Below are 144,179 nucleotides of genomic sequence, written 5' to 3' on the forward strand. Positions count from 1 at the left end.
CATATATCCACACATGTTTGCGTTATTTGAAATGTTAATGAGCCTTAAATGTTCCTAAAGTGATCAGTAACATATACAATTCGTCTCCATTTCAATTTCGGGTGAAAGACTAACAAACAATCTCCACAGAATGCATTGGATTTTGAAGGACTTGTTATGGAGGAACAGAATAATTCTTTGGCGTTTGGAGTTTAGATTATATAGTAGTAGTTTACTGATATCCACGACGCCAGGAATGCTGCCAAATAGAAGGTTCCCAGTGGCAGGGTCTGATGGAGGTCACGTCACTGTACAGTACGCTGATATACCTCTGTGTGCTTCCTTCGGGTTCTAGATGGTGACGGCCGTCTCAGTAGTCGAGTGGACAGAGCGTCTGCCCAGAGAGCAGAAGGTCGGAGTTTCGATCCCGGTCGTGTCTCAATAAGAGATGTTGAAAGATGGTACTTGTTGTTACCCTGATGCTCGGCATTAAGGGGATAAAACAAGGACTAGTCGTCTCGGAGTCTGTGTACAGTGTCTGAGTTGGGGTAGCCATAAAACTGCGGAATGGTATCTCAGTGGCCTAGCACTATAAAACCGGCATTTTGAAAAGAGACTTTAGACCCCATTTCCCTCACACCTTATGTTGACCTCATATTTCAAACAGTAATTCACATCCATAACGACCATGGTTCATTTTCAGCCATGTCTTCGAGCTTTCTATTATTCAACATAATTACGTAATATATGGTCTTGGTTTCAGACAATATTCATCAATCCTTGATTTACATGAAAGATTACCCGTGAAAATACGGGTAAGAATAGGTCTTCAGCAACCAATGCTTGCCGTAAGAGGCTACTAACAGGATCGGGTGACTTGGTTGATGCATGTCATCTTATCCTTTTGATTCGATACATCATGATATCAATCACATTATTGACACACCGCTGTCATATTACTGAAATAACGCTGAGTGTGGCGTTAAACAACAAACAAACAAACATGAAAGATTACTTGTAAAGTATACACGCCAATATATTGTGGGGTCTGCAGTGGTCATTTGATAGTGACCAAGATTACATTCAATGTTTACACCTGACACTTTTGAGGGGCGAAAACAATAACTACACACTGAACATATTCAATGAGGGATTCACACAGTATATATAGATACTACACAAAGTTTTGGTTTATTGTTTCAAATATTTTCCACAAAGAATGTTTAGTCAAGGTCTAAGTGAAGGGATGTATCTTTTATTTAAGTAACGAAGGATGTGTTTTGAGTCAGAGAACTTACTCTTAACGTAAACTGTGGGCTCGTGAGTAATAATCACCTCGACCAAGCAATAGGTAAATGTTTGTCTCAACATGTTTACATGGTCACACAGAGGTACTTTCACACTTAGAGAAAATCATTTACATAAAGTAATGTACATGATATGTTATCCGCTTCTAAATAGGAACTATCAAAAAGTGGGTATACCCACTCGTCACGTAACCGACTAGTCTTCATACAGACCCTGAAACAAATATGTTCAAAACAGCCCATGCAAGGCTTGATTAAAAAGCAAGTCAAGATTTTTACAGTATCTGAAAATGAAGAGAGCCTCTGAGCTCCTTTTTTGTTATATTTTATTAAGATAATTTAACCAATGTTTTCTTTCTGTGAGGTATGTTCATTTCAAAGTCTAGATGTTAGTCCAGTGACCGAAGAGTTGCCAGATATACAATGCTACAAACATTGCAGTCACCTTAACCTAGAACCAGTGTTGCCACTGGTTTATATCAATCCTTGGGAGACATGTTATGTGAATATCAAGCAGTGCCAGGTAGCCCCGTATAATTTGATACAGCAAGGAACGTTGCCATGGTTACACACGCGCTGGACATATCCCCAAACTGTAGTGTACAAGAGAGTTGATGGGGTATTGTTTTTCTTCGCCATTTCGGACAAATCCATTGAATGATTTGAAACTTTCAGTGGGTAATATAAGATGTAAGTATCTTCCACGGTTTGTGGTGTGTGTGTTGGGGGGGGGGGGGGGGGGGGGGGGGGGGGACGAAATTGTGCCTCTTTCCACCCCCACCCCCCTCACTTTTCTATGTCTACCCTTGTTAACCCCTCCGTGTTTTTGTTTATTTCATGACAAGAGTACAGTTTACTTTGTTGTTTGTTTGTGTGTGTTCTGTTTGGGCTACAGCCAGCAATGTTAATTTGCAGTTGCTATGTAAGTCAAGTAAGTCAGGATATACGCAGTATAACGCTCCAGCGTCAGTGTGCGACGGCTGGTACTGGTTTATTGTTTTACACTGTAGTCGTAAATATTTCATTTATGTCACAGCGGCCTGTATGTAATCCTTGTCTGGGTCAGATGAACCAGTGATGGGTATCACGAGGGACGTCCAACGCCATGAGGGGGCGATGTCACACAATCAACTTTGCCTGACCACCGACGCGGACCACCCGACCTATTTCAGTCTTACCCCCTCATAGGTCACTGGGTATCAGTTCTACCCGGAAACCCCACGGGGATGCATGTTTAGTTTGCAACAAAAACCAAGCATGGTGGAACAGGAAGCGAAATGACATTACCCGAGGCAAGAGATATCTTCGTAATTTATAACTATTCTTTCTCATGTGCTGAAACCTGGTGTTTTTCTTGCAAAAAGCTCTACTTGCTCGTTAATATGAAGGTTGGATCGTGTTTCAAAGAAACGATAAACATAAACCGGTTTCTATAATCAAGCCATAGAGATTACAGATAAATGAAAAATACATCAGTTGCTTTCGCCTCAATCCAGTACGACAAAAAGTGCGCTGAACGGGCATATGTGCGCTGAGTGAGTGAATGTTGTTTTGCTCCATAGTCACGCCCTGTAGTTATCTTGCCAAGTCCTAACACAATAGCATTACAATACAACAGCTACATGGCACTAATATCGCATCACTACAACAGCGGTGTCATTGCGATGTCATAGCTGTATCACAGCATTATCACGTCTTATTACAGTTTTACCACAGGAATAATAGGCTATTTCACAGCGGGCGGCAGCAATAACAGCTATGTCACAGCAATATTGAATGTACAATGTTGTGATAAGGCTTGCCACTGCTTGTCACTGCTTGCCACTGCTTGTCACTGCTTGCCACTGCTTGTCACATGCTGCAACTGAAGCTAGTGAATCCAGCAAAGTGTGAAACTGGGACGTCGACCATAAAGAAGAGTCTCCGGCGTGGAGTTTGAGATTACGATCGGTAGGAAGGGTTTCTTTGCTTAGATGTATCGTGCATTACACTGCACCTACTTCTGCGCCAGTTGCATCTCCTCGGTATTTGTACTTCAGCTTGTCTCCATGCAGTGCCAATATACGGTATTGTCAACATAAAAGAAGGTTATTTAACCCAAGGTGATGTTTTGTGGACATTATATAATGCAACTGAACATTTACACAATTGACAGAATTGTTGATTAAGTAATATTTAATGATTGAACCCGAGAGCACAAAGAAAATGGAAAAACAAAACGTGCAAACTTGGGCATCTTGAAACAGAATTTTGCTTTGATTACAATTTCACCCCTCAATGTAGCATGCTTGGTGAAGTTAGAATAGGTATTCAGCAAACCATGCCGTAAAAGGAATCGGGTGGTGAGCCTCACTGACGATTTTCGTGATGTCAATCACTGGATTGTCTGGCCCAGACTCGATTGTTTTCAGACCGTCGTCTTATAGCTAGAATATTACTGACAGCAGTGTTCAATAACAAACAAAGGAAGACAGTCAATCGCCAATTTGGAACACTGGGCGAGTTGTGGTGACAGTGAGGTGTTAACTCAAGACAAGGACCTCCCCTCACCTGCCCTGGTCACTTCAGCGTTTCCTAATTCAAGAACTGCACATACTTAAGCGTAGCCAGGCTCTGCTGGCCCTTAATTGAGTTTGGTCAATACCATCCCGTGCTTCTAGGTTTTAATGCATGCATCCTTTCAGGCTGTCCTGTCATATCAAGCGGACATGCAATGCTTGAACTGACAACAAACCCTAACTCACTCACTCACTCTCCACCGACCTGTCAGTCAACAGTTTTCCTCTGTCTTTGGCATGACCAACTGTTGCTGCGTGAACACCTAGTCTATCCTATCTCGCATAAACAATCTATCTGAAACTCTACTTACAAGTCAGTGCTGAATATGACTACTAGTATGTGTTGATGCAAGTTGAAATCTTGTGGGAATGGTCTTTTCAAATGGCTTGACTGCTGTCCTTTATGTTGCAGGAGTAGGCCCTGGAAGATGCATTCAACCCTCCGACACCCAGCCAGGTCCAGCTTCCTGCCACTATAGCAGTGCCCCTGAGAAGTCTTCACAATCTCATGTCACGTCAGTCTTATTGGGTATTCATCTTTTTTCTTAGGTACTCAATATATTTCTCCCCTTGGCCTAGTCTATTGGGTAATCAATATATGTCTACTCCCCTTGGCCTAGTCTATTGGGTATTCAATATATGTCTACCCCCCTTGGCCTAGTCTATTGGGTATTCAATATATGTCTACTCCCCTTGGCCTAGTCTATTTGGTATTCAATATATGTCTAGTCCCCTTGGCCTAGTCTATTGGGTATTCAATATATGTCTACTCCCCTTGGCCTAGTCTATTGGGTATTCTATATACGTCTACTCCCCTTGGCCTAGTCTATTTGGTATTCAATATATGTCTACTCCCCTTGGCCTAGTCTATTGGGTATTCTATATATGTCTACTCCCCTTGGCCTAGTCTATTGGGTATTCAATATATGTCTACTCCCCTTGGCCTAGTCTATTGGGTATTCAATATATGTCTAGTCCCCTTGGCCTAGTCTATTGGGTATTCAATATATGTCTACTCCCCTTGGCCTAGTCTATTGGGTATTCAATATATGTCTACTCCCCTTGGCCTAGTCTATTGGGTATTCTATATATGTCTACTCCCCTTGGCCTAGTCTATTGGGTATTCAATATATGTCTACTCCCCTTGGCCTAGTCTATTGGGTATTCAATATATGTCTAGTCCCCTTGGCCTAGTCTATTGGGTATTCAATATATGTCTACTCCCTTGGCCAAGTCTATTGGGTACTCAATATATTTCTACCCCCCTTGGCCTAGTCTATTCGGTATTCAATACATTTCTACTCCCCTTGGCCTAGTCTATTCGGTATTCAGTATATTTCTACTCCCCCTGGCTCCAGTCTATTGGGTATTCAATATAGTTTTACAACCCTGGCTCCGGTCTATCAGGTTTTCAATATATTTCTACAACTCTGGCTCCAGTCTATTGGGTATTCAAGATATTTCTACAACCCTTGCTCCAGTCTATTGGGTATTCAACATATTTCTACATCACTGGCCCCAGTCTATTGGGTATTCAATAATTTTCTAATCCCTGGCTCCAGTCTATTGGGTATTCAACATACTTCTACATCACTGGCCCCAGTCTATTGGGTATTCAATATATTTCTACAACCCTGGCTCCAGTCTATTAGGTATTCCATATATTTCTACAACCCTGGCTCCGGTCTATTGGGTATTCAATATATTTCTACAACCCTGGCTCCAGTCTATTGGGTATTCCATATATTTCTACATCACTGGCTCCAGTCTATTGGGTATTCAATATATTTCTACAACCTTGGCACCAGCCTATTTAAGGTATTTTTAAACCAATGGCATACATAAAAATGCATTTGCTTATAATGCTGTTCCAGATGTCTTGTAACTTAACAGTGATAATCTAAGTAACAACAAGCTGTCTGTGCACAGTCACTGCAGCAGTGTTCAAGGAAAAGCGTTGCCTTCATGTAATTAATGGGTAATGGTGATTTTGTCACACAGATACATAGTTTATTAGTAGTTCTCATGCAAGCAGTGTCATTATTGTCAGTAGACCCTGAAGATCCAGGGTAGAATAGCAACCAATGCTTGCCGTAAATGGCGACTATGCTTGTCGTAGGGGGCACGGGTGGCCCAGTCGTCTAAGGCACCGCGATTCACTGTGCAGAATTGCATCACTTGGGCACGCCAGAAACCTATGATTGTGGGTTCGAATTCCGGTTCAACCCGATTATGTTTCTAGGTTTGTCAGCACCATACCCGTGCTCGTGGATTTCACTGAAGTGGTAAACGGCTGAGACCTGCATCACTTCGGGCTTTCCTCCCAATTAAGCTGACGCACCGCGATATAACTGGAATACTGTTAAAAGCGGCGTAAAACCCAACTCACTCACTCACTCACTATGCTTGTCGTAACGGGATGGGGTAGTCAGGCTTGTTGACTTGGGTGATGCATGTCATCGTATCCCAATTGCGTTGATCGATGTTCATGATGTCAATGACCGGATCGTCTGGTACAGACTTGATTATTTACAGACCACTGTTATGTAGCTGAGTGCAGCATTAAACAACAACAAACAAAGCAAACAAACATTATTGTCAGTAGCTTCTTTTAATTGATAATAAATATATTTAAGTATGGAAACTTTAAGCGAACATATATAGAGTAGTAGCAAAAAAAACATGTTGACTACTTTTTTTCAAAAATTGTTTCATGTTGTCAAAATGATACGCAGTATTTACTGTTTGTTTGTTCGTTTGTTGGTTGCTGAAGGTTGCACTGAACAATATTCCAGCGATATGTCGGCAGTCCGTAAATAATCGATTCTGGACCAGACAATCCAATGATTAATATCATGAGCATCGATGCACGCAATTGGGATCGATGACATGCATCAACCAAGTCAGCGAACCTGACCACTTGATCCTGTTAGTCGCCTCTTACGACAAACATAGTCGCCTTTTATGGCAAGCATGGGTTTCTGAAGACCTATTCTACCCCGGATCTTCATGGGTCTGCAGATTGTAGGACATTGCATATCATTTATATCCTTTTTGACAACTTCAACAACAAGTCGACAACAAAGATGTTTGTTTGAATGGTAATACATTCAAGTCCTCTGTACAGAGAAACAGTTATCACACAACATGTTTTAATGCTTCAAGGCTATTTAAATGATAAAATTATTTAAATTTAAATGAAATAATTCAAATATTGTCACATACTGACAGATAAATAGCAAGGCCATACTTTCAATGAGACAAGACATTGTTGGCATCAGACACTGACATCTACTTCAGGGGCCCCAGCAGCAAGTGACTTGTACTTCAGGGGCCCCAGCAGCAAGTGACTTGACTTTAATGGGCAATGGGGATTTCAGTCACATGACAGTGTGCCAGTAATGTATGAGGAAAGTGAAGATGGTTGAAGAGGTTGACCATGAAACCCATGAATAGATCATAAGGGGAATCAGGGATTCGAACCCACAACCAACCACCAGTAGATGTGGTACCATACACACATGATGGGACGACACACCGATTGCAATATTTTACTTCCTGATAAACGTATCGATGACAGTCACACACCAAGTAAAAAAATAGATTCATATCTTAAATATTTGCTTTAATAACTGTTACATCAAACACTAATTAGTAGTGAAAATTAGTGAAACAGTTTCAAGTATCATGATACGTATCAGATCATGAATAAGGTATCGTGATCCGTATCGGATCGCACAGTTGGTGTCAGAACCACCCTAGCATCCTTCATCTCCGATCCTTAAACATCTAACACAACAAATAAACAATTCACAACACTATTCATACTGCCATCACCCAGATACAGGAGAGACACAAGGGATTTCGGATGTATCCTACACAGTTACAGTGCTAATATCTGTATATCACTGTGTATATAGAGGATCCACAGGGCCTTCTCCATGATACTCATATCAAGAGGCTACACAGCATGTAGGGGGGGTAACTCTTCATACCTTCACATCAGGCCTATGGTCAGGATGAAAGAAATTTGTCTGAATTCTGGAGAAAATGGTTGCAAGCTCTGTGGCACTGCTCGTACACCTTCTCAAAGTCCTTGATGTTGTTACCCTGTAACACAATGTGAAAGTTTGGTTCAACAAAGCTTCAGTATTTCAGTAATATTGCCTTAAACTGATAATGCAGCTCTTAGAAAAGTTTGACCCCTGAAGATCCGGGGTAGAATAGGTCTTCAGCAACCCATTCTTGCCGTAAAAGGTGACTATGCTTGTCGTAAGAGGCGACTAACGGATCGGGTGGTCAGACTCACTGACTTGGTTAATGCATGCCATGGCATCTCAATTGCGTGGATCGATGCTCATGATGTCAATCACTGGAATGTCTGGTCCAGACTCGATTATTTACAGGCACCGTCATATAGCTGGAATATTGCTGAGTGCGGCGTTAAACAATCAACCAACCAACCAACCAACCAACCAACCAACCTACAAAAGTTTACCGATAGAGGAGGCAACTCCACGCAGTGATTTTCAGCGCTGAAACAACTGGGCCATCCATGCCTGCCCTGCCCCCTACCCCCTGGCCCCTGCCCCCTGGCCCCTGCCCCCTGCCCCCTACCCCCTTCCCCAACAGAAATGACACTACCATGCTACCATATTTTAGCAACAGAATACAGCACATTGATAATATTTACATCAAATCTGAGAAAACAACAATTCTAAATAATCAAAATACATGTCAAAGACGGACACGTCTAATACAATGCAAGCAGTGTACTACAGTGAACTACATGTATTTTGAATTTCTATACTTTTTCTGTCAAGATATATTTAAAAATATAAGATATCTACGCAATAAGTCACAAAGAACAATGAAGAACGAAACGTGGTTTATTTCACAAAAACATTGTTCTATCATGACGTCATTCCTGGAGATTTGAACATGCGCTTGCAACGTGATGACATGGCATATTAGATGTTATTTTTAGAAGGGGGTGTGTCTAATGAGTTGTTCCCCATATATGTAGCTGGAAAACACAGATAAACACAATGGCAGAAACCACTCGCAGTTGTTTATTTCTTAATAATATGCATTTTTAGTTAAGAATGTTTACTACATCAGCATGCCAGTCGCAATCAACAATACATGAAAATCTCTGATGGCCCACTGCAATGACATACTGCAATGGCGCCACCTACACTGAGAACCCGGGAAATGTGTGGTAGTAGATGTAGATGTAATGGATGTACATGTAGTCCGCATCTCTAGCATTCATTGTGCACACTTTCTATAACCTGTGTCTGCATATCTTGAGTACATCTGTGTCTTGAAGTGTAGGGTTTCATGGCAAGTCATGTTTGTGATATGACTGGAACTAAATCACAAACACAAATACAGGTACCACTAAGAAATGTGTGACTCACACAGGACAGGTCTTCTCTGGTCCTGAGCTTGGTGTGTGTTTCACCTGTGTGTGATGGATGTGTGATGGATGTGTGACTCACGTAGTGCAGGTCTTCTATGGTCCTGAGCTTGGCGTGTGTTTCACCTGTGTGTGATGGATGTGTGATGGATGTGTGACTCACGTAGTGCAGGTCTTCTCTGGTCCTGAGCTTGACGTGTGTTTCACCTGTGTGTGATGGATGTGTGATGGATGTGTGACTCACGTAGTGCAGGTCTTCTCTGGTCCTGAGCTTGACGTGTGTTTCACCTGTGTGTGATGGATGTGTGACTCACGTAGTACAGGTCTTCTATGGTCCTGAGCTTGGCGTGTGTTTCACCTGTGTGTGATGGATGTTTGATGGATGTGTGACTCACACAGGACAGGTCTTCTCTGGTCCTGAGCTTGGCGTGTGTTTCACCTGTGGGTTTGTGATGGATGTTTGATGGATGTGTGACTCAGGACAGGTCTTCTCTGGTCCTGAGCTTGGCGTGTGTTTCACCTGTGTGTGATGGATGTTTGATGGATGTGTGACTCACACAGGACAGGTCTTCTCTGGTCATGAGCTTGGCGTGTGTTTCACCTGTGGGTTTGTGATGGATGTTTGATGGATGTGTGACTCAGGACAGGTCTTCTCTGGTCCTGAGCTTGGCGTGTGTTTCACCTGTGTGTGATGGATGTTTGATGGATGTGTGACTCACACAGGACAGGTCTTCTCTGGTCCTGAGCTTGGCGTGTGTTTCACCTGTGTGTGATGGATGTTTGATGGATGTGTGACTCAGGACAGATCTTCTCTGGACCTGAGCTTGGCGTGTGTTTCACCTGTGTGTGATGGATGTTTGATGGATGTGTGACTCAAACAGGACAGGTCTTCTCTGGTCCTAAGCTTGGTGTGTGTTTCACCTGTGTGTGATGGATGTTTGATGGATGTGTGACTCAGGACAGGTCTTCTCTGGTCCTGAGCTTGGCGTGTGTTTCACCTGTGGGTTTGTGATGGATGTTTGATGGAAGTGTGATTCACACAGGACAGGTCTTCTCTGGTCCTGAGCTTGGCGTGTGTTTCACCTGTGTGTGATGGATGTTTGATGGATGTGTGACTCAGGACAGGTCTTCTATGGTCCTGAGCTTGGCGTGTGTTTCACCTGTTTGTGATGGATGTTTGATGGATGTGTGACTCACACAGGACAGGTCTTCTCTGGTCCTGAGCTTGGCGTGTGTTTCACCTGTGTGTGATGGATGTTTGATGGATGTGTGACTCACACAGGACAGGTCTTCTATGGTCCTGAGCTTGGCATGTGTTTCACCTGTGGGTTTGTGATGGATGTTTGATGGATGTGTGACTCACACAGGACAGGTCTTCTCTGGTCCTAAGCTTGGTGTGTGTTTCACCTGTGTGTGATGGATGTTTGATGGATGTGTGACTCAGGACAGGTCTTCTCTGGTCCTGAGCTTGGCGTGTGTTTCACCTGTGGGTTTGTGATGGATGTTTGATGGAAGTGTGATTCACACAGGACAGGTCTTCTCTGGTCCTGAGCTTGGCGTGTGTTTCACCTGTGGGTTTGTGATGGATGTTTGATGGATGTGTGACTCACACAGGACAGGTCTTCTCTGGTCCTGAGCTTGGCGTGTGTTTCACCTGTGGGTTTGTGATGGATGTTTGATGGATGTGTGACTCAGGACAGGTCTTCTCTGGTCCTGAGCTTGGCGTGTGTTTCACCTGTGTGTGATGGATGTTTGATGGATGTGTGACTCACACAGGACAGGTCTTCTCTGGTCCTGAGCTTGGCGTGTGTTTCACCTGTGTGTGATGGATGTTTGATGGATGTGTGACTCACGTAGCACAGACCCCTATGGTCCTGAGTTTAGTGTGTGTTTCACCTGTGTGGGTGTGATGGATGTGTGACTCACGTAGCACAGACCCCTATGGTCCTGAGTTTAGTGTGTGTTTCACCTGTGTGGGTGTGATGGATGTGTGACTCACATTGCACAGGTCTTCTGAGCTCCTGAGTTTGGTGTGTGTTTCACCAGTGTGGGTGTGATGGATGTGTGACTCACGTAGTGTGGGTTTCCTATGGTCGTGAGTTTGGTGTGTGTTTCACCAGTGTGGGTGTGATGGATGTGTGACTCACATTGCACAGGTCTTCTGTGGTCCTGAGTTTGGTGTGTGTTTCACAAGTGTGGGTGTGATTGTGGTAGATAGTAGTTCTGTATATATTAATCATGTTTTATTAATTAGCTTTTAATTTACTATGTATGTTGTCAATAATGGTATTTTGTATTTTTCAGATATTGCAGTAATCAAGAATTATTTATTGTATTTCTCATTTCAGGCTGCATACTTAAGTAGTTGTTAGTCAAGTATTATCATTAAAGCCCTATTCTAATGTCATGTTTTACTTAGTGGGTCAGTCAACTGTTTGGTGGTCAATCAGAGTGTAAGCCCAGGCGTCCTCTGGATTGGCTAGTTTTAAATCTCTGTGTCCCACTTTCAAACCCCTTTGTTTTCACCCTGCACTTGGCATTACTACTTCACTGTGCACTGGACTGGAAGAAAGGATATACTTATATAAAGGTTAGTAGTTAAAAGTTATAATTGTATTTCATGCCAGTATAATTATGCAAATCACTTAAGTTTAATAAATGTCTATATAGATCCTTAATTATATTTAAACATGTCACATTTACTAGTATTAGTGTGTGCATGGTGAGTGTATGTATACTAGATATATTTCATTTCACTATATGTGTGGCTGTGTTAATCTAGGACATTTGTGTATTCTGTAACTTGTATTGTGTATTAATAAGTTGATAATAGTTTACATGTTATGTTCATGTGTGTAGATAAACATACCATCATGATGTATTTTATATCATGAACAGGTTTTCACGAGGGATTTAATCTATTTACAAGGGATTGTGACCACCCAAATACACCCCAGTAGGATTCACCGGGTATATATATATGTATACTTATATATTGCTTGCATTGTAACATAAAATAATATTTATTGTACCATATTTATATTAAATGTGTAAACCATTAAACTTACGCGTCTAAGCTTATAATTGTGAAATGTTGTAAATGATATATCATGTATAGCTTATAAGTGTAGTAGATTATTATTTAATCTGCTTCGGTTTTGATGTACTAGATATAATTGTATGTTTATTATTGTATTCATTGTTCCAGGCTGTCGGTTTATCACGACAGAATAAATAATCAGACCTCACACCCTAGTCTGTGTCATTATGTTATCTGGGACACATATGCACATATAATGGCTACAACATGATGGATGTGTGACTCACGTAGTATGGGTCTCCTATGGTCCTGAGTTTGGTGTGTGTTTCACCTGTGTGGGTGTGATGGATGTGTGACTCACGTAGTATGGGTCTCCTATGGTCCTGAGTTTGGTGTGTGTTTCACCTGTGTGGGTGTGATGGATGTGTGACTCACGTAGTATTGGTCTCCTATGATCGTGAGTTAAGTGTGTGTTTCACCTGTGTGGGTGTGATGGATGTGTGACTCACGTAGTATGGGTCTCCTATGGTCCTGGGTTTAGTGTGTGTTTCACCTGTGTGGGTGTGATGGATGTGTGACTCACGTAGTATGGGTCTCCTATGGTCCTGAGTTTGGTGTGTGTTTCACCTGTGTGGGTGTGATGGATGTGTGACTCACGTAGTATGGGTCTCCTATGGTCCTGAGTTTGGTGTGTGTTTCACCTGTGTGGGTGTGATGGATGTGTGACTCACGTAGTATGGGTCTCCTATGGTCCTGAGTTTGGTGTGTGTTTCACCTGTGTGGGTGTGATGGATGTGTGACTCACGTAGTATTGGTCTCCTATCGTCCTGGGTTTAGTGTGTGTTTCACCTGTGTGGGTGTGATGGATGTGTGATTCACGTAGTATGGGTCTCCTATGGTCCTGGGTTTAGCATGTGTTTCACCGGTGTGGGTGTGATGGATGTGTGATGGATGTGTGACACACGTAGTATGGTTCTTCTATTGTCCTGAGTTAAGTGTGTGTTTCACCTGTGTGGGTGTGATGGATGTGTGATAGATGTGTGACTCACGTAGTATGGGTCTTCTATGGTCCTGAGTTAAGTGTGTGTTTCACCTGTGTGGGTGTGATGGATGTGTGACTCACGTAGTATGGGTCTTCTATTATCAGCTCCCCTTCTGGATCACACTCTCCCAGCATCAGCAACTTAGACCGACAGGACTTTGGCTTAATTTCATCCAGTTCACTGTAAGCATTGATATCAAACTGTCTTGTCATGTATGCTTTACTGAGATGTTGAACATTGGCTAAGTTCCATCTCCCTGGCCAGATAAAGGAAAGGGGAAATGCCTGAGCAATGTCATAACAATAATCACACGATGTGTCATCGAATACATGATTTACATATAACACCTTCTTGAGTTACAGATAGGAGTCAGGGGTTAAACCTGGGATCAAGTGGAACTCTAAGACCATGTATTGTCAAAGTAATATCTTATCAGCAATACCTGTCGGGTTAACCTTGTTGGTGCCCCAGGACCATATACGGCTCTGACAAGTTAAGTATTCCCCTTATTTATATACCTTTCCTGACACAATATTCCTTACTATGTCTGTAGTAAAACAGTGAAGAACAATGTAGAACATTCACCCGACACATGGTACCCAGCATGCTCTTGTGTTGGCGTCATCTTTTCCAAAGAGCTCCAGTCGTCATTGACAGGCTTACCCAATCTTTGAGGGGATGGACGGGCAGGCATAAATAACTATGGAAAACACTTATATTCCTTATGTTTTTAACTTACCCCTCCACAACAGTATGCAACAAGGCAAAAAGTGAACATTGCTCACTCATACCCTGATTTTGACTCCAACATATTTCAAAGTTCAAAACATGAAAAAAGCATTATTTTCTCAGAAAATCTACTTATTGCAATCAAACTTTGCACTGCACCTTCCCTGTTGGTATAGAAACTGTACCCCCATTGGAAAAGAATTCATGAAGTCCTATTCAAGTTAAAGGTCGTACACAAAAATATCCTCCGAAAGGACAGACGGAAGGACAGACTGAAGGAATTCCTTGGTATAACTACATACCCCCACCCTTTTAGGTACTAGAGGGACGACTGGGCAGTCAGTTAGGTGATAAACACACTGTGTTTTCAGTGTAGAGCTAGGTTACCTGTAGACTTCACCGCACTAAATTAAATTTGGAACCGAACAGGCAGCATAAAACCTACAGGTAACCTAGCTCTACATTGAAAACACAGTGTGACTATCTCTGTTCTACCACGACTAGAATAACACGTGAACTCTTTGGTGTTAGAAAATACATTGAGTGAAGCGGCATGGGTTGAGTCCAGGGTTTCATCATCTTCCTGAGGCAAGAGAGTTAACTGACTTTAAAAGTCCAGTTTCCACCCTTGTCGAACTAGGCTGGAATTCCTGGGCTCGATCGTAGTGCAACCAGTGGCTGTTTCGGGTATGTCCCTTCTATGCCTCTCCTATGGACCAATCAGATTCCATCTCTCATATCACTTGCATTTGTTTCAAACAAAATGGCGGCGCCCAGTCAAGATGATCTGATCGACAAACAAGATCTATATTGTGATAAAACGGGTCTTACGAGGTGCAAAAAATCATGTGAGCACCTTGATTAAAAACTTGAAAAGATTTGGAAAATATCTGTTGACAATGAGTTGGCGGTGCACATGCTCTGCAAATCCTACAATCGACCGAACTCTGCATGACAGTTTACGAACTGGATTTTGATTTCGGTGCGCGATTTTGATTGGACTATGCATAGACTCGTTAGTCCAGCCAAAATCTAACTCCATAATACCAGCCTAGTTTGGCAAGGGTGGAAACTTGACTTTTACACTCAGTTAACTTTCTCGCCTTGGGAAGATGGGGTTTCATTGGGTTGTCAGTCAGAATTTGCAGAATCACCGACAACAGCCTTTAAACAAAATATGGTGTTCTATATGCTCAAGCAGTTTGTTTACACCATAACCCTTCACACGAACTTATGACAGGCACTGAAGGCACATAAGCACGGCAAGTTTGTAAGCTAACATGAGGTGGGCACCCCTAAAGAAAATTAAGCAAGCTTTGGAAAGATTTCGTTCTTCATCGTAAGTCACTATTATGACGTCAAATCGCTCATTGTGACCTAAAAGATATGATGTCGTAGTCGTACAAAGAAAAGCGCCAAACAGCAAGCTCTCTCTTGTCAAGCTTGAAATACCTTCTCTTTACAGATTTCTAAAATGGTTTCTAAAATATCCTAGTAACCACAACTTAGCATTTTGCAGCATATAATTATTTCACATAATTATTTAAATATAACTACTGACAATGACAGTATAAGAAGTACTATTCTAAAAATATTAGCTTCCACAGTGATGTGGCCATCATATCTGCTGTTTCAATCAGAAGGGGTGTATTGTGATTTGATACCTCTTATTGACCAATCAAAATCAAGTATTTACCAAAATCATGGTATTGGTAGAATGAACAATAGCAGGAATCCTATCATTCACTTCTTAATACATGATGGTTATAAAGTGTGAGAAGTTATCTCCCTTGCCATGCATGTTGCCCAGGCTCCTCACAGCGATAGCCCGTTCGCGGAGCTCTCTATACCATCGCTGCCACCAGTCAAAACTCCCCACTGTGAATAGGTGGCCACAACCATACTTGGAGTTGAACTCGCAACCGAATGACCGTTATGTTTACAAACAAGTGACGACTGTCGTAATGCCGAATACACTTATCGCTGCTAAATTACTTCCTTCGTTTGTCAATTTGAATTTCTGTTTCATTAAAACTATTGTTATTGATATAGTAAGAATGTAAGGGAGAAGTTGGTTGATTTTCCATTAGTCTGCAATCTAGAACCAATCTGATTATCAAAACAACAAAGTAAATTCATCTGGAAAACATGGTCAGTCGTAAACCTTTTCAAAATGAAATATCATGGCATTCCCAAAGACATAAACAAAAGTATCAACGTTACTATATTTGGGGTTAGAGGGTAAATTTCAAGATTCTTATAATGGCCGCGCCCACACTGGTGGCAGCGATGTTACTGAGAGTGTAATGAAGGTGTCACGCGCTGGGAAGGAAGACAGGTTATTGGTATACCTCATGTTGTCTTCATCCATTCCAAATATGACATCAAAGTCATGAAAGTCAGCCTTCTTAATCTGAAATGAAATTGTTTGTGCAGTGAAAAGATTTGGTCTGCAGCATAAAACTGTCACATGTTGATTTTGATTTTTGAAACTGATTTAAATTCATCCAGTATCTGACAACGAATATTACAGTGTCATTGTTTAAACACTCGTCTATGACCGGACACCAACACCCAGTACTCCAGCCTCAAGACCTACCTGTCGACCCAGATGCTTGTAACCTGTGATCCCATTTTTCTTCAACGTTCTCATTGTGCGGTCATCTGGGGGAACACCATTATGCCAGTCTCCAAGAGCAGCGCTATCGATCTCCCACTGTCACATGGCAAACACTATCATTTACTGGCAGGGCATATACACAGACACTTCATATACAGGCAGGGCATATACACAGACACTTCATATACAGGCAGGGCATATACACAGACACTTCTTTACTAGCAGGGCATATACACAGACACTTCTTTACTAGCAGGGCATATACACAGACACTTCATTACTAGCAGGGCATATACACAGACGCTTCATTTACTGACAGGGCATATACACAGATACTTCATTTACTGGCAGGGAATATACACAGGTAACTCATGCCTAGCAGGGCATATACACAGACATTCATTACCTGGCAGGGCATATACACAGACACTACATTTACTGGCAGGGCATATACACAGACACTTCATTTATTGGCAAGGCATATACACAGATATTTCATTACCTGGCAGGGCATATACACAGATACTTCATTTACTGGCTGGGCATATAGCAGGGCATATACACAGACACTACATTTACTGGCAAGGCATATATACAGATACTTCATTACTGGCAGGGCATATACCCAGACACGTCTTTACTAGCAGGGCATATACACAGACAATTCATTACTAGCAGGGCATATATACAGATACTTCATTACTAGCAGGGCACAGACACTGACACTTCATTTACTGGCAGGGCATATACCCAGACACGTCTTTACTAGCAGGGCATATACACAGACACTTCATTTACTGGCAGGGCATATACACAGACACTTCATTACTAGCAAGACACAGACACTTCATTTACTGGCAGGGCATATACACAGACACTTCATTTACTGGCAGGGCATATACACAGACACTTCATTTACTGGCAGGGTATATACACAGACATTCATTTACTGGTAAGGCATATACACAGACACTTCATTTACTGACAGGGCATATACACAGACACTTCATTTTCTCACAGGGCATATACACAGACATTCATTTACTGGCAAGGCATATACACAGACATTCATTTACTGGCAAGGCATATACACAGACATTCATTTACTGGCAAGGCATATAAACAGACACTTCATTTACTCACAGGGCATATACACAGACACTTCATTTACTAACAGGGCATATACACAGACACTTCATTTACTTACAGGGCATATACACAGACACTTCATTTACCAACAGGGCATATACACAGACATTCATTTACCAGCAAAGTAGACACACAGACACACATTTACTTGCAAAGCAGACACAAAGACACTCACATAATGGTGTAGCAGACACATAGACACTGATTCACCAGAACCATATCAGGAACTGGTTTACAAGTATCACTGGCCAACTGTATTATAGCTCTGTGTGTGGTGTTGGACCTGAAATCCTAGTTGCCATTGTATCTTGATATTCCACAAGACCTTTGATATATTTCAACCACCATAAGTCAATAGCTGTCACTATCCCGCCTACTCTTAAAGACATGCTGCACAATGAGAGCCTTGATAAGAACACAAAAACTTTGAATTTTTAAATTTGTAATTCATGCTGCTGTTGTATGTACAGACGGACAAAGAAAATATACCTGATCAGTGAGTCCATTAGTCTTGACCAGATGTTGAAATATTCCTTCTGCCATTGTTGACCGGCATATATTACCTGCAAAATTCAGAGAATCATATTATGATATGAAGTTTCCAACTATTGTACGAACAACAGATCTCCTAATCTGACAGGAGGAAGTGCTGGATTTGTTGTTCAACTTTTTTCTTCTGGGGAAAAAAACTGTCAAGAACATTTTCTGAAACAGGTATTTACAACACTAAATTGTAGGAGGTCTCTGACAAAATAACTTACAGAAAAGAATTTTAAAGTTGCCCTTTTGTGTGGCACAAACCAGTGTTCAATCTTAATCATGTCCTTTTTTTATTCCTTGCTGGACTTGCTGACAATTTATTGAGTCTGTACTTATATGTTATCATTCACGGGGTGCTCAAAATATGCATACTTCCTTGGGGACAGTCCATGGGGTACTTATAAACCAATGAGTAAAAGCAGTGTCTGAAACTCCACAGAGTAAACTGAGAGCCTAAGGGCCAGCACATTGAAACAACTGTAGACCCAGTGTGAACACTGGAGGCCCAAACATTACAGCTGAAGCAGGCAGACATACTCTTGCAATAAATATATTACAAAACACAACCAGTCAGGGAGAAGACTTGGTGGTGATAGATGAAGCCTACATTTATCGAGGAAATTATCAGCTTGTAAAACATCTTTGCTACTACATGTCAAACACCATTTGAAAGGTCTAATCCTACTGTTTATAAATATGAAAGTTATGTTTATCACATTATTTGAATAATGCATGTATAACTTAGTTAAGTTTGTTTTTGATAAAGATATAACCTAACACCTTCATAATGTCAAGATTAAGCACCAAGGAAGTGTAAATTATGGCCTTTTTCTGCAGTTTTAAGATTTCATAATCTGACGGCCATTTTGTAAAGTTCTGTACAACAACATCTTTATCTGCTTATAAAATAGCCACAAAATGAGGCAGTTGGAAGCCCAGATTTAATCTCAGAGAGCAGGAAATGACGTTTTAGGGGTGAGGAGCCACCTGGGTAACTCAGTCGTGGCCTCTAACATTCAGTTCTGGGCCAGTTTGTTTGGAGAAGTGCCAGAAGCTTTTGAAAGGAGCAAGCCCTGCTGGCTACATAAAAAAATTGTTGTTAAATCTACCCCTGCAATAAAGTCATGTATAACTGGGCCAGTCATATGGCATTCTTACATTATGGAGGAATAAACATGCTAAGAACATGAAGAGAACAGTTCATTTCAGGAAGTGACAGGTAGTTATCAGCATTTCAAGTTCAACCCTTCAGGCACCTGTTAGGACTATCAAAGTTTTCTTTACAGTTTACATTGTTAAAAAACATTCACCAAATGGATTTAATTACCAGTTGATTACAAGACAAAAGCTCACCTGGGTCAAACAGCGGGTGACCAGGATAAGGGTCACTAAACCTGGAGCTTCACAGACAGATCAGGAGGTATCACATGCATGTATGCATACAGATTTAATCAGAAAACTTACTCATAGATTTCCATAACCAGAAATTTCCTGTCCTTTGTCTTTGCTAACGAGAAATTGGAGGCGAATTTTTAAATTAATGGAAAATGCTGTTTTGCGGAAGTAATAGTCTCTCATGTGGGAGACTGGGAGATTATTAATCAAATTGTGGGAGGATTAACAGGTCTGTAGTATGCATTGTGCGTTCTCTGTATATGGGGGGAGAGAGAATGGCATTAATCTTACTAATGCCAATAAATGCTGCACTGGTGGAAATCCAAATAGAACAGAGTCTCTATCATACATGTCTTAGATATTGTGTACACCTGAAAAAGTTAAAATCTTCAGTAAAGTTTTCCTTGTATATTTGTTGTTGTTGTATTTTGTTGTTTAATGCCGAACTCAGTAACATTCAAGTTATGTGACGGCCAGCTGTAAATAATCGAGTCTGGGCCAGACAATCCAGTGACTGACATCACGAGCATGGGCCTGCGCAAAAATGGTACGATGACTTACATCAATCAAGTCAGCAAGTCTGACCACACAATCCTGTTATTCGCCTCTTATGACCACCGCCATTTACGGCGACAAGCATGGGTTGCTGAAGACCTATCCAAACCTGGATCTTTATGGATTTTGTATACTTGTTAAGGCTGAAGCCAAACAAATACTGACAAATTCCCTTAAAGACAGACATAACGTACAACTTTGTCTTTAACATGTGATAAATAAAGATAATACTTCAAAACAAATCTTGTCAACCATTGTGGAGTAAAGACATTGACAGTCACTGACTTGGATCTACAGTCCGTTTGACTCCAAATGAGAACGATGAATTGCAAAATAACTCGAAATCCAGAAAAGTGTATGAAACATCAATACGGTACTTGACCATGAATACCCTGTACCCAACAAAATCTGAATTTTGTTTAATTTAAGACCCATGACGGATGAAGTTCTTTAAGAAACTATCATGTAATTTTGTATAGAAATGTGTACATGACACGTAGAGGGACAAACCATGGAAGGAACAGCGCAAGCACGGTCTGCACGTGCTACACAGTGACCGTGTTCATTCAATGACAAGATGCGCTACTCAGCAGATGTTAAACAGTTGATGTCGACTGTGTATGATTTCTTTAGAAGTGAAGCAGAAAGAGCAAAGCCTTTTTATGCAATTAATAAATTCTTGAAACGAGCTTCAAAAGCTCTTGGTATGTCCCCTCAGAAACTTAAAAATGTTGTTAGTCGACGAGATGCAAATAGTCAGGCCAAGGAGGTAGGGAACATGTCAAAACCACGCAAGCTTGATAAATTAGACAGTTTTCAGAGGGATCAAGTCAGACGTGCAATTGTTAAACTGCACTCAGAAAATAAGTACCTGTCCCTAAGAGTTTTGAAGAAACACGTTGAAACTGACCATGATTTACCTGTTACAAAATACAAACTATGGCAGCTGTTGCATACATTTGGTTACAAATACAAAAAGATAACTGGAGAAAACAGGGCTGTGTTGTGTGAACGGTCTGACATTGTTCATCTCCGAAATCATTACCTTCGTACCATCAAGCAGAAACGTGAAGAAGGATATGAGCCCGTCTTCTTAGATGAGACATGGGTAAATGCGTCACACACAGCCAGCAGTCAGTGGGTACCCAGTGGTGACCGTAAGGAGTCTGGTAGAAAGTTACCAATGGGAAAGGGTGAAAGACTCATAGTTCTCCATGCTGGTTCTGCTAGTCAGGGTTTTCTCCCAGACTGTGACCTCGTCTTTAGAGCCAAGGCCAAAGACAACAGGGACTACCACACAGAAATGAACAACAATGTATTTCTGGAGTGGGTGAAAGATAAATTAGTCCCTGCTTTGCCTACCAAGTCTCTCATTGTCATGGACAATGCACTGTATCATAGTGTGCAGGATCCAGAAAGCAAGACTCAAACCTCTAATAACCGTAAAGGAGACATGGTTACTTGGCTGCAACAGAGTAACATTACCTTTCTTTCTCGAGCGACGAAACCACAGCTCTATGAAATCATCAAAACTATGAAACCTGACCCCGTGTATAAAGTTGACAGTTACATCAAGGGTCAGGGTCATGCTGTCTTACTACTGCCACCTTATCACTGCGACCTGAATCCAATCGAGGTGGTATGGGGCATCATCAAGGGTGACGTTGGACAATCGAACACAATGTTCAAATTACGAGACGTTGAACAACTCGTAAAGGAATCCCTTAGTCGGCTAACAGTAGAAACATGGAGGCGTTGTGTGGCCACAGTCGTTGACGAGATAGAGCTACGTTATTGGTCACGAGATGGACTACGGCCAGCAACAGTCCAACCTATAATAGTGGCAGTCGGTTCAGGCACCAGCAGTTCCGACGACGAGATCTATGGCATGAGCGAGTCAGATTGCGACTGAAATTATCATGACACAGCCCCTCTAAAGCTCTGTCATTTCCCCTACCACAGACCATGCAGTGCATGCGTGCTTGCGATGTGCCTTCCACGGTTTGTCCCCCCCTACGTGTCATGTACACATTTCTATACAAAATTACATGATAGTCTCTTAAAGAACTTCATCCGTCATGGGTCTTAAAATAAACAAAATTCAGATTTTGTTGGGTACAGGGTATTCATGGTCAAGTACCGTATTGATGTTTCATACACTTTTCTGGATTTCGAGTTATTTTGCAATTCAGTGTTCTCATTTGGAGTCAAACGGACTGTATAAAATGAGTGAAATGTGAAAAGTTGATGACATAAGCACAATTTATTCGGCATGATTCTCAATAAATTTTACTGTTTGTTTTGTTTCTTTATTAGATGAGTGAGTGAGAGTGAGTGAGTATGGTCTTACGCCGCTTTTAGCAATATTCCAGCAATATCACGGCGGGGGACACCGGAAATGAACTTCACACATTGTACCCATGTCGGGAATCGAACCCTGGCCTTCTGCATGACGAGCGAACACATTAACCACTAGGCTACCCAACCGCCCCCTTTATTAGATGAAATATACAGTCCTACCAAACCTTCAGGCTGCATGTGAATGATATCTGTTGACAGTTGACATAAACAGATGCCTTGAAAAGTTTGTTTACCAAAAGAATATCATAAGTGCCCCCACTTCACTATGTTCACATCTTAAAAATAATAAATAATTACTTGTGGGACTAACAAAGCTGATTTGAACTTATGGCAGAATTTTCTTGGGAATTTATCCTCACGATATCCTGCAAACGACCAAAATCTGCATGGCAGTCACCAGAGCATGTGTACCGTCAACTGGGAATTGACACGTTTCCAAATCCAAAGGTGCTCAAGTAATTTCAAGTACTTTGCGAGGTAAGACCTATTTTAGTACAATATATCTTGATTATCGATCAGATCATCTTGACAGGGTGCCGCCATTTCGTTTTCAGTGACACTACCACACTGCCAAGCAACCGAACATGACCACCAAATCAATTACATTGACAGCAAGCATAGGTTAGCATTATACAACTCTAACCCTGAACATAGATACTGACAAAATACAGTCTACACAATGCTACTGCACAACTTCATGACATCAATAAGAAAACTGATTCTGTCTTGACTATTCATATTCGTTTCCCTTGTAATAATCATCAAAAAGAGAAACGTTCACGAAAACTGAACAGCGAGTAGTTTTATAAGCAAACGATGGTTATGGTTAGAACCAATATTTTTCAAACCTCCGAACCTGGGTAAATTGACCTAGCATACATTTGTAGCACAACATTCACTGCCATCGAGGAAAAGCACTATCTCATAGACTGACCTAAGCATATGAAAAGGACAGACTTCTTTTTAGTGGGGGCCGCCATTTTCACATTCCCAGAATGCATCTCTTATGTGACGGAAGCGGAAGTAAGTTGGTGAATCTTCGGGCCATGGAATCTGTCAAGCCCGGAGAAAGATATACCTGGTTTATATTATCATTTGTGGGTCATCGATGTACGTAATACCCCCATGAACTGGACAATATATATGTGAGGTCTTGACTGACCAACTCAAAGTATTTCTACGAAGACCGTGAGCGCTTAAAGACAACAATCACCAAGTCAGTTTGTGGTTGTTTTGAGATGACGCCTCGCCTCGGTGAATTCTGTGTGTATTTACTGTTTACAGTGGGCACAGACATGTGACGCGTCATTGACTTGTGTCCTCCTAGCTGCACTGTAAATGTGCATAATATAGATATATGGAGGTATCGTGAGTGTCTTGAATGTGTACATTGGAATTATACTTGAATGGATCAGAAAAAGACACGGATATCTTATTGACACGTTCATCTGAACTAAAATTAGACACGCTGCGAGGGATCCGCATAGCCTGTTGATTGCCTAACCAAGAAGCTTGATCTACTGTCACAAGAAGCTATCACTCAATTGCAAGTGGTTGACATAGGAATGTATTGATCATTTCAAGAATTTGATAGCTGTCAGTCGTGAATTTTTTTCAGAAGGGGATCAAGGAAATAAACTTGGCTACTTCCTATGTTGACTGAGTAGATTACAGGATTCCTTTCTCAGGTGTATTATCTTGAAGAGTGGGATAGATGGTCTCTTTTCAGTCCCAACATATAATGCATGTTGGAGGAATAACCATTACTGGCCAGTGAAGTTTCAAACCAAAATAAACAATGGCATCTGGTGGTGGAAATGGTCGACCAATGCCAGCCCCAAGAACAGGAAAACCACTTCTTGCACCTAAGCCTCATCCACCCTTCCAACAAGGGGCTGCAGCTGCAGCAGCCGCTGCACACCTCCTCGGTCCTCAGGGCGGGAACCTTACCGAGGCTCGTGCAAAGACTGTCCTCAAGGAAGCAGTGGATGCTGTTGTCAATAGCTTTGCTAAACACACACATGGATATGGAAGAGGTGAATCTTTTGTAATCGTTATATTTACAAATTACCATAAAAAAAGTCTATTTATTCAAATTATTGTGATGACAGATGTATCAAGGCACCTGTAAACATGGTAATAGTCAAAATATGGTACAGAAGCTTGACACAAAGCTCTAGTTAAAATTACATTGCTATGATGATTCTTTGGGCATGTTGAATGATATCTTACTACTTATTCCCACTGAATATAATTCCCATGGTGACATTTGACTGGATTCACTTAGTTTGAGTGTCAGTAAACAGAGCTGACCATTGACACATGATGGAGCGATGGTCAACATGGCCAATATATCATATGTTGTTCAAAAAGGCATATCTGTTCTAAAGAAAGACCAGTACTTTGAGTGTTATGAATAACATTTCCTTTGCATTGTTTATGTGGCAATGTCCTCAAACATGTTAAACTACAATAATGATTTTAGACATTTACTGTGTATGTTGTTACGTTAAGACCATGCACAAACTCATCTTTCAATACAGTCATTGATTGTTTGATGGTAAAGTGTAAGGCTTGCGATGTCATGTTCAGAATTAAAGATAAGAATCAAGGGGTCCTTGCAAATGCCTTCTTGTTAAAAAGTAAATATTTAGAAGATCTCTAGATTCATAAACAGTAATACCATTGCAAAATATCTTAGGACCCCTGGACACACAGGATTTAAATTCTGCATTATTTGTATATTACTCATGTATATGCTTCTCCATTAGCAGTTGTGGTATCAGAAGGGGGGTTATGTTCTGAAATTGAATATCTGCACATCAGAAATGTTTTATGGTAATCAGCATTTGAATATATATACCTTTGTTTCAGTGTGATTTTCATCATGTTCATTGACATGTCTTTTTAAACAAATTCATTCTGTGTTTCAATATCATGTTTTTATATCGGTCATTTTGGCTGTAAAACACCATGTTTATCTAAGCTAGGGCAGAAAAAAAATATGTATTTCTTTGCTGAACAGTCAGGCCAATTCTTCGCCATGTTAGACAAGCAGTTATTACGTGTCGGAGATGAAACTGTCTCAGCATGCTTAGGGCAGCCCTACAAGACACTTAAATCCATCTGAACAGCCCTCTGTCAGTTTGTTGGCTTCTGGCACAAGGCCAGCCTCCAGGACGGCTTGGTAATACAGGTGGTGGAATGAGGACATTAGCAAAATACAAGCTTCAAAGGATATTTTTTTTATTACCTGTTACAGACATAGTTTCTCATGAACCTGAGCTGTATTCTTGGGTTGCAGGGACGATGAGTGTTCAACACAGGATTTAAAGTGAGCACAGAGCTTGGACAATGTCAGAATATATGAATAATGATTACTGTTGACAGGGTGACTCAAAGAAGTGTTATTTACATGCAGTAACTGCCTTATCCCAAATACTCAATGTGATCATGTTGAAGGTCTTTATTGTATTTTAAATACTTTTGTGGTGGTATGAGTTATTCAATATTCTCAGTGCTCAGTGATCATGATGATGACTAACATGATTGCAGATACATGCTGTTAGCATGACTGGTATTACAACCAGGTAATTCAGTTAATAACTTGAGATCTTCAGGGTTACACACCATCGTCATATCCAACTAGTTCTGAGGTCATTTCAAGAAAACTAGTTGTTTGGAAGGGCCAACTAATCCCTCTATGTTTTCTCCTGGTAACAGGCTGAAAAGCTGTGCTCTCTCTAACCCGGAATCCTTCAACAATTTGCCAGCTGAATTGACTGTCCATAAGTAGCACTTGTATATACAACAATTTACAAATGGAATAGTAATGTTAGTACCCTTTGCCTCTTTAAACTAAACGATGTTCTCAACTATTCAGCTATTCTACATGTTGTGGTATGCTCGGTGTTTTTTGAGTAACCTATCATCAGCTGATCATACTATTTGTCCAGGGGAAACCCCAGAAGGAAAATCATTGCTTCCACTGCTAGTTCCAGTCAAATGACTTAAATCACATAACTAGATTTTGGGAGAAAACAAGTGTTCACTCCAGATTTCCATTATTCTTGAGACTAGCAGACAAATGGTCATATTTAAATCTGAAAAAAAAATTACCAATTATTAGATGAGATAATCGTGATAATTACTGTTTAACACAATTATTTCCATGATTTCTAATTACTGTTATCATTATTATTATCATATAATTATAATCTTATAATATTTATTTATTTTTATTTTAACATGTGTTTAATGTAAATTATGTTTTTAATAAAATCATAATACCGGCTACCTGATTTTCATCAGCATGGTCAGTAGCTTGTTTTGACCCGTAAAGATCCGAGGTAGAATAGGTCTTCAGCAACCCATGCTTACTGTAAATGGCGACTATATTTAAAGGAGGCAACTGACAGAATCGGGTGGTCAGGCACGGTGACTTGGTTGATGCATGTTATCATATCCCAATTGCATGTATCGATGCTCATGATGTTAATCACCGGATTGTCTAGTCCAGACTCGATTATTTACAGACCTGTCATACAGCTGGAATATTGCAGAGTTTGGTGTTAAGCAACAAACACACAAACAAATGATTAGTTGTCTCATGTTCCCTGACTGTGACTTGCAGTGAGGATGTAGAACTAGTAACATTGTGGTATGTGATCCAACTATGTGTCCCCTCGCTCACGTTCTCTTGATTTTAGACACATGATTAGTGTTGGGAATTGGTTAATAATCATGTTTGCAGATTAGATCATACAAAATTAATTGATCAGCATCATTTTCCTGTTTTTCAGTGTTAGCATGTTCCATTCAATAAAACTAGACCAGACATAACAAGAATCAACATGATTACCAAGAATACTTACTTCAGCACTATATTATTATTTTTATAAAAACTGGCCTCACTTTTTTCTCCAGCAGTAAGTTCTTGAAGTAGTGAATAAACCTTCCCAGGGAACCAAACTCTTTCATGGTTTAGAGAGTGGACAAGATCATTTGTGTTCAGTTATGGAAAATTGCTTTGGTTTACTTGGCTGTTTGAGCCTCCTGATAAATCTTTGATGATTTCATTAATCGGAACAGAACTTCATGTGATACTTTGGAAAGGAGTAATTGTTCGAGGGTTTAGTTCCAGTTTTCTTGATACAAGTCTTGAAGTTAAGCTTGGTTTGAAAGCAGGGCTTTTGTTATGATTCTGACTCACCTACTCTGTCATGTCTCTTTGTTTGTCTTCCGTGAATTAGGTCAGGGTACATGCAGCACTTCATCATCAGGATAAGCAGTGATAAGTTATGTAAATTTATGATAAGTCAGCCTATCTTAAGTTTGTTATTTAGTTGTGTTTAACTCTAAGTTTCTTAATATTCTTCAGCAGCCTACAAAGTTCTCAGTTAATTTTAATGGCTGTCTTTGATTTTTATTGAGTGCTACCAAACACTGTGTTAGTTTTTTTGTTAGTTTGTTGTTTAACCTCGCACTCAGCAATATTCACAAGCATTGATCCACGCAATTGGTCTACAATGACATGCATGAACCAAGTCAGCGAGCATGATCACCCAATCCCGTTAGTCGCCTCTTGCAACATGCATGAGTGAGTGTTGTCTAACACCGCAGTCAGCACTATTCCAGCTATGTCACATGGACCTGTAACCCTTCTCAACCAGACAAACCCACCATATTAGAATGATGCGTTGCTGCAGTCAGCCAAATGACAGGGCCTGACCTCCAATCAATGTCAGATGATTTTTACCACAAGCATACGTTACTTTGGACCAGGGGGCATGGTTGACACTGTCGTATAAGGCTGCGTCATTCGCTGTACAGAGTAGGCGTACAAGAAACCTATCATAGTGGGTTCGAATCCCAGTTCACCTTGATTATGTTTCTCGGGTTGTGAGCACCAGACCTGTGCTCATTTCAATAGTGGAAGATGTCGAAGACCTGCATCACTTCAGGCTACCTTCCTACTTCAAGCAAACATGTGATATAACTGAAATATTGATCATTGCTGTGCTAAACCAACTCACTCAGTGGACCAATTATTCTGCAGGACCCAACAAGGACAGTGTATTAGTATCTTAATATGGTGAAGACAGATTCATAGCTCTATAGAAATCGTTATATTTACTGCAAGGCTCCCAGTACATGCTATGCTATGTAAGTCCAAGATGGACAAATCATAATGGCCATCCACAGCTGTCCAGTTATATTTGGTCACTGACTGACTTTCCACATTGTATTGTCCCAGTTCCATGACATGATCTTAGTGCTACAACTGCCTCAAGTCTGTTGAAGTAGGAGATATAAATAGTCTTAGCACTAAGAATGAGATAGCTCTGTGGAATGGTACCGTGATCATGGCACTGACAAAACAACAATGATTGCTTAGCCAGCCAAGATTAAATTTGAATTTATATTGGTGAGTATCCAGTTGAAGGCATGCATAATAAAAACTCTATGTAGCAAGTAGGTAGAATCCAGCTGGAACCTATTCTCATTATCCACTTGAAATAACCCTCAGATTACAACCATTAAGTAACAAGGTTTTATTTCCTGATAATTCAATCATTAAGTCAAAATTACAGTGTGTAATGTCATAAATTAATTAAGTATATATACTTCAGAGTGACCCATTTCCTGTTTATAGCCTCCGTCTGAATTGAGGAATGTTTGCTATCTAAAATTACAACACTTGTAAGCCCTGATGGCTTGGGTAATAGGCCTGAAAGGCTTTTAAAGTGAAACCATTAGTCTTACTGTCTGAGAACTGTGTAGTGTTAGCACAGAGAACTTGATCCCACAGTTCTCAGTGTGATGTCTCTTCCTCTGCTCCTGTGTAAGTGACAAGACATTAACATGCCTGCCACATGGTTACTGAGGCAGAAAGCTCCCCGGCTACATGATATAGACATGGATAGATGTTATGTCTTCCTGTCACCTCAGGCTAGAGCAGTAGGACAGTGTCAGAGGTCTGTACAACTCTCCCCCCTTAAGTTAGCCCCACCAAGGCCTGTGCACACACACACACCCACACCCACACCCACCCCCCGTATTTTATCCCCACCCAGGCCTGTACGTCTTTCTCTCCTAATGTTAAGCCCACCCTGATCTGTCCAACTCTCCCCCCTTATACTAGCCCCACCCAGACCTGTACAACTCTCCACCCTTATGTTAGCCCCACCCAGGCCTGTACAACTCTCCCCCCTTATGTTAGCCCCACCCAGACCTGTACAACTCTCCCCCCTTATGCTAGCCCCATCCAGGCCTGTACAACTCTCCCCCCTTATGCTAGCCCCACCCAGGCCTGTACAACTCTCCCCCCTTATGCTAGCCCCACCCAGACCTGTACAACTCTCCCCCCTTATGTTAGCCCCATCGAGGCCTGTACAACTCTCCCCCCCTTATTTTAGCCCCACCCTAATCTGTGCAACTCTCCCCTCTAATGCTAGCCCCACCCAGGCCTGTACAAGTCTCCCTCCTTCTTTTAGCCCCACCCTAATCTGTGCAACTCTCCCCCCTTATGCTAGCCCCACCCAGGCCTGTACAAGTCTCCCCCCTTATGCTAGCCCCACCCAGGCCTGTACAAGTCTCCCTCCTTATGTTAGCCCCCCCGATCTGTGCAGCTCTCCCCCTTTATGTTAGCCCCACCCTAATCTTTGCAACTCTTCTCCCTTATTTTACTCCCTATGTTATATTTTCTCAAAGTTAATTTGTCTTTTTCCAAAGAGAAGCAGGAAGTTTATTATGTTTATTGATAAACAAATGTTGTTGACAGATTTACAGTGTCTAAGATAAATACCATCATGTAAAAACGACAACTTTGTAGAACTTTAGCATGTTTACTTGTAATGAAAGTATTTTGTGTCATCAGCTCATCATAGTAGATTATTCTGTCATGATGAAATAGATTGGTGATTCCATAACATAAGTATCTAGTGCTAAAAACAGTGGCAATGGACACTGATCAACAGCATCTGAAAATATCTTTTCTTCTAATTTGGTTTCAAGACTCAAATAATTTATTCCTTGTCTGAAAGGAAGGCATTGTTACCATGGTTACAGAACTCTGATATTTCAAGCAATGTCACCCGCTAAATGCTGTGCATAAAGACTACATATGGCTTTCTGAATAATGAATATATCCTTTTGTCCTTTAATCAAGTCAGATTAAATATGCATGACTTCCCCTTGACCCTGCTGAGAATATTGTATTTGTTTAATGGGTGCTAATTGCGTGTTTATTAAATATTCAGTGCTTCTATGTGCAGTGCTATCCTGAATATGTGAAGAGTGTCTCAGAACTTAATGAAATTCAGTGATAGTATTCTCTTGGGATGGATAAATTAAGTTTATGCTTAAAAAAAATCACATGACCATGATTACTGAAAGGGTTTGAGGTTCAAGCAGTTCCATTACATTTGGAATTGCAGATACCATCAATACAACTTTAAATGTTTGTGTGATGTTTTTATTGGTAACACCAACCCAAGCAAACTAGAACAACAAAAACCTGAATATTTTCAGGTATTTCATTGCTGATTAGAACATGTAGACTTTTACCCTTTTTCATGACATGCCTTGATAAAACAGTTGTTGAGATGAAGTCATCATTGATTGTAATATTGCATGAATATGTCGCCTTGCTACACTCCAGGTGAGGGTTTAGGTCTTTGGGAAACAGTGACACTCTACCAGAACACAGATAACAATATGTGATACAACATACAAGCTACCTGTTACTTGTGTGTCAGCAATCCTCATCCTTATCTGCAATAGGATTAAGTGCTGCAACGACAAATGTCTTCAGGACATCTGATTAAATTTATAATTCTCTCCCCCTCTTTGTGTCAAAGGTAATTACTTTGAGTTTTGACAGCTGAGGGTGTTAAATTTACAGATTATTACACCTGGGCAGCTAATTAGTTGCACTGAACAAACATGTTAAATAAACACCAATAATAATAGAGGTGTTAATTAGGGAAGTTGTCGCCAGAAGAGTGGGTTAAGACTAGAATATTGTTTTACATCGTGTTTATTTTGACGATTATGTAATTAGCTATTGCTACACATAACCTCATGTCGAATGCCAAAAGATGCCAGTAAGGCTTGAAGCAGCAGCTTGTTGTGACGACTTGGGGAAAAACAAACGCCCATGTTGGCAAAACATGATTCAATACTGAGCAGGATCAGTTTGTTCACTTGGGGCCAGGGAGAGCACAGCAGTCTGTAGACAGGGATGCCCGGCGCCTTACAGTGGACATGTTAGGGACGGTCTGGTGCAGTGCAACTGTGGTGTAACCTGCAGCTCAGGCAACAGTGCACACAACCTCTGTTCTACACAATTTGGGATTCATTTTACAAAATGTTGCCAATGGATTATGACTTTGCCTCTGCAGACTGTAAGTTGATACTTGTTTATGTGTTTTTGTCATCAGGTTGGATGGCTGGGGAGGGAGGATTGGGTCATGCCAGTTTTAGGACTTTTAGATTTGTCAACCATGTCCATGTTGATGATGGTTCAATGGAATATGGACAATCATTGAGCTCACGCTCCTTGTGAACTGAAGGAACCTTGGAGGATACATCAAGCTACTGTATTCTGGGATGAGTAAGACATATCTTTCTGTCATGGCTATGAACTACACAGGACTTGTTCATCCATAGTACTCGTGCATCTTTTGAAGTAGTTTGAGTAAGGTATTAGATTCATGACATTTTGTCCAACTCATTGTCTGTATCATATTTGCCAACCATAGTTCAACCGGTGATGTGCCTATTGACATTACTTCAAAGTATAACATGGTTTAATATCTACTGCAAATACCACAGCGTAATGCAAATATTTATTTGTCCTGTAGAGGTCAGTGAGTTATTCACTTTTTGTCAGGTAAATATATACTGTATTAACTCCTTCCTACTGCAGGCAGCCTGGGTTGTCTCTGCTCAGTGTCCCCTCCTTCAGAAGTTGTGCCATATGCAAAAATTCCAACATGTCATGTTTGTCAGACACTGTGGATTTTGAGGTGTCTGTCACGGAGATGTGTATTCCTTTGTATGTATGTTGTATATGTAGAAGAAACTGTTCATCAGTACGCTTTGCTCCATCCGCCCCTGTGCACCTTGCCACCTCGTCGATGTTGCCGCTGTGGTGGCAGAAACTGGAGTATTGCAGGGTCACGCTGGGCTACGGCGGCGTTTGTATTGATTCTAGGTGTTGATCGTGTGTAGATAGAGACATGAGGATAAACTGGAGAGATTTGTCTTGATCGTCATTAAACTTCCTCCTGCGATGTTGGTAAATCTGAGAGATAATACCGCTTTCCCTCTGTCAACACTATAATTACTTTTGTTTGCTCACACCAGCTCTGATTGGAAGGAAGGTTGAGGGGTCACCTGCTATGGCTTGTTGGGAAGATAATTACCAAGCTTTGATTTCATATTTGGAGACATTCTTCACGACTTGCAACCACAGTTCCGTTGCAGCTAGTGCTAATGTAGAGACTTTCCTATTTCATCTTGAATTGCAATTAATGAAAATATCATTGCAATTCTTGTCCAGATTGTACTTTGTTCTAACCAGTGACAAACCAATACATGCCTTTTCATTTTTGTTTTAATTGTTACAAGTAACTTTTCTCATATTCCGACAGTTTACCATGCATGTTTACCTTCTTGATTTTCTTACATCAAACAAATTACTTAAAATGAAGCCGAATTGTTTGTACCCTTTGAAACAGAGAATGGGTCGTTAACCTATGTATACTTTGAATGTCATGTCTATTTTTTCGGAACAATTTCTCCAAAGAAAACTGTTGAACCTCAAAGACCTGAATTTAAAAACATTTTGGTTGTACTCAGAATAGTAATTTTAAACTAGTGAATCATGTCATTGTGGCTTGTAAAAATATTTTGGTTTAGCTCACATGGGTCTATTTAATATGACACAATGTATATCTGTATAAAGTTTTATCTGATATGTATGTGTGCTGGTGAATTTAAAAGTAAATTCCAAAACAGAGACACATATATCTTGTTACCATTCAAGGAGTTATCTATCCTTAGGTAGGTCATTTTAATGAGAGTTGTCTCCCCTATTTCAGTGAATGTGGTGGAGGCTTTGCAAGAGTTCTGGCAGATGAAGTTAGAGCGGGGCGCGGACCTGAAGAATGGCGCCCTGGTGGTGTACAAGTCAGAGCCGGCCTCATCTCCGCCATACGTCTGCTACGTCACTCTACCTGGAGGCAGCTGCTTTGGCAGTTTTCAGGTAATGTGATCATTTGCTTGGAAGAGATTGTGACAGCTATGAAAATGAAAACTGACTTATAACAATATGTTGATGTTATTGTCAGAGACCAGTTGCCCAAGATGAGATGTCCTAAAAGCCAGTTGAACTGAGCTTTTTTGTCAATCCTCTAACATGTCTAATGTGTGAAAACCATTCGGTCTGATTGACTTGCAGCTTTCTTCAAGGGATGTTGAGGTCACGTTAAGCAATTTATTTAGTTTCAGTCACAAGTTTTCATGTTTTATAAGTTAATAGAGTGAAAAAATGCTAGAAACAACATGGACTTGTTTAAATATGTTTTATGTGGGCAGAAATCAGGACTCCTTAAGATCAGTGGAGACAGCATTTAGCTGCTTGTTGACATTGGTGCTGTTAGCCCTGCTAGAAACTGCATAGGTTCAACATTACCCAGCGTTTGTTAACACGAAAACTCTCTAGCAGGAGAAATACAAATCAGTCTAACACAATATCAAATGTCAACACTGGAATATCAACAGTGGAATGTACAAGTCTCCCTATCCTGGACCACGTCCATGAATAACTGTCCCATCAGCATTCCATTGACAAACAGTTCCAACATTCACCACTAGTATCCCGGCTTCCGAGGTGTTGAATTCCAGAAGTTTTTGTGGGGTAAAATACAAGATGTTTGCAGGATTCAGTTAACCAGCTTCTCAACAAGCTAGCAAATATTATGTCAGTGCTCTCTAAAAGTTTGGAGTCTAGTTTGTGTGAAGTTTGATACGTTTCAACACGAGATAGTTGTCATGTTTACTTAGCTGTACACCAAGTAGTTTAATGGCATCAGTATTGAGCAAAGCCATGGGAATTGCCAGGTATATACACCAGATCTCACTCTGTCAACACTAACTTGTACATTAACAGTCGGTTACTTCATTCAGCCCTCGGCTTGAATAACCAGCTCGTGTAAACATATTTATCTAAAGACATTCTTATCAGCCAATATGAAGTCCTTCCTTTAGCAATTTATAGCATCCTGCAAACAGATATTTCAGCCGACAACCAGCTATATCTTTACAAATATCCCAATACCCAGGTATACAGCATTTATACATGCTATAGGAGCCATGGAGTTTGTGTACTTTACAAGGCAGTCAGCCTCAATTTGGTATCTCATAATCCTTATTCAATAGCTTGCGATGTAATCACACACATGAGAGCGGTGCTTGCCCGGCCCGCCCTCCCAGCTATACAGACAATGCTGCATGCTAAGACCACTACTGGAGATATGCCATTGACCAAACACATTGCTGGGGCCAGTCGGGAATGTTATAGTTTGAACAGTTTGATCTCAACATTTTTGTGTTAAATTTGGGTCTTTTTGCTGTGTTAGGCAAATAACATGGAACTGACAAATTTTGTACAAAAAGTCCTGTTTTCATGCTAAGTGTATTCTCCCCTACCATGGTCTTACAATACAGTTTCCTGGTATGTTAGGTTGTGTTTACACACACGACTGATGGAAGAATAAAAACATTTTACGTATGTTTGCAGACTTAAATATTTTCAAACATGTTATTCTTCTTCTATCAATTATGTGTATGAAATTGTGAAATGACAAAATGTTAGTTTACATGGTTTGGTCAATGATGAAATATCAAAACAGCTGGTGGCCCTTCAATGGTGGAGAGAGAATGATAACGAAGATTTAAGATATACAATTAAAATAAGATCCGTAAGAGGTATTGAGGATATTTATTGATGCGGGTATCACTCCTAACAATATGTCATGTGTCATTGACACTTTCGAACAAAAGCCTCTTCTTCAGGCACACTTGCCACGTTGTGTGTATTTCAGGTTAAATAGTTTGTTATCAGTACAAACAGAGCGCATTTTATGGCTATTTTGTTGTCTGTAGACACAGAAACAGTTTTCTTTGTTGCTGTGACTTGTCCAGCTATCCTCATCTGTTGGGTTCAGTGTCGCTAGCATTGTGTGGTTGGCCAGCGTGGAACAGGTGTGGAATACATGTAGAATCTCTCATAGGCAGTTACACAAGTGGTGGTCACACTCCAGTGAACGCCTGTTATGTGGTGTGGTATTCCGATAGTCTGGGACGTGGGCGCATGTCAGCTCGACACCATAGGTGTTATCAGCACCTGTTTCTTTCCCTGTATGTATTTTGTGATGTTTTAGGAATTATGCTGAATTGGAAATATAAACAGCATGCAGGGAAGCTTTATTTGTAAGCATGGTTAGTGTATGTTGACGTTTGTCTTCTTTCAATATTTAATGAATTACTTTTATATTTTCTATATTGTGTTGGAGTTGAAACATCTTGGAAACACTAATGTTAAGAAATATGTAGTAATAATATCTACCTTCTTGATTAGGCATCACTGAATCCATACACAAAAGTCTAACTTTTTTCTGTGATAAAATGAATATATTTTGAAACAACTACAGATTGATTTTAGCCCTGTTTACCCCAACAATAGACAGGTGGTATTCCATTTGTTGTGAGGTTATCAAACACCCAACAGCAGGCAGTCATAGTACATGTGGTAGAATGTGGACTCAACACGATCATCTTGGCCATCAGCCAGTATATGAAATAATCTTAAAACCCAACAAGACAGGTGACCCATAAGTGTTGCCTGCCCATCTTCAAAGCTACTTGCCCCCATTCAGACATTATAGATATTTAAAAAATGCAAAAAAATAAGAGACAATATGATTCAGTTGAAATAATGCAAACAATCACTTGAGAGTCACTTGTTATAATTAAACTGAATCTGTAAGTAGTCTTAAAATTATCTGCCTGACAGTCGGGCAGATGGAAGAAAATTTGATGGAGCCTGACAGAAAAGTTACCAGCCGCGGGCATGCACTTATTTCAGACACTGTTGTCAGCTTGATGTGGGAAGAAAGTGACACAAGACACAGGAATGGATATTGTGCCGACATCTCCTGGGTTTTATCTAGGATTCTAAACTAGGAAATTGGGAAAATCTTTATTTGTTTTTTCTAAATTTTGCTTAATTCATATTTTCTAAATTTAATGATATCATTTCCTGGCATTATATGTATAATGTATGAGGAAGCATGAAAGTCACTTTCTTTTTACTTTATCAGTGAAATACAAGTCTCCTTTAAGACTGTCTACAAAGCCATAACATCGGTAATTATTAACAGGAATTGGGAAAGTACTGACATTTGCTGCAGACTTGGGAGAAGGTCTCTATAAATTCCCTGCAGACCCAAGATCATGTTGTAACATTACATTTATACATCTGACTTGATGTTCAATCTGGAACATGTAAAATATTCACTATATATGTATTAAATTTGAACCCAGAGGCTAATAGATTGCAGTGTGAATCGATTCTCTAGGTATGTGACATCTTAGTCACTGGAACATCAATCAGATAAATTTACTTATCCTGCTGCAAAAGTACATAGACATTTCAATATTCTGTGTAAGTGAAAGACAGTTGCGATGGGGCTTATTTTCATGGTCTGGTGCCTGCATGTGTTTAACCTTTGTCCTGCCCCCTGTCTAAGTGGCTGCAAGTGGGAAGGTAACCTTCTATACCCAGATCAACCCTGATAGTGACAATGGAGTGAGCGCTGCCGTATGTCAGGCAGAGGTCTTATCCTAATTGATACCTGATGGAGCAGAGTCCACCTGAATCTCAAGCATCTCCTTCTTCAGCCCTCGTAGGGAAGTAATTATGTAATGCTAATTTTGTACTTGAGTAATGTCAAAAGCTCTGATAATATGGTTAACAATGATGTCAAATATGGACTACCCGGTACTCAAATACAGGTATTAAAATGTCATTAAAACTTCCAAAGTTGGAATTACAAATGTCCTATTCTTATTGTAATACATTTGAGCCTTGTGTCGAAGTCTTGGTCTCAAACTCATCTGCAAGTCCATGGTATCCAACATAAGCATACAATTTTCATGATGTCTCAAACCCCTAATAATAAATAACTCAAACTCTTTTCAGGTCCCCACGTGTTCAACACAATGAGGTTGACTGTGTGTGTATACATATATATATATATATCCCCACATGTTCAACACAATGAGGTTCAACTCTGTGTGTATACATATCTGATAACTAATGCTATTGCTTTGTAGTGATAACCTGTATTTCACAAATAACCAGACCAAAAAATATGATTTAATGCTCAATAAAAATTATTGTCTAATATTTCAGTGAATGTAATCTCAAAATACAATGTTAAATACCTCTGAATTTAGGAAAATTAGGACTTGTATACAAAAATAGAGATTTTTCAAACATATTCCTGACAGGAGGCCTTAGTTCAGAATCCTGCATAATCTGACTTCAAAGGTTAAAGAAGTAATCATGTGTCAGCTGTGTTTAAGCATTGTATGATACATGAGTGGACTTGGTGTATTAGCCAAAGGCAATGAGGTTATCGAAAGTCCTGAAACAAATGACAGTTTTGTGTTGATGTCACCAAAGGCAAGCCTTGATAGGCCACCAGACACCTAGGGCCTGCTGCTGGAATGTAATTCGGATGACAGATAACAGACTGGCCAACGGTCAAGGTGTATGTTTAGAGAGCACATGTTCCAGGTGACTAGCTGCTGTATGCTGACAGCCATGTTCAAGTCACACCGCTGAGATCCCATCTCTTGTCAGTCTACCCAGCCATACAACCACTGCAATGTATTAGCACAACAGAGAAATAAACAAGTCACAAGCCTGCCTTCACATCTATTCATGCATACACAATCACAGGAATACAGTTTCAGCTTGAGTGACTTGAAATTCACATGAAATGAACAAGTGACAGACAGGTAATGCTTTTATTAAAGAGTGTATAGGTAACTGAAGAAGGAGGTTGGCAGCGTTTGGAAGGGGACTGTCATCAAGCTTTGATACAACCGATTTATTTACTTACAGTCATTTCACCGGCTCTCTCTATTGTAGGGCACATATTTGAATGTCTGCTGTTGGCAGGTGATATCAGGATCAGTCTACTGTATGCAGGTGATATCAGGATCAGTCTACTGTGGTGTAGGTGATATCAGGGTCAGTCTACTGTATGCAGGTGATATCAGGGTCAGTCTACTGTATGCAGGTGATATCAGGGTCAGTCTGCTGTATGCAGGTGATATCAGGGTCAGTCTACTGTTGTGCAGGTGATATCAGAGTCATTCTACTGAATGCAGGTGATATCAGGGTCAGTCTACTGTTGTGCAGGTGATATCAGGATCAGTCTTCTGTATGCAGGTGATATCAGGGTCAGTCTACTGTATGCAGGTGATATCAGGGTTAGTCTACTGTTGTGCAGGTGATATCAGGGTCAGTCTACTGTTGTTCAGGTGATATCAGAGTCAGTCTACTGTATGCAGGTGATATCAGGAGCAGTCTGCTCTGGGCAGGTTGATATCAGGGACAGTCTGCTCTGGGCAGGTTGATATCGGGGACAGTCTGCTCTGGGTCAGGCTACGTCATTTTTGTCTTGTGAGGAACTGGTGAAATTTAATACAGAGTACTGTCTCGGTTCCTGTAATCAGAGATAGAACACCTCCCTGTGCTTCACTGCATTTCCAAACAGGGTTTACTGTAGGCTGATCTTGTCAGTAAATTATGACCTTCTTTTTGCTCATACATTCTGAACATCACCTGGTTGCTGGTTATTTAACTTGAACACACAGATCTAATCTCACATACATAGGCCACCACATCCTCCACAGAATTGGAGTCACCAGAAAACAGAATTTCAAGTGGTTCATAAACATTGTCTGAAACTGCACAGAGTAAACTGAGAGCCTTAAGTGTCACTGCTACAAGACCATAACATACTTTTCCTGATAACAGGTCTGCGCAGTGGCATGAGAAAATACCAGGAAATTCCTCCGTTTTCGAAGCTTTGTATAAATAACATGTGCAAAGATTTGTTTGATGTTTGGTGTCATTAGAAAGCCCTGAAAATCAATAATATTACAGTAACCTCACCAGGATTATTCTTGTTGTTGTAACATGGGATATTACTGGATTGGTTTCTTATGACACTTTTGCTGTTATCTAATATAAGGATCACGATTGGTCAAAGTCAAGCACATGACCTAGTGTAGTCAAATTACAGCAATGGATACCATCCTTGTGTATGATATGTTTTAGATTTAGACAAAAGCCTTTGGTTAAATTGTGTTATTTTTAAAGTTTTAAGCAGTAAATTGCAACCTGTTTAAAAGACGGAACTTCATGGACATATCGCGATAGGTTACGACCTGTAACAAAGATATATATCTATTTGCATCATGTTGCATCTATTTGCATCTTTAATTTTTCTCTTTGACATGTTTGATATAGACCCATTGTCGAAGCATGTGTTCAGTTGGTTTTTTTTCAATACAATTGCAGGAAATAGTTCATAATCTTAAGTACTTTGAAGCTGGACCGTTTCACAAAGCAATCCCAGTGTTATGATTCATTACCATGTTTACAGCTTAATATTGAAAACTATCACCCAAAGAAAAAATCGGCCTCGGGCTAATGTTTATTTCGTATACTGTTCATAAATATAATGGATGTTAAAAAAACTTGTTGTGTGATTGTCATAACAAAGTAATTTGGAAAATAGCTTGAATATTGTTAAAAGCAGTGAAACAGTCTTGTCATCAATATATCAAATGTGAGTAGTTAAATGTTGATGTCCTGAGGAAAGAGAGTCCACTAGCTAGGCCTAATACCAAAGTCTAGTTTTAGGATGTTTAGTGGACACACTTGCCTCAGGAAGATGGTATTTTGCAGCATTGGATATAGATAGTATTAGGGTTGTAATGATTTACCAATACCTACAATATCATCGATACATAGGTACAGACGTTGCTTGAATCGTCAAGTGTGTGAGATCGCGTTACGCTGAAAATGGAACAGGAACTGAGTTACCACCTGTAAAGGCAGAAGTAGCATAGCGCAACTTGTTATAATGGCAGAACACGGGGACGTAGTGATAGAGGATGGGCCCACTAACTATTATATTTAACAACCCGCTCTTTATTTAAAACTGATTTGTTCTTGTTTTTGTTTTTTGGGATAATATTTTTTTGTGTTGGAGAATAATAATAAATAATGTGTGAAGCAAGAGGATTTAGAGTTGTATTTCAGTGATTTCATAATTTCTGTCTATTTGTTCTGGTGTATATTGATATCAATAGTATTGCAAGATACCAGGCGATACTCAGCTCTAGATTGCATATACATGTATGACCTTATCATGCTGGGAGAAGGATTCGGGTGGCAATGTTTCAAACATTTTCTGAACTTTAAGACATGTGTAGTGGTAGCCAAGATCGTTTTAGTTTACGAGACCGATCTCACATCTTGGCATGTTGTATCGGTAGTTTTTTTCTTATTCCCAAGTTTTTGTTTGCAGAACTGCTCGACAAAGGCAGAGGCAAGAAGAAGTGCTGCCAAGATTGCACTCATGAATTCTGTATTCAACGAACATCCTTCAAGGAAAATAACTGACGACTTCATCGACAAGGCCATACGAGATGCTCTCGCTTCTTTCAAGGTGAGAAAATGTCTGTTGTGACTCAGCAGCCTCAGGGGTGATTCAAGAAAAGAGTTGGTTTGCAGAAACCTTGTCATGCCAAACGACCTAACAGATAGCATGATCAGGCATGGTGACTTAGTTAAAAGCGTGTAAAGATCCGGGTTAGAAAAGGTCTTCAGCAACCCATGCTTGCCATAATCATCATCATCTTAAAAAAGCCATCATTGTTTGTAGGTCCACTGGGTTATTCACAGTTGCTGTAAGCAGCAAAGATGTTCCTTGTGTTAAGGCCCGTCTCTAGAGCCCGGGAGGTGCAGTGATGCATTAGTCGGCAAGGCAACCTGTCCTTTTCATGCCGCATGTAATATTTATTACAGAAATATGGTAACACTGGAATATGTTATAAAGTTATAAAGTCCTCCCACAAAGTCATCTTGGCACTACGACTATCACAAGTCTAGTCCTGAGCATGAAAGTTAAGGGTGTCATAACACAAAGATTGCTTGTAGTTAAGGAACCCTTATCAGTATATTCATTTAGTTGCACACATTGAACTATGGAAATTTCAATAATCTTAGATATATATATGTCCTTTTTACATCCAATAATTATATGGACTAAATGTGAAAGATGTACCATTTCTGCCAATCAAAACAATGTAAAAATTCTTCCTTTCTTGTCTACCAGGGAAGCCAGTCTGACATTGAGAACCCCAGCACAGGTATCGGAGCCTTTAAGTTCATGCTTGAGGCCAACAGGGGGCGCACCATGCTGGAGTTCCAGGAACTGATGACCGTCTTCCAACTGCTGCACTGGAACGGCAGTCTCAAGGCCATGCGGGAACGCAGCTGCTCACGGCAGGAAGTGCTGGCACACTACTCCCACCGGGCACTGGACGATGACATGCGGTCACAGATGGCACTGGACTGGATCGCACGAGAACAGGAGGATTGTTCAATCATCCCTAGGGAGTTGAAAATATCTGAGAAAGAGTTAGAATCTGCACGACTAGCTGGGAGAGAACTCCGGTTCTATAAGGAGAAACGAGACATTCTAGTTTTAGCTTTGAGCCAGATCGGGCCTTCAGAGAGTATGGCCTGAGTGTTGCCAGTGCGTGGAACTTGGCTGTCCGAGTCTTGCATGGATGTATATAGTTACTCTGTGAACATCATGCATCGTGGTGTGTGACAGCCAGTAATACAGCTGCCAGTATCTACATATCTCAAGGCCAGATGATACGAGTGCTTCACACAACTTGTCTCTCATTAAGCTTCTGTTGCAACACAGCAAGTGAATGTTGCCTGTTTAGTTTATGCATGAACAAATGTATTTCCAGTGCAATGTTCCTATAGAGGATGTGGCAAAGAATTTCTAATAGTGCATGTATCAGTTCTGAGAGCTGCCCCCCTGTGCTACAGCCGCCAGCTAAATGTGCACATTACTACACAATACTCCACACATGGACGTACATGTGACATGTGTTCATGTGTTGTCTACATAGACAAATAATGTTGTACAGGTGACGTGTTCATGTCTTGTCCACAGAGAACAAAATGTTGTGCATGAGTCCATGTGTTGTCCACAAAGAACAAAATGTTGTGCATGAGTCCATGTGTTGTCCTCAAGGAACAAAACTGTTCTGCATGTGTTCATGTCTTGTCCACACAGAAAAAGATGATTTATATGGCAGTTGTGATCCAAGACTTGCTATTGTGGAGCATGTTGCAGTCTCCTTCTATAGCTGTACATACAAGAACTGTCTGCATGCCCTGTGTGTTTACTGCTTGCTGTGAGAAGAAGCATGTCCCTGCCATCTGTACTGACATCAGTAGTGACTAGTTTCCCTGCACACATCGTCCTCCACGACTACCACCACCCCACCTCCTATTTTTATATATGATAATGTTTGAAATAATGGTCAGCACTCATACGGAGTACTTCATACCAGACGTAATGTCAAATGGCTGTATTAAAGTCATTTTCAACCAACAAGATCATTGTAGGTTAATTTCAGGCAATATGTGGTTATCCTTATGACAAAAGTTTTAGTTTTTTTAGGGAGGGAGGTAATAGTTACATACAAAGCCAAAGGCAAGATGTGCCAGGATTGGCCATGTTTGCCCTGATTACTATTACCCACACACATGCTTGTGGGTTTATGCAAAGTCGTAAAGCCCAATTAGGCATCACTTGGTTATTCTCCCCAGGCTCACACATTGTGATATCACTGAAATAAACTCCAAACTCATACATAGTTGTACTTTCTCCTGCTTTCTGAAAAACATTTTTTTGTTGTATACTGCACCTGCCCCTTCTAACATGTACAGGCCACTGATGTGCACGTGAAGTCACTACAATTGTATATATAGATGGATCATTATGACGCAGAACCGTTTCTGTGTGTTATGAGTTGTTGATGTTTTAATGAGGCTGTTAAGCGTTGGAAGCATTATATTCCTGAATGCCAGGATATCTTGGCTTTGCCAGTTGTTTGTCTTTTATGTAATATTGTTGATTTCTGTTTGATTCTCAGTAAGTTTTAATTTATTTCAACCCACGTTTTGTCTTTAGTTTAAAAATAATTGCTGGAGAGTTTGCAATGTTATCAAATGCATTAGAGATCAGTAGTGAACAATCCACCATGGAAACTGCGAGGGAAATGCAGTGTGTAGAATTAAGATGCAGTTTCATCCCATGGAGACCTATGCATCAATAGAAGACTTCAGTGCAGTCATTTCAGCCTCGGTAATCCAGTTTCATATACAGCAGACCTCATCTTACATGAAAGAAAGGCACTTTCCTGTCAGATTTCTGAAGCAAGGGAGGTAACTCCATTTAGCCAGTATCCATTCATTGCACTTTACTCGGTATGTCTGTGTGATGTGAAAAGACCTATGGAAGAACAGATACAGTATGTAGGTTAGATTTAGGTCATTTGTATTTTGTGACATTATTGTCTCATCAGCAAAAAGTATTATGTGTGCTCCCAGAATATCATGAATATTATGAATGTAATCAGTAGGAACATCATTGGAAGAAGAAAATTGTTTTCAAATAACAAAAATTAGGATATCAACATTTTACATGATTTGGTCCGGATTGATGGAAGCAAAATAGTGGTATTGTCTTATTAAAATATTCCTAAGGTATTATGTAGTCAACATGTATTAAGTAAATGTAAAAGTTTGGCTTTAAACTTGTCAAGTGAGAATAAGATATAGTCAGTGTTTACACTGTAGTAGGGAACACTGTAATGTATGCCGGTTCCTACCGTCTGTTAATGCATGTGTGTTGCTGTGTGTTCAGGCAGTCAGCTCGTCTCTGTCTCGCCCTGCTTCTGTGTGCGATGTATAGTTACACCTATTTTTGTTTAGTAAATTGGATTGTATTGCATGCATGTATTTGTACTCTAGATTTAGAAATAATCTCAAGCATGTGCCAAATTTTGTTACTTTTGGAAAGAATGCAGGTGGCACGTGATCATGTCTGTCTGAAATCATCAAGCATCTCTTGCTAAAGACTTCTTTAAAATCTGCAGACAGAGTTTTGGCAGCCATTTGTTGTTGACTTAGACAGCGGTTACTGTTCTGATGCCATGTTCACACAACTGATCATTGTTAACAAAACACATCCTGAATACTTTCCTTGTTTTCCAGTGTCACATTTGCAATCTATAGTAACTGAATTAGAAGGGGAAATTTTGCCCATTCCCATGTAGAAGCCTCACAATAAGTTGTCTCTGTTTGTGAATGTGTAGCAGCCCTATCCCTCTGCATGTTTTGTAGGACATTTCTTCCTTTGAGGCGGAAGGGTTCATTGTCTTTGTGAGGGTGAAAAGTTTCAGCATTTGGTGTTGTCTGGTCATTTTGTCTCCATATCAAACCTGTCTTTGTTGTACAGAGAGTCTAGAAAATATATGAGATTTATCACAGCAACAGAACTGCTTCAATATAATATACATTTACTCAGCATAATATATCTCTATAATACAGTCTGTTTGCATGTAAATAAAATATTATGACAGTATTCATCTGTTGTTTTTTTGTATTGTGATTGGGTACACTGTGCACATGTTCATGATAACTGATTAACAACAAGACACCATATTTTGCACATACTGAGGTGAGAAGTTTCTGTGAGGCCCCTCCAGGACATAGAAGGTTCTGTGAGGCCCCTCCAGGACATAGAAGGTTCTGTGAGGTCTCACCAGGACATAGATGGACAGAATGTTCTGTGAGGCCCCACCAGGACATAGATGGACAGAATGTTCTGTGAGGCCCCACCAGGACATAGATGGACAGAAGGTTCTGCGAGGCCCTTTCCAGGACATAGATGGACAGAATGTTCTGTGAGGCCTCACCAGGACATAGATGGGCAGAAAGTTCTGTGAGGTCTCACCAGGACGGAGGGGGATAGAATGTTCTGTGAGGCCTCACCAGGACGGAGGTGGACAGAATGTTCTGTAAGGCCTCACCAGGACATAGATGGATAGAATGTTCTGTGAGGCCTCACCAGGACATAGATGGATAGAATGTTCTGTGAGGTCTCACCAGGACGGAGGTGGACAGAATGTTCTGTAAGGCCTCACCAGGACATAGATGGACAGAATGTTCTGTGAGGCCTCACCAGGACGGAGGGGGATAGAATGTTCTGTAAGGCCTCACCAGGACATAGATGGATAGAATGTTCTGTGAGGCCTCACCAGGACGGAGGGGGATAGAATGTTCTGTGAGGTCTCACCAGGACGGAGGGGGATAGAATGTTCTGTGAGGCCTCACCAGGACGGAGGGGGATAGAAGGTTCTGTGAGGTCTCACCAGGACGGAGGGGGATAGAATGTTCTGTGAGGTCTCACCAGGACGGAGGGGGATAGAATGTTCTGTGAGGCCTCACCAGGACGGAGGTGGATAGAAGGTTCTGTGAGGTCTCACCAGGACGGAGGTGGATAGAAGGTTCTGTGAGGCCCCTCCAGGACATTAGTAATCATAGGGTTATCATGAACTGTTTTGTTATTCATCAACATATTAAATAATAAATGCTGTGTTTGCAGGGAAACAAATAGGTGTTTGAACAACCTGAATCAAACTAATTGAGGCTGCCAAATTATCCGAGCCCTGCCTCCTATTTAAGTGGTGACAATGTGCATTTCACACTGAATGTTTTTAAACTAAGAGTCAAATTTCAAATCAGCAAGGAGACACGGGTGATACATTCAAGTCACTGAAATTGGCGGTTTCATCCCATAATCACTGACGTAATCGAGGTAGTAACATAAACAAAGGTAACTGTGAACACAACATCACCTAAAGCCATTAAAGCAGAGTATTTAGTGTATACGGTATGTATATGATATGTCTTTGATTAGACATCAGAAGTAGGAAGGACATTATACATAAATCTTTTATGGATCTCAACTTCTTTAATGTTCGTAACAAGTCAGTCCATCCAAACCAAAGTGAATGCCTGTACAAGATCACATGTAACTGTGGATACAAATATACTGACATGACGCCACATAGCCACCAGATTCAAAGAACACAAGACCTATATGTTGCTAAATCCGACATGACGACATGGAGCACCTAATCAACAATCATGGTATTTCCCATCACTGGGAAAGTTTTAGAGAAAATCATAGAAACCAAAGAAACTATCAGAGAGCAGGGCATCTACCTACCCAGTACAGGTAGTCTACTGGATGGGACTTCCACTCCATGGACCCCTTGTTACATTGTCCAGCTGTACCATTGCCAGCTCCTATCACACACAGAACAAACACTTTTCACTACTTCTTTATTGGCTCATCTCCCCGAGACAAGGGAGGTAACTGGCTATAAAAGTGGAAACTGGTGGTGGGAACATACCATGGAAACTGGACTTTCACAGTCTGTTATTTCCTTGCCTCGGGAAGATGTTATTGGCTTATCTTTCGTTTTTCCCACTAGCTTCCATATCATCTTGTTATCCTCATACATTAATTCCAGCGTGTTTAGACACACACAAACCTGTATATTTATTAACTCATACATAGACTTATTCAGTTTTCATGCACCTGACAAATTATTGAAATCACAAATCAATTGATATTTTGCAGACAAGGAGATATCAGAAAATTATATTAAAGTTAATTAAATGGCATAACATCTTTAAATATTAAATGTCAATGCCTGAGAATAACCAATCTCGATTATATGCCGAAACTGATTCCATTAGGCATTAAAGGCAAAACAGCGGTGAAAATACTTCAATTAGATCACTGACAATCAGTGATGACACCAGGTGTTTATAAAAAGATTAAGCATGACTGCTCAAATGGTAGCACCTAGAACGTAGAAATGAATTATTGATATCATAAATCCGGGTTTTTTTTATAAATAATACATTTCCAAGTTTGTGCTATCTAAAATTAGTTAAAGAGATATCACTTATTCAATTTATATAAATAATTTCATTTTGTGATATCCAGAAATACATTGGTTTATTGATTTCTCAAAACTGAATTTGTGATATTAATAGTTATCATTGATATCATAAAATAGGGATAAACAGTAAAATGGCACCTAATAAGGATCTAGCAGCCATATTTTCCTTGATTCCACAGAAAGCAGAGGAGGGAAGGTGCTTTGGGAAAAAACAAACATAATTATTTTAAAGAAATGTTTTCATAGGCAAAGTGTTAGTCTAACGGAAAACAAGCGAGCCAGAAATCACCAAATGTTACAAATATATTGTTGAACTTCGAACACGGATGTTTAGGTAGATCTAGCTAGAAACATCACGAGTGCTACAATCAGTCGGTATTACTTCAAATCGGTGACAACACAATATACGGAGAACGCCCTTATATGAGAATCTTTCGAAGGTTTAAAATGGAAATGATAGCATATTAAACTTTAACTTAAACTTTAAACTTAAAGTTATTTAATGTGAAAAAAATCGTCTGTAATTAGTTACAGAAGATATTTTTCACATTAAATAACTTTAAGCGGTGTCTGTTGCTTGACAAGAGTTATCTACCCTAGACCAGAGGGCGTAATGCGGAAGTGCCACGTGTAGGGGTCAGCACTGACAACATTGTCAAAATGGCAGCGTCAGTGAGAGAAAAACAAATTGCGGCTTTGAAGCGTATGCTCAATTTTAATCAACCACAGACTAAACAATCGTCTGCTGAACCCCAATGGAAGATTCTTGTCTACGACAGGTTTGGTCAGGATATAATTTCGCCCATATTGACGGTAAAAGAGTTGAGAGATATTGGTGTAACTCTTCATTTACAACTGCACACGGATCGAGACCCAATCCCAGATGTACCGGCGATTTACTTCGTACTGCCGACAGATGAAAACATCCAAAGAATATGCCGTGATATGCAAAATCAACTGTATGAAAATTACTTTTTCAACTTTATATCTGCCATATCACGTCAGCGACTCGAGGATATCGCAAGTACTGCAATACAGAGCAATGCGGTCACCCAGGTGTCAAAAGTGTTCGACCAGTATTTGAACTTTATATCACTGGAGGACAATCTGTTTACATTGCGACATCAAGACCGAGATTCAATATCATATTATGCCATCAACCGTGGTGATGTGAAAGATTCTGAGATGGAGAACATCATGGACACCATTGTTGACAGTTTGTTTTCAGTTTTTGTGACACTAGGTACTGTGCCAATTATCCGATGTCCAAGAGGAAATGCAGCCGAAATGGTTGCTGAGAAGCTTGACAAAAAGCTACGTGAAAACATCCGCGATGCAAGAAATAGTTTGTTTACAGCCGACTCCCAACCCGGCCAGTTCAGCTTCCAGCGCCCACTGTTGGTGCTACTTGATCGGAATCTAGATCTTGCAACAATGCTTCATCACACATGGACATATCAGGCTCTATGTCATGATGTGTTGGATTTTAAACTAAATAGAGTTGAAATCGAAGAGACGTCTGAAGCCAGGTCTGCCGCTGGATCTCCACGACCTATGAAGAAGAGAAAGACATATGATCTTAGCACTGTAGACAAATTCTGGGACACACAGAAAGGAAGTCCATTCCCAATGGTTGCTGAGGCAGTGCAGGAGGAACTAGACGTGTACAGGACACAGGAAGATGAGGTGAAGAAACTGAAAGCTGCAATGGGACTTGAAGGGGAAGATGACTCCGCTATAAGTATGTTGTCAGATAACACGGCCAAACTGACATCAGCAGTCAGCTCACTTCCAGAACTGCTTGAAAAGAAACGTCTTATTGACATGCATACAAATATAGCCACAGCATTACTTGATCAGATCAAAGTCAGAAAGCTTGATATATACTTTGAGTCTGAAGAGAAAATGATGAGTAAGTCGGTATTAGATAAAACCCTGATGGACTTGATATCTGATCCAGAAGCAGGGACACCAGAAGATAAAGTACGTCTGTTTATCATTGCTCTCATCTGTGGTCCCCACATGTCTGAGGCTGAGATAGACCAATACTGTGTGGCTCTCCAAGCTGCCAACTGTGACATAACTGCCATCCAGTACATGAGGCGCTGGAAAGCCTACTCTAAAATGACCGTTGCACCAAGTCAGTATGGTGGGGGTGGCATCAGCTCTATTGGAATGTTCTCAAACCTTGTATCTAAAGGCTCCCAGTTTGTGATGGAGGGAGTGAAGAATCTGGCAGTCAAACGACACAATCTACCAACTACGAGAGTTGTGGATGCACTCATGGAGATGAAGTCTAATCAAGAGACTGATGATTACAGATACTTTGACCCCAAACTGTTGAGAGCAGACAGTACGTCCATTCCCCGGAACAAGTCAGCATACCAAGATGCTTATGTTTTCATGGTTGGTGGTGGCAACTACATTGAGTACCAGAACCTCATTGACTATGCCAAATCCAGGTCGACCACAACACAGCGCAAAATAGTGTATGGGTGTAGTGACTTGGTGAATGCAGCCATGTTTCTCAAACAGTTGGCTCACCTAGGGAAGGAAATATGACACTGATGTTTGAGATTGTGCATTATTTAGAGGCTGTAAATTATTGTACATGTTGTATGTAATGCTAATGTTATTAGAGACTGATTTTGACCAACTGTTGCTTAGAAATATTGGCGGTTGAGATTTGCCTGATCAAACATGTTTCTACTGATACAGGCTCTATGATGGACTGATCCTGAACACTTGGGTTACCAAGCACTGAATATATATGGACAATTGGCGATTTATTATTATCTGGAGCTGAAACAATTGTTTTGAATTTTAGTTGGAAGCCTAATTTAGATAATTTTCAAACAAGCCACCTATAAATGTCTTGGTAAAAAAAATCAGGAAAATTTCAAGTGAATGTTTGCAGATATCTAAAACCAGTTGGAAATTAAGTATGAAAGGCAAACTGTCCTTGTTATAACCCTAATGTTAAGAGTTAAATGACCCCAGGACACTCCTTAGTTTTAAACACTGCGTAATGTTTAAAGATATCTATGGGGTCCCGAAGTTCATATACCATAGAATACCTCAACTAGCTGAGGAACCCTGTAATTTTGAACACAAATATTCATTCCACCCCTTCATACAACTCTTTTGGTGATGATCAGCAGTGATGAGTTTGTATACAATGTTTGCACCATCAGCCACAAAGGCAAAGTTACACAATAAGCTGCTACCAGCATTTGTCTGCAGATCTCATCAAGTGGTGGATTATTTAGTCTCTACCAGTTGTTTCAGCTCTTCTGTTTTCATAAAATGTGAAGGGTTTTTCATTACAAAAACATGAACACTTATTCCAAAGTTAATAGTTGTTACCTTTGGTGTTTGTTCTGCTATTAAAATATTACCAAGTTGGCATTTTGGTTATGCTAAATTATCACTACAGTTTGCGTGGGTTAAAGTATTCATTTGTATCTAATGTTAACGACATGAATCATTCATGATTTTACAGAATTAAATAATGAATTGTACTTAGATGACTTGACTGCTCCTTGATTTTCATTAATTGATGGTGGGATGGTACACCATATGTCCCTTCAATCTCATTAAAATCAGACCTAAGTTCTCGCTGCCGCAAAACAAAGATCTGAGGACATCCCATTATGGGTCACATCAGAACAACCTTTCGCAAACTTCGACAGACCACTAACATGACAAGAAGTCGACATCAACAGGTGCATGCACATGCTCACTGATATGTGAAACATGCGCCTTTTAAAGAAGGCACACACGTGCATGAACATGCTCACTGATATGTGAAACATGTTCCTTTTAAAGAAGGCACACACAGGTGCATGCACATGCTCACTTACATGTGAAACATGCGCCTTTTAAAGAACGCACACACAGCTGCATGCACATGCTCACTGATATGTGAAACATGCGCCTTTTAAAGAACACACACACAGGTGCATGCACATGCTCACTAATATGTGAAACATGCGCCTTTTAAAGAACACACACACCCAGGTACATGCACATGCTCACTGATAGGGTTATTAACTTCTACCAACAATAGATGCAAGTGCTGGAAAAGGACTGTCGGGCATTTTTATCTGTTCTTGGTTTAAGGAATCACTGAACAGCTGTGAAATAAAATTAGGAGTCTTTCAAAACTAGTTAAACCACAGACTTGTTATATAGGTCCGTGGTTAAACCAAGATTACTTTTGAGACTTTTGCCTACCTTGGTGAAAGTACCCTCTGTTACTATTTACAAGGGAGGTTACTCTTCCAGCTTTAACGAACACTATTTTATCAAAACAACATATTAACTTGGGCTGGCAGATATTTTGGATCAATCATGTTGGGTTCTGCATGTCAACTGTATAAATATGTGGTTTTATTTTGATATCCAAGAAACGGCTTGCAACTTTTAAACAAAGCAACACATCATAACTAAATTATGTCTATATATCCTAATTGAAGAATGGAAAGCGAGTGCGCATTGTTTGACGTCGCCAATATTCCAGCTGTGTCACATCGGGCTGCAACTGGTGGAGCCGGACAAGGCAAACTAGTGGTTGACAGCATGACCGGCGACCTGAGTCGTCGTGATACAATGACACACAATGTCAGATCCAGCAAAGTAACCACCCGATCCGCACCCGATCTAGTCGAATCTTGCGATACGCATGCATGCGCTCTAGGTGACCTATTCTGTCCTGGGATCCAAACTGTTGCTGAAAAGTTAGTGTTCTCGGGACGATAATGTTTTCGGTCTTACTAAGAATGAAGTTTTTCTGAAACATTTTATTCGTTTTAGTTTGTTTGTTATAACGACCCAGTTAGCAATATTCAAGCTGATTACATGATGGAGGCCATAAGAAATCAAGTCTGGACTAGACAATCCAGTGATTGATATCATAAGCAACGTCCCACGTCGTCGGGGCATGATGACCCACAGTCAGCCAAGTCGCAGAGCCTGCCCACCCGATCCATTTAGTCGCTACTTACCACAAGCACAGGTCACGTGGGACCTGATCCAACCGGGAAATCCTACTCAGTTCCTTTCTCATGACTGGATATGTTTGGTTTATTGGCATTTGACATTACAATAGTTGACATTAACGTACTCTACATACGTAATTTGAGTTCCTTTCAAAAACACAAATATGAGAAATAATCAATTCTACCCTGGAAAGAGAGCAACTCACAGCGTGTGTCGCTGTCATCTTCGACTGGAGTTCTTCGTTGTTAAGCGCAACCGTATTTCAGTTTTATCCGAAGGTGAGACACGTGACCATGGGCCATAATCAACCCACGATTCCATGGAACAGAATATAATTTTTTTGACTAAAAGTGTTTCGGTGACAATGTTCACATTTCTTTGCATTTCCATGGAAACAAAACTATTACGAAAGATTAAACTTAAATACTTAAGTGATCAACATCTAAAAAAGATGAACTTTTCTTAAAGTAACCATCTTTCCGAAGTATGTATACTTTACATCATGAGCGGGGTTCTTCATCTCAATATGATTTCTTGTTTTTCCAGGAAAGACAAAATCACCCCAAAGTACATCCCGTTCTCTCTGTTCACCAGATCATCAGTTGTTTGTCACGAAGGAGGAATTATTTGTATCTTATCAATGTCTCAAATGTTTTTGGAGAGCACTGTTTGGGTCATTCATGCGTCGAGGGTTCATCGAGAAAGACTTTACATTTTACTGGGTCCAGCTCGCTCAGGTTAAATTTGGATCGCCTCCGTGGTCGAGGCGGTAGAGCGTCTGCCCAGAGAGCGGAAGGTCGGGGGATCGATCCCCGGCCGCGTCATACCAAAAGACGTTGAAAGATGGTATTTGCTCGGAAAGATGGCCCGGAGTCAGTATACTGTGTCTGAGTGGCGTATTCATGTTAAACTGCGGCATGGTATCTCAGTGGGCTAGAACTATAAAATTAGCATTTGTCCGGACTAGTACAGGCAAACACATACACAAACACATATGTGCATGTGCGTCAATATATAAATGCAATAATCTTGAACGTGACGTTAAAACCCATTTCACGTTAACTTGGCCGGCAGAAAATGTACTACATACAAGCGTTCACAAATCGGTGCTATCCCTCCATTTTCAGATTGATGACACTTAACTTAACACACACTGTTCTTGATGTCCCCGTGGCCTTAACGTGACAATAGTGACCATGTCACGGTTTAATCAAGGGTTCATGTTTTATGTTTTTGTTTTGAAACCCCTGATAAAGATTTTGATCGACCTTCACTGAAGTCCAAGATTACTAGAAATACAATGATAATTCATCAGGTAAATCTGGCACTTCTATAACTGAACCAAGTCCCTGCTGTATCATATATGTGCGTCACAGCGTGCTACCTGGTTTCAAACTAGGAAAATCAAGCATTCATTGGATGAAATGGAGGCTCAAGGTAATTAAACCGGAAGTGCACACACCAATAGGTATAGGTAGCGCGATACTTTCTGTTTGAAAGCACACTTCACATGACATTAGTTTTCCCACAGTGTATGAAGCCATTTTCTTAATACATCGGTCCCCCAGAGACCATTACCAGTTATCACTTGTTATTGTTTAGAAAGATATATATACTCACAGAGAGGCGAACCATAGAAACATACTGAGGAGTATATGTACGTTGAGAGGAGATGTATCTAATGTGTACCTCTCAATGACAAAAGTAATAATCAGTCAAGTGTTACCACCGTGGCTTTATTTTTATCACGATATGCTGCACGTGATTTCCAAGCTCTAATACTGCACGAAACAAATGGTGCGTCTCAAGTTATGGGCATGTGACATCACATGTGATGCGTTCATGAGCGTCGGTTCACGCCACATAACAGTATGTTCGTTTGTGCGTCGAACCAATCCAATATCTCTTGAATATGAATACTTCTTCATTTATTAACGTGTATGGTAGTCGCGTTTCTTTTGGCGGGAAGTACATATTGTAGTTTCAATGAGGCTATATTCGTGAGAGTCATTACCTGATGGTGACCAAGGAAGACAGAGTAGTACTGGACCATATATTAGCATATTAAGTAAATCCACTCCGAGGTCAAGTGCTCAAGGCACGTTTCACAAAGTGAGTGTAGTGCTATCGACCATCGTTAGTCGATTATCGTTAGTCTGTTCAAGTATGGGAGATGCGACAGTAGACGATGTATCTGGCACTGGGAGAAACCTGTAGCTCGGACATGTGGGAATTTGATCGCTGATTCCCAAACATAAAGTAATTAGTATTACTTTAGCTGCTCGTCAAACTTGAAGCGGACGAGCGTGAACGAATGACCAGTGCAGTTTACTTGTAGTTTCAGGAAAAAGTGCCCAAAGCAGTAAGTTGTATTCATGAATAATCATAAGGGGTCTCAAAGAATAAAACAAATCACATATTATTTTATCACATTTTATTTGATAAACATGTTCAACTAACAAGGTCAAAAGACCAGGTCGGTGTGATAATTTACAATGTACTTGCTGATGTATGAAAGGCTAACGAGAACTCAGGTGAGTAAATGCTGACTGACTGACGGTATTTCTCTGAGAAGTGAACTGAACACTTTCATGTTATGCAGCACATTATAAGCTATGTAAAATAACAGAGTCGGTTTATCCTTGGGCGGGTGCAGGTCCCTAGTAAGTAGGCATCTGGAATATGGGTCCAACTTTGGGGTCCATGGGGAACCCTTTCCTCATTCCCATACACCACTGGGCGTCGATGCGGAGACTGTTGTCCTTGACGGAGATGTCGTGTTCCAGAGTGGCCTTGGTCTTCATGAGACGCGCCAGAGACATCTCGGAGGACTTGAGACGCTCCTTCAGGATGCGGACAGACTCGCGGATCTCGCGCACTTCATTTTGCAGTCTGAAATTAAGGAGAGGAATATTTGTCATTCATTGACATAAGGACTACATATTTTGTTTTTATATTTTCGTCAAGAAATGTAGTGTAGTGTTACAGGAAATATACTCACGAGATCATGACGGGGTCGTTGCAGAGTTCCACGTTGATCCTCCTGGTTCGCTCGTCAAGACGACTCTGGGATACCTTCATTGGCGCCTCCTTGTCCTTGATGGCCTTCCTCAGCAGCTCGATGTTCTTTTCCATGTCAAAGATCTCCTGCATGGTCTGGAGGAAGAGGGAGAAGAGGCATATATAGATATACTGTATACGAGGGTCACGTGACATGTGTAGGGGAATGAGATGAAAAACAATAGATTTCACCTATTCTTTTCACAATGGGCAGATTTATTCAAACTAGTTAGCAGCCATTGTGGCATAGTTAATGCTTTGAGAAATAACTCGCTCGGTAAAATCAGAACATTTGCCATTCACAGCTAATTCAAAACCGGATGTTGTACCAGACAAAAGTAAAATGTATTGTTCGCTCTGACGGAGAAAGATCAATATATTTGGCTTAACAGTCACGGCACCACTGCAGAACGACAAATATTTCCCTGCTCAACTGTGACTGAAAGCAACTCACCCTCTGCAAGTGAGCCTGCAGTTTGTTTCTAGCGTCTTCTGACTCTCGGATTCTGGTGTTGAAGTTGTTGTTGACAGTATTGAAGTTGCTCCACATGTTGGTGGCGCACTCACGGAGGCAGGTGTCAATGGCACCGCGGAGTTTCTCCGACGACGCCCTCTCCTTCTGGGAGCGGGAGATGTTCTGTTGGGTGTACTGCGCCCAGGACACGGGGAGGGTGATTCTACAGAACAGAGAAAACCTCAGTAACAGATATGTCACTCTGAACAGTTGGGTTGAAAGGACGTCTTAAGCAATGTGTTATTACACGTGACAAGATATTACACTTACGTGTTGTCGATGTTCTCAATGCCGGGGTAGTAGCCGATGCCGCCAGTACTGTTCCTGAGCTGCTGCATGCGGTCATCCAGGTTCTGGGCGTGGTGTTTGTCCTTGGCGTCAATCTCCAGAGCGTGCTGGGCAGAGCGGTTCATCCTGGTGGGGAGAAGGTAACCAGTGAACCAACGGTGGTTGATACCCCGGAAGTACTGACTCCCAGAGCTAACGGTTCAATACTACCTCTCATATAAACAGCTGTTGAAGAGGTTGTCAAATTTTGCTTATGATCCCAAGAGTATAATGGGGCAGCATCAATCCCTGGCTTGGGATCTTATCGCAAAAGAAAATTGTCCCCGAAAATCCTTGGAAAAACTAATTACGCTTCATATTGTTAAAAGAAAAAGAAATTGTCTGCCACAAAACTATATTTTTGCAATCTTGCCATGTGTTTTTTTAGAAACAAATTGGGGATCGAGTGCTTACAAGTTACGACTTCCATGATTGCGTCTCACCGCTAAATACGTTATGAACACCTGATTGAACTGGACTTGATTACAGACCAGCCGGCATGATAGAGATGTAACATCGCTCACTACGGCGTAAAACAACATTCACTGCTTCCTATTGTGTAAGGTACTCACTTGATCTGGACGAAAGCCTTCTCCAGGACCTGCTTCATCTTACCCTGGCACCTCCTGATGACATCAACTTCCTGGCAACACACAGTGATGGACAATTCAGACATGGTACATGCAACAGAGGTTCCTAATTCTTTGATGGCATAACTACACTTTGGTGCGTCTCACAACGTTAGTTATACAGGTGTCTATATTACACTACTGGCAATGACACTAGCATGCAGACGCTAATCTACAGGTACGTTGAGGGGGGAGTAGTTGACTCAGTGACTGTCACGGTGTCCCGGACTTTTACTTGCGGGCTGGGTGTACCGAGGTGAAATGGGCTATAAGACGGTTAGCGTCTGGACTATCTTGGCAATTGGTTCACAGACTGACCTTCACGAGAGTCTTTTCAACTTCATCATTGACAAGGTCAATGCCCTGCCTCTTCTCCCTGTGCATGAGACACTCCTCGGCCACGTGCAGGGGGTTGGCGGTGTCAGCTAGAGCCTTCTCCAGGGTGCGCTTGTACTCCTGGAATATATGGGAACATCTTTATGTGCGATTCAAGGTGAAAACATAGAGGATGGGTTATTATGGCCAGTTTGCCTCATCGTAATAAGATTAAGTTAAAAATGTTATACATGTGGCCATCTTATTAACACAGCCTCTCAATGGCTTAAGGTGGAGAACAAGGGACACCCTGCACTCGGCACCACTCGGCATCACTCGGCACCATTCCTCACCTTCAGGTTCTCAGTCTCGGTGGCCATAGCGCTGATCTCATTATTGAGTTCCGTTTTCCAAAAGGCAATGTCATACACTCGATCCCCTGTTAGGATAAAAAGACAAAATATAAAAAAAATTTTTATCAAATCTCATGGCGGCACTTTGTGATAACTTGTAACATTACATGAGTAAATGTGAGAATGTAAAGTAAATGTCAATGTCTGCAGACAGATCGGCTAAATATGTCATAGACACGAAGGTAAACATGTCACAGAGACGTCGGTAGTCGGAGTGACGTAGTCTACGACCATCTGACTCACCTAGCCTCTTGGTGACGTCAGTCTGTCTGTTCCTGGTCTGTGCATCCGTCTCCTTCACAGTCTGCCAGGCATCAGCACGCACATGCTCGGCGAACGCCCTTTCCTTCTCAGACATATTGAAGTTGACGTTGTTGGAGAGGGACCAGTCGGAATGGGTGTAGCGAGCGTTGACACTGTTGCTGTTGATTTACAGGTTGATAAATAATTAGTTATATGGCAGCTGATGAACACGTTGAGAAATGAGTAGGTATGTGGCGACTAATGAGTAAAGGTCTGCCCAATTACATAGGATAGCACCGTCCGTACGTTCCCTGTGTTCAGACGGAGATGTATCAAGGGATACAGGGGGAACCAGAGACAGTTTAGGTGTAGGTAGATGTACTCACGTGGCTGGGTTGAAGTAGGACTTTGCATGGCCCCCGCCTGCTGCACCCAGATGGCGGGTGATTGTCTTGTCGGCGACATAGGGTAGAACACCCGTCATTGGGGTGGCACTGCGGGTTCGGACAACGGATGGGAAGTCGTAGAAGGACATGCTGGAGGGGGGAAATGGTGGCATGGTTAACACTGAAGACATTTAGGTTTAAATATCAAACTCCATTCAAGTTAACCAAGCGGCTAAAGTTTCATCTTGAGGTGCTAATACCACAAGATCAACATAAGGAAAACTGAACTGAACATTGATACATTGTCTTTTATCAGCTCCAGCTCCGTTTATGCAAGGATAGGTTCATCGATGAATGATTTCCTAATAACGTGTCGATCGGAACACTATTATTGCTCCACCTGATACCGACAACCAACTTTCCACCCGGATCGGATTACCCCGTACTGGATATCAAACTTGGTAAACTGCCAAACTGGTAATCGCATGAAGCGCAGCCGGGTGTGAAAACACCATGGCTATAATCTGTGTTGAGCCACGGAACCCAGTAATAACTGTTTGTCGTTGCCGTGTTCAAAGGTCAGGAGCAGGTCAGTGTCTTGCATGCATCGTTGTCAGTCGCCAATGACGTCATGGCCACTGTTTCCATAGCAAGTTTTAAGAGTATCAATGTTCACGTACATAATTGCATGGTCCGGTTACTGCGACGGTAATCACTGCTCATGGGACTTACCTTGTAATTCAAGGTTTTGTTGCAAATTATTTAAGATCAGGATTACGAGATAAGCTACAAGACATTGGTGGTAATATTTAAGTATTTATATTGTGTAGGGATACAGCGATGTTCGCTAGCTCTCAGCCTTGATCTTCTGTGATTACCTGAATAAGATGGCTTGAAAGAACGTTTCGTTGCGCAAATACAGATGAACCACATATTAACACATATGATCAATTAAACCAAGTAAACACAATGATGTATGTCTACACGATTGGCTCGGCTCACCCTATCAACATTCACTGTGTGTGCCATTCAATATATCGCAGAGCCGTAGCCAGGGGGGAGATATCGTGTGTTTCACACTGATGCGCGGTGATCAGTGTTCGGATGTTAGAGCCTTCATCATACTTAAGTACCTGCTGATATAACATACCTTGTTGTGCTAGGCGGCACTGGGTTCACTAATTATAACTACCATTCTCTTCACCTAACACCACAAGATTAGTTACCAGCGTTTGCATGTCTTCATTCCCCCGCTCCTACACACACCACACTCCCCCGCCCCCAACTGAAATTACAAATGGAACCCCTCCATTTTTAACTCCTGGACCCTCCCCTGTTCGTGCCATGTAAAATAACATGATTTAGCCAAAGAGAAAAACGACATCAATAAATGTATTTGTTTAATTTCGAATTCAATTAGTTCTCTAATCGGTAGTTTTCCCTTGAACAAAACCGTACGATAGACATTTTTCATTATATGGTATTTTATTACATTAAACCAAGTTAGGTTCACTATCTATATGTTGTCATTATATACCTACCCTGAATTATGTAACGTATCCCCTTAGTTGGAGTTGCATAGCAACACGAGATGGACACTTCATAGTTCCCCTTCACCCCGGCCACCGCCCCATTCTCTCCATACCCCACAACATGCACACCAACAGTCTTACCTACACACCACTCCAGGTGTTGAAACTATGTCCCAATCACATTGCTACATTCACGGAGACATCAGAATCAAATTACTTAAAGACGTTATAGGCACCAAAGATGTCAATGGAAAATATCCTTGAAAAGGAACCCCTTACCAAAAATGTTTCAGAATATATCTATTTTTTAGAATGATCCAATAAGCGAGTTATACAGAGTCAAAACGACGTTCAAGGGGTAGATGGTGACCCTCTCTTACCTTGCAGGCTACAGGTTATCCTGAGTGGAGACTGGGACTTGGGAGAGTGGGTGCTGGAGACAAACAGGCCCACGTTTATATACCAGGTTTGGAGGCAGAGTTACCTTCTTATCCCCTAGTCCACTTAACAACAGGCCTAGCTACACCGTCACTGCGTGAAATCTGGCTTAAGCAAAACAGTTGATATGGGATTAATTCATAACACAATACATTTTAATCTCTCTCATGTAGGGATAATACTGTCGGTGTTCCCAGATTCAACTCCCAGTAAAGAAGACCCCAAGGGACTCAGGTCCTCCGTAGTTTTGAACACAGGAAACGTTACATTCAGCAGAAACATCAGCAGTGATGAGTATAGCATACCATGTTTGCATACACAATCAGCTACTACCAGCATTTGTCTGCAGATCTCCTCATCAAGTGGTGGATTATTTAGTCTCTACCAGTTGTTTCAGCTCTTCTGTTTTCATAAAATGTGAAGGGTTTTTCATTACAAAAACATAAACACTCATTCCAAAGTTAATAGTGGTGCTAGTTCTGTTATTACTAATTACAATAAGGTTATGCTAAATAATCACTCCAGTTGTCGTGGGTTACAGTAAGTATTCATTTACATGTAATGTTAACTGACGTGATTTCATGATTTGTACACACAGTATTAAATAATGAATTGTACTTATATGACTTGACTTCCCCTTGGAAAATCTTAGTTATGACCGATTGTGTATCATGATAGACGTGGTGGGGACAAGCCACACTCCTGCCATTAGCGAGATGAGGCACTGGTAGAGATGCATGCATGTATATCTAACCATGCTAAACCATGGCTAACCAGACGTTTGGTTTGGTTATAGATTCATGGTTACTGGTAAACCCCCTGAGAGTTAGTTGTAGCATCCCAGCATAATTCCGAGAATATATTTGGTAAAGTAAGTTACTATTACCAGGTTAGTAATGCTTTGGTACAATAATCTAACTTGGTATCTAAGTCACAAAGCACACCATATAGCTTGTATAGTATCGATGAGATAAGCCCCCATAAACTTGGCATCACGATCCGATAAATATATCAATTTATTATATACTTCAGTGTGAAAGTTCAGAAAAGTGATTTTTTCATTGCAGTGAACATTCAGTTGATATTTCACTGCAGTGAACATATCACATTGACAAAACTATTGTCATACAAGAGTTACCTCCCCTTAAATTGTCTCCCTTCACGTTATTGACAAGGCAAAATGATGACAGATGGTCATTTATGGAGTTAATATCACTTCTTGCCGTTTGTTATTCCCTTGAAATTGTATCCTTATAAACTGTAAATTTCTCATTTAATCGAGAAAACGCTATTTTTAATACTTGACCAGCGTGTATTCTTTCGCTTCAAACAGCGGTCTCCTAGTTTTCAAGAATATATTTTTTAAAGTTGATTTTGTATATAATCATATCGTGACCCTAAATATAGTTTGATACTTTTGTTTATATTATTTAAGGAGTGAGTGAGTAAGATTGGTTTAGCGCCGCATTGAACAAAATTCCAGTTACATCCTGGCGTTTCAGCTTAATGTGGGAGGAAAGCCGGAAGTGATGCAGGTCTCAGACGTTTACCACTTTGATGAAATCCACGAGCACGGCTTTGGTGCTGACAAACCTAGAAACATAATCGGGTCGAACCGGGATGCGAACCCAAAGTCATAGGTTTCTCTGCTGAGCCCCAGAGGCTTGCCTTAGTACCATTATTATCCCTAACCTATGATATTTCCGATACGAGAACACAATGGTTTTATTTAAAGACAGTTTTATTTAAATTTACATGGAATAACTTACTTTCCAGATTACAGAAAGACACTATAGATGTAGTATATAATGTAGCGGGTTTGATGTATCACGGTGGTAAGATACTACATCCTGTATATCTTCACTCCCACTTTGAACTGGAAATTTCCAAATTGATTGGCTGATTAGAAACTTTACCCGATGCAAGATCCTATTGAGAGTTTATTCTCATGAATCAAAACAATAAATACAGAGAATGGACAACTTTGTAAGGATATGCATATATTGTTTGACATTATATTGAAATATATTGTTTCAATTCAAGGATATTTGCAATAGTATTTAGGAGACTTCTGAGGACAATATAATATGAACTGTATCTCGTCGTCACCTATTCCAAGATTACATAATGAATGTACAGATTCTATTTTCTCTACTTACACTGTACCATCGACCAGTTGTTTCAGGTGAATTGTTCTAACGTTATACTTCAATGCTTGTATACGATTGAGAAAACCATACATAATTTAACCCCGTGCTCTCCAATGTAGCTTTAATAAAAGTGGGAGGATATAATTACTCATTTCTGTAGTTCTCATCGCCCGCCGCCTGCAAATGTCCATCCCACCGCCTGCAATGTCCATCCCGCCGAGAGAAAAAAATACTTTAATCCTGAATTACCCACCGTCCATCTGTATTTGTATGCCGAAAATTGAATCAAGTTTCACAATTAAAACGTGTTTTAAAAACCACGATCGTATATTTAAATGACAGCATGTGTTCTTTACAGTGGCCCATAAGGGACATGGAGTCTGTTTTTCCATATTTTTCCATACACCATAAACCAAAAAGCTTGGAGTTGATTGCTGAACTTATTAGTATACTTAAGTATAAGTATACACTTACAATATGTTAAATCATACCTGAAGTTTCAAAGCCGCACATTTCCGAGGCATATGATAATAATCTTTGAATGATGTGGTCAAGTAAATGTAATTGACAGGCAACGGAAATTTCCAATTGTCGTATATTTATAACAACAACAAAGATGGTACCAGGGACTTACTTTTGTGCCTTATGAAATGGATCAACACATGTACAATATATACAATATATACCCAAATATGTATAGCTTTTCACAGTATCTGCAGCGGAATTATGTTTGGACGAACGATTTGATAAAATTAATACTTTGTAAACATTCATCTTAAGTTTCTAAATTTTCCAATAATCACTGAAAACATTTAATGATTTCTGAACAGCCTTATCCGTTTCTGCCATTAATACTGTATCGATTGCATATAATAATATGAGAAGCTATACAAAATATATCTAAATCATGACCAATTTCAGACCAATTACATCCTTTTCTGAAAGGTTCTGCTCAAGATAATTTAAATACTTCGCAAATACAAAGGGGACAAATGTTCACCTTGTCTTACACCGATTTTGCAGTCTACCAATCAATCAATCTTTATTCATGGTACTTACGAGGCCAAATGCCTATGGTACATTGTCTGGGGCGTGTTGCAAATTCATACATTTTCTTAGTTTCATAGCATGATAAACAAACATTATTAAATTTCTAATAGTTTCTGTACAATCACAAGTCATTAATTTACAAAATTTGTTACCGTTTGGGTTGCGGTAGAAATAGTTATATAGATATTTTGCTCTTAAATCTTTATACACTGGACATACACATAAAAAGGGATATTCATCTTCAAAACAATCAGTTTTACAAATCCTACAAAGTCTATGTTCTCTTGCAATACCTTCATATCTGCCTGTTTCAATCAATAGATCATGTGAGCCACAACAGAAAGAGCTGTTCTAAACTTACACGTAAATTTACACTTAACATATAAGGTTCTCGTATTATTGTAGTCTTAAATGTAGTGTAGTAATTTGCTTTTCTAGAACTGGTCAAAGAACCATGCCGTTTTTGGATTTACATATCTTTTAAGGTCTGTGTCAAACGGGGTAAGAAATGCTGTGGCATATCTACATGTTGCTGTAACCAAATATAACCATATCCACATTCGTATAGCATGTTTTAACTTTTGATGCCCAATTTTGTTTCCCATGGCTGTGGTAGAGAAGCATCATATTATAATATTTCCTTCGGTATCAGGGCGGTCGGGTAGCCTAGTGGTTAAAGCGTTGGCTCGTCACGCCGAAGACCCGGGTTCGATTCCCGACATGGGTACAATGTGTGAAGCCCATTTCTGGTGTCCCCCGCCGTGATATTGCTGGAATATTGCTAAAAGCGGCGTAAAACCATACTCACTCACTCCTTCGGTATCTTGAAGATGGCATATTTAATAGCTTGACCCAGTATTTAATAACCTTCAAATAACTATTGATATACATGGGAAACCGTCGCATTCACCATATACCCTTGCGTTTTCTGTGCTAGATTTTACACCCAAGAACTTTTTACATGCATATAAATGTAGTTTCTCAATAACATCCAATTGTTCAAGGCCCCAAATTTCTGATCCATACAATAGAATCGGGCTTATTTTTGTATCAAATATTTTAAAATAAACATCATATGTAATATTGTCCATAACTCTAAGACTCCTGATACATTCCAGAAAACAAATGTTATATTCTCAAATTTACAATCATCGACATCATCTGTCGTATCTACATGAGGCGTCCTACAATCACGCTCGGTCTCGTCGCACCCCTAGTGGGTTGCTGTCCTGTCCCAGGCCTTAGCGCGAGAACTCAGAAGTCGTGGTCCTGTCTGTGAACCTCCCCGTCTATGTCCTTTTGAGGGTGATGTTCTGATGTCCTGGCTATCCCTTCTCTCCCGTCTGTGTGCTGTAGTTCTCTCTGGTGTCTCTTGGCTATCTCTCATCTCACCATCCTTCTTCACATCCTCCACAAGTTCCCCTCCTTTATAAAAAAAAATTCACTTATCTGGGTTTTCGCGACGTAACCTGCCTAGCTCTTGTCGCTGGAAATATGTTAGGTCATTAGCAACACCATGTCCCATTTCTCTCAGGGTATCCCTTAATCCAAGTGTTTGGATTTTATCATCCCAGTGTGCCATTTTTTACTATAGGATTGCTGGGTTTATTTGTTGTTTTGCTGGCTATCCTGTGTGCACGTTCTATGTCTCTATGAGCAAGTTCCTCATATGTAGGATTCTTATTTCTGGCTCTATTAAAAATGTCTAGTATCTTTTCCTTGCACACTTTATAAGATTCTTCTATTCCCTCTGGTACCCCATATACAATCAAATTATTTCGTCTGCTCTGTCTTTACTGGTGTTCTACTCTTGACTCTTGGTCACTAATACTGTCAGACCAGTAATACAGTTCATCTACTTTGTTGGATACTTCGTCAACATCTAGTCTGAGAATGGCCTGTCCTTCTTCTTTTCTCAGTTCACATACCTCTGCCTTGATCGAATGAACTACTTCTCTCAAAGAACGTATGTCTCTTTTGCAGTCAAAGAATGACATATGTTTCCATTACAATACTTTGATACATATTAAATATGATTATAAAACATTTCCTTTAACATGACTATCTATTAGTTTTGACCACACTCCACAACCCCATACAGAGTCAACCTCTTTTTGGAAATCAACATTTCTTTTGGTTAGAATTAATATCAATGAGGGCTTTTAATACATATATGACATATAATGTTGAACAGCATTGCTGAATCCGGCTTGCAAGAAGTTGAGTGAGTAAGTTATGTTTAACGCCGCTTTTAACATTATTCCAGTTATATCGCGGCGTGTCAGCTTAATGTGGGAGGAAAGCCCGAAGTGATGCAGGTCTCAGACGTTTACCACTTCGGTGTAACCCACGAGCACGTGTATGGTGCAGACAAACCTAGAAATATAATCGGAGCGAACCGGGATTCGAACAACAATCATAGATTTCTGCACTGCAAATTGCACTTTAGACGACTGGGTCCCCCGTGCCCCCTGCAAGAATATGAACATGATCAGAATACGATTGAAGATGTAAGTGCTAAACAAGAACTGTCAGCCGTTTTATATTTCCTTTTCTTGGTTTATGGATTCACCAATCTAAGATTACTCAATTGTGGAATAAAAATAGAAGTCTTTTAAAACTAGTTAAATCTAGATAACCCTTAAGTTCCTCTTGCCTGTGTCTTGGCGAAAATACCGCGTGCCGCTATTTACAAGGGAGATTACTCTTCCAGCTTTAACAAACACTATTTATCAAAAGCTTCTTAACTAACACTTAGTCACTGGCAGAAATTTTGGGTCAATGATGGGTTCAGTATATCAAATGTATAAATACGAAGTTAAATTTTTATATCCCAGAAACAGCTTGCAACTTTTCAACAATGCAACACAATTAATATTGACCGATATAAACCAAAGTATGTCTTTGTCTCCTTACTGCAGAATGACATACACAGCGACTTGGACCCTCAGCTTCCCTCTTGTTTGATCCAAAACGAATCGTCCATTGTTTCTCTCCCCTTCGTGATAGTAATACCTTCAGTCGACTCTCGTGATAGTAATACCTTCAGTCGACTCTCGTGATAGTAATACCTTCAGTCGACTGTCGTGATAGTAATACCTTCAGTCGTCTCTCGTGATAGTAATACCTTCAGTCGACTCTCGTGATAGGCCTGTGTTCTATTAGCCTGACATTAAGTCCAAAAATAAAGCTATCTTATTTCAAAATATATATCTGCAAAATAAAAATAAATAAAATCCAAATGGAACCCCGAAAAATCCTTAGAGTCTATTGCCAACTTAAAATTACAAAAATCATTTATTAATAAAATCCTTCTTATCACCATGATCATGAGACGTATTCAATGATAGACCACTGAAGTTCAGGGCAACATTTAGGATACTTAATTTATCAAATTGCATTGTAAATAATATCCATCGTAAGCGTGAAAGTTACGCTGCTAAAAATGTGCTGAAGAATGTCGTCAAGAATTATGCGAGAGACACTATTACAATCAGGGACATGTGCTTGTCTATAGTTTTTGTTAGGCTACCCACCCAGGCTAATGGTTATAAACTTTTCTTAGTATATAAGGGGCGCAAGTCATTAATTACCTGTTATCACGATAAATTAATGACCAAATTTAAAATATTATTATCACGTTGAGGGACAAATGAGGGTCACAGGCCGAAAATGGTGTGGCTTTGTTCCCCAAACCTCAATTTTGTTTCGTTTTGGTAAGAATTAATAATAGGATGTTTGATGAAGGACTCAGGATATCTATTCAGAACGTGTTTTCTAACATATACCACGACTTATAAGAGGATAAACACTGCCATGTTGTCTGACTGTAGATAGGTTTTGTGACCTTTACAACCACTGGGTGTAACCAGGTAGACAGGATCTCCTCTGGGTCAGCGACTTGTCCAGTGATCACACTGAGGATTGGTGCTTGGGGATACAGTTTACTATTTGTGAGTGTCCCATGCATTGCATCCCGAACTGGTTTATACATCACTGGGTTTTTTCCACGTATTCCGATTTAAGAATGATATTGGCTGATACATAAAATCTCACAAAAACACTGGTTGATATATTTGATATCAAAAGACACTCGGGTGAGATTCTGTATATATTACACGACCGCTCTGGCTGCCACAACCGGCAGGGATGAAGTATAAAATCATCTCACACTTACCTATGCTATAAGAATACAGTACCTGAGTATCTCTCGGCGCACTTGGAGAAATATACACCTTCGAGATAGTCCGTCCTGATGACAAACCTCCCGGCAACCAGGCTGAAATCAATCCGTGAGAGAACTGACAAGTTTCGGGCCGCTACACAATGGAACCAACTGCCACTTGAACTGAAACTGTCAGCCACTTTTCCATCTTTCAAGAGTGGACTGAAAATACATCTGCTTCAGAAATACTTCGGCCTAACTTGAATTGTGTTCTTCATGCCATGCATCAGTTTGATGACTCTGTAGCGCCATGGGCGGCCACTCGTGAATAGCACTGACCTGATACAAACCTTTAGTTTACTGACCTTTGACATTACAACATTCGACATTCACAGTTTGATTTCTTTTTTAAAATCGTTGGGAAGTGAAGCACCTTCGACAGGAGTTGGGGTTAAACGAAACCGTATTTGAGTTATAACTGACGGAGACACACGTGGACCAAGAGCCACAATAAACGCACGATTCCATGGAACAGAATATAATTTCGCTAAAGAAGCACATAAAAACTGCTCAGATACGAGCTTTCTAAACACATCGACCAAGTGGATTGTTTGACAATTAACATGTTCACACTTCTTTGCTTTCCATGGGAACAATACTATTATGGAAATTTAACGAAAATAGTTACAGAGATCGACGTCTAGAAAGACAGCTTGTCTTCAATCACCATCTTAGGTATACATTATCTCATGAGTGGGGTTCTTCGTCTCAATATGTTTTGAGTGAGTGAGTGAGTTTCGTATACGCCGTTTTTAACAGTATTCCAGTAATATCGCGGCGTGCCAGCGTAATGTGGGAGGAAAGCCCGAAGTGATGCAGGTCTCAGACGTTTACCACTTCGGTGAAACCGACGAGCACGGGTATGGTGCTGACAAACCTAGAAACATAATACGGGCGAACCGGGATTCGAACCCACAATCATAGGTTTCTGGCGTGCCCAAGGGACGCAATTCTGCACAGCGAATAGCGGCGCCTTAGACGACTGGGCCACCCGTGCCCCCCAATATGTTTTGAGGAAACACACAATCACCATAGTACACACACTGTCAGAGCGACGACAGCAACCATTCTCTCCAGGTTACAAGTCAAGTGTTTAAAATCAATGATGATTTGTCAATTTGGAGGTCACTTGTGAAGGGTTCATCGGGTACTTCACATCAAGAGACTTCATACTTCCCCAGGTCCCAGTCAAATTGCAGATCTCGCTTGGGTCTTTCGTTGATTATGTGAAGGCGAATAATGATTGTTTGTACCGATGACAACGGTCAATGTAACTGTCGCTGTCTATCACTTATGAATTACGATTTTGCGAAAATAATAGATAAATGTTGAGAGACACCTCCATTCATTCTCATTTCTGTACTCATACTTCTTAATGCAGAATGATGTTCACTTATCACTGATCCAAGCTCCCGTTGTGGGATGATATGTGTGTAAGACCACACAGCTTGGTTTCCAACTAGAAAAATCAAGCCTTCTTTTGCTTAAATTGTGGTCCAAATCTTTTGAAGGCAGCTCGAGACTTTCTGTTTTTAAAAGTAACACTGTTTTCCCAACGTGAAGCCACGCCACTAATCTAGAAGTGTATTTTAATCTAGAAGTGTTATTGATATATCGGGATGCCTGTTGCGTTCTGGTTTGAAGTTTTACTGCATTAGGCATGTGTTTTCACAAGTCAGACGTTATGTGATAGTGACCAAGGAAGGCAGAGCAGTATCAGACTTGTGCTCAAGGCACGTTTCACAAAGTGAGTGTAGTGCTATCGACTATCGTTAGTCTGTTCAAGTATGGGAGATGCGACAGTAGACAATGTATCTGGCACAGGGAGAAACCTGTAGCTCGGACATGTGGGAATTTGATCGCTGATTTCCAAACATAAAGTAATTAGTATTACTTTAGCTGCTCGTCAAACTTGAAACGGACGAGCGTGAATGAAGACCAGTGTGGTTTACTTGTAGTTTCAGGGAATGATCACAGCGGGTTATTCAGTCTCCCAAAGAATATAACAAACCACATATTGTTTTATCACATTTTATTTGATAAACATGTTCAACTAACAAGGTCAAAAGACCAGGTCGGTGTGATAATTTACAATGTACTTGCTGATGTATAACAGGTTAACTAGGACTCAGGTGAGTAAATGCTGATTGACTGACTAGAGTCGGTTTATCCTTGGGCTGGTGTGCACGTCCCTAGCAGGTAGGCATCTGGAATATGGGTCCAACTTTGGGGTCCATGGGGAACCCTTTCCTCATTCCCATACACCACTGGGCGTCGATGCGGAGACTGTTGTCCTTGACGGAGATGTCGTGTTCCAGAGTTGCCTTGGTCTTCATGAGACGAGCCAGAGACATCTCGGAGGACTTGAGACGCTCCTTCAGGATGCGGACAGACTCGCGGATCTCGCGCACTTCATTTTGCAGTCTGAAATTAAGGAGAGGAATATTTGTCATTCATTGACATAAGGACTACATATTTTGTTTTTATATTTTCGTCAAGAAATGCAGTGTAGTGTTACAGGAAATATACTCACGAGATCATGACGGGGTCGTTGCAGAGTTCCACGTTGATCCTCCTGGTTCGCTCGTCAAGACGACTCTGGGATACCTTCATTGGCGCCTCCTTGTCCTTGATGGCCTTCCTCAGCAGCTCGATGTTCTTCTCCATGTCAAAGATCTCCTGCATGGTCTGGAGGAAGAGGGAGAAGAGGCATATATAGATATACTGTATGCGAGGGTCACGTTACCTGTTTGGTGTATAAGGTGATGAAAACAAAATTGACTTTATTTCCTGTTTTCACAACAGGAAGATTTATTCAACTTGTCGCCAGCCATTGTGACATAGGTAATGCAAGAAAAAACGGTAAAATCCGAACATTTGAAATTCAAGCTGTTTCAAAACCGGATATTGTACTTAACAAAACTAAATTGTTTTGTCACGGCACCACTGCAGAACGACACATATTTCCCTGCTCAACTGTGACTGAAAGCAACCCACCCTCTGCAAGTGAGCCTGCAGTTTGTTTCTAGCGTCTTCTGACTCTCGGATTCTGGTGTTGAAGTTGTTGTTGACAGTATTGAAGTTGCTCCACATGTTGGTGGCGCACTCACGGAGGCAGGTGTCAATGGCACCGCGGAGTTTCTCCGACGACGCCCTCTCCTTCTGGGAGCGGGAGATGTTCTGTTGGGTGTACTGCGCCCAGGACACGGGGAGGGTGATTCTACAGAACAGAGAAAACCTCAGTAACAGATATGTCCCTCTGAACAGTTGGGTTGAAAGGACGTCTTAAGCAATGTGTTATTACATGTGACAAGATAATACTAGGAGGGTGATTCTACAGAACAGAGAAAACCTCAGTAACAGATATGTCACTCTGAACAGTTGGGTTGAAAGGACGTCTTAAGCGATGTTTTATTACATGTGACAAGATATAACACTTACGTGTTGTCGATGTTCTCAATGCCGGGGTAGTAGCCGATGCCGCCAGTACTGTTCCTGAGCTGCTGCATGCGGTCATCCAGGTTCTGGGCGTGGTGTTTGTCCTTGGCGTCAATCTCCAGAGCGTGCTGGGCAGAGCGGTTCATCCTGGTGGGGAGAAGGTAACCAGTGAACCACGGTGGTTGATACCCCGGAAGTACTGACTCCAAGAGCAAACGGTAAAATACTACCTCTCATATAAACAGTTGTTGGAGAGCTTTCAAAAATCAGGGGCTTACAGGTACGACTTCCATGATTGCGTCACACCGCTAAATACGTTATGACTACCTGATTGAACTTGACTTGATTACTGATCAGCCGGCATGATAGAGCTGTAACATCGCTCACTACGGCGTAAAACAACAATCACTGCTTCCTATTGTGTAAGGTACTCACTTTATCTGGATGAAGGCCTTCTCCAGGACCTGCTTCATCTTACCCTGGCACCTCCTGATGACGTCAACTTCCTGGCAACACACAGTGATGGACAATTCAGACATGGTACATGCAACAGAGGTTCCTAATTCTTTGATGGCATAACTACACAGTGTTGCGTCACACAACGCTAGTTATACAGGTGTCTATATTACACTACTGGCAATGACACTAGCATGCAGACGCTAATCTACAGGTACGTTGAGGGGGGAGTAGTTGACTCAGTGACTGTCACGGTGTCCCGGACTTTTACTTGCGGGCTGGGTGTACCGAGGTGAAATGGGCTATAAGACGGTTAGCGTCTGGACTATCTTGGCAATTGGTTCACAGACTGACCTTCACGAGAGTCTTTTCAACTTCATCATTGACAAGGTCAATGCCCTGCCTCTTCTCCCTGTGCATGAGACACTCCTCGGCCACGTGCAGGGGGTTGGCGGTGTCAGCTAGAGCCTTCTCCAGGGTGCGCTTGTACTCCTGGAATATATGGGAACATCTTTATGTGCGATTCAAGGTGAAAACATAGAGGATGGGTTATTATGGCCAGTTTGCCTCATCGTAATAAGATTAAGTTAAAAATGTTATACATGTGGCCATCTTATTAACACAGCCTCTCATTAGCTTAAGGTGGAGAACAAGGGACACCCTGCACTCGGCACCACTCGGCATCACTCGGCACCATTCCTCACCTTCAGGTTCTCAGTCTCGGTGGCCATAGCGCTGATCTCATTATTGAGTTCCGTTTTCCAAAAGGCGATGTCATACACTCGATCCCCTGTTAGGATAGAAAGACAAAATATAAAAATGATTTTTATCAAATCTCATGGCGGCACTTTGTGATAACTTGTAATATTACATGAGTAAATGTGAGAATGTAAAGTAAATGTCAATGTCTGCAGACAGATCGGCTAAATATGTCATAGACACGAAGGTAAACATGTCACAGAGACGTCGGTAGTCGGAGTGACGTAGTCTACGACCATCTGACTCACCTAGCCTCTTGGTGACGTCAGTCTGTCTGTTCCTTGTCTGTGCATCCGTCTCCTTCACAGTCTGCCAGGCATCAGCACGCACCCGCTCGGCGAACGCCCTTTCCTTCTCAGACATACTGAAGTTGACGTTGTTGGAGAGGGACCAGTCGGAATGGGTGTAGCGAGCGTTGACACTGTTGCTGTTGATTTGCAGGTTGATAAATAATTAGTTATATGGCAGCTGATGAACACGTTGATAAATGAGTAGGTATGTGGCAACTAATGAGTAAAGGTCTGCCCAATTACATAGGATAGCACCGTCCGTACGTTCCCTGTGTTCAGACGGAGATGGGCGGGCTTTGTACTGTGTGGCTATGCTGATCATGCATGTATCGTTCATTACAATGGGAGTTACAAAGCATCAAGGGATACAGGGGGAATCAGAGACAGTTTAGGTGTAGGTAGATGTACTCACGTGGCTGGGTTGAAGTAGGACCTTGCATGGCCCCCGCCTGCTGCACCCAGATGGCGGGTGATTGTCTTGTCGGCGACATAGGGTAGAACACCCGTCATTGGGGTGGCACTGGGGGTTCGGACAACGGATGGGAAGTCGTAGGAGGACATGCTGGAGGGGGGAAATGGTGGCATGGTTAACATTGAAGAAATTAAGGTCTTCTCACATGGTTTAAATATCAAACTCCATTCAAGTTAGCCAAGCGGCTTAAGTTTCAGCTTGAGCTGGCAATACCGCAAGATGGACATAAGGAAACCCGTTAGAAGTGGGAACTGAACTGAACATTGATACATTGTCTTTTATCAACTCCAGCTCCGTTTATGCAAGGATAGGCACATCGATGAATGAACTCTTAATCACGTGTCGATCGGAACGCGATTATTGCTCCACCTGATTCCTACCCCCAACTTTCCACCCGGATCGGATTACCCCGTACTGGATATCAAACTTGGTAAACTGCCAAACTGGTAATCGCATGAAGCGCAGCCGGGTGTGAAAACACCATGGCTATAATCTTAGTAGAGCCACGGTACCCAGCGATGTGGAGACTGCCGTTTTTCAAGGTCACGAGCAGGTCAGTGTCTTTCCATGCATCGTTGTCAGTCCCCCATGACGTCATGGCCACTGTTTCTATAGCAAGTGTCGAGAGTACCTACATAGTTAAGTCATTTACTGCGACGGTAATCACTGCTCATGGGACTTAACGAGTAATCCAGATTTGGTTCCTAATTATCTAAGATCAGGAATACCGGATAAGCTGCAAGACGTTAGTGGTTAACTGTTGACAATATTTGAGTATTTGTATTGTGTGGGATACAGCGATGTTCCCTTGCTTGATCTCAGATAAACTGAATATGATCACTCGTTTCGGTTTGGTAAAACAGTTTTGAAATGGATCACATATTTACAATCAATTAAACCGAAACACACATTGTAAACACAATGACGTTTGTCTACAGAACTGACTCGGCTCTGCCTATCAACATTCTCTATGTGTGCCATTCATTATATCGTGTTTCACACTGATGCGCGGTGATCAGTTGGCAATAATAGCTTTACAGCAAGGAATGCTGGGTAGGAGAGAGCGTATTTGTGATACGATTTGCTACTTGTTGGGATATTAGAGCCTTTAACTAACTTAACTACCTGCTAATAGATCATACACTCGGTGAAACATTAATACCGTGGATGTAGTATAGACTAGTTATGTTACAGGCGACATTAGTCAAAGAAGGCCCATTGGAACATGGTAGAGAATGAGAGTTACCTCCCTTCTTGACGTGGGAGTTGTGCCAGGCGGCACTCTTTACTGGGTTCACTAATTCTAACTACCATTCCCTTCACTTAACAACAACACAAGATTATATACATAGTTACCAGCGTGTGCATGTCTTCAAGTGGGTTTGTGATAATGCCGCTGTACATTATTCAATATTGTTAGGAACCTGATTTACTAACGCTAGATATTTTTTATGGTCTGAGTTGAGTTCCAACAATGGTCCGACTGACTGACTCGTGCATTCTGCAGTCAATGTTTGTATTGGGGCACCATAGAGTAAACCGATCGTACACGATTCAATTGTCGAGAATGAAAGCCAGGGCAAGGGTTAGCGCTAATCCGTGACGAAATGAATGAGAGAGATCTAATCTGGCGGAGGTATATTGTGAGTCGCTTCGACTTGGAGTGATCAATGCACTGGTAGCTCGACTCTCGGAGACAGACTGTGCTGCTGTTATAACACCAGCGATTCAGTTGCAGGAATCTTTAACTGAAATGCATCAGTTGACATTGCTGGGGTTTCCTATTATTCGATAATATCATAGTGCCGGACGTTAGAAAGATATAAAAAATAATATACTTTTGTGATATATTCCCACACGGTATACAACCTGCCGATAATAATGATGATACTAATGCGATCAATAGCAGATCAATGTGATCACTGAATAATTCACTAAGTATCGATGAGGCATTTCATGTTGACATCTCTATCGCTCAGTAAACAAGAAGGCGTATTGATTCTGTTTGTTAGAAAAGTCCTGGACCTGTCTTCAAAGTTACTCTACCACTTAACAAACTTGAGAGGCCGTTTTAAAAAAAATTATCCACTTTACTTGTGTTTGATAAATATTTAGGTTTTGTGACAATGTAAAGAATTAATTATCTAGGTGTGGGCTATACCTAACTGTGACCATTGCCCTAGCGCCGAGGTGACAACGGGACATATGCCAAGTGTGAGTGACCACTAGTATAGCTCTGTTGTTAAACCAGACCCCATGTCAACATCGATCTAGGTGGGCAAATCGATTTTTTTTAATTTAGCATACACTTGTTGTATCTGTATAGATGATTCCTGGGGGAGAATCCGTGGGGGGATTTGCATGGGTCGTGTGTAGTCGCCAGCTGCGAGCCGTCTCACCCCACATCAGATATGTGTAGCACTTGATTAGTGGCAACAGATGGAGGTTTTATTAACATTACATTAAACCGGTTTAATTATTTTTTTGCAAAAAACACCAGTAAGATGGACCAAAATATTTGTACTATTGTGCCATGTAAAATAACGCCACTTACCGAAGGGAAATATAACATTTATCAATATCTGTCATGAAACTCAATGATAATGATATAGATGCTAGATGAAAAAGTTGATTATTAAACTCGCTGATCCTTCCTAAAGCCAATATACTGACGATACGTACTGGGATTGCTAATTTCACGGAGGAATCAGAATGCAATTACTCAAAGATGTTATAGGCACCGACGATGTTCTTGGAATAAACCACAGAATGGGAACCCTTAGTCTGTCATACAGACTCTGAAGCAAATATACCCAATACAGCCCAAATACTCAAACTAGGCAAGTCTAGATTACTGCTGCATCAGGAAGAAAGTATCTGGGCTCTTTTTTATTATATTTCATAACTATAATTTAACAACTGTTTTGTTCTCTGTTACATATGTTCATCTCAGATACTTGAACCCCTCGCCAGAAATGTTTCAGAATATATCTATTTTTTAGAATGATCCAATAAGCGAGTTATACAGAGTCAAAACGACGTTCAAGGGGTAGATGGTGACCCTCTCTTACCTTGCAGGCTACAGGTTATCCTGAGTGGAGACTGGGACTTGGGAGAGTGGGTGCTGGAGACAAACAGTGCCCACGTTTATATACCAGGTTTGGAGGCAGAGTTACCTTCTTATCCCCTAGTCCACTTAACAACAGGCCTAGCTACACCGTCACTGCGTGAAATCTGGCTTAAGCAAAACAGTTGATATGGGATTAATTCAAATTACAATGCATTTTAATCTCTCTCATACATGGGTAATACTGTCGATGTCCGTAACATGGCGTAAGTAACAGTTTAGTTCACGAAGCCAGGCATATCATTGGCCCCCGTATAAATAGCCTGCGATATCGAGGCAACGATCTAACAAAGACCCAGTCGGCCGACTAGCTAGTCACACTAACGCTCTGCACCTTACTCCGTCAGTCGCTACCGTCTCTATTCCAGGTGAGTTCAACTCGCGTTATTATTCTAGATTTTATTAATTATTAATTATTGAATTACGTTATGCAAAGAAACATATTGTAAGGCACAATCCACTTTGTTAGATGTAATGACAGGTCTTCATTTGGCGCCACAGACCCATAGCAACAAGACGCCATGTCCTTAGCAACCAAGGCGAAGTGATATATTTCATTTGATAACCTTTTGTAACTACTTTAATTTATTGAAATAACGATGTATTCCTGTTATAATTATTTCGTATGTCTGGAATTGGGTAAGGATGTTTTTGCTTATATATATTGAAACGATTATGTACATTGCTGGTGTAAACGTATGTTAGGACTGTTGGGCGCGAGGGCGATCTCCCGCAGGCCACACAGATAAGGTGGCAGTCGACGGGTAGAACGTTGACAGTAGATATATTAAATTTATATTCATATTTACATTGATCTCTTCCGAGACGCAGTCAGATACCATGAATACCACGTGGAAATCAATGATTGAGTGACCTAAGATGATCTAACTTCGTTTTATCACTGTCATGTATGGGTGCGGCAACGAGATCTCTCAAGATTGACGATAGTTTTTTAAATGTCAAATGTCATGCCTCCATGTCAAATGTCTTGTGAAATGTCATGATTTCACGTTCACAGTGATATATTTAATACTACGTTTTCAGGGCAAATATGTAATATAAGCAAATAATATATTGTATTACTGACCACGGCTTGAAAAACCACTTCAATTTCCTTGGTGATTCTCTAAAGCCAGTTTTCAACTGAGATCACTATCACTGATTGTTCAGTACATATTCATGAGAGAGGGGCCAATAATTCACACAATCCTGTATATGTTGGCATTAAATCTGATGTTTATATGATCAACTAACACAGTAAATCAAAGTTTATTTCTGTTGACTGGTCGTTTGTCGGCTATCTGTGAAGTGGCCGGATCTACCGGCAGAGGATTAAGTTTATTTGTTCTTGGGACCATACCCGTCAATAGCATTATTGATTTCTTTGATCAATACAACAATAGGTTATCTCCCTTACATAATAGCGCCAATTGTCTCGTGCTGATTGCATGTGATACACGAGTGACTGAGTACAGAGCGGGCATTCTGTCAAATGTCGATATGTACAGGTTACAGACACACGTCATGTCTGACTAGTCTCAAACCCACCCCAGACATGTCGCCGTATCTATTTGTGAAATGTGGGCATAGTGTTGTCAATAATTAATCACAAGATTCATGTTACATCGACGTTTCAGTGAAATCTAGATAACCCCGTGGAACCATAATGTATACTGAACAAAAATAGTTAGGGATCAAAGATACTTTGGGGGAATGTGTTTTTATTTTATTGTATGCTTAGTCCTCACGACAGAAAATATCCACCAAAATAACAATTTTTGATCAGTCTGTGATAAGATAGTAAGTTAATATATATTTGAAATGTCTTCTTTTTGTATCGCTCATATTTTCTATTCCTGTTTTTTTTGTCTTCGGAGCACAGTTATCAATTTCATTTTTTTTTATACGGTAATGTAAATTTCAAGGAGAAGGTTTCCTAACTTGAATAGCGTTTTTGCAATCAGTTTAATTAAATATTGAATAAAACATATTTTTAAACAAATCAATCAATTTGTGGACTCCAAATACTTAGAAAGTCACTCGTACAATCTACGTCATATATGTCTGTATTATAGATGTAAATATATGTTAGTTTTAATATAACACCCCCTGTTGGCTTGCATCTGATCTCAACTATCAAATCCTTTCCTGCGTGACCAAGTCATGTTTTCTTACAATATATATATAATACTCGTCTTTCAACAAAGTCAGTCCAGAACTCAGAATGTTTTATTCATGCGTTAAACCTGATCAATACGCAAGAAAAGTATTCAATCAAATTACAAATTCTTAAAGCAGACAAAACGAAACAGACCTAGCGAGTAGTGACTGCGTGTGTGTGCCTGCTGGGCAATGCAGATCTAGGGATGAGGGCGACATCAAGCACTGGTGCTGACAGTAAACAAGCATATATTGTTGATGAGTTTTATTCACCTTACCACTGTGCTGAAAATCAGTATAGGGCAAGTACTAATAACCGGTCCACATACGACATTGAGAGTTGCAGTTTACGAGTGCTTCCAGTAATGCTGTTTTCACACACGTTTTATATCATGCACTGAGACTGGGGTTATACCGACCTAATAGTCACCTATAGAGACGTCACGCTTCTGGTATAGTTGATACATTGCACATGTAGGAACACCTCTTGGTAAAAGTGACTTGTTCCCGTGAGCCTAAGACAAACAATAATCGCTATATAGCTGAAATAATACCGATGTGACGTTAACTTTTTAACTCACTCACCAGACAAACGAAGTCACAAAAGCGCAGTTTAACAAGCAACCCACACACCCCACGCCAACTCTACATCACGGCACAGTCACTCCCATCCGACCCCAACCCGAAACTCATTTCCAACGCATGTCGACATCAATTACAAAACGTGCTTCTTTCAACGTTTGTTGACAATAATATTGTTAGATGTAAATATACTAATGCGGTGTAAAATCGATTAGTTTTCAGTTATTGATATCAGACATGGAACGGTTCAGTTAAAAAATAGTGTCCCCAAGCGCTAAAGCCGAACGTGCTGATCATGCTATTCCGTAACACATGTGAGGACAACTATTTAATCATTAATCTATAGTTACACGCCATTGTACAGCAGAGCCGGGTAGTTTAACATGGGGTTCGGTCACGTCATCCCTCGCAGCGAGGTAAAGGCGTGCGATTAAGCAGTGAATTATAGACACACTAGGGTAGACATATGGTTGTTGAATCACCATTCAGATCGCGTGAAAGGCCGCTGTTTTCTGTCAGTCCCGGGAACAGGTCCCCTCCCAGTGGGTGACGTTCGCCGTGAGTACCGCGTCACGGAGACAGGTAACACCGAGGGGTCGGGAGTCCTCTACACACTACAACACGTCCTTCCCTGGCGCAGTTTAGGGCGCTGACAGCTATATTCATAGCCACAAAACTCGTTTACAAATGTTGGCTAAGACGAGCAAGATTCCCAAGCTGTGATACCTATCTATGAGATTTGCATGGAATAATATCAACATATGCTGTGTTACAAATAGCCCGGGATTCATAAGGTTAACATGTAGTTATACTATCGAGCTGACTGCTATAGTTAAAGAGTATTGTTGCATTGAGCTATTGTTCCTGTAGGTGTGATTACATACGCCCTGACCTTCTGCAGCGCGCCTGTGTTGCTGAGATTACGGGGTCTATTGTAGAGGACAACGCTAACCGCTTTTGGGTCAATTCTCTGTGACCGACGACTACAGGAACGCAGGTGTAGATATCCAAATGTCACATGTATTGTGGTTATTGTTTAAGCGCGTGAAAGACCCATGTAGTATCTCACTTGGGGCCAGTATAAACCTGCAATGTATTACTGGGTTTGTTCAAGAATACACAGCCACAATGCGACGGAAGCACGTACAAATAAGTCACCGTCAAGGGATTGCCTTCTAATACCGCCATACAAAATGGCTCACAAATGGTCAGTCTGGGAAGTGGGAATGTCTTCTAACGTTTATATGCTGTGAAAGGGTAAACTGGTGTGAAATAGTAAAAAAGGGTTGAAAGGGTAAACTGGTGTGAAATAGTAAAATGGTTTGAAAGGGTAAAATGGTGTGAAATAGTAAAATGGTTTGAAAGGGTAAAATGGTTTGAAATAGTAAAATGGTGTGAAATAGTAAAATGGTTTGAAAGGGTAAATGGTTTGAAAGGGTAAATGGTTTGAAAGAGTAAAATGGTGTGAAATAGTAAAATGGTGTGAAATAGTAAAATGGTGTGAAATAGTAAAATTGTGTGAAATAGTAAAATGGTTTGAAAAGGTAAAATGGTTTGAAAGGGTAAATGGTGTGAAAGGGTTCCTCTTTGAAAGTTAACTATTGAGAAGTATTGATATTTCTGTTGTAGGTATTACAAACGAAGATCAGCCTGTCCCTAAAGACAACGGTTAAAGCCGCAGTCAATCCCTACCGTTATGAATTAGTAAAATTGGTTAATCTGGTTAGCCATAATCCAAGTTAGCCATACTGATTGCTTTATGTCGTACTGGTATTGAGAATACTTGGAAGTTTTCACGTGGATGTATTGATAGGCTGAGAGTCTTGCAATACTGTATATTTAGCAGAACTACCATTGATTATAACACGAACAACGATTCGTGCAATGCTATCACAATTGATTAAACACACGTGTAGTTTACACAAAGCCAGTCACTCTCTCGGAGTTGCTATTCTACTGGAAATAGTTGGTACATTATGTATGTAAGTGTGCCCCAGTGTGCCCCAGTGGTAGCCGGTTCGCGTGTCGGGAGGTGTATTGATCTAGTGATCTAAGTCGGTGATTTGTCTCTGCACTCTGCCAGGGGTGAGGCCCCATCAGAACACCCTCGCGGATCTATGAGTGAATGATGACTTCCGGTCTGTCCCCAAGGTGTTAAAGCCCCATCTGCGGTAGTAACTACCGCACTCTAGTGGGCAGAGCTTATACAAGTGATCTGACAGGTCAATATGACGTCATCATAAACACATAGATTTCATTGGTTAATGCGTAAACGGGTGACGTCATGTAAACACCCACCCACGTGGGCCGTTTGACAACAAGGACGTAAGTTTTAATGGTAATATAAATATCTAACAAACGATTACAAGACTTTTCAACAAACGCGTTCATCTTTGGTTTCAAAACCTACCTGCCATGTCGTCTTCACATCTTCATAAAATGATACCGTGTGAATGTCCACGATTTATCCAACACACAAATTATAGTTCTAGATTTCTAGACTAGAACGAAATATGTTTGTCGTAATGCATATGAGCAGTGTAAATGAACAAGAAACATAATATGTGTTGGGGCACCAATCGTTATCCTGTGGTGTACGGTATATCTGCAGTTTATAAGTAGCATTTCTCACAATATATACGGCAATCGGTGATTTCAACAATGTTTTTCTTCGTTGTGTTCGTCTTGCCTCATCTGGATGACAACGATCGTGTAAAAAACCCTGGTCAAAAATATTTTCAATTGATCAAAGTAGTTTCTTGTCGTTTTTTCATTGCTCAGTAGCAATGTATTTTGACAAAGTCTCACTTGTCCGATGAAGCTCTTCGTGCCGAAGTAACTCGATCCGTGAAACTTGGCGGTTCCGAGTGACCCAGATCCCTTTTGATTGGCATGCCAAGTGTCATTTGCATACGGCCATCTATATTGTTTGTATGTGTTTCTCCCCTCAAGCCTCAACTAATCAAAGAGCGGGCGGACGAAATAAAATATATGACTTATCAAAAAATGTCTTTCAATAATTGTGTAAGTAATTTTATGACATTTTAAATAAACACTTGATACTAGAATCAAGTCTATGAATTAATTTATGATGTAGATCGATTCGCTTTGCTTCGGAAACGATTTTTTAATAAACAACGGAACAAAGATAAAGTTGACCTGGTTTTATGACGGTGCAGTTGTAGATGTAGAAGTATTTCTTTTATTAGATCGGTGGGCAATTTTCCACTGCCGCAGCAAAATTGAGACACGAAGACATTATATTATTTCACGTCGGAATGGAGATAAAAATATTCAAATACGGACAGCCTCACAGACTTCGAAACGATGTTCAGATAAATATTTGTTCACATTAGTTCTGTCATGTGCGTGAAAATGGGTTTCATCATTACTTTCATCAAGCTTACATTCAGGTCGCTTGCTACTTTGGCAGTCGTGTTTTGTCTCGAAGCTCAAAGCAACAATGTTTCTCTCAGATACATTTTTCTCTCCATTCATGACGAATATCTGGGCAGTTGAATTCAACAATGTAATACACACGGCCTCATTCACGGCGTCATCGCAAAGATTTCTTCCAAATACCCACCATGTGATCAGGGTTACGACCTTGGGATAAATTAATAAATCATTTTGCATTTTTAGAAAATATTATTTTTTTCGTGAATATTATAATTAAAAAATATCCCCTAGATGGCACTTTTTCATTGCACTGGGTATTTCTTTTATTACTTTCTAAAACTTTTTATTTTCGCATTTCTGACCACGCGATCTCCTAGCAACCACGCCCCATGAGCGCATCGAGTTGCTGCTTACAACTGTGAAGATCTTTGCAATTTCGCTTGTCTTCAATATGAGCAACAGAAGATTTTCATGTGAAGCCTACTTTGACGAAGAATTGTTCGAGATAATCAAGGAGCCTTAAGTCATTTCGATTATGCCATTGGTGACTTTATCGTGGAGAAAGTTCCAATTCAAGTTGACATCATTCCGATTCACAACTCGAATCGACAAGATGGCGCCTCTCTTCCCGCCCTTGCAAGGGCAACAGAAACTTTGATAAATTCAGTGACGATTCTTTGGATTAGTGAATCAGTGTCACAGCTAGATTTCATTGTGGAACCAGATGAAGCCGAATATCTATGTTCGCCCTTCTTTTGTCAACCATGCGCGACACGGCACAGGCAATCGCAGTTAAGGAATGGTGCGGCCACCATGTTGCAGAAATTCGTCGATTCGAGCACATTGCTTCTGGACGAAGTGTTTGGAGAGATCGTAGATACTTGGACTTGAAGAAACGGAATTAAACGTTGCAGCAGATCAGAGACCATATAATATTATATGGTCTCTGAGCAGATGAAGGATTGGTGTGGACAAAACGGGAAAGGGATCCCAGATTGTATTTTAAAACTTGTGCGCTAAGTGTATCCAAATACCCCGAACAAACATACATGAGACAAGTGTGGATCTAATGATCAAACTCAGTTTTGTGTGTGAAAATTCTGTGAAAGTGAAGGAAGTTCATAATTAAAGTTGTCTTGGAATATGTGTATTGGAGTTTTCGTTTATCGTAAGTACAATATTATCTGGATACGCCTTCTATAGGTCAAATCATGAAATATATTTCGTTACTCATTTACCAGTTGCTTATGTGCATTGTTATTTTGATACACGTGACATATTCATCTATTGTAGTCAAGCTGAGGAATATTGGCGTAACTTCTTGTGCTTCAAGTTAGGCCCCTTCCTAAACATTAGTTGAAAAATCTGTAATAATTTACGTTTTATGAATATAAACTGATTATTGTGTGGCATAAATCTAACTGTTGAATGCAAATGACCAAAACTAAACAAGTATCTGTAATTTTCGGATAGAACTGAAAGAATCGCGTCGTCAATTTCGTATTTAAGTATCGTTACTGTTACATTAACCGAAACTGATGTTCTGCCGTAAAAATATACAACACAATACACTTTGACCACAAATGTATTAAATGTGTCACATGACTATGTGCTTTGCTATTTATAGCGCTAACGTAATTAAGCTCCGCCCACTGTGATTGAAGCAGACGCCAAACACGATCGATTCGATTTTTTATGATAAAACTACAGAAAATTTATTTACTTATATCTTGATATGGAGCCATTTTTTGTATCCATGGTTTGTTATTCAAGTTGATACGAAGTTTGACGGTCAATGGTGATCTGGTTCCCGTATGGTTTTCAAAAAACCTCTCCCGACACTCGGTTGTGTTTACATTGTCAGTCATTGTTCGAAACTGAAACACCGCCACCTTGCGGGCTATTTATAGTCAGGGTGGGGCTTTAAGATGAGGATGACGTGTACCAGAAGGACACGAGAATCTGAGCAGTTCATGGAGAACTTCATGTTGGCAATGTGTTGGCAGAGTGCTGTTTGGCCATAAAAAATAAACAAACAAAACATTACTATGGCACTGTTCGGTAAAAGAATCTATTTTGAAATAGTTCAATAAAGTAAATGATAGTTCGTCTTTTTACGAAAGAGCAATCTCTCTTTGCGGAAACTATGCCGCTACAGTTGCTTCCGAGTCTGAATTAGTTTTTGCTTCCCGAAAAAAAACCGTCGAGGTCTCAGTTCAGAAAAAAAATAACATCTCTTTAACGTACAACGTGTGCGTCCTATACTTGTACGGGTGAATGGTTCCCTTTGGTATTGTGATACACATGTAGCTAATGGGCAATTCATTCAAATCAAGGTTTTGTTTCGCGACTAGGGACATGGGTTGGGGATATCTGCGTGAGAACAGTTCCTTAGAGCCTCACACTCAGACCAACTGTCAACAAACCGCCACGTCTCCCAACAAGGGCGGCGTGTACTGATTATTGCTCGTTGAACCATCAGCCTACTCATACAAATTAATACTGTAAGCCTTCATGATTGCAGTACAAACACTTACTGCTGTTCAAGTGCTTCTGAAGCGAGGTTACGTGTCAGCAGGGATCTTGTGTCGCGCTCGTAAATTGTTTCATATTTAACCTCTGCCCCTTTGGTCATGTCAAGGGCAGCTGAGGGTAACTGAACGTCCCTAGGATCCTATATTCTGTTACCTGGGTACCTATACGTGACGTGCAGTCACTCAGATTAATTAATCAATCACTATACCCTTGTCTTGAATTATGATATGTTCAAGGATAGCAATCGATCACACGTTCTCAAAGATCACAAGCAAATATAAGAAGGATTACTGGTGAATTCAACAAGAACAAACCAGTATACAAGTCTTTAAAACAAATATCAATTTAAAAACTTAATATTTGAATATGAAGTAAGTAAAGATGCTGGGTTGTGTAGGTTGCTAAGGCAACCAGCTCCCATGGGTCTCGCGGGGGGTCCCAGCAAACCAACTGGAACACATAGGGATGCAGGGAAAGAAAACAGGTTTTAGCTCTTATGAATAGAACATTAATTATATACGAGACGTGACAAAAACTTGACAATACACCGAACGTGTCATCATTCGCCCATGTGACATTCGAAAACGGCAGAATAGTGTCTTGTGTGTCTACTTAACGACCTCTCTTATCTTAATACACACATCGATCAGCCTTCACTATAGTGTATACATGGTCAATGATAAACTACATCTTTGTGAATTCAAGACATTTGATTATTACCTCTGAAATATGCTTCGTCCTTCCATACATGTATCACCATGTACCTTATAGAGGACCGCCCACGGTGGATTTGATTTCTCTTTATCATGTTTGGATATAAGAGGCTCACAACAGCAAGGGAGTAATTAGACAACGTTTCTGTTTAATTTTTCAAGCCAAGCTAGCAACGTCGTTTGTTGCCATGGAGTCGATTGAACACTTGATCGATACACGATAGCCGGCTATGTGGCTGTGTTCCTTACTACCTATATATAATGTATCGCATCATGGTACTCACAAATGTCTTTTTTATTTATAAACAGTGTTTGTTTTTTAACCACAAAAATTAAATGTATATCTACTTAGAGAAATCATTTCAGAATTTGAAGTGTTTAATTGAATGAAATGAACCATAAAGGAAAGTTTATATACTTACGATAACGTGTTCGTGGAACCTTTACGTTTAGTTCTTGGAGGCGATGGATCAGAGATGACCTCCCCTCGCATGAATCATTAAGCCTTCATTAAGCTTTACCCTCATCGAAACTATACTATTTAGTAGGCACTGTTCCATCCACCTAGGACCTTGCTCGGGGTAATTAAAAGTTTGACCATTGTAGTGAGGTATCAGTTAGACGTTTCGAGTACATCTCGAGGGCCCCGTGCCGTCCTATCTAGAGATATATGACATGTTGATCTCCCTTCTGGCAGAGGCAAATAAATCATGCAATACTTTATCACCTCCCCCAGCAACATACGGGGAGACGAGGGAGACGCCGATCTCTAGTCTGGAGAGCTGACGTCACTTGAAAACGATCATGATATTGTTATGTCAGGCCCCGATGAGCAGATGGCACTTGGGAAAAGGGCGGCAAATATTTCGAGATGCCTGAACTTATGTAAGCTGCTAAGACAAATCTGCTTACATACTTCATTATTTTTAAAAGCCACTTTCACCGGAAGTGGAAGTGATATTGCGCGCGCTGTTCACGTGACTTGTTGCTAGGAAGTCTCTATGTCAACATGGTTGCTCGGGTAGATTAGGTTTGCAGACGACAGAAGCATTTCGTTTGAGCACAGCAGACCACATCAGACGTTGTGTTTATATTGCTTAAGTCATTCAGCAATCATGAGCCGGTGAGTCTTTCTGTCACTCATTATAGTACATGGCAGGTATTGCCAAAAGCCAGTTGACCATTGTGCTAGACTTGGCATCAATGGACATCAGTATATGACTTCAACATATTACCATTGACAATTGATAGTAGTTACATACAACGTAATGCACTGGTCATATCGCCTTGACTTCATTATAATATTGTAGATGATACTTGATTGAATTTCATGTGTAAGAACCGACTTCTTAATTTGACGTGTTTGGTGATGAATAAAACAACGATGTGGAAGTCGCGGCTGATGAAGCTCTGGCGTCAGATAAGATGATGTAGATAAGGATGTTGTGAGTGGATGTATCCATGGCGTCTCTCGTGACATCTCATGCAGTGGTGTCTGTGACAGCCGACCAGTCCCGTGCACCAAGTTTGTAATTATCATCTACAGATACAGGGGACGATACCTGTGGCGTCAGTCGCAGACCGACCGGCTTATGTACATAGGATAGGGTTATGTCTACCACCTGACTATGTGTGTTCCTGGTGTTGAGTTGAGGTTATCCGAGAAATAGAAAATATTTAAAATGTGTTATTCGAGAAAAGGAAATATTTCAAATATGTTATTCGAGAAATGGAAAATACTTCAAATGTGTTATTGGAGAAATAGAAAATACTTCATACATGCCATTCGATAAATGAAAACACGGTGCTTTTTAGCCAAGTTGTTCGACATAATGGACATACTTCATACATTTATATACTTAACCTCATAATTCACCATGGCCGTGTTAAATAAAGTCTGTCCTGAATTGATTGTTTTAAATGTATAAATAATTTTTGACAACACCAGTCATTGAACATTAGCTCAACCAATCTGTGTTCTAGCTGTGCTAGTATCGAACACAACCCCGGGGCCATTGCACGTCACATCAACTGCCCTGTGACGATATGAAAACAGCGTGTGCACTTATTGTCCTATGTGCACATCCACGTTCTGGTGGACACATACTACGTCTTGGTCGTGGCATCTCTCTGAACATGGCACCAGCCTGGCTGTAGTTTGCCAAAGTTGAGTTGACGGCACAGTGATGGCGCCTTGCATGATGGAATTAGACAAAACAATCAGTTTGACGTCTATTATTTGACAACACATATAGTCATGATGGTAGCAAAGCAAAAGTGACCTTTTAAGGCGTTATTTTTAATTCCAGACTTATGGATCCAAAATTTCAGACAGAGGAGGAAATATTATTCTGTTGACTTATTTCGTAATTGCAAAATCTTTAAAGTGGGCCAGTAATTGAAGGCACTCCTTACTTGTGATTCCCCAAGACGTTCAGTATGAGTATGAGTATGGTTTTACGCCGCTTTTAGCAATATTCCAGCAATATCACCGCGGGGGACACCACTTATTTCTTTTTAAGTTTGACTTCTAACACTATGGTATTTATACAAAATAACGAATTGATTGACATTAAATGCAAAAGCCTAATATTGAAAGTGGGGTGTGCTGTATCTCGTTCCCTATCGGCATGATGGCCATCCATACAGATAAGACATGTCATATACCTTTTTGGGTGTCATAAACCTTTCTTGGTGTGTAGAACTGACACCAAAGTATGGCCCTGGTTAACCTGTTCATGTCTCCGACATGGAGGACTCGTTCGTGATAACTGTGTCGTTTGAACGTCACAATGCACGGGCACGTAACATCAGTACAAGAGTAATCATGCTGTGTGAATACATTCGATTTGATCGATTAGCAGACGTAATCGGTACACGAATAAAATAATTACAGAGGAATAAAGCGTGGTTGTGAGGCAGTCAGTGACTGTGTCAAGTGGAGGTATTGAGAACACTCAGGCAGCAATTGCTGGCTGTAATTCTGGTTATAACAATGTTATCAGCTGGGACTCAAGCGGTGTTATGCCGGCTTAAGGACTTAAGTTCGGTCAATCCTGAACAATTGTCCAACCTACACAATGTCACGTCTCAGTAATCCCAAGACATTGGACTTACTTATTGTGTTCACAGAAAGCAAATTACTGATACCTTTGAAAATTTAATAAAATCTGGTTGATTTCTGTAGTTTAGGCGAAGCAATCTCCTCTTCATCGGCGTTAGTTCCGTGTATGGCAATTGCACGTCTGGGGCTGTTGTAAAAGTCAGAACCTGAATTTGGTAACTGCCGGCCGTTATTTGATGCAAGTATTCTGTTGGTAACATTCAGGTGCTCTGTGTAGTTGTATTGGAGAGTACGCCGATTCCATGATGTGTACTGGATGAACCATGACATCTTCATTACGGCCCCGATGTGGTGTTCAGATGTTGTCACTGTATTTCATCCCGCTCTTGCCCCCAGCATGTCTTACTACGACTATCCCGCCGTTGTGCGCACGCGCAGTGCTACCCCAATGACAGCCGAGATGTCCAAGCTTCTTCCTTACGTCACTGACAAGACCATATCCCGCCATCTTGGTGCGACAGGCCGTTCCATGGATATGGGCCACGCCAAGTCCTACTTCAACCCAGCCACGTAAGTACCCAACCTTCAAGCTTCACACCATTTCAGTCAAAGTTTACCAGTACCCTATCCACCCATCTTCAACTTATCCGATCTCAATAACTAAAAGCCACCCCTCCATTAGATATTAAACGGCTCTACGTTAAGCTACGGGGTTGTTTTGCCCAGGCGCCGACGTCATCCGAAAACTGCATCCTTTAGTCTGCAGGATCTGCTAGGTTTTAGTTTAAGTTTAAGTTTTAGTTTTAGTTTTGGATGTGCCCGTACTTGTAGTCTGTACCAGTGCGGAAAGCGTCTAGATCATGTACCAGAATGACGTTACTCCTACTTTAAGTACATACCCTGTATAACTGAACTATTGTATCAGTGTTAAACCCATCTTTTGTAAGCATACTCCTCTCGACCTCACATAGCCCCGCCAAAAGACACGCTATCTGTCCACCTGCAACCAGTGATATGTTTGATTGACGTGTTCCTTACAGCCGCAGCATGTATTCCCGCTACTCCCACAACGACTGGTCCCTCTCCAACAACATCAACTTCAACCTGTCTGAGAAGGAGAGGTCGTTCGCCGAGCGGCTGCGAGCTGATGCGTGGAGGGCCGTCAAGGAGACAGACGCTAGGACCAGGAACAGGCAGACTGACGTCACCAAGAGGCTAGGTGAGACATGGGGCCAGCCTGCCCGGGGGTAGGGACATCTTGTCAAGAGGCAATGGTCATGTAACTAACGACTCCTTTATGATTAACTACTTTGATATTCATATTTACCATACTATTTATAAAATTCTTATAAAAAAACTTTACTTATCTTAGATAATGATTAATTTTTTGTGTAAAATGAATTGCTACCAACACATGGGTGTAAGTTCTGTGGCTCACGCCTTCTGGCCGCTCTGTTCCTGCAGGCGATCGGGTGGTTGACATTGCTTACTGGAAGAGCGAACTTAACAAAGAACTAGATTGTGTGGAGAGAGAGACTGGTAGTCTTCAGGTATACAGCCACATATGTGTGGCGCTTCTTCGCTCATTGCTAACTTCTTACACGCTTCTCTCTACCTTTTCACTCATACACATTCAAACATATGCTCATGTGCTTAGAAAACAGATATCAAACCAGTGGCTAAGCCTAGGTATTTTATGACTCAACGATATGCACATGCGCAGATGTTTATTTTCTCGGTGTAAGATGTAGTTGACCAATGGTGTTGTTTCCTACTACCAGGGGAGAGGGTGTATGACATCACCTTCTGGAAGAGCGAACTTAACAATGAAATTAACGCCATGGCCATCGAGACTGAGAATATGAAGGTAATGTCGGTCGGCTGCTGCTGTCCGTGTGTGTGTTCGTGTACTGACCGTCAAACCAGGAGAATCATGTACAACAGATTTGTCAATGTGTCAATGTGTGTTGTTCTCTTTGATTTAGGATTTCCGTTAGAGCCGTTGTAGATTTACTTTTCTAGTTGTCATTTTTTCATCTTCAGGATAGGCACGTAGATTTTCTTTTTGCAATCACTTTTAATACAAGCTTTAACTCTTTTACCTTCCATAGCCTCTATATGACAATATACTAAATTTTAGTATGTAATCATATACCTATATTATACATCAAGCCATCCTTAGATATTACCCCTGACATAATCTATACATGATCTTATACATTGGTAGTAACGTATGTACGCACTGAAAGACGCACTGTTTTAGCCAAATATTATTTGAACGGTAACGATCATGTTCTTCCAGTGTTTTGTGTAAAACACAAATATCTTTACCAATTTTTATCGTTTATTGAGACTGTGAAGTAACAGGAATTATTCCTGTGTATATATATAATGGCGCACTAGTTACCCAGCCCACACGTGTGTCATAGGAGTACAAGCGCACCCTGGAGAAGGCTCTAGCTGACACCGCCAACCCCCTGCACGTGGCCGAGGAGTGTCTCATGCACAGGGAGAAGAGGCAGGGCATTGACCTCGTCAATGATGAAGTGGAGAAGACACTCATCAGGGTCAGTCGATGCAAACCCAAACACAATCAATACATTTCTTAAATCAAGAAGCGGTTGCCATCATGAAATATATTACCTTCCTATACGAAAGCTGTATAAACTCACTGTCTCACTATGTTAAGAGAACATCATGGAAGGCACAAAAGAGGTAACCAAATAATGTTATATGTAGTTGTGCATCATGTACACTCGTCCAAGGATTAGGAACCTCTGTTGCATGTACCATGTCTGTATTGTCCATCACTGTGTGTTGCCAGGAAGTTGACATCATCAGGAGGTGCCAGTCTAAGATGAAGAAGGTCCTGGAGAAGGCTTTTGTCCAGCTCAAGTAAGTTACATAACACCTCAGCAAATATACTGACTTTGCATGTGTTTGTGACGGGTGCCACGCCTTTCAGCGAACCCCTGGTATCATCACTATTCGATAGTGATTCATAAACGTCATACTTATGATATTGTTGGAATCGAACAACGGACTCTGCTTTTAGAGGATATTTCTAATGGGTATGGTAATCTCTTTATTTACAGTCTAAGTAGTTGTACATGACTTAACTGGAGTTGATCAACCTGTAGGCCCGGTTGTAACAAGGGATTCATAATGCATCATGGATGAAAGAACATATATGTCGCTCCTGAGCAGCAGAACAAAGTGTGTTGAAAGAAGTATTTAGAATACTCCCTGAAAAAAGACTGGTCGATCTTTGACTCTCACTGTGTCTTGTACTGCAATGCTTCACTAATGTCTGCTCCTCTCCAGGATGAACCGCGCTGCCCAGCACGCTCTGGAGATTGACGCCAAGGACAAACACCACGCCCAGAACCTGGATGACCGCATGCAGCAGCTCAGGAACAGCTCTGCAGGCATCGGCTACTACCCCGGCATTGAGGGCATCGACAACACGTACGTTCACTCTCTTTGGACTCTTTCGCCATGACCATGTGATTTTAATTTTACAAAAGCCTCCCTTTCTCTTTTCCCATGACAAGAATATCAACATAGATGGTTGCTAATAAAGAAACACTTGTAATATGACGTGTAAAGACCTCTAACTATATAAAAGCAGTGGACACCGCGTAGTATACTGCTTATTTGTAATAACGCCCTCTTGCTTTCCCAGCCTTTCCATTCCTGTGTCCTGGGCACGCTACACGCAGGAGAACATCGCCCGGTCCCAAAAGGAGAGGGCAGCTTCCGAGAGACTGCGAGGCGACATCGACACCTGTCTCCGTGCATGTGCAAACGAGATGTGGAACAACTTCAACTCGGTCAACAACAACTTCAACACGAGGATCCGTGAGACTACAGATGCCAGGAACAAGCTGCAGGCTCACTTGCAGAGGGTAAAATGTTATATACATTAAAACTATAGTGACTCATGTCATATAAGATGGGAGATGTCCTTAAATGTCTGGGCTGCCTGTGCTGCTCCATGTAACCCCTTTCTTCTCCCTCTTCCTCCAGACCATGCAGGAGATCTTTGACATGGAGAGGAACATCGAGCTGCTGAGGAAGGCCATCCAGGACAAGGAGCTCCCGATGAAGGTCGCCCAGACCCGTCTTGACGAGCGAACCAGGAGAATCCACGTGGAGCTCTGCAACGACCCCGTCATGAAGTCGTGAGTACATTTGTAACATGGAACCACTCTTGGATTGGGGAGAATACATCCTTAGGCTAATTCCATGTATTTCAGAGCCTCTATTTACTTGCTGGTATTGGCGTCAAACAAGGGGAGACAGTTACACGACTACTGCAATATCTGAAGGGGAGCTGGATTAGCCCCTTGCTAAATGGCGCTTTAATGCCTTGTGACCCCACCATGACTTGCTGGAACCTTGCTAAAAGTCGCCTAGTCCCAACAACGACATGTATATTTATTCTGCAGTAAAGGATAACCTTATAGGAACATGCAAAATCAGTTGTAAGTTGTAAAACTAAACATTTAGGGGATAGACTTCCTAAAGTTTGATTGCTGGTAACACAAGTATTGTAATCAGATCGTTATCACCCGAGTTACGGCGCCCCTCTTGAACCTCCGTTGTGTTTTCAGACTACAGCGTGAGGTGAACGAGATCCGCGAGTCTGTCCGCATCCTGAAGGAGCGTCTCAAGTCCTCCGAGCTGTCTCTGGCTCGTCTCATGAAGACCAAGGCCACTCTGGAACACGACATCTCCGTCAAGGACAACAGTCTCCGCATCGACTCCCAGTGGTGTATGGGAATGAGGAAAGGGTTCCCCATGGACCCCAAAGTTGGACCCATATTCCAGATGCCTACCTGCTAGGGACGTGCACACCAGCCTAGGATTTTCATAATTGTGCTCAATTTCTACCCAAGGAAATTTGAACAATTTGCATCTTGTATCATACTGCACTGTGACAGACTTAGGTCAGCTGACCGATTTGAAGGATACGTGTGAAAACGTATTGTGTTTTTGCAAATTATTTGGTACTTGTGAACATGTCTGTTTTCTCACGATATATTATGTGTAATGCCCTTCAACATCTTCTGTCCGCAAGCTTTTATACAATAGTCCGGTAGTGGAGGTCACCTACTCCACTGAAGCATGTGATAATCTGTATATACACACAATTACTGTGATATATGAACACATATGTAACCCCAGGAACCGGTACCAATTCAGTGTTTTGATTTGTTGTTTTCGGGCGGAGATGTATCTAATATATTGACTTTACTTTTTTTTAAATTCTGAAATAGTTTATTACCAGAGAGTAAACATGTGTCTTTCATTGTAAGAACTGCATCTTTCCTGTCTTTGATTTGAAACATGTTGATTTACTGTATCCCGTAGTGTGCCGTGAGTAGAATATTGCCCAATCAAAATCAGTCTTAGTGTATGCTAGAATATGACGCTTTGTAACCAACCCAAGTCACTTACTCATACCATCATTACAATCTGTTCAGAATTTGTTTAAGTACACCGGATGAGTTTAGTATTTTGTCCAGGTCAGTTTTCCAACAGTATTATGCCTACTTTAATCTTGCCAACTGAGAGGCCCACACGACAAACACAGTCGCAATAGACACCATTTTGTCTTTCATGTATTACCATCGACATTGACCTGCTCCAGGGGAACAAAACGTAAGACCTTGCCGTCTTGCTCTGGACATCCGGTGACTTATGCGCATGACCAGCTGACATGCGTAGACACAAATTCTGGCTTTTCGATCATTCCAGTTATCAGACCGCATCAGTATTACAGTTTCCATTCAGTGACTATATGTTTCAAGGGCTAGCGTTTCACCGAATTGTTTATGTTGATGTTGTTTTGTTGGTTGGTATTTGTAAGATATTATTGCTTGGCATCTGGAGGTTTGTAAAATATCCTTCCCTGAAAACTCTTAAAATTTGTACAGCTAACGTTTGCACAATAAATTTATCAGAATTATTTTCTTGTTCTTATTTGTGTACCTTTCATTTGATTTGCATTTAATTAACAACTTGTTTAGACAAGGAGACAGGCATGTAGGTCGTAAAGATGTAAAGACACACCCGTCGGTATGTTCTGGAACAAGTTATCTTTTAAAACAAAATCCGACCTGCCTTTGCTACCATTTTGGTGACCTCACAATGTCACTACAACTGGACGCCACAGGTCCATTACAATACCACAGGTAGCAGATGATGACCATATAGCAAAACTTTCAAAGTATATATATGTATATTACGAAAAGATTGGACGAAAAGGCTTAATGGTATTAATAAGTTGCGTCGTAGTTGTTACTTATTCTGTTACCTTTTCCAGATGCTCTCGATTTTTTTAGGATACTATTTATTAACCTGTAGCCCCAGGATAACTAGATTATCTGTTGCCTAGAATCATTGAAGTAGAAATCCGGATAACTGAATGCCCCGAGGCACTTTACTACTGATATAAAACTGACCATTTAACCAGACAAGGACGGCCATATTGATGGTCGTCCATTAGCAGACTGGTCGCAATCTCTTGTAAATTCTGTTAAGATCGCATGTAAAGGGACGCAACCAGCGTTCCCTTGGCAGTTCTTTCCCATTCCGGGACAAGCCGAATGTAAACTCGTGCCCCATTCGTGACCAACTTATTCCGGGACAAGCCAAATCTTGCAGGTTACGGAAAGGGGCGAGTGGTGACGAATGCTCCTGTTCCTCTCGAAGGTTTCCATATTGGCGTATGAACACGAGAACTACTTCAAACAAGAACGATAACTCTTAATCTACTCGCGTCTTAAAGTAAAATTAACGTGGCCGTTAAAGCAGCGCTCGCTTATTCCTTTTGAAAAAGTATTGAACCTCTCTGATATATAAAAAGTATATTTGGCAAGCTATTTAACTTATTCATTCTCAGCTGTTGATCTTCTTTTTGCAAATTAGTAATTTTAAGACATTTAAGTTAGACGAAGAAAACTGGCGAGAAGTTTGTTTTGGGATTTAAGTAATTTAAGCAGTGAATTTCTCAGACATATTCAGGAAAGTGTGGACAATTTCAAATCGTCTTTTCAAAATTTGAAACGACAACGTTTTAGACTCATTTATATATATATTCAAGTCATATGTACATGTGCTTGTAGACCTCGGCGGCTTGGGACCTTTTCCACAAATTAAAACAGTTGGATTTGGCCGAAATATGTTCGAACTGTTCGTTTTGTCGCTGTGTGTACATTTGACTGCACTTCGTAACGTTATGACAGGACAGACCGACAGTCAACAACGTCTCATAGACTTGGGTTTTCTCATAGACTTGGGTTTTAGTAGCTTCCCTTTGATAAAGGGCAGTTACTCTCTCGTACACACCGATGGATTGCCGCGAAAGGCCAGTAAAAAATGTGTGCAGGCAATTGTTGTTTTGCATATATGTAGCTACGCCACTGTATATAAGAAACAGGTGGTTTCAGTTGCAACTGTATTGGCTACTGTCACTGTCCGACTGACACATCACATACCCTCTGACGTAATATATATTAATGCGCACATTCCAGGAAAACTTGCAATGTCTGTGAGAAATGGAAAGATATTTTCGAGCACAGAATTGAAGAATGACATTATATGATAAAGAACGTACCAAGGCTCGCTAAATACAATGTTTATTCCTAATACAGGACATTTACCATCTCCAAACACACTCGCGTGATAACCTCTATATATATCACATTTCTGTTATCTGTATACATGGGCGGATACAGCTTTTTTGAAAAGGGGGGTGCACAATTAAGATCTATTTATTGTCTTTGGTGGTAATTTATACAGAAATAAAGATGTTTTTCGAAATAAAAAGGGGGGGGGGGGGGGCGCCCATGGTATACACTGCAGTGTGGAACTGACAATAGTCAGTTTTCCAGTTTTTAAACAAACGCATATTGCCAAAATCAATTTAGATACTGGGGATTATTTTGATCGAAGTACCCATATCTTGGCGCGCATTCTGATTGGCTTGCGCCGTTTCGACGAGAGGGGGTTGTAGGTTTCGGAAACGTGCGAGTTGTGACGCATGGCGCCTCACGGTGATAACTGCCGTCTGAGGAGTTCTCTATAATTACGCGATGATATCGAGAGACTAACGAAGGTGTCACGCGCTTGGATGAAGCTTGACTTTCTGTATTTAATGGCCTCAACCGTTGCTCGTGATGTATCTCCCTTAGGTACATGTCGTTGCATCTCTTGACATACCTATATTGCTACTAATGGCAGGGCTTCAGATCGGTAAATCCTAAAATATGTGTCATGTCGTCTGCACATTACTTGCCATCTTAAGACATTTGTTGTGACGTCAAAGTTTTGATGTAATGTCATATGGGTTTATGCCTAAATGTATTTCGGTAAATCGTTAACTATGATATTCACTGTGCCACAATGATATTCTAAAAAATTTATCCAGAGACCATTTATCGGTATATGGTCTCTGATTGATCATATTTTCAACAAGGCATTTGGCGCTTAGGATATTTCCGGTAGGTCTGTTTTTGTGACTAAAATGTCTTCGCAAGATCCCAATAGACGGACATAAATAACGAACAATAAATCAAGAGAGAGGTAAACACGAGACGTTAATATATAAACATTGAACGATTACCCCGTCAGCGCGGTGTGTTGTTCAGGCGGAAAGCCGGGCTGGGCCGGGCCATCAAATGCAGATAATGGTCTAAGGGAGATAATCGTGTCAACTTTCCACATCGTCATTCGTCACCACTCGCCCCTTTCCGCAACCCTCTATTCGGTTCGTTCCGGAATAACACGAGTTGGTCACGAAAGACACATCGTGAGCAATTTCCCGAGTTCAAAAGGGAAATTTAAGCTCCTCACAGCGATAGCCCATTCACACACTGAGGCGGAGTTTAGAAATTACTGATTATCTACCCTGCTACATGGTCGAACAAAGCAACCCCTGCTAAAATATTTTCTTTGTTTGTCAGTTTTAGTTTCTATTTAATTTTCAACTGTCATGTAATTGGTATAGTAAGAATGTCAGGGGGAAGTTTGGTTTTCAAAATTCACTGGACATAAACGAAAATACAAACGTTACTAAATTTGAGGTTAGAGAGCAAATTTTAAAATTCTTGTTATCGAAGGTGTCACGCGCTGGGAAGGTGTCTTTCTCATTTCATAAATGAAAATGGATTTCAGAAAGATTCATATTTGGTGTTTCGAACCTGTTATATGTTTTATTACTTGAAATAGGTCATTTAAGAATGTTGTTTACTTACAATGTGACGTAATGGTGTTGGTTTCCTTTCTACCTGCACGTGTTTTCCTCTTCGCAGACCTTTTTCCACAATGTCTTCAAATGTCGGTTTTCGAGTTCAGCTTGCTCTCAATAGTCGAGCAATATGTTCAAACTGTCGAATATCTGGTATAGATCGTCAAATCCTTGAATAGAAAGTCTGCAATAAGGTACCTTTTCCCCTATTTTTTATTCTTTTTCCGTCCACCCCCTCTGGGGAAAACCTTTGAAATGACAAACACAAAAATAAGTATGGACGCCCTGAGGAAGTGATTGAAAGGAACATGAGTTGCGTCCCCTTGCATATATGACCCATTCAGGAGAGACTGTCATATAGCTGGAATATTGATGAACGCGGCGTTAAACAACAAACAAACAAAAGATATATGATCACCATTGGAGTATTGATCTGATTTTAATGAGAGTGGACATACGCCACTAGTCTTTCTTCTGTTCGTATCAGGATTGTTTTGAAATCAGTAAACACCAAACAAATGAGTGTAACATGTAACGTGTTCACTTATATGTAACCTGTAACCTGTTCACCACGCCTCTCGATTCAGCTGTTGCTTGCCCAAGTTGCTCTTGCCGAAACACACAATTCAGTGGTAAACCAACTCGCTTCTTTATGTGTGGTGGAAGTGATCGGTCCACGCTACGGACAACTGCAGCTGACTGTTGACATCAACGGCACCACGCACAGACAACACAACGTTTCATCGTGTCAGATTCAACTTCCTGGACGATGCGAGCGCACTTTAACAGCTTACTGAAAGCATTGAAGCGGCGACTGTCACGTCATCTGGTGTAAACACTTTGTCATGTGACGTTGGTCAGCTGATTTGTTCTGAATGCATTAAAACAGACATCTGGATTGTGTGTTTTAATCTGTAAATTGAATCTCTCCACAACACAAGACGATATTCATTTAATCTAAAGCTTATACAATTTAAACAAGTAAAACAGTTTGAACGGGTCTTGAGCACAGGTGAAAATGTTTGACAATGTTTGACTAATGCCACAGGGGCATTTCTCAACTGTCTAATAATTTAACGTTTCCTTACCGTTTCTCTCTGTCCGCAATTTTGCTTTAAATAGACAAACGATCAACAGGAGGCAGACATCAACCGGAACTTAGCTTCATTTATTTCATGTAAATTCAGTAACACTAGGGCATTTCTTTCTACACTTATCTAAATAACTTTTAAATGTTACTACCAAGCCTGTTTGATTCACTAAGTAACTTCCAAGTTTTGCCAAAGATTCTTGGTTAAAGACACTTGCATAGAAAAACAACAAGAAAATACGTAAGACTGTTCAGACTTTACTGCATGACGTCATGCAGTCTGTTGAGGCGGTGAATACCCACATGGCCTGATGTTCCTTCCCAATTACAGTCTACATCACCCAATTCTCATAGAGCTCAGACCGCCTGATATCATCTTCCCCACAGGAGACAACCTTCAACAGCTGTGTGAAGCAGCCCGCACACTCTTCCCTTCCACCGGCCTTTCTACAGACGTCCACCATGCATGCGTCAGTACCAGGTTGTAGGCATTCCCTCGTGTACATACTTCTCCCCATGACGTCGTAGAAAACACATCTCCTGAAGACTGAACCAAAAAACCTTAATCTGAACCTACAGCCTCAGACTTTTCCCGAAGAAAAGTTTTTCCGCCATGATGGCCACAGAACTGCCGATTACCTGAATGGCTGGCTCTTTAAGCTGAAACACACCCCGCCGTCCCAGTTTGTAGGACTTTGTAAAGTTAAACAAGAGAGACACGCCCAAGACAGAATCGACCAGCAGTGTTGATGTCAACGTGAGCCCAGAAGAAAGAGGAAGTATGTCGCCGACTAACAGACAGACGAACGAAACATAACTGGATCCAGGACCATCTCGGAATGATCGAATACATTGGCGATCTGTTCCATCTGCCTCGTGCCTGGGAATGGACATTGATTCGTGATGATTCTCACTACATATTTTGAATGGATTGCATTGTTACATGGAAAATAATGCTAAGAGTATGACGTAGATCCTACTAAGATTGACTGCATTGTACAAACATGTAAAGCAAGTATGAAAACTACTACTGCAAATATAACTATTACATACAAATATTAAAGGCATTCCGAATGCCGATCGCTATGTTTATTTGTTTTGTTTTTGTACTGAAAATACTAACATAGGCTAATTTTATACCTCAGGTTTTAAGATAAGCCCGGACAACCCCTTAAGAATTCAGAAGTGGGTTCTTTCATAGGTAGGTAGCCTAATTTGACAAACCCAAAGTCAAATACAGAAAACACGTATGCCTAATCACTTGCACCTATGTTATACAGAGACCTATTAAAGAAATGTTTTCATTCTATCAAAACCCCTGGGTTGTATTTCGATGGAGAGAGGTGTTTGATATTTAAATTTTTAAAAACCCTTTCATTTTTAACCTTTTGGATTCCTGTGCCAAGCGCAGAATTACTTCCCCTTAACTATCACATTCACTTCGAACCCAGAATTCGCTACAGTGATGGCCCTTGGTGTGTCATCACCCGGCTCATTTAATGCGTGAGTTTCACCAGTATTGTGAACATGCAGGGTGCTCGTTTGATTTAATTACCACCCACTCACTTCCTCAGATGGCGAGATGGTCAGAGGACGATGGGTGCTGGAGCAGGGGGTGATGTTGGTGGTGAAGATGGTGGACTGTTGGCGAGGGTGGTTTGATTAAGTTTCTATATCCATGTCACACCCGGTCCATCCACTCTATCCATATCACACCCTGCCCACCCACTCTATCTATATCACACCCGGACCCATCCACTCTATCCATATCACACCCGGTCCATCCACTCCATCCATATCAAACCCGGTCCATCCACTCTATCCATATCACACCCGGCCCATCCACTCTATCCATGTCACACCCGGCCCATCCACTCTATCCATGTCACACCCGGTCCATCCACTCTATCCATGTCACATCCGGCCCATTCACTCTATCCATGTCACACCCGGCCCATCCACTCTATCCATGTCACACCCGGTCCATCCACTCTATCCATGTCACATCCGGTCCATCCGCTCTATCCATGTCACATCCGGTCCATCCGCTCTATCCATGTCACATCCGGTCCATCCGCTCTATCCATGTCACACCCGGTCCATCCGTTCTATCCATGTCACAACCGGCCCATCCACTCCATCCATATCAAACCCGGTCCATCCACTCTATCCATATCACACCCGGCCCATCCACTCTATCCATATCACACCCGACCCATCCACTCTTTCCATATTAAACCCGGTCCATCCGCTCTATCCATGTCACACCCGGCCCATCCACTCTATCCATATCACACCCCGCCCATCCACTCTTTCCATATCAAACCCGGTCCATCCACTCTATCCATGTCACACCCGGCCCATCCAGGCTCTTTATTCATGTCGCCTCCTGCTGTAAACAAGCTCTAGACATCTGTCCACTCTCCTGTTTAGCCTGGTGATCGAGTGAGACACTGCCGACAGAGGATGTTCCACGTATTCGCGGGATAACAAGTGGAATCTTGCTTCGTCGTCTGCTGGGAGCGTATGCACGTGGGCCTGATGGTGGGGTGGGGCAGAAGCTCGACCCCAGGGACAGCAGATAGGTTGGAGAGTTCTTTTCCGGTGAAGCTATCTGCCTGGAAGAGAACACCACCTTGTTGTTGTCTGTGATTGGCGGCAGAGCTGTCGTCTGCACATCTCTAGTTTTCCCATCTCTAGTCTTCGCTTGTGACCTTCAACCGGGGAAGGTGGCACCCTAAGTGACATTACCGTCCTAGTCTCCTCGTTTGCATGCATATGTGCATTAGCATATAAGTTTAGGGCCTTGAATTTGTGGTTTTCTCTCTCATGGCGGGTAATTGTATCCTGCATCCGCCTCATCTGTCTCTGGTAGGTGTGCAGTGTCTGGACACGAGCCTTGAGGTCGTTGATCTCAGCCTGGTCCATGGTCCAGCTGAGTTTGTAGTTGTTATATTCGACCCGGCAGTGTTTCAGATCCATCTCCATCTTAGCGTTCTTCTCTCTCTCCAGACGGAGTTCCTTCATCGTGGCTTCCAGCTGCTGCTTGTAGTCCTCGTTGAGGCTCATGAGATGCTCCACAAAGCTGCAACACGGAGAAGGAACGTCCGGATATAGTATGGAAATAGATGGATTTGTCTGTTATTTTTTCTTTTATAAAAATCATCAAAATGTGTTCATGTCTTTAAAGTTACAGAGAGTGTTGGGTTTGACGTGTGACAACCCACCTTTCTTCTACGTTGACTCTTTGGCTCTTGGAGTCTTCCTCAGTTTTCAGTGAATTGTTGACATCAGACAGCACCATACTTTTCACTGTGATATCTTTGGCTTGACTACCCGTGTCAGCACCTAAAAGATTCAGAATGGACATTCGTAAAGTGGTAGAGAAGAATATAAGGTTTCTTCCACTTTATCCTGTAGTCACTCTGTCAGTGTGATGTTAAAGGTACTTATTACATGTTTAAAGTCTCTCACAGCATCTTACGTAAGACGTGGATGTGTCTGACAATGTACCATTGACTGACTCACCGTTGGCTGGGGCAGGGGACGTGGATGGCGACTCCGGGATGGGGGACAGGACCTGTGTCCCTGCCCTCATGGCTACCCTGCGTAGATACCGACCCATCTGGGGGACACATGCATTATACATATGTACACACGTACACGTAAGCACAGAATATAATTTGCAACAGTATTACACACACACACACACACACACACACACACACACACACACACACACACAGACATATCCACACATCGTGCGCTCATAATGATAATCACTGGCTTGCCAAACTTAGATTCGATTATTTACAGCCCGATGTCATACAGCTGGACTATTGTTGACTGCAACGTTAAACAAATCACAAACTTAAGGTAAGGCTTCATTAGAAGTTGCATTAAGCATTTCTATTTTGACATGGTATATATAGAAAATTCAGCTTGACATTTTCAGTAGAATTAAGTGGAGAGGCTATATGTTTATAAGAATCCCGAAAAGCACACATTTCATGGGATTTTATCGAAAAAAAGAATCCCAGTAAATGCTTGAGAGAAGAAATTACTTCAGACTGTTGAAGATTTTGATACAAGATGTATTTTTAAAGATTATTTTAAGGCTCATAATTTGTATTTAATATAGGACTGGTTTTTTCAGCTGTTGATGACTGAACAACAATTTCCAGTCTCCAACCCCACCAACACCAACGCCAACACCAACGCCAACACCAACATTTTCTTCAATTCCTTAATCATAAAAAATTTCTACAAAGCGAATAACCGTTCTGTCACTTACCACTGCGCTGTCAATCAATCTTTATTTCAAGTACTGAAAAGGCCATAGGCCTATAGTACATATATACATACAGTAGCAATGGGTGCAATAGGAATTACATATATCATAACAAAATATCACATCTATAATGCAGAGGATCTGATGTTCATTGCATGATATATATACATTGAAAGATATTTTGTGACTGTTTCATTTTGGGATGACATGAGGATATAAAATTTGTCTATTCTAGGATTCAGATAAAAATATTTATGTATGTATTCTTTTCTCATATTTGCATACAATGGACAGACTAGCAAAAAAATGGTATTCATCTTCTATCTCTTGGCAAGTACAATATTTACACAATCTGTTTTCCCTTGGTATCGCTAAATGTCTACCTTTTTCTATTAGAAGGTCATGAGAACCACATCTGAAACGGGATAGTGCTGTTCGGAATTTCTTAACATTTATATCCAAAAGATATTTTTCGGTCAGAATGAATGATTTAAAACACGTGTAATGCTTTAACTTATTATGTAAGTTTAGTGAAGAGTACCACTTTTGAAAATACATATCTTTTAGCCTTTGTCTTAAATCATATATGAAACGATCTGGTACTGTTACATGTTGCTCTCTCCAAATGTACTCATACCCGCAAGATTGGAGTATCTTTTTGACACCCGAGGCCCAGTTATTTTTACTTCTGCTATCGTAAAGAATCATCATGTTATAGCATTTCTATGGGAATCTGGTATTTGGCATTTTAAGCAATTTTATCCAATATTTTATTACTTTTATGTAACTGAATATATACATTGGGTATCTCCCACATTCCCCGTAAACTGTAACATTTGGAGTGTTGGAATTTACTCCTAAAAACCTTTTATACGCAAATAGATGTACCTTCTCTATTGTATCATAGTTCTCTAGGCCCCAGACTTCAGCACCATAGAGTAAAATAGGACTGATCTTAGTGTCGAAAATCTTAGAGAATGTTTCAAAGCTAATATTTCCAAGGGGTTTTAGGTTTTGTAAAATGCCAATTAAAATCTTTTTGGCTTGTAGTGCGGCTTTGTTGCAATGCAGTGACCAAGTAAGTCGATTTGTAAAATGTACCCCCAAATATTTGTAACTTCTTACAACCTCAAGTTTTTCACCTTTGTATAGCCATTTTTCTCGTTTTGATAATTTCCCTCCATTTTTGAATGGCGCTGTCATTACAATGATGAACTCAAATGCTTCTTTTATCAATTCCAGATCTGTACTTGGAAGATACCAGCTGTAATAGGGATGCTGGATGTGCGGAGCTTGAACGAACAGAACAACTAACCACGCCTCCGATGTGTGATTGTTATGACGACATGTCACGTGACTTGCTGCAAGGAATAGAACCTACCGCGTGTCGAAATTTGCCGCGCCCATAACTTACAAGTACGTTTCACGAGCAAGATCATTAGTTGAATCAGAAATGAAGTCTGACCGATTAATATTATTTGGACACGCGCATATCAAATATGTTTTTCCCTTTATGTATTTTAGTTATTTGTTATATTTCTTTTTATTAGCCACACAATAAAATTCTGATTTCGCATTTTGCTTCTATGGAGAGGGGAAAAGAATTCCTCGTGTGCTATTCCTTTTCCTGTCTGCACCAGACATGCAATCCAGTGATACCATCATTTGCATCGATCTACACAATTGGGATACGGTGACATGCATCAGCCAAGTCAGCGAGCCTGACCACCCGATCCCGTTAGTCGCCTTTTACGACAAGCATGGGTTGCTGAAGACCTATTATACCCCGGATCTTCACGGGGGAGACAAGCATGGGTTGCTGAAGACCTATTCTACCCCGGATCTTCACGGGGGAGACAAGCATGGGTTGCTGAAGACCTATTCTACCCCGGATCTTCACGGGGGAGACAAGCATGGGTTGCTGAAGACCTATTCTACCCCGGATCTTCACGGGGGAGACAAGCATGGGTTGCTGAAGACCTATTCTACCCCGGATCTTCACGGGGGAGACAAGCATGGGTTGCTGAAGACCTATTCACTACCCCGGATCTTCACGGGGGAGACAAGCATGGGTTGCTGAAGACCTATTCTACCCCGGATCTTCACGGGGGAGACAAGCATGGGTTGCTGAAGACCTATTCTACCCCGGATCTTCACGGGGGAGACAAGCATGGGTTGCTGAAGACCTATTCTACCCCGGATCTTCACGGGGGAGACAAGCATGGGTTGCTGAAGACCTATTCTACCCCGGATCTTCACGGGGGAGACAAGCATGGGTTGCTGAAGACCTATTCTACCCCGGATCTTCACAGGGGATACATGCATGGGTTGCTGAAGACCTATTCTACCCCGGATCTTCACGGGTGCAACACATAGTACAAGCAGTGAGAGATGAACGGAGGGCAGTTCCTCATGGCGGTTTAGCATTCGTTTAGTGATGTTAAATCACTCATCCTGAGTGTAATCTGTGAGTTATCTTTCGTCATACAATATTTGCACGAACATGTGGTTTGTGTTTTTTTTAAACATTTTGAAAAGCTGATCGGTGTCCTTTCTTATGCTCTTTTGTAACAGCACTGTTATGTATTGACTACCAACGTGTCTGTGTCTATCCATAATGAGAGATAAAAACAAATTAATTAATTCTAACGAATGATAAAATTGTTTGATCATATTTAATTGTATGGTTATGAAGTTATGAAGTATAAAATCATGTTTGGTTATATTTTATCTCGTGTATCTATGCGATCATACCGCGTATTCCAGACCTCAATACCTTTCCTTTGAATCAGGAACCATCTAAAACTCCACCTCTCCGTTTATAATAAGTATACCTAAATTAGTACATTTCATTTGAGAGACAGATATAGTTGTTTTGAGGGTAATGGTTGTTTGAGTATTTAATGCACCATTTAAATCCGATGTCTTTGTTTTATCGACACTGTGAGTATATTTGTAATGTTCGGTAGCTCTCCATTCTACACGCGGTCCATTGAGATGGCATTGCTTGTATTCGTGAGTTTGTACAATGAAGACAAGAACAACCAAAGTGAATGTTTCCGTCAGATTTTCTGGCGTGCTGAAAGGGTCGGGTTGTTTTATGTCATGTAGGAGGATTTGACAAGAAAAGATTTTTAAAAAGTCCTGAATAGTCCAGACAGATAATCAAATCAGTCAAAGTTTTACATTCTGTTAAAACTTCGGCACACTCTCGCACATGTTTTATGTCAAAATACAGTGAATATATCGCATAGATATTAAAAAAAACACCTAAAAAGTAATAGCTGGGCTCCGTCTCGTCACATCAAGAGTTGACGCACCTAGATTTGCTGGTTCCTGCGGTCACTCGTGAAATAGCCAGAAAGTCTTGTATCGGTGTCTAATCGGGATCGCGGCGGAAACCACCGAAGCGCATAGAAAGCCAGGACCTCTGGAATCTGGAAGCCAAATCGCGAAAGCTTGCGTCGCGTGCCAAGTGGAACCAGTGCATACTAGTATATCAATAAGCACTTTACGCATGGAGCTGGGAAGGAGAGTGATCTATAAATGTCCCGGAATAACACGATTGGCTTGGTCCCGGCATTCGTCACCACTCGCCCCTTTCCGTAACCTGCATGTCCAGGAATATCACAAGTTGGTCACGAGAGTGGTTAAGGTGGTTCCCGGCACCATATGCGCGTCGTCAACTTGCGCCAAGCTATATATTAAAATATTGTATAGAAAGTAGACAACAATCGTTTTATTTATGCTTGACTGATTGATCTTTGAAAGTTGTATAGGTTTTCGGGCAACGGGGCCCTTTTACACCTTGCCCATTATAAAGGTTAGCTAAAATCCACTTCTGACCGCACCGAGGTGCAAACTAAGCCGGCATTACTACTATGCGTATTATGTGTAACACTTTGAAAAGGAATGTCGCCGTGATACTGCTGTCACACCGCTACAATGTTGTACACATTTAGAAGTGATGACTGGGAGAATACAAAACTATCCATATGATTCCGCCCTTTCGTTGAGTAACGGACATTGACTTATTTCGTTGGTTTTAATAGTTGTATTTTAATAAAATATACCTGGAAAATATCAACATCGACCATGGTGTATTCCTATTCTGTTCCAATTTCAATGTTTTCAACAGAAGTAATTATTCAGTAAACATATGGCCACCACATACAACTAACGGGATCGGGTGGTCAGGCTCGCTGACTTGGTTGAGGCATGTCATCGTATCCCAATTGCATATATCGATACTCATGATGTCAATCACTGGAATGTCTGTCTATTTACAGACCTCCGTCATATAGCTGGAATATTGCTAAGAGTGTGGTCTACTACTTGAGGTAGACAGGAACCCAGTCTAATCGATATACCGATGACGTCATAGATAATGAATGACGTCATAAACATGTAATGACATCACTAACAGACAACCGTTCAGTTGTTGACCTCCAGTCTGAGGCTTTACGATAAGCGTAATGTAAACAATAATGCCCCAGAAGAAGAAAATTAAAAAGAAACCGAAGATGCACCGCGCCTACCAACCCGTCACCCCTGCCAATAACATATACTTGAAACAGAGATGGGATCAGGATATATTTTATACTCACAGACGGAAGGTCGAGGCGGGTAGGTACAAATAATAACAGGCGTCTACATCTCAGTGTTGTTATTCATGGCTATTAACATTTGCTATTCAAGGTGTGTGTGTGTGTGTGTGTGTGTGTGTGTGTGTGTGTGTGTGTGTGTGCAAGGCGACACAAAATGGCGCCTGAAAACATATATGCGCCCGTGCACATCACTTAACAAAATGGCGGAAGGTGTCCGGTATAGGTCTACTGCATTCTTACCTGGTTACCATATAGACTCAGACCACAATGACATCATTTTTAGACATCAGACGTTCATATTTTATTTAACTTCGATGCCTGAATGGAGTAACTTTCAAATGTATCTGGTCAAAATCCTTGGCAACAAACTGAGGCCAAAGAGACCTATTCCCATGTTATGTCATTCTAAAATCACACACACAGACACACGTTTTATTGAAACAACAATAAATGTAATAAACCACAACATAAGAATAAACGTATCTGCATGACTAGACGTATTATTAATCTCATTTTTTTTAATGCCATAATGAACCAGTGTGGTTCGTGGTCAAGATGTTCGTGTTTACAAATGTTTGTAATTGTTATACTACCACAATATATGTTATTCTTATATTAAGGGGCGTTTTAAAAGTGTGTTCAAATTCGTCTGTTTGTCTATCTATCTATCTATCTATCCATCTATCCATCTATCTATCTATCTATCTATCTTAAACTCCGTTAAATGTGTTCCAGCCAAAGCTGTGATAGACAACAAGCCTCCTAAAACATACATGCACCTGCACATCAAGCTGAAGAAACTACAGGTGAAGTCTTTACTCTCTTACCATCAGCGTATGCACGTTCAACAGTCTAATATAAGATCTGACCGCCTCCGTGGTCTAAGTTTTGGGGTGTCGGCCTGGTAGAGCGGAAGGTCGGTGTTTCGCTCGACAGGCCGTAATACCAAAACAATACTTATTGCTACCCTGCCTAGAATTCGGCAATAAGGGCTTGACGACTGTGACCTGTGTTGTGCCTGTGAGTATTTAACCCTGGTGACCAGTGTGTTGTGCCTGCGGGTATTTAACCCTATGTTTCTGGTGACGGGTGTATTGTGCCTACGAGTTTTTAACCCTTTGTTCCTCGCGACCAGTGTGTTGTGCCTGCGAGTATTTAGCCCTAAATTTCTGGTGACCGGTGTGTTGTGCATGCGAGTATTTAACCCTATGTTCCTCGTGACCAGTGTGTTGTGCCTGCGATTATTTAACCATATGTTCCTAGTGACCGGTGTGTTGTGCATGCGAGTATTTAGCCCTATGTTTCTGGTGACCGCTGTATTGTGCAAGCGAGTATTTAACCCTATGTTCCTGGTGACCATTGGATTGTGCATTCGAGTATTTAACCCTATGTTTCTGGTGACCGGTGTGTTGTGCCTGCAAGTATCTAACCCTATGTTTCTGGTGACCGCTGTATTGTGCAAGCGAGTATTTAACCCTATGTTTCTGGTGACCATTGGATTGTGCAAGCGAGTATTTAACCCCATGTTCCTGGTGACCATTGGATTGTGCATGCGAGTATTTAACCCTATGTTTCTGGTGACCGGTGTGTTGTGCATGCGAGTATGTAACCCTATGTTTCTCGTGACCATTGTGTTGTGCATGCGCGGATTTAACCCTATGCTTTTAATGACCAGTTTGTTGTGACTGCGTGTGTCCACAGATGGAGGGCGAGCGTCTCGCCATCGTGGAGCGGGACAACCGCATTCTGCTGGAGAAGATGGCGCATATCATGAGGACCGGCGGCTTGGTCGACAACGTCAAGCGCGACTACACGCACAAGAGGTAAAGGAGGTAACTCAGGGCACTCTCGTATACAACGTTTGTCGGCTGCAACCTTTTTTAATGCAAACATCTTCTATTAAATACAGGTTAACCTGTTTCCGTATCATGCAAGCTAGATTATTAAGCGTGTCATTTCTCCTTGTCTCCCACATGTTTAAGCTTGAACAAGACGAAGCGCCAGCGGGAACTGTTGCGGATCACATACGAGAATATGGCCATATTGAAGAGAATCAACGCCAAGGAGCCGCACTATAAACACTTGAAGTGGGAGGCCGAGCATCACGTAAGGGAGGTGGCAGTAGATAGGTTACATGTGATCCAAGGGGCGATGGGGTAGCCAAGAGATCAAGGCCCAGGCTCTATTCGCCACGCAGGTACAATGTGTGAAACCCATTACTGGTGTTCCCCGCCATGATATTGCTGGAACATTGCTGGAACAATTCCTTAAATCTGCGTTAAACCTAGACTGGAAGCGTTCCCTGTTTGTAATATGATTTTATTTTAAATAGAAAAGACCCGAGATTTGTTTTTGTTTTCCTCTATCTTGCAATTGTATTTTTAGTTTGCTTTTAAGGTTATCACCACCATCATCATTTGAGTCGTCATCCGCACAGCCATAAGCATGCAGCATTTAAACCACATTTGTTTGTATTAATGGGGTCATTTTCATTCAGCCGGTTTTCCGAAGTTCATCATGGAATCGTCCCGTGAATATCCGGGGTTGAATAGGTCTTCAACAACCCATGCTTGTCGTAAAAGGCGACTATGCTTGTCGTAAGAGGCGACTAACGGGATCGGGTGGGACTTGGTTGATGCATGCCATCGTATCCCAATTGCGTAGATCGATGCTTAAGATCATCACTGGATTGTCTGGTCCAGTCTCGATTATTTACAGACCGCCGTCATACAGCTGGAATATTGCTGAGTGTGGCGTTAAACAACAAACACAAATCAACATGGAATGTCTTTTCAGCTTTATTAGTTTTTTTTCTGTGGCAAGAGTATCAAGGGGGTTATGATGGTGATGATGATTGTGGACGATGTCGATTATACTGTTATGGTGATGTGGGCGAAAACTGTGATTATATCTATTATGATGATGATGATGATGATGATGATGTTATCCGCTGTTACAGTGTAACCAGTCGTACATGATGAATGTAGCCAAGTACCATCATCACTGGCGGAAGGAAAAACAGTGTTACCTTATCCGGAAACAGCAGCAAGATGCGGCCAACAGGCGAATCAAGGATCAGGTGAGCACCTTTTTCCACACTCACAGAGCAAATAGCTGATTTTACGAGTATGTTTTCTGTTTTGTTTCTGATGAGTCCAGCTGAAAATAACGTTAAAAGAAGCAGGGGGCTACTAGGGGGCTGAGTTTTTGTGGGCATTTCTTTGACCAAATGCTCTCGCGCCATGTCAGCACGTCATGTCCTGGCAGCCCTACTCCTGCGTAATCTTCCTCCAACGTCCACATCCTACACCCTCCCACGTCCACATCCTACACCCTCCCACGTCCACATCCTACACCCTCCGACGTCCACATCCTACACCCTCCCACGTCCACATCCTACACCCTCCCACGTCCACATCCTACACCCTCCCACGTCCACATCCTACACCCTCCCACGTCCACATCCTACACCCTCCCATGTCCACATCCTACACCCTCCCATGTCCACATCCTACACCCTCCCACGTCCGCATCCTACACCCTCCCACGTCCACATCCTACATCCTCCCACGTCCACATCCTACACCCTCCCACGTCCACATCCTACACCCTCCCATACACCTCCCACGTCCACATCCTACACCCTCCCACGTCCACACTCTACACCCTCCCACGTCCACATCCAACACCCTCCCACGTCCACATCCTACACCCTCCCACGTCCACATCCTACACCCTCCCACGTCCACATCCTACATCCTCCCACGTCCACATCCTACACCCTCCCACGTCCACATCCTACACCCTCCCATACACCTCCCACGTCCACATCCTACACCCTCCCACGTCCACATCCTACACCCTCCCACGTCCACATCCAACACCCTCCCATACACCTCCCACGTCCACATCCTACACCCTCCCACGTCCACATCCTACACCCTCCCACGTCCACATCCTACACCCTCCCATACACCTCCCACGTCCACATCCTACACCCTCCCACGTCCACACCCTACACCCTCCGACGTCCACATCCTACACCCTCCCACGTCCACATCCTACACCCTCCCACGTCCACATCCTACACCCTCCCACGTCCACATCCTACACCCTCCCACGTCCACATCCTACACCCTCCCACGTCCACATCCTACACCCTCCCATACACCTCCCACGTCCACATCCTACACCCTCCCACGTCCACATCCAACACCCTCCCACGTCCACATCCTACACCCTCCCACGTCCGCATCCTACACCCTCCCACGTCCACATCCTACATCCTCCCACGTCCACATCCTACACCCTCCCACGTCCACATCCTACACCCTCCCATACACCTCCCACGTCCACATCCTACACCCTCCCACGTCCACATCCTACACCCTCCCATACACCTCCCACGTCCACATCCTACACCCTCCCACGTCCACATCCTACACCCTCCCATACACCTCCCACGTCCACACCCTACACCCTCCCACGTCCACATCCAACACCCTCCCACGTCCACATCCTACACCCTCCCACGTCCACATCCTACACCCTCCCACGTCCACACCCTACACCCTCCCACGTCCACATCCAACACCCTCCCACGTCCACACCCTACACCCTCCCACGTCCACATCCTACACCCTCCCACGTCCACACCCTACACCCTCCCACGTCCACATCCTACACCCTCCCACGTCCACATCCTACACCCTCCCACGTCCACATCCTACACCCTCCCACGTCCACATCCTACACCCTCCCACGTCCACACCCTACACCCTCCCACGTCCACATCCAACACCCTCCCACGTCCACACCCTACACCCTCCCACGTCCACATCCAACACCCTCCCACGTCCACATCCAACACCCTCCCACGTCCACATCCAACACCCTCCCACGTCCACATCCAACACCCTCCCACGTCCACACCCTACACCCTCCGACGTCCACATCCAACACCCTCCCACGTCCACATCCTACACCCTCCCACGTCCACATCCTACACCCTCCCACGTCCACACCCTACACCCTCCCACGTCCACATCCAACACCCTCCCACGTCCACACCCTACACCCTCCCACGTCCACATCCAACACCCTCCCACGTCCACATCCTACACCCTCCCACGTCCACATCCTACACCCTCCCATACACCTCCCACGTCCACATCCTACACCCTCCCACGTCCACATCCTACACCCTCCCATACACCTCCCACGTCCACATCCTACACCCTCCCGCGTCCAAATCCTACACCCTCCCACGTCCACATCCTACACCCTCCCATACACCTCCCACGTCCACATCCTACATCCTCTCACGTCCACATCCTACACCCTCCCATACACCTCCCACGTCCACATCCTACACCCTCCCACGTCCACATCCTACACCCTCCCACGTCCACATCCTACACCCTCCCACATCCTACACCCTCCCACATCCTACACCCTCCCACGTCCACATCCTACACCCTCCCACGTCCACATCCTACACCCTCCCACGTCCACGTTCCTACACCCTCCCACGTCCACATCCTACACCCTCCCACGTCCACATCCTACACCCTCCCATACACCTCCCACGTCCACATCCTACACCCTCCCATGTCCACATCCTACACCCTCCCACGTCCACATCCGACACCCTCCCACGTCCACATCCTACACCCTCCCATACACCTCCCACGTCCACATCCTACACCCTCCCACGTCCACATCCTACACCCTCCCACGTCCACATCCTACACCCTCCCACGTCCACATCCTACACCCTCCCACGTCCACATCCTACACCCTCCCACGTCCACATCCTACACCCTCCCACGTCCACATCCTACACCCTCCCACATCCTACACCCTCCCACATCCTACACCCTCCCACGTCCACATCCTACACCCTCCCACGTCCACGTTCCTACACCCTCCCACGTCCACATCCTACACCCTCCCACGTCCACATCCTACACCCTCCCACGTCCACGTTCCTACCCCTTCCACGTCCACATCCTACACCCTCCCACGTCATCCTACACCCTCCTACGTCCACATCCTACACCCTCCCACATCAACATCCTCCAACGTCCACATCCTACACCCTCCCATGTCCACGTTCCTACCCCTCCCACGTCCATATCCTACACCCACCCATGTCAACATCCTCCCACGTCCACATCCTACACCTACCCATGTCAACATCCTACACCCTCCCACGTCCACATCCTACACCCTCCCACGTCCACATCCTACACCCTCCCACGTCCACATCCTACACCCTCCCACGTCCACATCCTACACCCTCCCACATCAACATCCTCAAACGTCCACATCCTACACCCTCCCACGTCCACATCCTACACCCTCCCACGTCCACATCCCACTTCCCCACGTCGCAACGCTTCCACATCCCCCTCGACGTTCCCACGTCACGTTCCTACGTCCCCACGCTCCCACGCTCGTCGCCACACTCAGCGTCCCCACGTCCCAATGCTCCCACGCTCCCACGTCCCCAAGCTCTCCCACGCTCTCCCACAATCCCAAGTCCCCATGCTCCCACGTCCCCACACTCCGACGTCCCCACGCTCCCACATCCCCACACTCCCACGTCGCCACCCTCCCACGTCACCATGTTCCCACCCTTCCATGTCCCCACACTCCCACGTCCTCACGCTCCCACGTCCCAACGCTCCCACGCTCCCACATCCCCACGCTCCCACGTCCCCACACTCCCACGTCGCCATACTCCCACGTCACCATGTTCCCACCCTTCCATGTCCCCACACTCCCACGTCCTCACGCTCCCACGTCCCAACGCTCCCACGTTGCCACACTCCCACGTCACCATGATCCCACCCTTCCACGTCCCCACGCTCCCACGTCCCAACACTCCCATGTCCTCACGCTCCCACGTCCCCACACTCCTACGTCCCCACACTCCAACGTACCAACGTCCCAACGCTCCCACGTCCCCACGTCCCCACACTCCAACGTCCCAACGTCCCAACGCTCCCACGCTCCCACGTCCCTACGCTCTCACGTCCCCATGCTCACTTACCCACACTCCGACGTCCCAACGCTCCCACGTCGCCACACTCCCACGTCCCCATGCTCCAACTTACCCACTCTCCGACGTCCCCACCCTTCCACATCCCCACACTCCCACGTCCTCACACTCCCAAGAACCCACACTCCCACGTCCCCACACTCCCACGTCCCCACGCTCCCACGTCCCCACACTGCGACGACCCCACGCTCCGACGTCCCCACACTCCCACGTCCCCACGCTCCCACGTCCCCACGCTCCCACGTCCCCATGCTCCCACGTCCACAGGCCTCTACGTCACCATGCTCCCACGTCCACACGTCCCCACGTCCTCACGTCGATCACCACGCTCCCACGTCCACATGCATCTACGTCCCAACGTCCCCACGTCGATCACCACGCTTCCGGGTCCCAAAGGCGATTACAACGTCACCACATCCACATGCCTCCACATGCCTCCACGTACCCCACGTCCCCACTTCCCGGAAATCACATTGTCGAATGTCGTTAAACACGTCATTTCCATTAATTATAACTGCAATATGTTTTCTGTTTTGGACGTACAAACGTAATCACCGGTGTGCACACTGTGTCAGCCCGTGTGCTGCCGCACACACATGGCTTTCCTTAAATAAGGTCATGCCTGTTTATTTAACATTTACGGTATCCGCATCTTCAGTGAAATGTCCACTGTTGCAGGTGCTGATCCCTGACAAGACCCCACCCAAAGACTCGCTGCCTCCCTTACAGTCTAAGTAGAGGCCCACGTAGAGTATTTATGGCATGACGTCATGTCCTTTCGCACATATTTATATTTTTACAGAATTGATTTGCTAGTACAGCTTTATAGCCCCAACTGTATTCATTGTATTTATTTTATAGTTGTGGGTAAGTGGAAGTGTCTTCTGGGAGTGTAATAAAATGTAATATGGAAATGAGTTCCTTGGTTTTCTTCTACATCACGTGATGTGAACTGATGTTGTAACACAGGATATATGTCAAGCTTCGTATACACAGTAAAAATGTTTACTCCCCGATAACATAACAGACGTATATATGACTGTAGTATTCTCTCCTGGAGCGATTCAATCTCATTAAAATCAGATCTTAGTTCTCGCTACCGCTAAACAAAGATCTGAGGACATCCCATTACGGGTCATGTCAGACCGACCTTGCGCGAACTTTGATCGACCAATGGAATGACTGACGAGAAGACGACATTAGCCAATCAGAAGGCAGCTTACTCGTGCTTTGCGGCACTAATGTCAAATTGGCGACTACGCTTCGAAACATATTTTGACAAATTCTCGATTAGAAATTTGAAACCTGAACAAAAGAACATTCTGGAATAGCTAATAGATGGTTTAGATTGTATGGATTCAGTCGTTAACCCCGTAACTATCGTTCGGAATACCCCCTGTAAAAGGTTTTCGGGGTTGCATGATAAGAAATGATCACATTCCGGCTGTCACTTTCATGATCTGGTAAGCGACGCTCTGATTGGTCGGGTGAAAGGTCGTTCTGACGTGACCCCTAATTAGATGGCCTCAGATCTTTGTTTAGCGGTAGCGAAAACTAAGATCTGATTTCAATGAGATTGGGAGCGTTTGGAAGTATACCATCTTGATGCGATTCGGCTGTAGCGCGTGTATGCGTGGAGGTGTAATATTAATTATGGAGGTGTTATATTTAGTTATGGAGGTGTTATATTCAGTTATGGAGTATTATATTTAGTTATGGAGGTGTTATATTTAGTTATGGAGGTGTTATATTCAGTTATGGAGATGTTATATTTAGTTATGGAGGTGTTGTATTTAGCTATGGAGGTGTTGTATTTAGTTATGGAGGTGTTATATTAGGTATGGAGGTGTTATATTCAGTTATGGAGGTGTTATATTCAGTTATGGAGGTGTTGTATTTAGTTATGGAGGTGTATTTAGTTATGGAGGTGTTGTATTTAGTTACTGAGGTGTTATATTTAGTTATGGAGGTGTTATATTAGGTATGGAGGTGTTATATTTAGTTATGGAGGTGTTGTATTTAGTTATGGAGGTGTTGTATTTAGTTACTGAGGTGTTATATGTAGTTATGGAGGTATTATATTAGGTATGAGGGTGTTATATTTAGTTATGGAGGTGTTATATTAGGCATGGAGGTGTTATATAAGGTATGGAGGTATTATATTCAGTTATGTTCAGGGATGTAGACGCTCTTGTCAGAATATTCCAACATTGGCGTCGAAAAATGTTGAGTAAACATGTATCTCAGACATTCTCTGGTCCAAACTAAATATTTCTAAACAACCATTATTCAGAAATATTTATTTGGAATGAACAAACAATAACTGGGACTTTGACATGGTTCGCGGAATTCGGAGTAAGAGGTAGTTTGATATTATACGAAACTTCACTGGGAGATCTCTCTTTCTCTTGATAAGCACACACAGCGCATGACAAGATTGGACAAATATCTGTTTATCTCAACCGGATTAGAAACATGCCTAAATGGCAAAGCTGTAAAGCAAATTATCTTTACCCTGCAACAAATACTGTTGGGGTTCACAAAATAAAGAAAAAACTACATTTAAAACTACTGATTATCGCTACACAATATGAAGTATAGAAGGCAAAACGAGCATGTTTTTATTAAATATTAAAACAACAATAACGCAAACTGTACAAGCTAGACAAATACACAAGATATTCAAAATGCGAATTTAAGGATTTTTTTAAATGTTGGTCAACTTGTCATAAGTTTGATTAGTTTGAATTGAAACCAACTTATTCAGCAAGGTTGTATTTGAACGCTACTTAATGGGCTAATTAGTTATTCCTCGCATGTGCAAAGCACTTGCAGAATATATATTCTGTATAATGAGATAATGTGGGTGAAAACAGAAAAATGAAATAATTGTAAAACAATCTGCCAGTTGGACCTATGTTGCAGGAAACAAAAAAACAGCGGCCAGAACAAAAGCACTTAGAGTGCTTAATAGCAGGTTTTCGCACAGTACAGAAGACAGCCCACTTCTCTGTCACCGCCTTGAAGGGTGGTGATCGTTATACTGTGTCAGCGCCTTGATGGGTGTGTGATCGTTATACTGTGTCAGCGCCTTGATGGGTGTGTGATCGTTATACTGTGTCAGCGCCTTGATGGGTGTGTGATCGTTATACTGTGTCAGCGCCTTGATGGGTGTGTGACCGTTATACTGTGTCAGCGCCTTGATGGGTGTGTGATCGTCCTGTGGACACTGGTTGGTTGGTTGGTTGTTAACGCCGCACTCAGCAATATTCCAGCTATATGACGGCGGGCTGTAAATAATCGGGCCTGGGCCAGTGATTAATATCATGAGCATCAATCCACGCAATTGGGATCGATCACCACTTTGAAGGGTGGGTGATCGTCATACTGTGTCACCGCCTTGAAGGGTTAATGCTCGCCATGTGGACACTGTCAGCACCTTGAAGGGCGGGTGTCGTCATACTGTGTCGTCGCCTTGAAGGGTGGGGATCGTCATGTGGACACTGTCACGCGTCGCAGGGTGGGCGATCGTCCATTGGACACCGTCACCGCCTTGGGCGATCACCCGTGATGGTCCGATACCGCACTGTTGCACACAACTATAATTTCACGCTGATAAGAAGGATGTTTGTCAAATAGATATTTCAAATGGTAATGTTTTCATTGTGTAGTTAACTCAGCACTGGTGTTTCAAAGCTTGAAGATAAGCGTTCAACTAAATGACTAATTCAGGAAATGTTCACCGCTATTGTGATGTAGGAGCATGACCAGCGCGTAGGAATATGTACATGGAGATACAGGAAAGTGAAATGCCTAGTATTATGAAACTGTTTCAAAACGTCCAGAGGCCGGTGCATAGTCTCCAAAGGCCAAGTTGGCGGTCATGGGTATGGACCCGTCCAAACCAGTGGCTTGGTAGCGACACCTTCCCGGGACACAATACACAAACAAACAAACCATATGTGTCCATACCACGACACACCACGAGCTAGTCTGAATGCGATACAGCAAGGACTGATCTTTGTCTATATTATGTTTATCAGATTCATCACACAAACGTTCGACGAACTGGACGATGATTTCTCCCGACACCGATGGTTTGAAATCCATTGTTAGATAGTTATAGCACTTGCTCAGGATATTGTTTTTCAAGAATGTTTGGGGCCAATATTGTGTTGACCGCACATCAGGTTACGATAGTGGGCATCAGTAGCACGTGCTGTCTACTCGCAATTTACATATCCGCTGAGACAGGCCACGCGGAGCACGTGCAATCTAATCCCAAATTACGTATCCACCGTGACAGCGGACGTGTAGCACGAGCGGCCTGCTTGTAACTTACGCAAACACTAAGACTGTGCACCTGTAGCACGTGCACTATACAGTCTCTATACAAACACGAAGACGACGCACCTGTTGCATGTGCAGTCTACAGATAGTCCATACATACACCGCACACGTGCACATGACATCCCAAATCAGTCTATTTGTACAAGTACTGCATCTCTAAGGCAGCTTCGTATTCCCGCGCCTTTAGTCGTAGTGACGTCAGACTGTCAGCTCGTCTGCCATTAGGAGCGGTTGCAGGAAGGCATGCTTGGTAATAGAGGAAAGGCGGGATTCCAAAGTGAGGTTGCAGGAGGGTGTATGGCGGTGGCACTATACTGAGTGACGGGGACTTCTCGAGGTCAGGTGATTCGTCACCGGACTTGTCACCCGAATCAACTTTCCTGGACGGTTTCTGAAGCAAAAATATCTTTTTAAACAAAATGTATGTTTTTTTATGCACATTGTTGACATTTCAATTATGTAGGTTTAGCAAGGAGTTTTGTAGTCAGATATTTTTAAAGTTTAACTGCAAACGCGGTCAGCTTGTTTCAGAACGATAAACAAACCAAAGAGTCATATCAGGGTTTTCATTGTTTTCATGCTGTGGCGCGTGTAAACTGTTACCGTGTGTGATGGACACTCTCAATACAGTATGGGCGTGTGTATGGTGGGCGGTCTATACAGTATGCGCGTGTGTGTGGTGGGCGGTCAATACAGTATGCGCGTGTGTGTGATGGACACTCTCAATACAGTATGGGCGTGTGTATGGTGGACGGTCTTTACAGTATGCGCGTGTGTGTGGTGGGCGGTCAATACAGTATGCACGTGTGTGTGGTGGGCGGTCTATACAGTATGCGCGTGTGTGTAATGGACACTCTCAATACAGTATGGGCGTGTGTATGGTGGACGGTCTTTACAGTATGCGCGTGTGTGTGGTGGGCGGTCAATACAGTATGCAAGTGTGTGTGGTGGGCGGTCTATACAGTATATATGCACGTGTGTGTGGTGGGCGGTCAATACAGTATGCTCGTGTGTGTGGTGGGCGGTCTATACAGTATATGTGCGCGTGTGTGTGGTGGGCGGTCAATACAGTATGCGCGTGTGTATGGTGGGCGGTCAATACAGTATGCGCGTGTGTGTGGTGGGCGGTCAATACAGTATGCGCGTGTGTGTGGTGGGCGGTCTATACAGTATATATGCGCGTGTGTGGTGGTGGGCGGTCAATACAGTATGCGCGTGTGTGTGGTGGGCGGTCTATACAGTATGCGCGTGTGTGTGGTGGGCGGTCTATACAGTATATATGCGCGTGTGTGGTGGTGGGCGGTCAATACAGTATGAGCGTGTGTGTGGTGGGCGGTCAATACAGTGTGCGCGTGTGTGTGGTGGGCGGTCAATACAGTATGCACGTGTGTATGGTGGGCGGTCAATACAGTATGCGCGTGTGTGTGGTGGGCGGTCAATACAGTATGCGCGTGTGTGTGGTGAGCGGTCTATACAGTATATATGCGCGTGTGTGGTGGTGGGCGGTCAATACAGTATGAGCGTGTGTGTGGTGGGCGGTCAATACAGTATGCGCGTGTGTGTGGTGGGCGGTCTATACAGTATATATGCGCGTGTGTGGTGGTGGGCGGTCAATACAGTATGAGCGTGTGTGTGGTGGGCGGTCAATACAGTATGCGCGTGTGTGTGGTGGGCGGTCAATACAGTATATATGCGCGTGTGTGGTGGTGGGCGGTCTATACAGTATATATGCGCGTGTGTGGTGGTGGGCGGTCAATACAGTATGAGCGTGTGTGTGGTGGGCGGTCAATACAGTATGCGCGTGTGTGTGGTGGGCGGTCTATACAGTATATATGCGCGTGTGTGGTGGTGGGCGGTCAATACAGTATGCGCGTGTGTGTGGTCAATACAGTATGCGCGCGTGTATGCTGACGGTCTTTACCACATGCACGTGTGTATGGTGGACAGCCTCTATACTGTATGCACGTGTGGATGGTGAACAACCTCTATAATGTATGCACGTGTGTATGGTGAACAACATCTATACTGTATGCACGCATGTATGGTGGACAGCCTCTATACTGTATGCACGTGTGTATGGTGAACAACTTCTATACTGTATGCACGTGTGTATGGTGGACAGCCTCTATACTGTATGCACGTCTGTATGGTGAACAACCTCTATACTGTATGCACGTGTGTATGGTGGACAGCCTCTATACTGTATGCACGCGTGTATGGTGGACACCCTCTATACTGTATGCACGTATGTATGGTGAACAACCTCTATAATATATGCACGTGTGTTTGGTGGACAACCTCTATACTGTATGCACGTGTGTATGGTGGACAGCCTCTATACTGTATGCACGTCTGTATGGTGAACAGCCTCTATACTGTATGCACGTCTGTATGGTGAACAACCTCTATACTGTATGCACGTCTGTATGGTGGACAGCCTCTATACTGTATGCACGTCTGTATGGTGAACAACCTCTATACTGTATGCACGGCTGTATGGTGAACAACCTCTATACTGTATGCACGTGTGTATGGTTAACAACCTCTATACTGTATGCACGTCTGTATGGTGAACAACCTCTATAATATATGCACGTGTGTATGGTGAACACCCTCTATAATATATGCACGTGTGTATGGAAGTGTGAATGCATGTACCTTCTCCTCGTCTAGTCTGATGACGGTCTTTGGTGCGGGGACAAAGCTGACCTCCTTCAAGTCCTGTAGGCCCCCGAAGTTCCCAAGCTTCTCGTGCTTCCGCCACTTGGCCCGCCTGTTCTGGAACCAGATCTGAGGAGAGGTAAACAGAGGATTACAGGACTGCGTGTATAGCACGCACTCTCCACACAATCACTGCTACACATTCCACTGTCTCCTCGACCGCTGCATCATGTATCTGTCCAGTCTCTCCATCGAGTCCTAGGTGCCTCCATCCTTTCTCAAGTGGACTCTCCTCGGACATATTTCTCCCCAGGCACTACCCCAGACCCACGCACGCACGCACGCACGCCAACCCAATGTACCACTTTACGCCACCCTTCTCACCTGTACTCTCTCCTCTGACAGACCGGTCTTCCTTGATAGGTCGTCCCGTGTGTTGATGTCGGGGTAGTGAGTCACCTGGAACACCTGCTCCAATGCCTTCAGCTGCTCGGAGGTGAAGGTCGTTCGAAAACGTCTCTTCTTGGACACTGGTCCTTCTGTTCCCACTGCAAGAAATTTAAAGGTTTAATGGATGTTAGATATCACAATACCGACAAACTAGACACTCAAAATATGTAACTGCAATGTGGTTCTAATCCTGCATTGGGGAAGATAACGACAGAACTCACCCCCATCAGGACTCCGCTTGGTCCCTCTACTCATCACGTAGTCTTCCCCTGCCGCTGCTATCCGAGGGTCGCCGGTGTCCGCCTGGGATAGGGACAAGTGAAGCGGGTCCACACGACTGAGGGTTTGGGGTAGGCAGCTGCTACCTGGGATGGGGCTGTCCTCGGAACTCTCCGAACAATGGAGGGAGGAACATCTTGGTGTGTCTGAATCCTCTGGAAGCAAAGCAGTGGCGTTATAGATATTCTTGGTCTTCTGGATCCCCACACCTCCATATTGAAAATATGGCTTTGTGAATATCAGTTTTAAGACATATATACATATATATATACAAAGCTTTGGGACCTGAACTAGATTGGGTGATTTACACTTTAGAATTTATCATTTGTTTGCATCACTATACCATGTAGGAAATTAATGAACAACAATTATGAACTGCAATAAAACAATATAATTCTAGGAGAGCACATCATTACAATTCTCTAAAATGTTATAGATTGGGTGAAATCTCGTAAACATGTCTCGCAGAATGCCTCCCTCAACAGCAATTAGGGGACACATAATTTAACATTCAGCTCACAAGAACGCCGGCACTGATCCTACAAATTTATCTGTCACCTGTTATCTACGTAATTTAAACAGGCGCGTATCTTATGGAGAATTAGCGATGCCCAAATCATTGACTTGGGGGACAAAGTTGAGCTACATACGCCGGTCATAGGCGTTGCGTTGTTTAGTCCTGAATTGTACAGCACCGCAACAGTATCACACAGATAAGCCCTGCTCAATCAGGTGGTAATCCGCAGCGACCTGCTAATCCTTGCGTCCATACACATCACAGAGGCAAACTAATCTTCATGTAGGCGAGAATTAGGCAGACATAACACAATTTCTACTATATTGCTCTTCGTTTAATATATGTGTGTTCTTTTATAAGACCATTCACCAAAGGTATAAGTTATTTCAGTTGACAGTGAGTGTGCTTTTATGCCGATATTCAACATATACTGCTAAAGTTTCACAGCAGGGAACACCAGAAATGGTTGTAGCCTTTTCTTGAATCAAACCGGGGGTTTCGACTAGAACACTTAAACCACTAGCTAGGCTACCCCGCCGACAAAAACGGCTGATGCGGCGAAAAACAACACTCACCCACTCACTTATTCTACACGTTGCATATTGTGATTAGGTTTCCCCTGAACTGATCTACAAGTAGATTTCTGCGGTGGGCGTGTTTATCTGCCTGGTATTCAATTCACACCTGATAACAAGTCAAACTGGTTGGTCCTAACAGCCTCATATAGCTTATGTGAACAACACAATATGTTTCTGTTTTCATTATCTCGTTATTAGAGCGATTATCTCAGCCTGTCCAATCAAAACCTCGCGAGATTTAAGGTATCTCCAGCGTCACTATGAGTCTCTCTGTCTCTCTTTCATCCGAGCCATTCATCAATCCGCCATCTTGATTTTCACGTCAGCGACTGCAGTTCAAAGTCGTACAATGTTTTATGGTTCAAAGATCGAGTGAGATGATCGCTTTTTGTTCAGCGATCAAAGCCGACTCTAATTTAATTACAAAATTCTCAACCGGAACTCATCATAAACATGTCATAACTTTGATAAAAGAGAAAATATTCGGCACAATCGAACGCCATTTCGAACTGCCGTGTTTCCAAGCAGCGCACACGCTTCGAGGAACCTTCTTATAATCCGCACAAATAGGGACATTCATTGGAGCTATAAAGCTTTCGGGTTGTCCCTTATCTCAATTTAGAGTTAGATTTATTCTTTGTTTAAAAATTCCTCCTTTGATTTCAGGTTCCTGTGGCGTTCTTCATGTGGTGGGAAAGCAAGCTTTAAACTCGGCATTTTATGAAGGCTTGTTGACACGTTTTGATTTAACACTGTAATAGTTGTGATAACTGCCAAGCGGGCCACACTGTCTACTATTGGGCATTCTAACGGGTCAACAGATACTAAAGCTCCTGAACAAGCAGATCTTAATTATTGAGTAAACACTGTTACGGCATAACCCAGCTACTTCACAAAACGAGGTAAAAAATATAAGGTTAAGAGTGTGTTGAGATTGCGCTCTTGACCCTTGGAGCAGCGTGAGAGTGGCAAGTGGAGCACAGAATCGGTACGCCGTACGTGTCGCATTATCCAACTCCCTAGGGGGAAAGTGGTGACACACTGTCCGTTATCTACAATATATTAATCATTGGAATTTCATCCTGATTTATTTTCAACACGATTCAGGGATGTTTAACTGTTATGTGATCTTGATAGCAAACTTTATTTCTCTTTTTGGCTTATTCCCTCCCGTGTCTTAACCGGTATGTGAGGATAGATGTCTTTTCCTCGTGTTTCTACCTGTATGCGAGGATAGATGTCTATTCATCGTGTTTCAACCTGTATGCGAGGATAGATGTTTACTCTCCGTGTTTCCATCTGTATGCGAGAATAGATGTCTATTCCTCGTGTTTCTACCTGTATGAATAGATGTCTATTCTTCGTGCTTCTACCTGTATGCGAGGATAGATGTCTATTCCTCGTGTTTCTACCCGTTTGCAAGAATAGATGTCTACTCCCCGTGTTTCTACCTGTATGAATAGATGTCTATTCCTCGTGTTTGTACCTGTATGAATAGATGTCTATTCCTCGTGTTTCTACCTGTATGCGAGGATAGATGTCTATTCCTCGTGTTTGTACCTGTATGAATAGATGTCTATTCCTCGTGTTCCTACCTGTATGCGAGGATAGATGTCTATTCCTCGTGTTTCTTCCTGTTTGCAAGAATAGATGTCTACTCCCCGTGTTTCTACCTATATGCGAGCATTGATGTCTATTCCTCGTGTTTCTACCTGTATGCGAGGATAGATGTCTATTCCTCGTGTTTCTTCCTGTTTGCAAGAATAGGTGTCTACTCCCCGTGTTTCTACCTATATGCGAGAATAGATGTCTATTCCTCGTGTTTCTACCTGTATGCGAGGATAGATGTCTATTCCTCGTGTTTCTTCCTGTTTGCAAGAATAGATGTCTACTCCCCGTGTTTCTACCTATATGCGAGAATTGATGTCTATTCCTCGTGTTTCTACCTGTATGCGAGGATAGATGTCTATTCCTCGTGTTTCTTCCTGTTTGCAAGAATAGGTGTCTACTCCCCGTGTTTCTACCTATATGCGAGAATAGATGTCTATTCCTCGTGTTTCTACCTGTATGCGAGGATAGATGTCTATTCCTCGTGTTTCTTCCTGTTTGCAAGAATAGATGTCTACTCCCCGTGTTTCTACCTATATGCGAGAATAGATGTTTATTCCTCGTGTTTCTACCTGTATGCGAGGATAGATGTCTATTCCTCGTGTTTCTTCCTGTTTGCAAGAATAGATGTCTTCTCCCCGTGTTTCTTCCTATATGCGAGAATTGATGTCTATTCCTCGTGTTTCTACCTGTATGCGAGGATAGATGTCTATTCCTCGTGTTTCTTCCTGTTTGCAAGAATAGATGTCTACTCCCCGTGTTTCTACCTATATGCGAGAATTGATGTCTATTCTTCGTGTTTCTACCTGTATGCGAGGATAGATGTCTATTCCTCGTGTTTCTTCCTGTTTGCAAGAATAGATGTCTACTCCCCGTGTTTCTGCCTATATGCGAGAATTGATGTCTATTCCTCGTGTTTCTACCTGTTTGCAAGAATAGTTGTCTACTCCTCGTGTTTCTACCTATATCAATATATGTCTACTCCTCGTGTTTCTACCTGTATGCGAGAATTGATGTCTACTCCTCGTGTTTGTACCTGTATGAATAAATGTCCACTCTTCATATTTCTACCTGTATGAATAGATGTCTTTTCCTCGTGTTACTACCTGTATGCGAGGATAGATGTCTATTCCCCGTTTTTCTTCCTGTTTGCAAGAATAGATGTCTTCTCCCCGTGTTTCTGCCTATATGCGAGAATTGATGTCTATTCCTCGTGTTTCTACCTGTTTGCAAGAATAGTGGTCTACTCCTCGTGTTTCTACCTATATGAATATATGTCTACTCCTCGTGTTTCTACATATATGCGAGAATAGATATCTATTCCTCGTGTTTCTACCTGTATGAATAGATGTCTATTCCTCGTGTTTCTACCTGTATGAATAGATGTCTACTCCTCGTGTTTCTACCTGTCTGAATAGATGTCTAGCCCTTGTGTTTCTACCTGTATGAATAGATGGCTAGTCCTCGTGTTTCTACCTGTATGCGAGGATAGATTTCTGATGAGGTTATTTAGCGCCCCGACCCAGTGTTTTGTAGTAAGTTTGTTTTCCGTAGTGGGACATCACAACAGAGCTTTCCTATTGGTCATTTAAAAATATAACTTCCGGTTGTATAAGACACATCCTGCCGGCCAACAAACAATTGCCTTTGTCAATATTACAATAAAGGGTCTAGAAATGCACCCACAGGAAATGAATGAGTTGACAAATATATCTTCCGAGGGAAGACGTAAATTAATTTCCTCAATAAAACATTTCTACTTCTCGTTTTCCCACCGATCCGAGTTAGTTATGAAGTCGTTTATTTGTCAGGCGCTATACTTGTAAGCGTCGCCAGTACCAAATAATCACACAGTACTTAATTATTCTAACCAGGGAAACTATACAAAGAGACACCCTGGTCTAACACTTTCACGGCAAAACAAGCAGGGAAGAAGTCAGTCTGGAAACCTATTCACATGCAAGTGCTACAAGTGGTTTGCCTGCTATGCACAAGGTCGTCCATTCAGCAGAAGTCGTCCGGCACTGACACAACAAGAACAGTTACCTTCTATATAAAACTTGTAGATTGCTTGTCACCAACTACCAACAATCACACATCAATATCACATTGTACATTGCAGCCTGAGACGACACGACAGTACCGCAGTTTTCGTGCTGCATTGATTCCACTTAGAGTCAGGGTTGGCGCTAATTAATTACCCTGCATACCTGTCCATGTGAACGCTGCCCTAGCCCTAATTGCACTTATCGATTATAGCACCTTTCCCGTGGTCCTCTGTCATTTCCGGAACAAGCCAAATTAATTTGTCATCAGGTTTTCCGCCGTATTATTCCGATATCGAACAGGCCATTGCTACTAATTAGACCCAAATTATCATTTTAATGATCCATGTGCACTTAATTTTCCGCATTGTTATTTTCAGTCTACACGTGCCCGTGCGTTGTTGGGCCCTGGTTTACTGTGCAGCACACACTCACAATGGGCAAATACGCCCCAATCACAAAAAAAATACAGTTTTCGGTGGTGAAAAAATGAGTTTGCAAACAGTAAAAATGTTCTTGGTATATTAATACATCTGACATGATGTTCTGGGAGATGGTTCAGTTTGACGTAGATACGTATATATGAGGATAAGAAATATTAAACTGACAAAGGAGAAAAGAGGTCGTTTCATTTCTTTGAGGCGGACATTATTCCAGTCACTACCTAAAAACACTGAAAACATTTATCACGTGACCGAGGAGCTGAACCACACGTGGTTTCTTTCAGTACATCAAACTTTTGTTTGTAAAACTTGAAGCAATATTATTATTTTTTATCACACTTTTATGGAATAATATTTTATTTAATCGAAAAATCCCATCGTACTCCTTGCAGAATCCGCAACAGTGTAACATAACGAAGGTTAATGATTAGCTGAAACCTAAAGTTACACACTCGAAATCCATTTACATCATTAAAGGACGGGGAACAATTCGCTGTGCAAAGTTGCGTGCTCGAAACCTATGGGTTCGAATCACAGATTCTCCTTGATAAATGTTTCTCGGTTTGACCATATAAGTCAAACGTCTAATGGGTGTGCGGGGAGTTTCACCAAAAGAAATAAGTCTCTAAGGGGAGGGTCATCAAAAAATATATAACGCATATTTGGGGATGGTCATGACAAAAATGAACAAAGACATGGAGAGATCATCCAAAAATATGACAAGCATATATGATGGTCATCCAAACCCCACCCAAACCCCCACCAAACCCCACCCCACCTTCACCCGTAATAAACGACCGATCCCAATAATTGCAATATTGTCCGAAGTTGTGTCCAACCAAACTCACTAATCTGTAGTTGTAATATAATTTCTGAAGTTCACATCCGAGGCCACCAGCAGTAACGGTCAAATGAGGTTGAAGTACCCATCCTTCCGTGTCACTTCAAACGATTATATGCAGACATGAAGGCGCGCACATTTCCGATTGATTCCGCAAATGCCCGATGATTCCCGATGACGTGTCTTTACATTGAGGAAAATGCATTCATTATTAAAACCAGTGTTGATTTATATCCTCCAGTATTTAATCATCTAATAGTAAACAAGTTTTTGAAAAAAATCAGCGAACTATTTCTAGTAATTAGAGTCACTTAGCTAATTAGGTGTCTCCAGACCTATTGTATACCTACTCCTGATCGATTGAGTGTGTGTGAAATATGCATATAGAAGCTACACGCAGGTCTTGATGCACGGCTAAAACACACAAGTATAAACATATCAACGCAACATCGCACATATTGACAACATGTCTCAATAAGGTGCATAACTCTAATTTTAAATTTCCCAAGTTAATTAATTAGCGACTGTACATTAGAGTAGATTGGGAGCCCACACCAAAGTGAAAGTTTCAAAACAGATGTAAACACCAGTTTATATTAATTAGTTCATTAGTTCCATAAACGCTGGAACTGTGTACGTTCACAAAACACAACTTGGAAATCGTTCGAGGTGTGTTTTACGTTGTACCAAATCAGTATAAAGAACACGGTGACATTAGACTATGGCTGCAAAACACTGACATATATGAGAGTGTATTAGTAGCATGTGTTTGTGACGAATTGTATCAGTGACGTGTGACGTGTTTTGATGTATCAGTGACGCGTATCGGGACGTGTACCGATGACGTGTATCAGTGACAAACATGTATCAGTGACAAACTTGTATCAGTGACAAACGTGTATCAGTGACGTGTACCAGTGACGTGTATCGATGACGTGTATCAGTGACGTAAATCAATGACGTGTATCAGTGACGTGTATCAATGACGTGTATCGATGACGTGTATCAATGACGTTTATCAGTGACGTGTATCGGTGACGTGTATCAGTGAAGTGTATCAATGACGTAAATCGATGGCATGTGTCAGTGACGTGTTTCCGTGACGTGTATCGATGACGTTTATCAGTGACGTGAATCAATGACGTGTATCAGTGACGTAAATAAATGACGTGTATCAGTGACGTAAATCAATGACGTGTATCAATAACGTGTATCGATGGCATGTATCAGTGAAGTGTTTCCGTGACGTGTATCGGTGACGTGTACCAGTGACGTGTGTCAGTGTTGTGAAACAATGACGTGTATCGATGACGTGTATCAGTGACGTAAAACAATGACGTGTATCAGTGACGTAAATCAATGACGTGTATCAGTGACGTGTATCGATGACGTGTATCAGTGACGTGTATCAGTGACGTGCATCAATGACGTGTATCAGTGACGTGTATCATCGATGTGTATCGATGACGTGTATCAGTGACGTAAATCAATGACGTGTATCAGTGACGTAAATCACTGACGTAAATCACTGACGTGTATCAGTGAAGTGTATTGATGACGTGTATCAGTGACGTGAATCAATGACGTGTATCAGAGACGTAAATCAATGACGTGTTTCAGTGACGTAAAACAATGACGTGTTTCAGTGACGTGTATCAGTGACGTGTACCAGTGACGTGTATCAATGACGTGTATAAGTGATGTGAATCAATAACGTGTATCAGTGACGTACATCAATGGCGTGTTTCAGTGACGTGTATCGATGTCATGTATCAGTGATGACGTGTATCGATGGCCTGTATCAGTGACGTATTTCCGTGACGTGTATCAGTGACGTGTATCAGTGATGTGAATCAATGACGTGTATCGATGGCGTGTATCAGTGACGTAAATCAATGACGTGTATCAGTGACGTAAATCAATGACGTGTTTCAGTGACGTGTATCAATCACGTGTATCAGTGACGTGTATCAGTGACATGAATCAGTGACGTGCATCAATGACGTGTATCAGTGACGTGAAACAATGACGTGTATCGATGACGTGTACCAGTGACGTAAATCAATGACGTAAATCAATGACGTGTTTCAGTGACTTGTATCAGTGACGTGTTTCCCTGACGTGTATCGATGACGTGTATCAGTGACGTGAATCAATGACGTGTATCGATGACGTGTATCAGTGACGTAAATCAATGACGTGTATCAGTGACGTAAATCAATGACGTGTTTCAGTGTCGTGTATCAATCACGTGTATCAGTGACATGAATCAGTGACGTGCATCAATGACGTGTATCAGTGACGTGAAACAATGACGTGTATCGATGACGTGTACCAGTGACGTAAATCAATGACGTGTATCAGTGAGGTGTATCAGTGACTTGTATCAGTGACGTGTTTCCGTGACGTGTATCGATGACGTGTATCAGTGACGTGAATCAATGACGTGTATCGATGACGTGTATCAGTGACGTAAATCAATGACGTGTATCAGTGACGAAAATCAATGACGTGTTTCAGTGACGTGTATCGATGATGTGTATCGATGACGTGTATCGGTGACGTGTATCAGTGGCGTTTATCAGTGACGTGTATCAAGGACGTGTATCAGTGACGTGTATCAGTAAGGTAAATCAATGACGTGTAACAGTGAGGTAAATCAATGACGTGTTCCAGTGACGTGTATCAGTGACGTGTATCAATGGCATGTATCAGTGACGTGTTTCCGTGACGTGTATCGATGACGTGTATCAGTGACGTGTATCGATGACGTAAATGAGTGGCGTGTATCAATGACGTGTATCGATGGCATGTATCAGTGACGTGAATCAATGACGGACGTAAATCGGTGACGAGTATCAATATAGGTGCATCAGTGTCTTGTGTAAGTGGCGAACTTGTATCAGTGACGTGTATCAGTGACATGCATCAGTAGCGTGTATTAATGACGGACGTGGGGGCACGGGTGGTCCAGTCGTCTAAGGCGCCGCGATTCGCTGTGCAGAGTTGCGTCCCTTGGGCACGCCAGAAACCTATGATTGTGGGTTCGAATTCCGGTTCGCCCCGATTATATTTCTAGGTTTGTCAGCACCATACCCGTGCTCGTGGGTTTCACCGAAGTGGTAAACGTCTGAGACCTGCATCACTTCGGGCTTTCCTCCCACATTAAGCTGACACGCCGTGATATAACTGGAATACTGTTAAAAGCGGCGTTAAACCCAACTCACTCACTCAATGACGGACGTTTATCAGTGACGTGTATCAATTAGGTGTATCAGTGTAACGTGTATCAGTTACAATTCTGTAAGAAATTTATCACTGACATGTATAGGAAAATATATATCACGTTACAAATGATACATACAACAAACGTGCGATAGACATATTTTCCCTTTCTTAAACATAGGACATGAATGACAGCATCTTGGTTTCATTGACAATCAAAGATTTATCCCGAAACGTTGTACAAGCAAGCGCACGTCAGTTGTTTCAGTGAGTCACGGGGGACATATTGGACTCTCAGATTAAACGCAACGTCGCTCTGGGGGCTTTACAGTGTCCAATAACAAATTGTAAGTCTGTGAATCTGTCAGATGAAAAGTGGACTATTATTCCACGTTAATCAAATAAATCTGCCGTCAAAGTCTACCGCGTGAGGTACCAGGGAGATTAAACCAAAGACTGTTCTTTCTCTCATCGAGTCAAGCTTGTAGCTCCCCGCTCATATTCTACAGAAAGGGATTCAGCGTCCAGACCCTTTCTGAAGAAATATCGTTTAAGACAATTTATATTTGTTAATGCCCATTGTAAATAAATAGTTCAATCACTTTGGTAAACATGTTTTATTTGCCCTGTGTGCACATCTATTAACTTCACAAGTTTGGGAAACTTCATTACGGTTCAAAGAAAATAAATTTTGACATTTTTCTGCGTTCGTTGATGTCCCCTGAGTCACACAGCTCGTCAGCAGAACAAACCAACCCCCCAACACAAAAACACAGGAAATATTGGAATTCTTCAAATCTTAATAAGGACATTCAGGGGAACGAAAATTAAATTAACTGCTGCTCTTGTTATTGAATGAGGGAAACAATTTGCGGTTGAATAATATATGACAATTAAGATCAGCCATATTTAAGACCGTGCTGTACTTGTAAGACGATGTGTGTAATTGTCATGGGGGCCACACAGTCGGGACGGGATTACTCATCTCGATAAAAACATTGTCTATTGCTTTGTCGTTTTAGTGCACATGGTCTACACACGCCCGTATGAGAGATCAGATCAGCTGGGTGATACTGTCATCGTTATATGGCTTTCTCTGCACATAAAATACAGTCAAAGTAAGAAAAGTGCTTTACCAAATTATTAAATAGTTTTATTAACCACAAGTGTGACTAATTAATTTGAAACATTACTTTTGTGATATTTACTTGAAATTTGAAAACACTTGGCTTATACGATCTAAATGTTAATTACTGCATACTAATATATACGTGTTCAGCCGTATGTAGCAAGAAGCTTCGTGTCCGTGTCTATATGCATGGTCAGTCCATCATTGGGTTGAGCGGTATAAATTACGTGGGATAGTGTTTCGCTAGCTTACAGGGCACATGGCGTGTTGAGTTTCGTGGTCATGTGCATAAACAGGTTCCTACATGTTGATCAAATCAACTTTCTGTTTTAATCCATTGACATATGTCGCTGAACAAAACAAATTATGTTTTTAATTGACTAATTTGATCTAAAAATACAAGTTTATATGACAAAAAATGCTCTAATACTTCCTAACAAGTTTACTTACAATATAGAGACGCATGTCTCCTCTGTTTAATCCACCTTTGTTCACATCTTCCGAGAACAAACTGATACTATTTTCATGACAATATTTCATGTCAGTTTAATTTGTTTAACGCCATAGCGTGACTACTGATACGAGAAATTAACACAGAACTTGAGCCGTTGCTGTCTATGTAAAACATAAATCGCTCAGTAAAGATCACGCATCCGACGACCCACAGCATTACATAAAGAGTTGTTCCTTCAGTGCTAAATAAGGCAGATCGTTATGTGAGGGAAAGTAATTCCTTGACTCGGCAAATATTCCAAGTTTCTTTCTCTTCCTCTTGTTCATTCATCCTCGAACAACAATTTTAAGAAGTATACAAAAAGACAAAAAATATATATTCTATTTTGGGCATTAAGCTATTGGTTTGATAAAACAATAAGTATACATATTTATTTCGGGTATTAAGGTATTGGTTTAATAAATAAAATCAGTATGTATATAATTTTATTGGTATTAAGGTATTGGTCTAAGAAAACAGTCAGTATGTACTTTTTGTTTGGGTATTAAGATGTTGGTTTCATAAATTGTGGGTACATATAGCGATAGATTACATTAAATACAACAATCAGGAAACCATATAATAAATACCCCATTTTAATTCTGGAAACTCATTTGTCCCAAAAAAAACCTCTTAGGCCGGTTACAAAATTCAACATGCTGTTTTCTTTGGTACCAGTGAGTGTGTGTGTGTGTGTGTGTGTGGGGGGGGGGGGGGGGGGGGGGGGGTTATGTGGCAATTAAGATTTTAAGTCAAATTTTAAGTTTTCACTTCCAAAATGTGTGACTTGAAATATCATGACACATAATTTAACTAATTTAAACAATTAAAAGAAGCCACACCAGCACACAAGAAAAGATGTGGGTATACATCTTCACAACAAATCAAGGAATTCAGAATATCATCTTCATTTGCGTGCAGTTTGTTGGAACGGATTCTGGTGAACCTGACCTGCGTGCTATTTCACAAACTCACCATCACTAAATCCCTACTGTGTCGGTGTCTCGCCGCCTTTAAATATTGTTGCAGCATTGCTCAGAAATACCAAACAAGAAAAGGTATCCTCTGCGAGACATACTATCAAGGGTATATATTGACAATACATATATATCTATGTATCTCGCGTAGCAACATTTGATAAAACCTTAGTATAGGACAGTAAAACGTTTCTACGGTATTTTCTAATCCGCCTGTCCAACATTTAAACAATATTGAATACCATATTGAGAACCTGCTTTTTCTGGAGTCGTGCTTGTGAATTAATGTCGATAATGGACAATACAACATCACCGTAAATCGATATTTGAAGGGCACTTTGACTTTCATTTTATTTTTTAATAAAACACGCAATACTTGATGACCACATATAAAATGAATTATTTTTTATACATTTTTTATACATTTCGACCATCGACACATTGCTTTTATAAAACTTAGTAATTATGTCAATAAAAAAGACAGGTTTCGATTTTGTGTTGTAATCAATTCTACTACCTCTCATGTTTATGCGTGTACACATAGCTCGACATAACTCCATCTAATTTCCGTGAATATGTGCACTAAAGACTATGTATTTGATCTACAGAGCGCACGTGATGTGCATTTTCTTATGGGGACAAAGCAGGTAGGGGACCGCTCGGAAAAGTTGCCAGCATTAATCACTGGATGTTCTCAACTGTGGGCACGGATTTTCAAAGGCCAAAGATTGAGATGAATAAAAGAGCTGGTTCAAAAATCAAACATCTATATATACAGTAACTTTTTAAGCAAGGTGTGAAGTGTGTCAACTGCTAATTTACGTCTCAGTATTTTCCAATTTGAAAAGAAAAATCAGCGTTCATATGAGTGTTCGCTAATTTGTTATACCTTTATTAAAGTGTCCCTCGGCCGACCATTGTACAAAGAAATATAAATTACATTATACATTTTACATGGTATTCACCACTACGTGGTCAGTGTTGAACAATGCATGATATTGTCCAACATGTGATAAGAATCCAAATGCCTCGATCAGTGATTTACTCTTAGATGAGTGTGAGTAGAACTGTTTCTGGTATAGATACGTGCTAAATATAGGATGCGAATACACTAAAATACCAAATAATCTATGATCTTTTTATCGCAAATAGTAGTTTCACACAAAACTGCTACAAATACATTTGGTATATATTTGTACATGTATTACTTCACAAGAAGGCCTAAAGACCATACACTGACAGGTAAAACAACGGCTAGAAGAAAACAAACATGAAATAATTAGTCTATGGAGATTTATTTGATACGGGTGTCAGAGTTGTATTTTGGGCCTTAAGCTTGCAGTGTTTCGGCGATGGCTTTCAGCCTAGTAACGTTTTGATATCATTTGTAAGTTTTTGGTCAAATCCAATTTTCAAGTATATACTTTCTTTTGTCCGTCAGTTTATAGAGTCTATTCCTTATTCGGAAGACACCCAACGAATTGTGTAGACATTTGCCTTGAAGCCCACACGGGAGGCTGACAGGGTTAACACCTTCCCACCAGTGTATCTGTACCACCCAGCCTGGTGTAGGAAGGACGTGTGCATCACACTTCACAAACACATTGACACACCCCCTGCCAGCTGTTAAACCTGTGACGGGATCCTTCAAATGCATTCTGGTATTAAGGATATTACACATGTAGTTATGATAAACACATATGTTTACACCATCTACAACCTTCCCCTACCCCTGTACATCCACAGCCTCCCCAAACCCATAACAAATACAACCATTCCCCATCCCGCCTCTACACCATCTACAACCTTCTCACCCCACCCCCTGTACATCCACAGCCTCCCCCACACCCATAACAAATACAACCATTCCCCATCCCGCCTCTACACCATCTACAACCTTCTCACCCCATCCCCTGTACATCCACAGCCTCCCCCAAACCCATAACAAATACAACCATTCCCCATCCCGCCTCTACACCATCTACAACCTTCCCACCCCACCCCCTGTTCCGTCTACAACCAACCCAACCCACCCCCGCACTGTCTACAACCACCCCGAACCCTGCACCGTCCACAACCACTCCTAACTCGCCACCGTCTGCAACCACCCCCAAAAACCACACCTATCCACCCCTACAACCACCCCCCCCCCCCCCCCCCCCCCGCCCCCCCCCCCACCCCAGCACCGACTACAACCATCCACCACCACCCTGCACCGTCTACTACCTCCCTCACCCCAACCCTGCACCGTCTACATCCACCCTCCATCCCCACCCCTGCGCTGTCTACAACCTACCTCTACCATTAGTATCCCCCTACTTACACCCCTACCTCACTCCTGCCACAACCTATTCCCATTCTACCCTCTCGTGTTTACAATGGAGTGCATTATTCACCTGCTAGTTCCGTGCCTGACACACCGGGGTCGCCCTCAGGGTCGCTGTCTCTCTCGTCTGCCTTATCTTCTGGCGAACAGAGGTTCTCCTCTTCCTGCCGCTTCAGGATATTGTCAATTGAATGCTTGAAGGGCGGTTTTCCTTCAGAAATTACGCTTCTTCTAGACATGGACAGATCCATCGCGTGCTAGTCTCTCGTAAGGCACCGCTTCCACTCAGTATAAATCAGGTTAAATCAAACTAACCGAGCCGTGATTGTAACATGGGTCCATTCTTGAAATAAGACAACTGGCGTCAAAGAATGGTGAGTTGACATCCAACTCTTGCCCCGTCCCGAAAACTAAATAATGTTCCAACTGAACTTACTGTAGTTCTTTCAATCTCGAAAGTCTTCACCAATAACAAGATTAGTTCCAATTGCAACCCCGTCTTCGTCTCCGGAGCCGCTACAGACTAGATCCCATGGAAGTTCCTGCAATGTTGCCACTTCAACGACACAAGAAGTAATGCATCCAGTAAAACACCAGTTTTTTCACAAGAATCCCCGACTAGTTAGTAAACCTGCAGTAACTGCACTCTTTAAGCCTACTTCATCTAAATGTAAAGCCGAGATGTGTAATCGACTGCTGGTGTCGTCTGATGACAAGTATCGTCTGCTCCGAGTCGTCAGCTACAACACGGATACGCCGTCTTCCTGTCGATTGTGACAACGGCTATCACGGCCGATCACCCAAAGTTAATCCTTGATTTTATTTGCTTGAGATAAGACAGAAGTCGTTCCCGAGTTCCCATTGGGTGGATATAAGGGTGAGCTCCACACACTGTGTAGTGTTGGCTTCGCTACATCAAAGCTTAGTCTGTGGAGCTCGGCGCAGTCATGGGCAATTTGTCATATGCCATACACAATAGAAGGCAGCAGAGCGTTGTCCCAGGTAATAAATAATTACAATAATAATTAGAAGATGATTACCGGGTTCAGGTGTAGAACTTATTATCAATAGTAGATTAGATGGTTTGGCGAATTGATTAGTTTATCGACGCGCCTTTGTCACATGTGCTGGTGCTAATCACCTTAATTGGATAATTGGTTGGGGTGACATACATAGCTGCTGGTTGCCATGAGGATCAACACACGTCCCTATTAACGGCCCATAATTGGAGGAGAAAGTATCATTTACGAATATGTTGTTGCGAAAATTACGGGGAAGTTTTTTCTCGGCCTGTTATAGATGTCATTGATCTCTTTGTTAATTAGATGGCGTTAATATGATGACATAGTCATTATTTCCAAGTCAATTAGTCACTGCAGGGATGGCAATGAAGCAGCACACGTACATTAAGGCTTTGGTTATGCTCCACAAACCTTCTATTGACCAAGCTGAATTCAAATTTGGCTTGAAAACATGCACGTGCGAAATGTGCTGAAATATTAATGCGGCTTGTATACACCCGCCTCAACGCTTGGTGGCTTGAAAAATTACTCCTTATATCTTCTGGGACATAATTTGTGTGAGCTGTTGTAGCATTGTCCCAGGTAATGTGACCTTAATGTGGATTCCTGAATTATAATCTCTTGATATGTGCCGTACGAAGCCTGAACCATAGGTCTTTGTGAAAGAGAAATATGTCGACATTATCTGATCTCCCAAACAGCACTTCCAATAATACAAAGCTTTCTGTTTTGAATTAATTTAGGTGAAATAATTCCGAATTAATCATGTAACTACAGACATTTAATGAAATATTGGAAGATGTTAAGGAGAGTAAAGGGCCTAAGCATATATATTTATGGTTAAAAATTAAAAAGTGTAGCTTGTGGAATGTAGGGAAGGTCTTCACGTTTATGTTTCTATACACATTAATGTTGTGGAAAGTTACGCATGGAGGACGCGTTTAGTGTTATAGAGCCTCAGCAGCAAATAAGTAGAACGAAATGTTCGTTTTGATTTGAGGGATATATCATATACTTGTGCTGTTATAGATAACAATCTGGGCCCTGTGACGACTCACTGCCTCGAGAATGACAAGGGTTTTCATAAGGCAATAGTTAATGACATACACATTCACAATAAAAAAAGATAGGAAACAAAATATTTCCTTGCTGCCGTCCTATTCTCAAATTCAGGAAGGGCAGGAAATGAGAGATGTTCTAATAATTACTTTCATAGTGAGTAATTTTGTCGTATCTATTTTCATCATGGTGAATAATATCTTTGTTTTGCCTGTCGGTTTTATTCTGGTCTGTATTACTATGTCTTTATACGTCTTATTGATGCTTTGTTCTCCACATACCTCATTATTACGCGATGCTATGATTCATCTAAATGTGAGAGTTCAGATTAGTCGTATACGCTTGATAAAATGACAGGCTTATTGTTCGTTAGTTTTGCCATACATGATTAAATGATCACTGACCCTAAAAGATCCCCAGTCAATTGATGGAAGTACACTAAAACTAAAACCAAACGCCCATTTATCTGTCTAAACAAACAGAGTGTGCCTATACGCTACAGCGCGTCACAGCGTGAAAAGCAAAATGGGTGAAAAATCTTTAAAATCAGAATTACAGCAACGCAGTGCATTTTGTGTGGCCAGAACTACTCGTCTGTGTGGAGTGACGAGGGATGAGGCGGAAACACACATGGTGTGCTTTGGTGAGGCAATTTAGTCCCTCGCTGCACTCGAACAGATAAACCATTGAGCACGCATTTGATGTCCAAGGGAGACAGTGTCGCCATACGTTTTATTTAAATCTGGAAATATAATTTTATATAACTTATTATTTTGAGTGAACATGTTCATGTTAAGGTCCCTGTTCACGTTAAGGTCCTTTTTCACGTTAAGTTCCCTGTTCACGTCAAGTTCCCTGTCCACGTAGATCCTGGCAACAGACCAACATGTTTCTCCTTTCCAATCTTGTTTTTCAGTTTCATGGATACGTTGAACCCTTCACGCTAATGAACTAAACTCACTGATTGGAAAAACTGTTCCTGTTTATTAATGCAAGGTGTCAAAATATTGAAAATTAAAGTCGTTTAAATTCTGAGACGCTGTCTTGGTTGTACACAATAACATTTTAAACAGATCCTCTCAAAAAATGGAAATTGTCGTTGCGGACTATATAGCTGTTATGCATATTTTATGGGATCAAATTGGCAGATGAATCATTTTCCTGTTCTTATTTTGCCGACTTTTAAAGGCAAATCAATCTTAACAGATTCTAATTAGGTAGAGCGTCATTCTGGTAACACCCATGTCATTGAAGGTGCAGGGGAACCCCTAGATCTATTCAAACTTAAATGCTTGATGAGATTGTATTCTCCTATGCTATTAATACTTAATGCGCCACTCAACAGTATTGTATTCCCCTTTTACTTTTTGCACCTGTCGCTAATTGAATATTTCGGTTGTTTCCGATGAAAACATTACTACCGGAGATACACGGCTTTTTACGATATCATCCGAGCGTTAATGATGTCATCAAATGGAGAAATCGAGCATGCCAATTCACGTCTGAGATTGATTCAACAAGCTTATCTAAACTATAACTTGTCATATAGGAAATATGATGCACGCTATCAGTACCATTCATTCTCGCTGCCAGTGAAATTGAGGTAATTGAGCCAGATATTGTATATCATAGTGCTCGTTGTCTCCGCTGGGACCTACCAAACAGGCCATAAATATATCAAAGTGTGTATATAACTCACTATAGATCTATTTGTAAAAGACAATGGGATACCTTGTTAGGGAAGCAGTATCAATTGGGCCGACATTGTAATATACAACAGACTGAGTATATTCCGAAAGACAGATTGTCCACTTACACAAAACGATACGATGGCATGGGTGCCTTTGAGGAGTGACATTTTATTGTTTTTATCTTTAATGAAAGCTGAATTGTCTATACTCGGTAGCCTTTGTGGGGTATAGTAGGGTATATTGAGCCATAATCGGGACGCACGAGCAATTATCACTTGTGAATGAGTGGACGATTGACAGGTGCGTGCCCCGAAACTCAGAAATACGAAATGGCGAGTACTTGCCACCTGCTCAGTGCTAGATATGACTGGACGTGTTTGACGAAGATGACAATGAGGACTTACGTCACGGATGTAACAGTTATAGATATTAAGTGCGAACAGGGACTGGTCGGGGAAACATCAAAGCTTTACTGCTATATTCTTACATATCTTGAACTCAACTGTAATAGTCCTTCACTTTTAACATTAGATACATTACTTTCATGAGTGCATTTTACGCCATTTTATTGAGGTGGTTAGCTCAAGTATATCATTGTATTCTGGGCCAAGCGACAGTCATGTACTAGCACTCGAGATGGTCGGTAATTCCAAGACAGGATAGGTTTGATTTAAAACATCTTTTATTCCATTCTGAAAAGGATTGTGAACATGTTATCCAACTATGGGAAGCTCTCCTTGAACTTACAGCAATGACTTGCGTGTAAACAAAAACTTGATAGGGAATTCAAAATATGTCATTTCCAATACAAGATACATTTGCATTGCCATGTAACATTTAATTATTATTAAGTTGCATTTTGCCAGATAATGAAATACGTCTTTGTAGTGCAAATTCAAGTAAAGCGGTTAAATTACTTTCACAAGACCACACTGACACACATGATCAGTTGAAACATCCACGATACAGACAACACAGTTTACGTCCTTTTCGCTGGGAGCTAAGTCAACACCTAAGTTATTGTATTCAACAAAATAAATTTAGAAATTAGGAACATCTTTTGATTGTATTTCTAAAGTAGGAATGTGAAAATTGATCGGTATTTTGATGGACTACGAGTATATGGTCCCGATACTGTTTTGCAATCTCATGACATCGACACAAATTGGGATAAACACATCAAATTAGGCCTGGAGTCGAACCCAGCAAACAGGATATGACTGACGAACACACAGACGCTTTGATACATTATCAAACGTCTTCCCCTGGGAACGGGGGTGCATGTATACAGTATTTACGTTACTACTGTAGTTGAAAAATTATTAAAAAAGTAATTTGTTTCGAAATGCTATTCCAGTTCCCTCTAACAAATGATTGACCCTACACAGAAGGTTATTGAAGGGACGTCACAACTGGGTATTATGTCTCTCTCGTGTGTAGTAACAACGACAAGGTATTATCATCACATGTGACTACGATCACCTCGACCCATCTTGAGTGGCATAAAGCTTGTCGATTACACAGTGAAATCTACAACCTTCGTTAGTGCAGTTGGTTATGTCAATCAGACCAGATATGTCGGTATCTGTGGCCGTATGTGAGTAGGCTGCATCTTTACCACAGTGGCGTGGCTTGTGACAGGTTTATTGGTCGACTCTACTCCCGGTCTACATACACGAGTCCTCCACCACACTGCCTTCATCGTTCATAGCCAACACTGTTATTTACAGATGATAATCTGGCACTTGAACAGTCATGGCTAATCATTGAAGTATTAGATATAGTCGTGTACTCGTATATAGTCATATATAGGTGATGGTGTTGCGGATAAACACAGCTCGAAGTACCCAGAAAACTTAAACAGCTAAGGTGACACACTGACAAATGGTACAGGAGATGCCATATACAGACAGACACACAGAGTTTATATAGCGTCACGTGAAGGTTTACAATAGTTACATACAACCAGGATTGCCCAGCCCATATTAGGCTTATAGGACATTGTAAAACGTTATTATTTCATCATACCTTACGTACATAATAAAACGCATGCTATAGACATAGTAGCCGTCTTTTGTACATGTTGTTAACACTAGATGATAGAATACACGGCTCTGACGACATTTGACAGTTTCACATTGTCATGAAAGGAGGTAAAACCTATCAGCTTCAGAAGTTGATATCTGAGGTCATGGTGTAAAGGACAATTTACAAAAAACGAACGTGTGTGTGTGTGTGTCTGTGTGCCTGTGTGCGTGTGTGTGTGTGTGTGTGTGTGTGTGTGTGTCTGTCTGTCTGTCGGTCTGTCTGTCTGTGTGTGTGTCTGTGTGTGTGTGTGTGTGTGTGTGTTTGTGTGTCTCTGTGTGTCTCTGTGTGTGCTGGGGGGGGGGGGGGGGGGGGGGGGGGGGGGCGTTGTAATTGTTGTGTAACGAAGTGTTTAGTTTTATCATTCCACATCTCCATAGACCATGTTTCTTCATCCCATCTCATTAAACGTGGTTCATTGTTTACTTGTGTTTTAAAAACTCTCGCAGGTAAAATGTCGTAACTATGGTTGCTGTACTGAATCGGCAACATATCCCTCTTTCTGTTTTTGATCAACGGAACAACTTAATGTAGAAACGCAAGGCTTCGATTCTGTGTTGTGAGGCAGGTACTGCAATATTGGAGGTATTTGGGGCACACCGAGGACAACCTTCCCGGTGTGAGCTGTATATTGCTGATTCTCCGATGGCCGTAAATGCCCCTATACATTGTCGAACAAGCCTCCTTTTCTACTAAGCATAGTACATTTCGCAAATGAACAAAACGATTAAGCAAAGGTGACGCATTTATGCGACCTCCAGATATGTATAACAATATCAATGCGTGTAAAGTGGAAGATATGTCTTTGTTTAAGGACACACAAACAAGAAATGAATAACTAATTTATATTGTACATGTTGTACAGATGATTTGTTTATGAATACAGA

At 41.8% G+C, this 144,179-nt stretch overlaps 8 protein-coding genes across 13 annotated transcripts; 4 read left to right on the forward strand and 4 right to left on the reverse strand.

The window, feature by feature from the left end:
• Positions 1 to 6,449: 6,449 nt before the first annotated feature.
• Positions 6,450 to 23,699, reverse strand: LOC139466671 (low molecular weight phosphotyrosine protein phosphatase-like). 2 transcript variants are annotated; one of them, XM_071248287.1, is made up of 6 exons: positions 23,633 to 23,699; positions 18,337 to 18,410; positions 16,678 to 16,794; positions 16,430 to 16,491; positions 13,430 to 13,529; positions 6,450 to 7,954 (listed from the first exon to the last, which is right to left on the reverse strand). In XM_071248287.1, the coding sequence occupies exons 1-6, from the start codon at positions 23,697 to 23,699 to the stop codon at positions 7,859 to 7,861; spliced, it is 516 nt and encodes a 171-aa protein (XP_071104388.1). In that variant the 3' UTR covers positions 6,450 to 7,858. The 2 variants fall into 2 exon arrangements, with proteins under 2 accessions (XP_071104388.1, XP_071104389.1); XM_071248288.1 differs by lacking the exon at positions 13,430 to 13,529 and having other exon boundaries at positions 23,633 to 23,686.
• A 36-nt stretch (positions 23,700 to 23,735) lies between these two features.
• On the forward strand, positions 23,736 to 45,519 carry LOC139466675 (protein limb expression 1 homolog). Its single transcript, XM_071248289.1, has 4 exons — positions 23,736 to 24,734; positions 33,807 to 33,970; positions 41,382 to 41,522; positions 42,192 to 45,519. The coding sequence occupies exons 1-4, from the start codon at positions 24,497 to 24,499 to the stop codon at positions 42,603 to 42,605; spliced, it is 957 nt and encodes a 318-aa protein (XP_071104390.1). The 5' UTR covers positions 23,736 to 24,496; the 3' UTR covers positions 42,606 to 45,519.
• Positions 45,520 to 48,558: 3,039 nt separating this feature from the next.
• On the forward strand, positions 48,559 to 51,407 carry LOC139467018 (sec1 family domain-containing protein 1-like). The gene has a single exon (XM_071248728.1). It carries the CDS (start codon positions 48,586 to 48,588, stop codon positions 50,485 to 50,487), a length of 1,902 nt encoding a protein of 633 aa, XP_071104829.1. The 5' UTR covers positions 48,559 to 48,585; the 3' UTR covers positions 50,488 to 51,407.
• Positions 51,408 to 55,586: 4,179 nt separating this feature from the next.
• LOC139467019 (tektin-3-like) lies at positions 55,587 to 68,262 on the reverse strand. Its single transcript, XM_071248730.1, has 10 exons — positions 68,183 to 68,262; positions 58,814 to 58,963; positions 58,428 to 58,606; positions 58,125 to 58,210; positions 57,775 to 57,912; positions 57,400 to 57,470; positions 56,771 to 56,914; positions 56,441 to 56,663; positions 55,928 to 56,082; positions 55,587 to 55,818 (listed from the first exon to the last, which is right to left on the reverse strand). Exons 2-10 carry the CDS (start codon positions 58,960 to 58,962, stop codon positions 55,587 to 55,589), a joined length of 1,377 nt encoding a protein of 458 aa, XP_071104831.1. The 5' UTR covers position 58,963; positions 68,183 to 68,262.
• Positions 68,263 to 70,297: 2,035 nt separating this feature from the next.
• LOC139466677 (tektin-3-like) lies at positions 70,298 to 76,761 on the reverse strand. The gene is made up of 10 exons (XM_071248296.1): positions 76,695 to 76,761; positions 73,564 to 73,713; positions 73,110 to 73,288; positions 72,807 to 72,892; positions 72,457 to 72,594; positions 72,082 to 72,152; positions 71,650 to 71,793; positions 71,206 to 71,428; positions 70,742 to 70,896; positions 70,298 to 70,632 (listed from the first exon to the last, which is right to left on the reverse strand). Exons 2-10 carry the CDS (start codon positions 73,710 to 73,712, stop codon positions 70,401 to 70,403), a joined length of 1,377 nt encoding a protein of 458 aa, XP_071104397.1. The 5' UTR covers position 73,713; positions 76,695 to 76,761; the 3' UTR covers positions 70,298 to 70,400.
• Positions 74,099 to 95,161, forward strand: LOC139466676 (tektin-3-like). Of its 5 annotated transcripts, none has more exons than XM_071248291.1 (10): positions 74,099 to 74,176; positions 89,600 to 89,773; positions 90,244 to 90,422; positions 90,668 to 90,753; positions 91,633 to 91,770; positions 92,028 to 92,098; positions 92,528 to 92,671; positions 92,889 to 93,111; positions 93,233 to 93,387; positions 93,820 to 95,161. In XM_071248291.1, exons 1-10 carry the CDS (start codon positions 74,106 to 74,108, stop codon positions 94,049 to 94,051), a joined length of 1,473 nt encoding a protein of 490 aa, XP_071104392.1. In that variant the 5' UTR covers positions 74,099 to 74,105; the 3' UTR covers positions 94,052 to 95,161. The 5 variants fall into 5 exon arrangements, with proteins under 5 accessions (XP_071104392.1, XP_071104393.1, XP_071104396.1 ...); XM_071248292.1 differs by lacking the exon at positions 90,668 to 90,753 and adding an exon at positions 90,985 to 91,070; XM_071248295.1 differs by lacking the exon at positions 74,099 to 74,176 and adding an exon at positions 77,035 to 77,118.
• Positions 95,162 to 108,327: 13,166 nt separating this feature from the next.
• LOC139467197 (sperm axonemal maintenance protein CFAP97D1-like) lies at positions 108,328 to 116,251 on the forward strand. The gene is made up of 6 exons (XM_071248916.1): positions 108,328 to 108,466; positions 109,183 to 109,253; positions 110,149 to 110,270; positions 110,430 to 110,553; positions 111,407 to 111,526; positions 116,192 to 116,251. Exons 1-6 carry the CDS (start codon positions 108,328 to 108,330, stop codon positions 116,249 to 116,251), a joined length of 636 nt encoding a protein of 211 aa, XP_071105017.1.
• A 1,882-nt stretch (positions 116,252 to 118,133) lies between these two features.
• Positions 118,134 to 138,297, reverse strand: LOC139467020 (retina and anterior neural fold homeobox protein 2-like). The gene is made up of 5 exons (XM_071248731.1): positions 137,506 to 138,297; positions 123,196 to 123,408; positions 122,909 to 123,072; positions 122,522 to 122,653; positions 118,134 to 120,254 (listed from the first exon to the last, which is right to left on the reverse strand). The coding sequence occupies exons 1-5, from the start codon at positions 137,684 to 137,686 to the stop codon at positions 119,997 to 119,999; spliced, it is 948 nt and encodes a 315-aa protein (XP_071104832.1). The 5' UTR covers positions 137,687 to 138,297; the 3' UTR covers positions 118,134 to 119,996.
• Positions 138,298 to 144,179: the final 5,882 nt, after the last annotated feature.

This window comes from Haliotis cracherodii, unplaced genomic scaffold, assembly GCF_022045235.1.
Source record: "Haliotis cracherodii isolate W230 unplaced genomic scaffold, xgHalCrac1.p SCAF_19, whole genome shotgun sequence".
NCBI lineage: Eukaryota > Metazoa > Mollusca > Gastropoda > Lepetellida > Haliotidae > Haliotis > Haliotis cracherodii.

What these genes read in the sequence shown, in the direction of transcription:
- LOC139466671 (XM_071248287.1), bottom strand. Translation starts at nt 23,699, where the DNA reads ATGCATTCTGGGAATGTGAAAATGGCGGCCCCCACTAAAAAGAAGTCT. An exon ending in TGTCCTTTTCATATGCTTAG is followed by an intron (nt 18,411 to 23,632) that starts GTCAGTCTATGA and finishes TGAATTTTGCAG; the next exon opens with GTAATATATGCCGGTCAACA. An exon ending in ATGGATGAAGACAACATGAG is followed by an intron (nt 13,530 to 16,429) that starts GTATACCAATAA and finishes CAATGCTTACAG; the next exon opens with TGAACTGGATGAAATTAAGC.
- LOC139466675 (XM_071248289.1), top strand. Translation starts at nt 24,497, where the DNA reads ATGGCATCTGGTGGTGGAAATGGTCGACCAATGCCAGCCCCAAGAACA. An exon ending in CACACATGGATATGGAAGAG is followed by an intron (nt 24,735 to 33,806) that starts GTGAATCTTTTG and finishes CCCCTATTTCAG; the next exon opens with TGAATGTGGTGGAGGCTTTG. An exon ending in GCTGCTTTGGCAGTTTTCAG is followed by an intron (nt 33,971 to 41,381) that starts GTAATGTGATCA and finishes TTTTGTTTGCAG; the next exon opens with AACTGCTCGACAAAGGCAGA.
- LOC139467018 (XM_071248728.1), top strand. Translation starts at nt 48,586, where the DNA reads ATGGCAGCGTCAGTGAGAGAAAAACAAATTGCGGCTTTGAAGCGTATG.
- LOC139467019 (XM_071248730.1), bottom strand. Translation starts at nt 58,962, where the DNA reads ATGTCCTTCTACGACTTCCCATCCGTTGTCCGAACCCGCAGTGCCACC. An exon ending in TGACGTCACCAAGAGGCTAG is followed by an intron (nt 58,211 to 58,427) that starts GTGAGTCAGATG and finishes TTATCCTAACAG; the next exon opens with GGGATCGAGTGTATGACATT. An exon ending in AAGGCTTTCGTCCAGATCAA is followed by an intron (nt 56,915 to 57,399) that starts GTGAGTACCTTA and finishes TCTCCCCACCAG; the next exon opens with GATGAACCGCTCTGCCCAGC.
- LOC139466677 (XM_071248296.1), bottom strand. Translation starts at nt 73,712, where the DNA reads ATGTCCTCCTACGACTTCCCATCCGTTGTCCGAACCCCCAGTGCCACC. An exon ending in AAGGCCTTCATCCAGATAAA is followed by an intron (nt 71,794 to 72,081) that starts GTGAGTACCTTA and finishes TCTCCCCACCAG; the next exon opens with GATGAACCGCTCTGCCCAGC. An exon ending in TGCAGGCTCACTTGCAGAGG is followed by an intron (nt 70,897 to 71,205) that starts GTGGGTTGCTTT and finishes CTCTTCCTCCAG; the next exon opens with ACCATGCAGGAGATCTTTGA.
- LOC139466676 (XM_071248291.1), top strand. Translation starts at nt 74,106, where the DNA reads ATGGCTATAATCTTAGTAGAGCCACGGTACCCAGCGATGTGGAGACTG. An exon ending in TTTTTCAAGGTCACGAGCAG is followed by an intron (nt 74,177 to 89,599) that starts GTCAGTGTCTTT and finishes TCTTGCCCCCAG; the next exon opens with CATGTCTTACTACGACTATC. An exon ending in TCCTACTTCAACCCAGCCAC is followed by an intron (nt 89,774 to 90,243) that starts GTAAGTACCCAA and finishes TGTTCCTTACAG; the next exon opens with CCGCAGCATGTATTCCCGCT.
- LOC139467197 (XM_071248916.1), top strand. Translation starts at nt 108,328, where the DNA reads ATGCCCCAGAAGAAGAAAATTAAAAAGAAACCGAAGATGCACCGCGCC. An exon ending in TCAAGCTGAAGAAACTACAG is followed by an intron (nt 109,254 to 110,148) that starts GTGAAGTCTTTA and finishes GTGTGTCCACAG; the next exon opens with ATGGAGGGCGAGCGTCTCGC. An exon ending in AGTGGGAGGCCGAGCATCAC is followed by an intron (nt 110,554 to 111,406) that starts GTAAGGGAGGTG and finishes CCGCTGTTACAG; the next exon opens with TGTAACCAGTCGTACATGAT.
- LOC139467020 (XM_071248731.1), bottom strand. Translation starts at nt 137,686, where the DNA reads ATGGATCTGTCCATGTCTAGAAGAAGCGTAATTTCTGAAGGAAAACCG. An exon ending in GTCAGGCACGGAACTAGCAG is followed by an intron (nt 123,409 to 137,505) that starts GTGAATAATGCA and finishes CTTTGCTTCCAG; the next exon opens with AGGATTCAGACACACCAAGA. An exon ending in TGTCAGAGGAGAGAGTACAG is followed by an intron (nt 122,654 to 122,908) that starts GTGAGAAGGGTG and finishes ACCTCTCCTCAG; the next exon opens with ATCTGGTTCCAGAACAGGCG.